The following is a 139,495-nucleotide window of genomic DNA, read 5'->3' as shown; positions in this document are numbered from 1 at the left end:
CAAAAACATTACACTTCCTCTTATAAATAACAAATAATTTATTTCTGAATACTATTACATTTCTAGCATAAGTATTAATTTTTTATATTTATAACTGATCTCACAGTTAAAAATTCATGATACAATTCCATAGGAGGTATTTTCCTATAATATAAAGTAAGAAATTTCCATTGGGTTTAACGATCATTGGGAGGTATTTTCCTATCTTGACTTTGAAATATCTAAGTCATCCCTGCCGTCCGGCTTCACTGCATATAAGCTAAACGGGTTTTTAAAGCTCATTAATTTAAATATATTAATTGAATGTAGATTGTGGATTTTTAGTTAATTGCTCGTAAGACAAGCTGCTAGAAAATCCAGATAGATAGTTTACTCAATTTCAAGTATGGCATCATCATCTTCTTCTTCATCGTATGCTCGCATGAGGTATGATGTTTTCTTAAGTTTTAGGGGTGAGACGCGAGGATCCTTTTCTGATCATCTCTATGCAAATTTGAGGCGAGCTGGAGTTAACATCTTTCGGGATGATGAATTGCTCCGTAGAGGTGAGGAAATTTCTGTTGAGCTATCTAGGGCCATAGAGGAGTCGAGGATATCCATCATCGTATTCTCCAAAAACTATGCCGGATCCAGATGGTGTCTGGATGAGCTTGTGAAGATCATGGAGTGTAAACAAAAGTTGAATCAGATTGTTTATCCCATATTTTACCATATTGATCCTTCAGAGGTTCGTAAACATACAAGCACGTTTGGTGAAGCATTGACTCTACACAAACAACGATTTGGAGATCAGAAAGTTAATGAGTGGAAAGATGCACTCACTGCAGCTGCTAACTTGTCCGGATGGGATTTGAGAGCTATATCAAATGGGTAATCCGTAATCCTAACTCTTTTGATTTCCTTTTATTTTTGGATATTTGCATGACAGATTTACTCATATAGTAAATTTATATTTATGGTAATTTTTTAAAAGAATTTAAAAAATAATTAGAAGGAAAAGAATCTGCATCTTCTGATCTAACTGCGCTTTTCAATTAATTTTTATACGGAGTATTAATTTTTGATTGATTATACACAAATTAATTTTTGATTGATATTACACAAATATCAATTTTTTTAACTTATAGTTATTGAGAAATTATATTTGTTGGGACGGTATTGACTCTTTGTGTTTCAATAGTTTGGAAAAGTATATATGAACAGATACTACACTGTTTACTAGGTTCTTAAAATAGATCTATATTTGAAAATCGAATTTTATGTTGAATCGGAACAATAGGGCCGTTATGTTCATTACTAAATTTGTTGAAGAGATGAAATATAACCAAGGTCTATCTTTTTTATCAGAGGTTGAATCAATCATCAGAAGAAGAATTACGCCAAAAATTAGGATACATTCTGGGAAAATCAATATTTTGTACACATGGATCTAATCTGTATTGATAGTTCAATATTTTAAAGATTGGAAAATTCTTTCACACTTTGAGCCTATAAGTATGCATGCATCATACTCACATCAGATATGAAAATTGTCAAACAATAGTAAGTTTGTAATCATTGTCGAACATATAACATACAAAAATATAGACATATAGTACAATTATTAGCTCAGCCTTTTTGTTAAAAGTGAAAACATTTTTCAATTTGATATTAGAATCAACTGCATGTAAAAGGTCATAGTTCAAATTTTCACATTATTCGATAAACTCCTTTAAGAATTAACACATACATCCTTTAATTATCATTTTGATATATTATTAATTGGTCGTAGACTCGAAGCCTACGTACTATTTAATTGGTAGAATAGTGTTTTAATGTCGGTGTTTTCAATTTGGTTTCTTAATTTTGTATTTTACGCCTTTTTTTGTTTTGTTTTATAAATCTATATAGACAAAGATTATTTTATGCACTAAATTTAAAATCTGATCAGGTATGAATCAAAGTTCATTGAGGAGATTACTAAAGAAGTGCTAAGGGTGGTGAATTTTATACCCATGAATGTTGCAAAGCATCCCGTTGGAATTGATTATCATGTTAGAGCTGTACTTAATTTATTACAAATGCAAAAAAATGATGGTGTTCGGGTGATAGGAATTTTTGGCATGGGTGGTGTCGGAAAATCAACCATTGCTAAAGCCCTATACAATCATTTGATCATGAGTTTTCAAGAGTTTGAAGGTAGTTGCTTTGTTGCAAATATTAGACAAGAAGTTTCTAATAAGGGAGACAATGGTCTAGTTAGTTTACAAGAGAAACTTCTTCACAAAACACTCAAGAGAAAGAATTTTGAAATCGATAATGTTGATGAAGGAATAAGTTTGATTAAAGCAAGGCTTCGATGCAAAAGGGTTCTTATTGTTCTTGATGGCATAGACCACATAAGTCAATTAGACTCATTAACAGGTCAGCGAAATTGGTTTGGTTCAGGTAGTACAATTATAATAACAACTAGAGATGTTCACTTGTTGAGTGAACTTGGAACACAAGAGAAGTACAAGGTTAAAACATTAAGCATTGATGATTCTTTGCAACTCTTAAGTTGGCATGTGTTTGGTGTTCCTATAGCATTAGAGGAGTACACTGAAGTATCCAAAACAGTAGCAAGTTATACTAAAGGACTTCCATTAACACTTACCATTATAGGCTCCTATTTGCATGGAAGATCGGTGCAAGAGTGGATTGAATATGTTGAGAAATTAAGAAGCAATCCTCATGAAGAAATTCAAACAATTCTTGAAATAAGCTATGATGCACTTGATGGTGATACTAAAAACATCTTTCTTGATATTGCTTGTTGTTTTGTTGGGCATTACAAAAAAGACATTGTTATGGTATTGGAAGCTTGTGGTTTTCATGCTAAAAGTGGAATCAGAAGTTTGATAGAAAGATGTTTGTTAACAATAGATGGAGATGATTTTGAAAAGCTTGAGATGCATGATTTAGTACGGGATATGGGAAGAGAAATTGTTCGAAAGGAATCTCTAAGAAATCCTGGCAAACGAAGTAGATTGGTGGACCCAAATGATGTTTTTGATGTTCTACAAGACAACAAGGTAAAACATTTCCTTTGTACTGGAGTTATTAATCTAGTCCATTTACTTGTAAAACTTAGTTATATTAAAAATATGAAAGATTTTAGACTATCTAACATATTGTTACATCGTCGAACACTTTTTTAGGGCACAGAAGCAATTGAAGTGATGATTGTGAATTCTAACATGTTAAAGAATGTGGTTTTGAGTACGGAAGTATTCACAGGGTTGGTAAATTTGCGAATACTCATATTAGATGGTGTGGTTCTTAGAGGATCTTTTAAATATTTTTCCAATGAGCTTAGGCTTTTAAGGTTGCCTAATTGTGATTTGAGTCACATTCAATCGGATTTTCGTTGTGCGAGACTTGTTGAGTTAGACTTGAGCCAGAGCAATATCGAAGAATTTCAACCCAATATGCAGGTTAGGATGTGTAATGATAACTTCTTTTAACATTGCATATTTGGTAATTAAGTGCTTTTACTATTAAAAAAAAAAATTGCATTAAAACCTCTCTATTTTATGTTAACAGCATTTTGTACGTTTGAGGATGTTAAAGCTCGATGGTTGTAAACAACTTAAGAGTACATCAAACTTTACTGGGGCACAAAGTCTACAGAAAATATCCTTCATAGCTTGTTCAAATTTGGCGAATGTGCACCCATCAATTGAAAGTTTAGAGAAGCTTGTTATGTTAAATTTGAGGAGATGCAAGAAATTGAAGGTGCTTCCAAGTAGCATTTGCAAGTTAAAATCTCTTGAGAAGTTATTTTTAGATGGTTGCAAGAATCTGAGGGAGCTTCCAATTGACATTGGAAAATTAGAGCAACTAAGACAATTAGAAGCTGAAGAGACTGGTATCTCACATTTACCCTTTTCTTTGGGATGTTTGAGAAACCTTAAGTCCCTGGAGCTGGGAAATCTTGTGGGTTTAGTAGCTGTTGATTTTTTACCATCTTCAGCTGCGAATTTATGCTCATTGGACAGAGTGAGAGTGAGTTTCAACAAATTGCAGCAAGTAGTTATAAATTTTCCAATTGCTCTTTGGAGTTTGACTTCATTGACAAATTTAACGTTAAAAGGAATTCGGCATCTTGAAAGCCCATGGTTGGACCTTTCTCTTCTCTCCAATTTGGAATACCTCAACCTCGTGGATTTGCAAAATCTTAGAGCACTTTTAAAACTTCCACCTAGTTTGAGGTATCTCTATGTAAGGGAATGTGAGTCATTAGAAAAAATACCAAATATATCAAACTTGAGAAGTCTTTATCATTTGAGTATTGTGGAGTGCAAAAGATTTGTTGAGTTTTCAAGCTTAGAGAGTCTTAAATACTTAACATCACTTGCGATAGGACAGCGCAATGCTATGCATGAATGCTTACAAATCTCTCTTGGAAGTTTGACCTCTTTGACTTTTTTAGATTTATCTGGGAAAAGTTGTTGTCATCTTCAAAGCTTACCCTTCAACCTTTCTCATCTTTCAAATTTGATTTTTCTCTATTTGAATGATTGGCAAAATCTAAGAGCATTGCTACAATTTCCTCTTAGTTTACGGATACTCTGTGTAAAAAATTGTGTGTCATTAAAAAAAATAGTAAACTTGAAAAATCTGGAAAGGTTGTATATTCCCAATTGCAAAAGTTTGGTTGAGCTTTCAGGATTGGCGAATCTTGAATTTGTTGAGATAAGAAATTGCGGTGCGTTGAGGATTCCTTTGATTGAAAATTGGTTCCAGGTTTGTTAAGTTATATATGTTCCTCTCTCTCCCTCATCTTTGTCTGTCTGATATATATATATATATATTGATGCTAATGGTTTTGATATTTTTATAATAATAATAATAATAATAATAATAATATTGTAGGCAGGCTGTGAAGGTAATACTGTTCAGATTTGGCTTGAAGTCACCAGATATTATGTGCGTTGCAGTATTCCAAAACTTTCGTGGAATAATACATCATCCAGCTTTAAAATCGAGAACAAATGGTTTGATTGTAATGTTGAGTTTGATGGAGTTGGTGTTAGTGTGAGAAGCAAAACCAATGGTGCTTGGATCGTAAAGGAACCTCCGAAATATGATAAATGGTTTGAAGAAATTGAATTTGAGGTGGAAACAAGGATTGGAGAAGTATTGGAGGTGTATGCTCATTTCTATCTTCTGCAGATGGAGAAGATGCAGCTTTGTTTATTTGAAATACATAGAAACGAAGATGGAGAAGTGCGTTTCTTTCCATCCACAAGCGACTACGTAGAAATTGATGATGGAACAACAGAAGATGGATGTTTGGGTAGTCGACGTGAAAATGAAAATAGATTAATGATATATAGAAGAAGAGCAGAATGGTTGGAGCAGGAGAAGATGTAACAGCAGCAGCAGCATTCTTTGGGAGTTTATCCGTAAGTGTTTTTGTTGGGATGAAGAAGGAAGATGAACATTAGTACATACAGCTACTTTGAGGATTCCTTCAATTCGATCAATTATATTGAAAAGTAAGTTATGTATATATGTTCTATGTTCTACTCATTTAATTTTGTCTGCATGTTTATATTATGGTAGAGGCAAATTATTGTCCACACAGTACTGTATGGATCATAAAAAAAATTACATTTTTAATATACTAAAAGTACATTATTCGTGTACTGTGTATAATGTACATTCAGTACACGAATAATGTACTTTCTTTGAATACTATGTAAATTTTTAATATATTAAAAGTACATTATTTGTGTTCTGAATGTATATTCTTTGATAGTATGGTCCACACAATAATGATTGTATAGTAGGTAGGTAGTAATAAACACTTGTGTGAGACCGTCTCACAGATCCTTATTTGTGAGACGGGTCGGGTCGGGTCAAAGCACCATGCAAATGTCATACTTATATGCTCAAATATAACACTAATCAAGAATACAATTTTTGTTACTTATAAGAGAAAAAGTAATACATTTTTCATAATAAGTAATGTTGACAAGTGCCCCTTACTTATAAGGGCAAATATAATACTTTTGAGGAAAAATGTAATACTTTTAAATCGAAATGTAAAAGTATTATATTTTCCCTTAAAAGTATTACATTTACCCTTATAAGTAAAAAATTTTTTATTTATGATTAGTCATGGTTGAAAAAATCGCTAGGCGCTCCTCGGGCGCTCGGGGAGCGCCTAGCGCTTAGGACGCCTAGGCGGGGATTAATCAGCGCCTAGGCGCTAGTGTAATTTTTTATTTTATTTTTCTATTTTTTAAAATTTGTTTAAGTATTTTTAATTTTTTAAAGACTAATAATTATAAATTATATAATACTTTAATAGTTAATACTAAAGTATTAAATATTATCCTAAAAAATAGCTAGAGTTTGTACAATTTAGGTTTATTTCGCTCAGAACGATGTTATTTTGAGTGAAATAACTCATTAAAAAAAACAATAGTTAATTGGCTGACTATACGGCCTAGTCGGTGCCTATGAGGTCTAGTTGGCGCCTAGGCGGTCAGCGCCTAAGCGGCTTAGGCGGTGGTTAGGCGGCCTAGGCGGTTGCCTAGTCGGCTAGCCGCCTAGACCACCATTTAATGTGATACGCTAGGCGGTCGACCAGTGCCTAGCGCCTAGGCGGGGATTAATCAGCACCTAGTCGGGATTTTTGCAACATTGTGATTAGTATTACATTTGAACATATAAGTATGACATTTGTGCATCTTTGAATCTTGATCCGACCCGACCCGACCCGTCTCATGGTGAGACGGTCTCACACAAGTTTTTGCCTAGGAGTTAATACCACACATGATCCTCTAACTATTGGACCGATACTCATTTTAGTTTTTGACTTTCAATTTGATCAAAACAAGTATTTTGATTTTCAATTTTCATCACATATAGCCTCTATTAAGATTTATTATGTTAAATGGATGTTAAATATAAGGGCATATATATTAACTGTTATATTGTACACATTAATTCCATAATGTAGGCACGCAGGTTCTGAAGATGATAGTTTCCAGATTTTGCTTCAGCTGGGCTAGGGTTCCGGCCGTATACTACAATTTTCCAATGCCTTTGGGGTATGCATGTAATGGAACCTCACCTCCTTATATTAGCACATCCATCATATAATTGTGTTGTATTATTTTGTTGGTTTACGGTTCCATTCTTTAATTTGCAGATAATGATATTGTTGTTTGTTTAAAATACATAAGAACAAACAAGGCTTTCCATCCACGAGGGGATGGATTCCTCCATCCATCTTCATGAACCCCATAAACACGATTAGAAAATGCTTAAATTCCGACCACTCACAAAAATAGCCGGAAAAAGTAACATTTTTCTAATTTTTTGTCAAAAAGTTTAGTTAATCGAAAATCGTCTAATTTTTTTATCACCTTCAATTTTGTGGTCGATATTTCTGACCACTAATTAAAAGTGGTTAGAATTTTTTACCATTGGAATTTTTTAAATTGATATTCTTTTTTCCGACCACCTTTATAACTACTACTCCTCTGTCCCATTTTACCTGTCCTATTTACTATTCATTGGTCAAACCAACTCTTTCTTCATTGTTTATTTTCTTTAGTAATTTTTTATTATTTTTAAATTTAATTTTTGGTGTTTAATAGTACTTTTAATGTAGTTTCTAAATATATAAATTTTATATATTAATTTTAAATTTAATATTATGAAAAATTGGATTAAAAATAACTCCAGTCAAGTCTCGTTAAACGAACCAGACAACCAAAATGGGACGGAGGGAGTAATATTCTTTCTTTAGTGGTCAGAAATACCTTTACATATATATAAGCTAGCTAAAAAAACCGTATTCTCTGCTCTCTTTTCTTATTTTAAACCCTAATCCCTAAATTCCTAATTCCATTTATCCCTAAATCATAATTTCATTAAGCCCTAAATTCTTAAGAAAAAGGTTAGTGAATAGTGAATAACACCTTCCTATATGTTTTTCATGTAAATTCTTTTAACCTTCCAACCCCATATGTTAATGAATTTCTTGCTGGTGCTGGTACGGATGCCCATGATGTTGATGAGGAAAATGTTGTTTCTAGACCTTCGATGAGTTATAATGATATATATGTGGGCTAAGACTCTCCTGGAGACTTCAGAAATGGAGGTTGGTATTCTGTAACATATTCTACCATCTATGCTCATTACAAACATTTTATAGGACTGTAGTAGTAAGGTCTGCCTAATATCAACGAAACATATTGTTTTCTTTTCTTCTTCTTCTTCTGTTTTTTTTTTTGGTTGAATTTCTGTGGTGGATTTTGAATTTTTATAGCTAAAGCCAGCCATTTTGATGCTAATCTAGAGTTTCTTTTTTATTTACACCGAAACCTGTCTTTCCATTGTTTCTTACCATACTAATTGTTTTCACAGATTGAAAGGCCTCTGCAAAGACATGATGGTATGCTTGAACACAATGAGACACACTCTAGATGGCCTACTGGTATACTCTATAGATGTAACTTCTGATGAAGTAATATATGTAGCATTGTTTTATGCTATTCTATTGTTTTTGTACTATGCCAGTAATATTGTTGACCATTCTGATTCTTTAGAACTTGTCCTGAAGTTAAAGATGAAAATGGCCCAAAATCGAAGCTGATTTTGATTTTGCAGTGTTTGAGGTTAGTTCCCATCTGGGTTTTGCTTAATTTTGGATATAATGTTTTGATTCTTTGCTTTTCCTTTAATTTATTTAGTTCTTGTTTTGTATTAAGTAAATATTTGCTGTCTTTAGCTATTTGTCTGAATCAGTTTGATGTTAAAATTTCTATTCTTTGGATTAATTGTGTGTTTACCTTGTACTGTTAATCATGATAAATAAAAAAAGGGAACATGTCAATATTTAAATAATGAGATATAATGACAACTGACAAGTTTAATATGGAAAGAAAATGTTGCTGTGCTGGTATTTATTGTATTTTTACTTGTCTGTTTACCTTAGTGTGCTGAAAGACAAGGAAGAAAGTAAGGTGGAGCTGTACAGGTATTGTTTGGCCAGAGCTTTGACATAATGTTTAGTTCAAGAAAAGAAGGCACTGTAATGTCGATGTAATGTAATGTCGGAGTAAGGATTGGGAACCACGTACCCTTGGTTTCTTGAAATGTAATGTCGATGCTGCTATCCATTCCACTAGTGCGACCTTTGGTGCGGTTCTTCGTGACCATGAGGGTCTCTCTGTGGCGGCGCTAAGTGGGCAACTGCATTGTTCTCAGGATCCCTATCTAGCATAAGCTTTGGCTGTGAAGGAGGCGCTTTCATCGATCAAGTCGCGTCCGGAGAATAGAACTTTTATGGAATCAAACTGTCTAAATTTTTGTTCAAATTTTAATTCTGTTAGACAAGATTTTTCTATTGTTGGTTTAGTTACTAAGTAGTGTTGTTTGATTGCTTGTGACATTCGGAACGGTTTGGTTCGTCATGTCAATAGGTCAACGAATCATGTGGCTCATGTGTTAGCACGGACAACTGATTCTTCCTCTGTCCTTAGGGTGTGCGAGTCTACCCCACCTAGTTGTATTTCGCAATTGGTTTTGATATAAGGTATTCCTTTGATTTAAAAAAAAAAAAAAGCTGTTTATCCAAGATAACATACATTTAAAATAAGAAAAAAAGAATGTAGTAACATTTTTGTAAATACTTCAAAATTTGAAAGTGTATCTTGCATAATTATAAAATACATCCGATGATATACAGAAATACACTCAAGATAAATGCACTTTACATGCATATCAGGGCAGGTGTCGTGATTAGTTCAATCTGCCAACTGGGGAGCTCCAAAAGTGGCAAGAACTTGTGCCACCTTATTTTGCTCCAAGTAAACCTCACTAACATAGCGATATTCTCCATTCCCTACACATCCACCAAGCCGCATCCTCAATTTAAGCTCGGATGAGTCCTCTCAGATCAGCTCTGATATCTCCTGGATCTACTTATCACATTCCTAACATCAGATTAGATTTCTATATTTCGAACATCTTTCTTCCAAGTCCACTCCAAATACTAGTATCCCTTCCAATCTTAATAGTAAATCTAAAGCCATTCTGAACGGGCCTTTCTATCGTGATGCTCCTCCACGCATTCGAGTTGCCTTGCTTGAGAGTGAGGATTTTCACTCCTTTCTTAGGTTGCGTGTATTTAGCCTTCATGACTTCAATCCAGAGGCGATTGTTTTCATTAAGGAGTCTCCATCCAAGCATGGACGAAGAAACTAGTGGCATCTCTATAGCCAACAATTCTTTTAAAAAATATTTTCTTTTCAATTTTAATTTTATATTTTTGAATGACATGTCACGTTGAATGTCATGCAAGCAAAATTGACAGATTACCTTTTTGTAAACCCTTAAATACGTTATTTGCACAATTTTAATAAGTTTAAGAATTTAATTAAATATTTTTTTAATTCAATCGTCTAATTGCATTTTAATATCTAATTTGAGGGCTTAGGGGAGTGTATTCAATCATGACTTTTATATAATTTTAAAGACTTTTATGAACTTTAAAAGTTTGGAGGTATTCAATTCAAACTTTTAAAGAGTATTTAAAAGTCATGTGGTATTCGATCAAGATTTTTAAAGAGTTTTTAAAAGTCATGTGGTATTCAATTCTTTAAAAGTCATGTGGTATTCAAAAAATTATGAATTTGTAAGGACTTTTTAATTTTAGAACATCTGTAGACTTTTATATACTTTTTCTTCTCAAATATAAATAGTTGAAATCTAACCCCCAACCCCAAGATTTCAAAATTTTCTTTCTACCAATACTGAAGGTTCTCTCTCTCTCTCTCTCTCTCTCTATTTAAACTCTATTTTTGTTCTCCTTATTTAAAATTTTAAACTTTATAAACCTTATACCTAAATTCAATAAATTATTTTTTCTTTCATTATCTTATATTTTCTACATATACCTAAACTCTACCAATTTTTTCTCTCTCCTAAACTTTACAATCTTCCTCTAAAAATTCAAAATAATATTATTTTTATTTCATTGTTGCTTGTATATTTTGATTTTTTTTTCTATGAACTTTTTATCCCTAACTTCTAAACTTTTTCTCCTAAATACATGAAGAGAGTAATTTTTTTTATCTGTCACCGTCAACTTTTACTATATGTTTCATAATATTCATGTGTATTCGTAATATATTTTTTCTTTTTTCTTTTTAACAACATGTTATTACGAATAGTGAACTATTGTTCGCAATAGCAATTTGAGGCTACAAAGAGAAGTACCTTGTTGTTGTTAGCAGTCCCATATTGTTATTGCAAATAATTGGTCTTTGCTTGATACCTAGCAGTATATCAAATATAATTTATATATATATTATTAATTTTTTTCTTTTATGCAACTAGTAATTATATATTTTTTAAATATTAATTTCTCAAGAAAAAGTAATTATATTTGTAAATATTTTATTTGAACAATTCTATAACTATAAATTTTAGTGTTTAATATTGTTATGAATTGCTTATGAAAGTTTGTAAGGATGTATTCAATTTAGAAATTTAATGACTTTTGTGGACTTTTTAAAATAAAAAAGTTGATACAAGTTTATGCAAGTTTTTTATACAGACTTTTATAGAGTCTTACAAAGTTTTAAAAAGTTTTGAACGATTCTATGAAAGTCAATAAAAATTTATTAAAATCTATCATTTTAAAAGTTTTTAAAAATCTACAAAAGTCATGATTGAAAACACCCCTTAGTTTATTATAATCCTTATTGGAAACAAAAAAAAAAAAAAGGAAAATAGTGTTTTGACGGTTTTGACCGTTTTCTAAACCGACTGAAGAAGTGTCAAGTGATGTTGTAATGACTAATGACTTTCTCTAAACCCCTTCTAAAACCCTAAACCCAGCTTGAACTCAGACACCGGCGATTCCCTCACCGTTCCCCGCCAGAATAACACAAATTCTGCTAATTTGATTGTTGTACTTCTGTTTCAGCAGCCTGCAGGTCAGTTCGAATTCACATTATCTCCGTGCCTCTGATCCGTTTTATTCAAATACTATGCTCATTGCCATACAAAATTTCAAACACAAAATCTTATTCGCCAAATGCTTCGATCAACCATCAGATTCTTCCCCAAATCGCAATTCCCGTTCTCTATCTTCTTCTGTAGTCCTTCCGCCTCAGCCGCCGCCCTTGCCGTCACTCACGACGAGCCCTCCAACCCCACCGCCTCTTCTTCCCAGTTTTTCCCAACTAAAAATGAAGCTGTCTCAAAATTAATCCTCTTCCTTTTCAGTACCGTCTCACTGTCTAACCGGCAGCCACTCTGAAATGAATGGTCAATGGCAACGGCCAAAAAATAACAATAATTATTATTAAAAAATTTTAATTACGAAGAAGATCAGAAGGTGGTGAGAGTGGATGCACATTTCCATCCACTACTCTTAGTATGGGTATTTCAATTTCCAAATACATTTTTATTTTAGTGCTGCTGATACTCGAACCCACCCCTTCCTGCATCCCATATAGGAATACAACCGGGCGCCACTAGACCACAAGGACCAGAGATATAGTTGATGGTAGACAGCTAGACATGAAGGAAGGGTACGGTCTAGGAAAATACAAATATATTCTTTCCAAAAATAATCTCTTCTATCAGTATATAAATTTACTGTAAAATATTAAAAATAACAAAACTAATATTAAAATTATGTAAATTATTTTAGAAATTTGAAATAAAATAATTCATATTAAATAACAATTTGAATTATGTAAATTTTAAGATTATGAAAAATAAAATAACAATTGACAAAATAATAATATTAATAATAATAATAATAATAATAATATTATTATTATTATTATTATTATTATTATTATTATTACTATTATTATTATTATATTTTTAAAAGCTACTTTGAAAAAGAAAAGGCCCACCACCCCTGCTTTGCAAGATATTGTAAGATTTGCAATCTATTTTACTTTCATAATAATTATTTTTAATTTATAATATAAAACGATTAACATAATTATAATACTAATAATAATACGCAGTAACTTTTTAAAAGCTACGGAGTACTTTGAAAAAGAAAAGGCCCACCACCCCTGCTTTGCAAGATATTTTAAGATTTGCAATCTTTAAAAAAAAAAAAAAAAAGGTGCTTTCAAAAAAAAAAAAGGAAAAAGGTAGAGATGGAATTTAAAAGAAAAAAAAAATTCTGCGTGATAGTATTTAGAAAGACCAAGTCAATGAACTTGATATAATAATAAGGCATTCCTCAATAATTGAAATTTTGGTATGCTTTTTGAGGAGTTTTTTGTAGGTGTGATTAGAAAAGAAAAAATTGGAGTGGAGGAAAAAAAAGAAAAGAAAAATAAAACAAAATATAAAATAGAAAAAAAATAAAAACTATGCATTTAATTATGCGCCCAGGCGGGCGCGAGAATTGCGTCTCACTCGCGTGAGGCGCAGCTTCTTCCTCACAGCGGCAGCCCCACCATTTCCACCAAAAATCCATTTTTACAGGAGAAAAATATCACTAAAAACTCGATCCCCACATTTGTTAAAAACTCAACACTAAATTTTTACTATTCTAAAAACTCACCTAAAAACTCTATTGGGGATGGCCTAATAATAATAATAATAACAACAAGAACAACACTTATAAATTAAAGCAACTTTTTTTAATATAAATTATTTAGCAATGAGTAATGTTTGATACATCTCTTATTTTTTCCTCCGATCAATCCATCATATATGATATGTCATTAGTTAATTGATTTCTAAATTCTTTTTTTTTTTAATTAGTGATTTAGTGGTGAATTAGCCAATTTATGAATACTCAATGATTGAAAATCACATCACGAAGAAAAATATAGAAGAAAAATTCAGAGGATAAAAAGCATTTTAGTTTTAGCAATTTTAGATTGGAATGTCTAAGAAAAGTCCATTGAGTTTAGCAATCTTCTACATGCGTCTATTCACAAGTTAACATGTCTATTTTCATATTACTTCTTTCAAAAAATTAATCTAAATATAGGGACTTGGGTTTGATTGTAAAATTAGAGATTTCGTTCTCCAATTTAGCTCTGCCTCTGGACATTATACATAGGCGCCAACAGACTAAAAGGATGATATTACCGTTCTATCAAATGGTGATTTAACGTGGAAATTAACAGAGGTTCGTAACATTTTCGTAGCTAAGGGACAAAATAGAGAAAAAAATATTAGGTGACTTTTACCAAGAAATCGCAATAGTTGAGGGATCTAAGTCAAAGTAGATTCTATTGGAAAAATAACATAAAATGACAAGCTATTTTGTGGTATAAATATATGTGAGGTCCACTTCTGATTTGGACCAAGTCAAAGTAGATTCGAGTTTTTCATAGTGAGACGAAGAGAAAAATATATTGTACGCTCAAAACTCGGTTCAACTTGAACTTATTTTAGATTAAAAATTTTGAAATATGCATTGAGGACTTGTTTAGATTTTCAAATTTAAATTATTAATAAAAATAAATAAATAATTATGTGCGCAAGAAAACTAGCTATAGAATGTTTGAGTTTCCGAACTAAAATTTGAAATCGAATGGTTTTATTATATTTTTTCAAAATCGAAACCAAACTGAACTGAAAATCAAAACGCTTACTCCTAGTACTTTTGCTTATAAGTAACAAACAATTTATTTCTAAATAGTACTCCGTATTATATTTTTCAATATAAATATTACATTTTTATATTAACCTAACCTATCTTACAATTAACAATCATAAGACAACTTCACAAGAGACTCACATTAGATCTAAAGCCTGTAATATAAAGTACGAAATTTCCTTCGGGTTTAACAATCATTGGGAGGTATTTTCTTATCTTGACTTTGAAATGTCTAGGTCATCCACTGGCTTCACTGCATATCTGCTAAACGCGTTTTCAAAGCTCTATAATTTAAATCTATTAATTGAACGTAGATTAATGTATGATCATTTGTCGCTTGAGCTACCCCATTGAATTCTCCCTATATTATATTGATGCACCAGATAATGTACGAAAAGGACGCAACATTATCATAACATATCATGTGAATCCTTGAATTTTTGGCTAGTACTCCTACTGGGAAACTAATATCAGAAAATAATATTTATACTTTTTTTAACTTTTTTTTCAAAAAGTTAGTTATGATTTTAAAATTTTGTTTAAATTACTTAGACATTCCTCTGAAGTTCATAATTCATATCTTATGCTCTTTTTTCTGCTACACGCGTCGTTAAAGCTCTTTAAATTAAATTTTTAGATACTAGCCAATTAATCTATTTGCCTTCTTCTTCATTGTCTGCTTGTCTCTCAGTTAAAATCTTAGTTAATAGCTGGAAAGACAAGCTGCTAGAAATTCCAGATAGATAGAATACTCAATTATACTCAATTTCAAGTATGGCATTATCATCATCTTCTTCATCCTATGCTCGCATCACACATGATGTTTTTTTGAGTTTTAGGGGTGAGACGCGAGGATCCTTTTTTGATCATCTTTATGCTGATTTGAAGCGAGCTGGGGTTAATGTCTTTCGGGATGATGAATTGCTCCCAAGAGGCGAGGATATTTCTATTGAGCTATCTAGGGCTATAGAGGAGTCGAGGATATCCATCATCGTATTCTCCAAAGACTATGTCGGATCCAGATGGTGTCTGGATGAGCTTGTGAAGATCATGGAGTGTAAACAAAAGTTGAATCAGATTGTTTATCCCATATTTTACCATGTTGATCCTTCAGAGGTTCGTAAACATACAAGTAAGTTTGGTGAAGCATTGACTCTACACAAACAACGATTTGAAGATCAGAAAGTTAATGAGTGGAAAGATGCACTCACTGCAGCTGCTAACTTGTCCGGATGGGATTTGCAAACCATGCCAAATAGGTAATCCTAACTCTTTTGATTTCCTTTTATTTTTGGATATTTGCCTGACAGATTTACTCATATAGTAAATTAGTAAATCCATATTTGTGTGAATTTTTTAAAGAAAAATTTTAAAATAATTGAACGAGAAGAATCTGCCTGCATCTTCTAATTAACCTTTTTAATTAATTTTTATACGTAGTATTAATTTATGATTGATTATACTTGTTGGTAACGACATTTAATTAATAGAAAATATTTTTTTTTTTTAAATCTCTTAGTAAATTTTGTCTGCAAAATATAATTTACTAGGTTCTTAACATAGATCTGTATTTACAAATCAAATTTTATGTTGAATTTTATTTTGTATTCATGGATCTAGCTAATCTGTATTCATGGATCTAGCATGCATCATACTCACATCTTGAATCACATATAACATACAAGCATAAGCGTGTAGTCTTATTTTTAATCCAGCGTTTAGTTGAAAATTGAAACTGAAAAAAAAAAAAAAATTGGTATTAAAATTAACCTCATGTAGAACGTCATGGTTCAAAGTTTCAAATTATCCAATAAAACATATTAGACAAAAACTTGTGAAGATTCGTGAGATCGGTCTGGTCTAGATGAAATATAATACTTATACTAGCAAATGTAATATTAAATCATAAATAAAATATTTATTATTTATATATGGAAATGTAATACTTTTGAAGGAAAATATATCACTTTTATATTTAAATGTAAAAGTATCATATTTTCTTTGAAAAGTATTACATTTTCATTTATAAGTAACAAACGTTTGCAAACACCCTGAAAAATATAATACTTTTGATGAAAAAGTAATACTTTTACATCAAAATATAATAGTATTACATTTTTCCTCAAAATTATTACGTTTTTTCTTATAAGTTTCACAATTTCAGTCATAAATATAATTGAATCATGTGCTTCAACCAACTAAAAGCCTAAGCGGACTGCACATTTAGGCCCCCTCACGTGTGCGGGCCGATTGACTTTGAATCATAGACTTTTTTTTTTTTTTACGGGTGTGCGATTGACTTTGAACCATAGACTTTTTTTTTTATGGGTGGCGCAGAGTTTCAAACCCATAACCTTTTGCATGGCTCTGATACCAAATTGAATCATGTGCTCCATCCAACTAAAAGCCTAAATTGATAGTTGGTCTGCACATTTATGTTTATGTTTATATTATATTTATGCTCATAAATATTTCAATATTTATTATTAGTAACAATCAATGGTTGTAGCCTACTAGTACTATTTAATTGGTAGAATAATGTTTTAATGTCTGCTGTCGTGTTTTCAATTTCGTTTCTTAATTTTTAGTTTTTTGCATTCTTTTTTTTTTATATAAAAAAAAATCAATAATCAGACAAAGATCATTTTATGCAATAAATTTAAAATCTGGTTAGGTATGAGTCAAAGTTCATTGAGGTGATTACTGAAGAAGTGCTACGGGTGTTGAATTTTATGCCAATGAATGTTGCAACGCATCCAGTTGGAATTGATTCTCATGTTAAAGATGTACTTGATTTATTACAAATGCAAACAAATGATGATGTTCGGATGATTGGAATAGTTGGTATGGGTGGAGTAGGGAAATCAACCCTTGCTAAAGCCATATATAATCACTTGATCATGAGTTTTCAAGGGTTTGAAGGTAGTTGCTTCGTTGCAAATATTAGACAAGAAGTTTCTAATAAGGGACACAATGGTCTAGTTGGTTTACAAGAGAAACTTCTTCGCAAAACACTCAAGACAAAGAATTTTGAAATTGATAATGTTATGAAGGAATAAGTTTGATCAAAACAAGGCTGCAATTCAAAAAGGTTCATATTGTTCTTGATGACATAGACCACATACGCCAATTAGAGTCATTAGCAGGACAACGAAATTGGTTTGGTCGGGGCAGTGTTGTTATAATAACAACTAGAGATGTTCATTTGCTGAGAGGCCTTGTAACAAAAGAGAAATACATGGTTAAAACATTAAGCATTGATGATTCTTTGCAACTCTTAAGTTGGCATGCTTTTGGTGTTCCTAAAGCATTAGAGGAATATACTGAACTATCCAAAAAGATAGCAAGTTATACTGGGGGACTTCCATTAGCACTTACCATTATAGGTTCTCATTTGCGTGGAAGATCAGTGCAAGAGTGGATCGAAGATATTGAGAAATTAAGAAGGAATCCTCATGATGATATTCAAACAATTCTTGAAATAAGCTATGATGCACTTGATGATGATACTAAAAACATCTTTCTTGATATTGCTTGTTTTTTCGCTAGGCAGGACAAAAAAGAAACTATTGTGATATTGGAAGCTTGTGGTTTTCATGTTGAAAGTGGAATCCGAAGTTTGATAGAAAGATGTTTGTTAACAATAGTTGGATTTCAAAAGCTTGAGATGCATGATTTAGTACAAGATATGGGAAGAGAAATTGTTCGAAAGGAATCTCCAAGAAATCCTGGCAAACGAAGTAGATTGGTGGACCCAAATGTTGTTTTTGATGTTCTACAAGGCAACAATTTAAAACATTTCATTTGTACTTGAGTTAATCTAGTTCATTTGCTTGTAATACTTAGTTTTATTAAAAATATGAAAGATTTTTGAGTATCTAACATATTGCTACATCAAACACTTTTTTAGGGAACAGAGGCAATTGAAGGGATGATTGTAAATTCTAATATGTTAAAGAATGTGGTTTTGAGTACGGAAGTATTCACAAGGATGGTAAATTTACGAATACTCATATTAGATGGTGTGGTTCTTAGAGGATCTTTTAAATATTTCTCCAATGAGCTTAGACTTTTTAGGTTGCGTAACTGTCAATTGATGAGTCATATTCAATCGGATTTTCCTTGTGCGAGACTTGTTGAGTTAGACTTGAGCAAGAGTAATATCGAAGAATTTCAACCCAATATGCAGGTTAGGATGTGTAATGATAACTTCTTTTTTAACATTGCATATTTGCAAATTAAGAGCTTTTACTAAAAAAAAAATAGAAATGCATTAAAACCTCTCTATTTTATTTTATTTTAACAGCATTTTGTACGTTTGAGGATGTTAAAGCTCGATGGTTGTAAACAACTTAAGAGTACACCAGACTTTACTGGGGCACAAAGTCTTCAGGAAATATCCTTCTTTGGTTGTTTAAATTTGGCGAATGTGCACTCATCAATTGGAAGTTTGGAAAAGCTTGTTAGGTTAAATTTGAGGAAATGCAAGAAATTGAAGGTGCTTCCAACTAGCATTTGCAAGTTAAAATCTCTTGAGGAGTTACTTTTATGTGGTTGCAAGAATCTGAGGGAGCTTCCAATTGACATTGGAAAATTAGAGCAACTAAGACAATTACGAGCTCAAGAGACTGGTATCTCACATTTACCCTTTTCTTTGGGATGTTTGAGAAACCTAGAGTACCTGCGGCTGGGAAATCTTGTGGGTTCAGTAGCTGTTGATTTTTTACCATCTTCAGCTGCGAATTTATGCTCATTGGACAGTCTGACAGTGAATTTCAACAAATTGCAGCAAGTAGTTATAAATTTTCCAATTGCTCTTTGGAGTTTGACCTCATTGAGAAATTTAAGTTTAGAAGGAATTCGGCATCTTGAAAGCCCATTGTTGGACCTTTCTCATCTCTCCAATTTGAAAGGGCTCTATCTCAAGGATTTACAAAATCTTAGAGCACTTTTAAAACTTCCACCTAGTTTGATAATTTGTCATGTAGTAAATTGTGAGTCATTAGAAAAAATATCAGATATATCAAACTTGAGAAGTCTTTACGAGTTGAATATTGTGGAGTGCAAAAGTTTGATTGAGTTTTCAGGCTTAGAGAGTCTTAAATACTTAACATCACTTGCGATAGGACAGCTCAATGCTATGCATGAATGCTTACAAATCTCTCTTGAGCTTTCAATATTGAAGAGCCTTACATATGTTGAGATAAGAAAGTGCAGTGCTTTGAGGATTCCTTCCATTGAAAATTGGTTCCAGGTTTGTTAAGTTATATATGTTCCCCTCCCTCCCTCATCTTTGTCTGTCTGATTTGGTTATATATATAAATTGATGGTAATGATTTTGATATTTTTTATAATAATAATAATGTAGGCACATTGTAAAGGTAATACTGTCCCGATTTCGCTTGATGTCATCGGACAAGATTATGTATGTTGCAGTATTCCAAGACTTTATTTGAGGCATACGTCATCCTTGGAAATCGTGAACAATGTTTTTGGTTGTAATGTTGAGTTTGATGGAGTTGGAGTTAGTGTGAGAAGCAAAACCACTGGTGCTTGGATCGTAAAGGAACCTCCGAAACATATTAATATTAATGAGTTTGAAAAAATTGAATTTGAGGTGGGAACAAGGATTGGAGAAGTATTGGAGGTGTATGCTCATTTGTATCTTCTGCAGATGGAGAAGATGCTGCTTTGTTTATTTGAAATACATAGAAACGAAGATGGAGAAGTGCGTTTCTTTCCATCCACAAGAGACTTGGAAGAAATTGATGATGGAACAACAGACAATGTCGATGGATGTTTGGGTAGTTCACGTCAAAATGAAAATAGATTAATGATAGAAGAAGGGCAGAATGGTTGGAGCAGGAGCAGCATTGTTTGGGAGTTTATCCTAAAGTGTTTTTGTTGGGATGAACAAGGAAGATGAACATTATTAGTACGTACACCTACTTTGAGGATTCCTTCAATTCGATCAATTATATTGAAAAGTAAGTTATGTATATATGTTCTACTGATTTAATTTGGTGTGCATGTTTATATTATGGTAGGGGCAAATTATTGCCACACAGTACTATATGGATCATAATAATATTTACATTTTTAATATATTAAAAAAAGTACATTATTCGTGTACTAAATGTACATTATATAAAATAATGTACTTTCAGTACTCAATAATGTATATTAAGTACATGAATAATGTACTTTCCTTAAATACAATGTAAATTTTTAATATACTAAAAGTATATTATTTGTGTACTAACTATACATTATTTGATAATATGGTACACACAATAGTGATTGTATAGTAGGTAGGTATAGTAATAATAGGAGTTAATATCACACATGATCATCTGACTATTGAACTGGTACTCATTTTAGTTCTCAACTTTCAGTTTGACCAAAACAAGTACCTTTGACTTTCATTTTTTATCATAGATAGTCTCTGTTAAGATTTCTGTTAAATGGGTGTTAAATATAAGGTATTAAGTCTAATAATAATTAGAATATATATTAACTGTTATATTGTACACATTAATTAATTCCATAATGTAGGCACGCAGGTTCTGAAGAATGAAGATGATAGTTTACAGATTTGCTTCAGCTGGGCTTGGGGTCCGGCCCTTTATACTACAATTTTCCAATACCTTTGGGGTATGCATGGCATGTAATGGAACCTCACCTCCTTATATTAGCATATCATTGTGTTATATTGTTTTGTTGGTTTAGGCTTCCATTCTTTAATTTGCAGATAATGATATTGTTGTGTGTTTGAAATACATAGGAACAAACAAGGCTTTCCATCCACAAGGGGATGGATTCCTCCATCCATGTTCATGAACCCCATAAACACGGTTAGAAAATGCTTAAATTCTGACTACTTTTTCGACCGCTCACAAAAATAGTCGAAAAAAGTAACATTTTTCTAATTTTTTTTGTCAAAAAGGTTAGTTAGTGGTCCGAAATACCTTTACATGTATATTTTTTTTTGAAAACACCTTTACATGTATATAGACTAGCTAAAAAAAAAACTTATTTTCCGCTCTCTTCGTATTTTCCACTGAGTCTCTCACAACAAATCTGTTGTATTCACAGATCTTCATCCCCTTAGCCGCGCACACCTAGTTCTTTGCCGTCAAAGTCGCTCGTCGCTACGCCAGGCTCTGGTGTCTATACTTCTATTACTCAAATCTTAAACCCTAATCCCTAAATTCCTAATTTCATTTATCCCTAAATCATAATTTCATTAAGCCCTAAATTCTTAAGATAAAGGTTAGTGAATAGTGAATAACACCTTCCTATATGTTTTTCATATAAATTCTTTTAACCTTCCAACCCCATAGGTTAATGAATTTCTTGCTGGTGCTGGTACTGATGCCCATGATGTTGATGAGGAAAATGGTTTTTCTAGACCTTCGATGAGTTATGATGATATATATGTGGCCTAAGACTCTCCTGGAGACTTCAGAAATGGAGGTTGGTATTCTGTAACATATTCTACCATCTATGCTCATTACAAACATTTTATAGGACTGTAGTAGTAAGGTCTGCCTAATATCAACGAAACATATTGTTTTCTTTTCTTCTTCTTCTTTTTTTTTTTTTTTTGGTTGAATTTCTGTGGTGGATTTTGAATTTTTATAGCTAAAGCCAGCCATTTTGATGCTAATCTAGAGTTTCTTTTTTATTTACACCGAAACCTGTCTTTCCATTGTTTCTTACTACTATACACTAATTGTTTTCACAGATTGAAAGGCCTCTGCAAAGACATGATGGTATGCTTGAACACAATGAGACACACTCTAGATGGCCTGGTATACTCTATAGATGTAACTTCTGATGAAGTAATATATGTAGCATTGTTTTATGCTATTCTATTGTTTTTATACTATGCCAGTAATATTGTTGATCATTCTGATTCTTTAGAACTTGCCCTGAAGTTAAAGATGAAAATGGCCCAAAATCGAAGCTGATTTTGATTTTGTAGTGTTTGAGGTTAGTTCTCATCTGGGTTTTGCTTAATTTTGGATATAATGTTTTGATTCTTTGCTTTTCCTTTAATTTATTTAGTTCTTGTTTTGTATTAAGTAAATATTTGCTGTCTTTAGCTATTTGTCTGAATCAGTTTGATGTTAAAATTTCCATTCTTTGGATTAATTGTGTGTTTACCTTGTACTGTTAATCATGATAAATCAAAAAAGGGAACATGTCAATATTTAAATAATGAGGTATAATGACAATTGACAAATTTAAAATGGAAAGAAAATGCTGCTGTGCTGGTATTTATTGTATTTTTACTTGTCTGTTTACCTTAGTGTGCTGAAAGACAAGGAAGAAACTAAGGTGGAGCTGTACAGGTATTGTTTGGCCTGTTTAGTTCAAGAAAAGAAGGCATTGTAATGTCGACGTAATGTAATGTCGGAGTAAGGATTGGGAACCACGTACCCTTGGTTTCTTGAAATGTAATGTCGATGCTGCTATCCATTCCACTAGTGCGACCTTTGGTGCGGTTCTTCGTGACCATGAGGGTCTCTCTGTGGCGGCGCTAACTGGGCAACTGCATTGTTCTCAGGATCCCTATCTAGCATAAGCTTTGGCTGTGAAGGAGGCGCTTTCATCGATCAAGTCGCGTCCGGAGAATAGAACTTTTATGGAATCAAACTGTCTAAATTTTTGTTCAAATTTTAATTCTGTTAGACAAGATTTTTCTATTGTTGGTTTAGTTACTAAGTAGTGTTGTTTGATTGCTTGTGACATTCGGAACGGTTTGGTTCGTCATGTCAATAGGTCAACGAATCATGTGGCTCATGTGTTAGCACGGACAACTGATTCTTCCTTTGTCATTAGGGTGTGGGAGTCTATCCCACCTAGTTGTATTTCGCAATTGGTTTTGATATAAGGTATTCCTTTGATTTTTATTTTTATTTTTTTTTTAAAAAAAAAAAAAAAGCATGTTTATCGAAGATAACATACATTTAAAATAAGAAAAAAAATGTAGTAACATTTTTATAAATACTTCAAAATTTGAAAGTGTATCTTGCATAATTATAAAATGCATCTGATGATATATAGAAATACACTCAAGATAAATGCACTTTACATGCATATCAGGGCAGGTGTCGTGATCAGTTCAATCTGCCAACTGGGGAGCCTAAAAGTGGCAAGAACATTTTAGTCTATTTAGTTCGAACTGTTAATTTCTTTTTTATCCTAGATTTATATGTGTCGTTCCACTGCTACGGAGATTCTACTGCGGTGGTGCAGATTACAATTGGAGAAGACATGGTACTCTAGCCTTGAATTAGGGATTTAAAAAAATATAAAAATAAAAAGCATGAGTACTTAACATGATTGATGGTAAATAGGTGGGGTCTAAGNTTTTTTTTTTTTTTTTTTGGTTGAATTTCTGTGGTGGATTTTGAATTTTTATAGCTAAAGCCAGCCATTTTGATGCTAATCTAGAGTTTCTTTTTTATTTACACCGAAACCTGTCTTTCCATTGTTTCTTACTACTATACACTAATTGTTTTCACAGATTGAAAGGCCTCTGCAAAGACATGATGGTATGCTTGAACACAATGAGACACACTCTAGATGGCCTGGTATACTCTATAGATGTAACTTCTGATGAAGTAATATATGTAGCATTGTTTTATGCTATTCTATTGTTTTTATACTATGCCAGTAATATTGTTGATCATTCTGATTCTTTAGAACTTGCCCTGAAGTTAAAGATGAAAATGGCCCAAAATCGAAGCTGATTTTGATTTTGTAGTGTTTGAGGTTAGTTCTCATCTGGGTTTTGCTTAATTTTGGATATAATGTTTTGATTCTTTGCTTTTCCTTTAATTTATTTAGTTCTTGTTTTGTATTAAGTAAATATTTGCTGTCTTTAGCTATTTGTCTGAATCAGTTTGATGTTAAAATTTCCATTCTTTGGATTAATTGTGTGTTTACCTTGTACTGTTAATCATGATAAATCAAAAAAGGGAACATGTCAATATTTAAATAATGAGGTATAATGACAATTGACAAATTTAAAATGGAAAGAAAATGCTGCTGTGCTGGTATTTATTGTATTTTTACTTGTCTGTTTACCTTAGTGTGCTGAAAGACAAGGAAGAAACTAAGGTGGAGCTGTACAGGTATTGTTTGGCCTGTTTAGTTCAAGAAAAGAAGGCATTGTAATGTCGACGTAATGTAATGTCGGAGTAAGGATTGGGAACCACGTACCCTTGGTTTCTTGAAATGTAATGTCGATGCTGCTATCCATTCCACTAGTGCGACCTTTGGTGCGGTTCTTCGTGACCATGAGGGTCTCTCTGTGGCGGCGCTAACTGGGCAACTGCATTGTTCTCAGGATCCCTATCTAGCATAAGCTTTGGCTGTGAAGGAGGCGCTTTCATCGATCAAGTCGCGTCCGGAGAATAGAACTTTTATGGAATCAAACTGTCTAAATTTTTGTTCAAATTTTAATTCTGTTAGACAAGATTTTTCTATTGTTGGTTTAGTTACTAAGTAGTGTTGTTTGATTGCTTGTGACATTCGGAACGGTTTGGTTCGTCATGTCAATAGGTCAACGAATCATGTGGCTCATGTGTTAGCACGGACAACTGATTCTTCCTTTGTCATTAGGGTGTGGGAGTCTATCCCACCTAGTTGTATTTCGCAATTGGTTTTGATATAAGGTATTCCTTTGATTTTTATTTTTATTTTTTTTTTAAAAAAAAAAAAAAAGCATGTTTATCGAAGATAACATACATTTAAAATAAGAAAAAAAATGTAGTAACATTTTTATAAATACTTCAAAATTTGAAAGTGTATCTTGCATAATTATAAAATGCATCTGATGATATATAGAAATACACTCAAGATAAATGCACTTTACATGCATATCAGGGCAGGTGTCGTGATCAGTTCAATCTGCCAACTGGGGAGCCTAAAAGTGGCAAGAACATTTTAGTCTATTTAGTTCGAACTGTTAATTTCTTTTTTATCCTAGATTTATATGTGTCGTTCCACTGCTACGGAGATTCTACTGCGGTGGTGCAGATTACAATTGGAGAAGACATGGTACTCTAGCCTTGAATTAGGGATTTAAAAAAATATAAAAATAAAAAGCATGAGTACTTAACATGATTGATGGTAAATAGGTGGGGTCTAAGAAAAGGATGCAATATCATAACATATTATGTAGAATTATTGGCTTGGTACGGTGTATGTAGTGGCAAATTTTTAAGAAGACCAAGTCAATGAACAAAGATCAAATTACAATATTATGTGGGTTTCATTGAGTTTTGCAGTATATTGGAGATGGATTCGGATCAAATCGACTCAATGGAGCAGAACAAGGTGAACTTTACCCTGGGGCCGAACTCAGTGCTCGGCCTAGGCAGCCAAAGGCCGAGCCTAGGTGCTCAGCCTCCATATATATGACTATGGTCTAGGCTTCACTGTGACTTGTGAGGCGGGATAGGGCGTGCAAACTTGGTCAAGGGGGTCCTAACTACTGTCCCCTCTTGGTCAAGGGGGTCCTAACTACTGTCCCCTCTTTTCTGGGGACTATTACGAGGCTAAGAAGAGTATAAATTCACTATTTGTCTTAACATACACAATTAATATTGTAATCATCCTACACAAGTCTTTAATCAAGAATTGTCCTTTCTACTCAACACTATTGTCTTTATTTATTTATTCTAAATTATCAGTTTAATTAATTTCGACCACCCATGTTAATTTATTCCATGAATAAAACTAATAAAAAATTTTGAAGTTTGTATAATGAGCCACTTTACAACTTGAAAATACGAGTGAATAGTATTATTAGTTTAATTAATTTGGATCACCCAGGTTAATTGGTTTTTTTTTTTTGGATCACCCAGGTTAATTGGTTTTTATATCTGACCTTTTGTCGATTGAATTGGACTATTATGCTGAAAGTCTAGTCACTTCCTCTGTTATTTCATTTGATTAAATGATTTTTTTGGTTGAAGATTTTTTAGTTCTAACCCCACTCCGTAGTGAGTTTTGTTAGAAGTGACAATGTCAATTATAATGTTTTTTTTTTTTTTAATACACTTAGCTCGATCAAAACGCAGTCGTTATATCGTGGACCGTGGTCCAAAAACGACGTTGTTTCAGTAAGTGGGAGACGGAGCCCGTAATTGATACTACAGCTCATCTCAAAAGATACTGCCTTACATTTGTTTTGATATTATCGAATGAAACTGTAGTTATATCGAAATGTAACTGTAGTTGTGTTGAAATGTAACTACAGTGTATATGAACTGATACTGAATAACAGCTTCACATTTGTGTTTTATATTATCGAATGAAACTGTAGTTATATCGAAATATAACTCTAGTTGTGTTGAAATGTAACTGCAGTGTATATGAACTGATACTGAATAACAGTTTCACATTTGTGTTTTTATATTATCGAATGAAACTGTAGTTATATCAAAATGTAACTGTAGTTGTGTTGAAATGTAACTGCAGTTGTGTTGAAATGTAACTGACGTTGTGTTGAAATGTAACTGCAGTGTATATGAACTGAAAGTGAGTGGCGCGAATTCACCCGTCTGTTTTCATTAATCAAAACGACGTCGTTTTGATGCGCGGTCCACAATGCATTGTGGACCACGGTCCAGGGTATAATTTGCCATCAAAACGGGTGTTACAATATTTTATATTTGTCATAAACTCTCCCTAAATAACTTACGGTGTAAAATTCAATAATTCTTTGTCATTTCCTACTATTAAATTATATTAGTAAACTATGGCACTGTATGGTAGAATGTAAATATTTTAAAGTATATAACTTATTGTAAACTAAAAATAAGATATAAATTCTGTTTAGTAAAATATGATGAACTTAAAATAATAGTTTATTTTAAAACATTACTTTATGTAGTTTTTCAAAATAAATTAGTAGGTACTAATTTTTAAGTTTTCAGTTTTAACTTTTAAGCTAGCTTATAAATTAAGTATTATGTCAAATAAATCGAGTTTATAATGTTTAATGCTGGTCTGTTGAATTTGATTTCTTAGTTTTGTGTTTTTATTTTCTTTTGATTTATACTTCAAATGTGACACTAATAAAAGGAAAAAAAGCGTGAGCACTTAACATGATTGATGGCAAATAGGTGGGGTCTAGGAAAAAGGATGCAATATCATAACATATCATGTGGATGGTCCCCTTATGTAGAATTATTGCCTTGGTGCGGTGTAGTTGGAAATTATTAAGAAGACGAACTCAATGAACAAAGATCAAATTGCAATATTTTGTTCCATTGAGTTTGGCCGTGCTCGGAATTTTTTCATTAAAGTAATGCTAGACACATATTCTCTGAAATTTCACTCCTTTCGTTTGACGCGACATGTGACTCTCTTTGGTAAAGTTTTTTTTAGTACTATCGTTACAATGTAATATCTGTTAATGTTATCGTTTTTACTGAGATTCGAATTCACCCCCTTCCATATGAGGTGCAATCGGGTGCCACTAGACCACAAGGTCTTGGCCTTATTGAAAAAAAAAATTTAGGCTATTCTTATTTCAGCAAGTGAATCTCATTCAAGATGATATAGAAGGTAATGTGGATTTTTTTTTTTTTGTTTTATTTTGTTAGCTTATGTGGCTTGCAAGCTTGCTATAATAGCAAGTTTGGAATTGATTTTTTTTATTTGTTATTTTATTATTATATTTATAATTTATAATATAAAAGGCAAGTAAAACTAATTTTGAAAGTTGAGAGAGCATTACAGGGATGTTGAGAAAATAGTAAAAAATTTATAAATTTGATGATGTGGGGGTGAGATATACTTTTAAAAGTGAAAGAGTATTGCAGTGATAAGGATAGCCTTAGAGCTTATAGCTTATTTTAAGTTATAAATAAATTAGCTCTATTTGGTAAGACTTGAGAGCATAAAATAATAGTTTATTTTAAATTTTTCTTCCAAATAGTGTTTCAAAATAAGCTTTAGGTTTTTAACATTTTCTTCCTTTTTTAGTCTTATTAATTTACAAAAATGACACTATTTACCCTTTTCTATCCTTATTAATTTACAAAAATAACACTATTTACCCTTCTTTAACCAAAACCTAATACCTAATTTTTTTTCCTAAAAACTCTTATCTCTCAGTTCTTTACCATGTATTTTTCCTAAACATTCTTTAATTTCTCTTCCCGGTTCTTTGACGTACATTTTCATCAACGTGAGAGGCAACAATACTTATCACCCTTGCGTTGTAATCATCCAAGGTAATCAATCTCCCTTTTTTATTATTTAATTAGAGTAATATGTATGTATATATATATATATATATATATATATAGTCAACCCGCGCGAGCCAGGCCTGGTAGGTCAGCTCTTTCGCGGGCCATCTTTTTTGTAACCCTAATATGTCCAACTATGAAGCAGGTGCAGACTGACCCACGGACTACGGCCCACTTTGACAGCCCTATGCGTTATCATCATATGTCCTTGGTGGTGGCCTTCTTGGTTTCTTGTGTGATAATTTGTTAGTACTAGCCCCACTATGTTGGAAGATGTGGTGATTGGAGAAGTATCGAAGAAGGAGAGCTAATTGACTTTGTTCATTATTGCAAAACTTACAGAAGCATGGGCGGGAAGATGAATATATACAAGCGGGAAAGCAGTTACAACAGAATTGAAAGGAGAAAAGACTAGAAAGCCCTTTTGGCTAATCTTGATTCGTTACTGCTGTGCGTGTCCTCCAACACACTACTGATAGTGTCACGATGACAATTATATTGCTTATTATAATGATTTTTTTTTTACAAATAATTTAGGGTGTTTGGTTGATGGGTTTAGGCATAGGGAATGAGTATGAAAGTGATTGCTTGTGTTTGGTTGATAGGTTTTGTGAATGCTACTATGGGTTTGGAATACCCATTAATGAGAAAACTCATATCCTTATTAAATAAGGGTTTCATCTCCCTTCCTCCTTTCCTCAACTATTAATAATCATTCTCATCCCACCCAACTACCAAACATGCTAAATACTTTTACCAAAACCCATTATCATTACCAAGTATTTGATACCCATTCCGATTTCGATTCCCATGTGCGAACCAAACGCACAATTAGTTTTACTAGTAATAACGATACTTTATGTTATATCGTAAAAAAAAATTAATTTAATTTATTACAGCTAGTGACATTGAAATTGTGAACTTGTATCTCTTAAGATAACGCCTGGGAAATGGGAATATGTCTAATTAAATTAAATTATTATATACTTTGAATTTGATAATAATTAAATCTAAAGCCTGTAATATAAGCTAGGAAATATCCTTTGGGTTTAACAATCACTGGTAGGTATTTTCCTATCTTGACTTTGAAATGTCTAAGTCATCGCTGCTTATCTGCTACACGCGTTTTCAAAGCTCTTTAACATAAATCTTTATTTAGTTCATAGCTCCAAATTAAAGGTAAGCTGCTTAAAAATCCAGACAGTATACTCAGATTTCGATCGAGTATGGCATCATCATCATCATCTTCCTCGTATGCTCGCATGACATACGATGTTTTCTTGAGTTTTAGGGGTGAAACACGAGGATCATTTTCCGATCATCTCTATGCGAATTTGAGGCGGGTTGGAGTTAACACTTTTCGGGATGACGAATCGATTCGGAGAGGCGAGAATATTTCTGTTGAGTTGTCTAGGGCCATAGAGGAGTCGAGGATATCCATCATTGTGTTCTCCAAAGACTATGCTGGATCCCGATGGTGTCTAGATGAGCTTGTGAAGATCATGGAATGTAAACAGAAGTTGAATCAAATTATTTTTCCCATATTCTACAATGTTGATCCTTCCGAGGTACGCAAACAAACAAGAACTTTTGGTGATGCATTGACTCTACACATACAACAATTTGGAGACCAAAAAGTTAATGAGTGGAAAGATGTACTCACTGCAGCTGCTAACTTGTCCGGATGGGATTTGCAAACCATGTCAAATGGGTAATCCTAACTCTTTTGATTTCCTTTTATTTGTTGATACTAGTATTTTTATGCGCGATGCACAAAAAATAGGTGCCCAATATTAGTACTTTATATTAAAATTTTAAATTTATTTAAATATTAGATGTTTAAATTATAGTAAATAATAATACTCATAATGTAAAACATTTTTATAAATTTGATATATAATTTCAATATATAATGTGTATATATTATTATTATTGAAGAAGATAAGAAAATATATGATGCATGCATGTGCATAGTAACAATAATGGAAAAGACCTATTCTGTGAACCAAACAGCCCATTATTATGTTTTTTGATTTGCCTGACACATGCACTTACTCATATAGTAAATTCATATTTATGGTAATTTTTTTAAAGAAAATTTTAAAATTAATTGAAAGAGAAAAATCTGCATCTTCTAACTGTGCTTTTTAATTAATTTTTAAAAGTAGTAATTGTTGACTCATTCTGTTGTGTTAAAGTATTGGAAAAATATAAATTTCAATCCCGATCAAACTGGAAGAATAAAAAACCAAGATAGAGTGAGAATACAAGTATCAATCAAGAGTTAATTCCAGCAATGGTCATTCTCATATGTTGATTTTCTAAAATTAGACCCCGACTTTTAATTTGGACAATTTAGGTCCCTTGACTCTCAAATTCTTTTCAATGTTAGTCCTTTCGTCAAATTTTGGTTAAGTTTAGGTCAAATGAAGGGATAAAATTTTCCGTTCACTTGTATACTCATATTTTTCCTGTCTTATACGCTATATATATGAATATAATATCAGTCGAAGAGACATCGATTGAGATTATATGGCTTCGATTGAGACTTCGACTGAGATTATATTCATATATACAGCTTATATGACAGGAGAAATACGAGTAAAAATACACTAGACAAGTGAACGGACAATTTTACCCCTTCATTTGACCTCAATTTAACCAAAATTTGACGAAAGGGCCAACATTGGAAAGAATTTGAAAGTCAAGGGACCTAAATTGTCCAAATTAAAAGTCGGGGACTAATTTTGGAAAATCAACATAGTCGGAGGACCATTGCTGGAATTAACTCTATCAATCAATTTAAGAAATAACATTCTCATGCGGATTAAAGATAAAGGATCTCTTAAAAGGCTGTACAAAGATTTCGAGCCAACAAAGCCGGAAAGAAATACATTCAATTTCATATCTTATGTACTGAGAGTTGAGAAGTATTGAGAAGAGAAAATTTCACTTAGAAGAAATACTAGAGTTAGGTTTCAATAGAGAGAGTGAGATCTAAATTTTATAGTGTAAGAGTGTTCCCAAACTCTATACTTTGAGATTGTGCTTATAGTTGATTCATGATTTTCCTCAATATGAGAAGTGCCTAGCAGATTAGGTAGTGCTCTAAACCATTACATGATCCTCACAAAATTTCAGTGTTAATTAATTTTTGATTGATTATAAAAAAAATATTAAATTTTTTGAACTTATAGTAATTGACGAATTGTATTTGCTGGTAACAACATTTAATTAATAGAAAATATAGCTTACTAGGTTCTTTAACATAATTTGTATTTGAAAATCTAATTTTACGTTGAATTTTATTTTGTACCCATGGATCTAATCTATATTGATATATAGTTCAATATTTTAAAGATGGAAAATTCTTTCACACTTTTAGCATGCATCATATAACATATAAACATAATCATATAACATATAAACATAAACATGTAGTTCAATTATTAGCTCAACCTTTTTAGTTGAAACTGAAAAAATCCATCAATTTGGTATTAGAACCAATTTAATCCATGTAAACGATCATAGTTCAAATCACCATATTATCCAACAATAAAAATAAATTATGATCCACTTGTTGATAATTCAACTATCAGCTTAAACTTTTAGTCAAGAAAGAGCACATTTTTAATTATTATTGCCATGGATTATTAATTGGTCGTAGTCTACAATTTAATTGGTAGAATAGTGTTTTAATTAATTGGTCGTAGTCTACAATTTAATTGGTAGAATAGTGTTTTAATTATGTCTGCTGTCGTGTTTTTCAATTTGGTTTCTTAATTGTGTTTTTTGCCTTCCTTTTTTTTTTTTTTTTTTAAATCATATATAGACAGATTAATGCAATAAATTTAAATCTGATTAGGTATGAGTCAAAGTTCATTGAGGTGATTACTGAAGAAGTGCTGCGGGTGTTGAATTTTATGCCCATGAATGTTGCAAAGCATCCCGTTGGAATTGATTCTCTTGTTGGAGATGTACTTCATTTATTACAAATGCAAACAAATGATAGTGTTCGGATGATGGGAATTGTTGGCATGGGTGGTATTGGAAAATCAACCCTTGCTAAAGCCATATATAATCACTTGATCATGAGTTTTCAAGGGTTTGAAGGTAGTTGCTTTGTTGCAAATATTAGACAAGAAGTTTCTAATAAGGGACACAATGGTCTAGTTGGTTTACAAGAGAAACTTCTTCACAAAACACTCAAGACAAAGAATTTTGAAATTGATAATGTTGATGAAGGAATAAGTTTGATCAAAGCAAGGCTTCAATCCAAAAGGGTTCTTATTGTTCTTGATGACATAGACCACTTAAGTCAATTAGAATCATTAGCAGGTCAACGAAATTGGTTTGGTTCAGGTAGTACAATTATAATAACAACTAGAGATTTTCACTTGTTGAGTGAGCTTGGAACACAAGAGAAGTACAAGGTTAAAACATTAAGCATTGATGATTCTTTGCAACTATTAAGTTGGCATGCTTTTGGTGTTCCTATAGCATTAGAGGAGTATACCGAACTATCTAAAATGATAGCAAGTTATACTGGGGGACTTCCATTAGCACTTACCATCATAGGTTCTCATTTGCGTGGAAGATCAGTGCAAGAGTGGATCGAAGATGTTGAGAAATTAAGAAAGAATCCTCATGACGATATTCAAACAATTCTTGAAATAAGCTATGATGCACTTGATGGTGATACTAAAAACATCTTTCTTGATATTGCTTGTTTTTTTGTTGGACATAACAAAAAAAACACTGCTATGATATTGGAAGCTTGTGGTTTTCATGTTGAAAGTGGAATAAGAAATTTGATAGAAAGATGTTTGTTAACAATAGATGGCCGGGGACATGAAGAATTTAAAAGGCTTGAGATGCATGATTTAGTGCAGGGTATGGGAAGAGAAATTGTTCGAAAGGAATCTCCAAGAAATCCTGGCAAACGAAGCAGATTGGTGGACCCAATTGATATTTTTGATGTTCTACAAGATAACAAGGTAAAACATTTCCTTTGTATTTGAGTTATTATTCTAGTTCATTTGCATGTAATACTTAGTTTTATTAAAAATATGAAAGATTTTTTAGTATCTAACATATTGCTACATCAAACACTTTTTTTAGGGCACAGAAACAATTGAAGGGATGATTGTAAATTCTAATATGTTAAAGAATGTGGTTTTGAGTACGGAAGTATTCACAAGGATGGTAAATTTACGAATACTCATATTAGATGGTGTGGTTCTTAGAGGATCTTTTAAATATTTCTCCAATGAGCTTAGACTTTTTAGGTTGCGTAACTGTCAATTGATGAGTCATATTCAATCGGATTTTCCTTGTGCGAGACTTGTTGAGTTAGACTTGAGCAAGAGTAATATCGAAGAATTTCAACCCAATATGCAGGTTAGGATGTGTAATGATAACTTCTTTTTTAACATTGCATATTTGCAAATTAAGAGCTCTTACTAAAAAAAAAATAGAAATGCATTCAAACCTCTCTATTTTATTTTAACAGCATTTTGTACGTTTGAGGATGTTAAAGCTCGGTTGTTGTAAACAACTTAAGAGTACACCAGACTTTACTGGGGCACAAAGTCTTCAGGAAATATCCTTCTTTGGTTGTTTAAATTTGGCGAATGTGCACTCATCAATTGGAAGTTTGGAAAAGCTTGTTAGGTTAAATTTGAGTAAATGCAAGAAATTGAAGGTGCTTCCAACTAGCATTTGCAAGTTAAAATCTCTTGAGGAGTTATTTTTAATTGGTTGCAAGAATCTGAGGGAGCTTCCAATTGACATTGGAAAATTAGAGCAACTAAGACAATTACATGCTAGAGAGACTGGTATCTCACATTTACCCTTTTCTTTGGGATGTTTGAGAAACCTAATTTTCCTGCAGCTGGGAAATCGTGTGGGTTCAGTAGCTGTTGATTTTTTCCCATCTTCAGCTGTGAATTTATGCTCATTGCACATTCTGAGTGTGAATTTCAACAAATTGCAGCAAGTAGTTATAAATTTTCCAATTGCTCTTTGGAGTTTGACTTCATTGACACATCTAATGTTAGAAGGAATTCGGTATCTTGAAAGCCCATTGTTGGACCTTTCTCATCTCTCCAATTTGAAACTGCTCTACCTCAAGGATTTGCAAAATCTTAGAGCACTTTTAAAACTTCCACCTTGTTTGATAAGGTTTCAGGTAGTAAATTGTGAGTCATTAGAAAAAATACCAGATATATCAAACTTGAGAAGTCTTGAAGTGTTGAATATTGTGGAGTGCAAAAGTTTGATTGAGTTTTCAGACTTAGAGAGTCTTAAATACTTAACATCACCTGCGATAGGACAGCGCAATGCTATGCATGAATGCTTACAAATCTCTCTTGGAAGTTTGACCTCTTTGGAATTTTTAGATTTATCTGGGAGAAGTTGTTGTCATCTTCAAAGCTTACCCTTCAACCTTTCTCATCTTTCTAATTTGATTAGTCTCTCTTTGGATGATTGGCAAAATCTAAGAGCATTGCTACAACTTCCTCTTAGTTTGTCGATACTCTCTGTAAAAAATTGTGTGTCATTGGAAAAAATAGCAAACTTGGAAAGTCTGCAAAGTTTGTATATTCCCAATTGTAAAAGTTTGGTTGAGCTTCCAGGATTGGAGAGTCTCACATATGTTGACATAAGAAATTGCAATGCTTTGAGGATTCCTTCCATTGAAAATTGGTTCCAGGTTTGTTAAGTTATATATGTTCCCCTCCCTCCCTCATCTTTGTTTGTCTGATTTGGTTTTATATATATATATATATATATATATATATATATATATATATATATATATTCATGCTAATGGTTTTGATATTTTTATAATAATAATAATAATAATGTAGGCACGTTGTGAAGGTAATACTGTCCAAATTTCGCTTGAAGTCGACAGATATGATGTACATTGCAGTATTCCAACACTTTCGTGGGATAAATCATCCCTTCAAATCAGGAAGAATAGGGTTTTTGATGGTAATGTTGAGTTTGATGGTAATGTTGAGTTTGATGGAGTTGGTGTTAGTGTGAGAAGCAAAACCACTGGTGCTTGGATCGTAGTAAAGGAACCTCCGGAATATATTAACTTTAAACGGTTTGAAAAAAATAAATTTGAGGTGGGAACAAGGATTGGAGAAGTATTGGAGGTGTATGCTGATTTGTATCTTCTGCAGATGGAGAAGATGCAGCTTTGTTTATTTGAAATACATAGAAACGAAGATGGAGAAGTGCGTTTCTTTCCATCCACAAGAGACTTGGAAGAAATTGATGATGGAACAACAGGCGATGGATGTTTGGGTAGTACACGTCAAAATGAAAATAGATTAATGATAGAAGAAGAGCAGAATGGTTGGAGCAGGAGAAGATGTTACAGCAGCAGCAGCATTCTTTGGGAGTTTATCCGTAAGTGTTTTTGTTGGGATGAACAAGGAAGATGAACATTAGTACGTACACCTACTTTGAGGATTCCTTCAATTCGATCAATTATATTGAAAAGTAAGTTATGTTTTATATGTTCTATGTTCTACTGATTTAATTTGGTATGCATGTTTATATTGTGGTAGGGACGAATTATTGTCCATACAGTACTGTATGGAGGATCATAACAAAAAGTATATTTTAATATATTAAAAATACATTATTGGTGTAAAATAATGTACATTCAATACACAAATAATGTATTTTCCTGGAATACAACGTAAATTTTTAATATATTAAAAGTATATTATTTGTGTTATTTGATAGTATGGTCCACACAATAATGATTGTATAGTAGGGGTAGTAATAATAGAAGTTAATATTCATCTTTTGACTGTTGGGCTAGTACTCATTTTAGTTCTCGATTTTCAATTTAATAAAAATAAGTACCTTGACTTGCATTTTTTACCAAAATAATAGTCTCTGTTAAGATTTTTGTTAAATGAGTGTTAAATCAAAGGGTATTAACTCTAATAATAATTAGAATATATATTAATTATTTCCATAATGTAGGCACGCAGGTTCTGAAGATGATAGTTTCCAGATTTTGCTTCAGCTTGGGCTATACTACAATTTTCCAATAGCTTTGGGGTATGCATGGCATGTAATGGAACCTCATCACCTCCTTATATTAGCACATATATCCATCATATCATATCATTGTGTTATATTATTTTGTTGGTTTAATTTAGGCTTCCATTCTTTAATTTGCAGATGATGTGTGTTTGAAATACATAGGAACAAACAAAGCTTTCCATCCATCTTCATGAACCCCATAAAAAAGAGGCCAGTGTTATTAAATGATATGATTAAAAACATTTGTATTTGATCCTATATATATATATTTTACCTTATTTTTATGCTTAAAATTAATGTAGTGATCATGTTCAAATAAAACAGCTTTTATACCATTTGGATGGAGCTGAGGATGGAAACAAAAGGGAGAACATACATACAAGAATTGGACCAAAAAGCCTCAAGTTAGATCTGTACGGCCGCCCATAAGATCGAAATAAGAGTCATTCAGTGTGCTGAAAGACAAGGAAGAAAGTAAGGTGGAGCTATACAGGGTATCGTCCGGCCAGACCTTTGATATAATGTTTAGTTGAAGAAAGGAAGGCATTAGTGTTGCCATCAGAAGAAAACCCTCTGATCTGGTGCTCTTGAATTGTAAGGCCAGCGGGAAGCTGAATATATTTTGAGGTCTCAGCCAATGGTTGGAGAAGTATTGGAAGTGTATACACAACAGAAGATGTTCCCATTTGGGAGTTTCTCCTAAAGTGCTTTGGTTTGGTTGGGATATGGTGTGTAGTTATTATAGCTAGTTTATCCAAGAAAATAGACATTCAAATTAAGAGCATTTTTGTAAATATTTTAAAATTTGAAAGTGTATCTTAATTGCATAATTATAAAATGCATCCGATGATATGCAGAAATACACTTAAGAGAAATGAACTTCATATGCATATCAGTACACTTTACCACAGTTGAGATCAATCTATAATTTTTAAGTGGACGGTAATTCACATATGATAAGAGCAAAATTCTTTCATATTATTTATGAATAAACTAAATATATTTTAAAATTATTTCTAAAATAAGATTTGTTTTATTTTTTAGATGTCAATAATCATGCTTTTAAAATGTAGCAAAAATAATAATTGAATCTCATAACGTATATCTTATTAACAAAACTTGCTCATTCATATTTAAATACTCCGTATAAGATATTTAACGAGTTAATTTCAACAAAGGTATCTCATCTTTGATAGCATTTTCAAGCTTAGACCCAAACTATCACTTTTATCATTTAACACCTTTGAATTTGCTAAATATGTTGAAGGAGTTGAATGCAATCCACGACTAAAGAGATGAAAATCAGAAATTTTTTTAAATAGTTAAAAAGATGAAAATACCCTCGCATAAAATATCGTTTCACCAAAAAAGTCATCGAAAAGGCCAAAAGTATCCAAAATATGATAGTCTGGGATGTTAAATGATACAAACGATAGTTTGAGACTAAAATTAAAATTGTCACCAAAGACAATAACCTTTTGTTGGAATTAACTCATATTTAACTAGGGGTGTTAGCAAACAGAGCTTTCGACAAACTACTCGTGTTCTTGTTTGGTAAGTGTTCGTTTATGTTTGTTTATTAAGGTAAACGGACATTAACAAACAAAATTTAGAGCTCAGTTAATAAACAAAAAAAGTCTGAACAGTGGTAAGCTCGTTTGCTAAGAGATCGTGAACAAGCTCATTTGTGTTCGTTTAGTAATATTCACGAACAAGCTCGTTTATGTTTGTTTAATAATGTTCGCGAACAAGCTCATTAACAGGGCATTTGATTGGGAAGAAGGAATTGAAATTACAGTGTTTGGTATGCAGAAATAGGGATTCAGGGAATTGAAAGGTAAGAATCGACAAAATGACTAAAATGCCCTTGTGTTGTGGGAGATGTTATAGTAATAGTAGTAGTAGTAGTAGTAATAGTAATAGTAATAGTAGTAGTAGTAGTAGTAATCTATACTATATATAAAAGCATTATCCTCCTTCCAAACTTTCCCGCCCAAAGTTAATGGCACTTTGGTAAAATCAGTTATTTTATTTATTTATTAATTTATTAATTAATTTATTAATTATCCACCCGTGCGTGCCTATTATGGTTAAATGTTGGTGATTGAACAATTGGATTTATTAATTATCTATATATATATATATATATTCACCTATAATACTATTATGGTTAGATGTTAAATTAAAATGTTAAATAGGTAATATAATATGGTAATATTAATTGGTGATTGAATAATTGATGATATAATTGGTGTGATATAATAGGTGTGATATATTTGGTGATATATTTGTAATATATGCAATAGTATAAATAGAGCATTCTGAATAGCCATGTATGTATTCCTGTACTCTCTTATTTACACCGAATAACAATAGCTTCACTTCACTCTGAGATTGTTGGTCATGAACTCCATCCAAGGCTCATATGGAATATCATCAAGTTTAGAGTGCTCCGTGTCGTCCGTCTTCCAGAGATAAGAGGTTATGCGAAAATAAACTCCATAGAGTGTGTGGTCCATGATTTAGATGTATTTTTTTTTTACTATAATATTAATATTTATGCATATATGTAGTTTTTTTCACAACATTTTTTTTTGACTCTACAAATTTAGGGAACCTTTATACACATGCATATTACGGAAAAGTTGGTTCAAAAGTGGTTCAACAAATTTAAAGAAGGTGGAGTATATCGAATTTGTAGATTTCAAGTGGTTTACAATACATATAGAAACAAAACAACAACACACGGGTATATGCTCCAGTTTTCTGACAAAACCACTGTCGGAGTATTGAAGGATCTAGATTTTCCTAGACATATTTATGATAGGGAAGATTACAATTTTTTTGAAGAGGAATGTGATTCAGATAATGGGGAATCTGTTTAAACCTCTGAAGTTTGAGATAGTTATCCAAAGATTGAAATAGTTATTATACTATAAAATAAAATGCTATTACAATGAGTTATTTCTTATATTATTCATTGTTCTTCTGTAATACGCATTTGACAATTATTAATAATAAAAGTCTATTAATAATACGCATTGTTCTTCTATAATACGCATTCTTGGAATTGGAATTGGAATTGGATATTATTAGTGCTGATTAAATTACACGACCTCTTCTATAAAAATCAATCAAATATTACCAAATAAAGAGTTAAAAATTAAGAGTCAAAATTAAAAAAAAAAAAAAAAGAAAGAAAAATAAAAAAGGAAGAACTTATTTTCACTCTTAAAATGATCAGACACATATATAACTTTACGGACATTATAGAAGGTCCAATATATATTTTAAAAAATCAATATATATTTTCCCTTCTTTCAATACGGAGTACGGACGTACTATTATTTCTATATATAAAATGAGTAATTTATGGAACGGGTAAGTGTTATTTGTAGCATTGAATTTTTGTGATATTGTATTAATACTATAGTTTAAACTCATACTATAATTTAGACTCATACTCATACTATATTGGTCGAATGTTTTTATTTCAGAATACTGAATTTATGTTGTATGTTAGACAATCATACTTCAATATATATACATCACAAAATTTAATCACATAATGAATTTGTACCCACAAAATATAATCACAAAATGAATTTGTTACTCATAGAATATAAAATTTATATTATTTATTTATTAATATTAGATTAATACTATAGTTTAGACTTATACTATAATTTAAACTCATACTCATAATATATTGGTTAAATGGTTTATTTTAGAATACTGAATTTTTGCTTTATGTTGTATGTTTTATATAGACAATCAAACTTCAATATACATCACAGAATATAATCACATAATGAGTTATTACTATATTTTAGTATATTCGTGATAGAAAAGGATAAAAAATTTATAATATTTATTCATTTATTAATTAATATTAATATTACTATTTATGGGTGATTCCCATAGGAAATTTGTATCCATTTACAAATTTTCAAAGAATGTGTCCAACAATTCAACAAACTCTTAAAAGAAGGGAAAATCTATAATATTCACAATTTTGTTGTGCAAACCTCTCGCATGAGGTTTAAGTCGTGCGAGCAAAAGTACATTATGAAAACGAATAATGACACTTTTAGCATTACGGATTAAGATGATTATGATTTTCCCAGAGACATGTTTAAACTCAAGGATTTTTGAGTGTTGAAGGCTCCCGGAGGTGTGGATAGCAACCAGGTAATTTTTAATTACAATTTCGTTCTACCTCATGCAATAAAATTTTTTAGCCTTGATTTTTTAATAGTTATTTTCGACCAGGGCATAACACCACTGGAAGCTACATATTCGATCAATCCAGAAGTCATCTCCGTTGATGAAACCGCTCCTGAGCAACAGTCTTTGAAGAGAATAAAAATGGATTGTTCATCATATTCAAAAAGTTTGAAAAAGTCTAAGATTGAACCCAAGGCATGATAGCCTTGGTTATTTTTTTTTTTTTTTGATTTACCACAAACAATATTTATTTGAGTTTCAATTCTTCTTAGTTTGACTGGAATAATTAAATGCTTAACATATGGATTAATTAACTCATGTTTTCTTAAGGGAAACTGTAAAGGAAGGAAAAACTAAAAAATGCACTAATTAACTCATGTTTTCTTTTTCTTTTTTTACAATATGACAAAATTGATATATATCTAGACAAAAAACATATGTTTAAGATAACAATGAATTTTTATAACTGAGTTGCTAAAGAACAAGTACATTAGCCCAATTTATAAAAATCTTAAATAATGATATATAAAATCTCCAAAGTTACAACACCGCATGCGTAGATCTACACATTAGCTATTAATTTGAGCAATTGTTTGCTCAAACTCAAGCAATGATAACATCAAAAAACATAAATGATCCAAAACATATCTTCAATTGCACTATATAATATTTTATGTTCTAATTTAAATAATTATATATCTATCCAAATATTTTTAATATATTATTATAACAAATCATTCCGTGCATCGCACGGGCGAAAATACTAGTAATAATAATAATAGTAATAATAATAATTCTTTCAATAATAATAATAATAAATATAATAATAATAATTCATTCTAATAATAATTATTATTATTTCAAAATAATAATAATAATAATAATTCTTTCAAAATAATAATAATAATAATAATAAATAATAACAATTCTTTCAAAAAAAAAAATTTTTTTTAAAAAAAAGACAAAGGGTATACGATGAGGGGCAAAATTGTCTTTACACCAACAAATTGCCCCTCCTCTCCACCGAATTGCAATTCATGGGGAATTCAATGAATTGCAATTCCCCCCAAACTACATCCAACCAAACAGGCCATAAGTATTCGTTTAATAATGTTCGCGAACATGTTCACAAACATATATAGTTGTGTTGTTTGTTTGGTTATTGTTCGTGAACGTAGATTATGTTTTGTTTCACGAACGAATTGTGTTTATGAACATGTGCAGGTGTTTGGTAATTAAGTGTTCATTACTAGTACAAAAATACAAATCTGCTACACCTTCAAAAGAGCAACCGCTACACCTCTACAGGTGTAGCGAATCTCGGTGACTCTGAAAGTGGGGATTTTCCGCGTCACCGTAAATGGTGACGCGGAAACTATTTTTTAATTTTTTTAATTAAATGTTTCCGCGGCACCCTCAGCACTATGGGTGCCGCGGAAACCATTTATATATTTTTTTTTTTATGTTATTTCCGTGTCACCCGCCTCACTGCGGGTGACGCGGAAACTTGTTTTATTTTTTTTATTTTACTTTTTTTTATTCAAATGTTTCCGCAATTCAGCGGCTCCCTTGAAATATTAATTTTTTAATAATTATTTTAAATTTTTTTTTAAAAAAACTAATTTTATTTATAAAAACTTGTGCAGAATTTTCTAAAATCACCAAATCAGCACAAAAATATACAAACCAATAACAACAAATTAAATTATCAATTCACAATAAATCACCACAATGTACTTATACTAACACAATATAAAATAATCAAAACATTTAAAGTTGAAAATGAAGAGGATACAATTCTTTACACAAAACATGAACATAAATTAATAATAATAAAGATTAATGTTTAAATCAAATAAAGTTGCACGCACTCTTCTATAAAATATTGGGCCCACAATTCTCGAACTTCATCTATTTCGTTCATGGGGTAGGTTATTGCTTCATCAAATACCTAAAAAAAATATTAATTAATCAAATTAGTAAAGCATGTTAATTGATAATTTATAATTTACTATACACATAGTTGTATTTAACTTACATCATACTCAACCATTGAATTAACAGATGACTAAGTTGACAGATGACTAAAAGAACTAGTCTAAGAGATTAATGAACTAGTCTAAAGAAATAACATAGGAATAACATAAAAAAGATGAATCAGAAGAAAAAAACAAGTAAAGCATCATATGCAATTTCCATTTTGATTTGAACATATCAAAAATTATCATAACAATTTAAATTCACTTTTTAGAATGTAATACAGATATAAGAAAAATAGATGAAGCAAATAGCTTTTTTTTGTTGTCACGAACCTCTTCATGAACATACACGAACATGTTCGTGAACGTGTACGCTAACGTTAACAAACACGTTTGTGAATGTGTTCGCTAACGTTAACAAACACGTCCGTGAACGTGTTTGAGAGCGTTAACAAACATTAATGAACGCTTAACAAACGAATACGAACACTCCAAAATCCTTAACAAACGAATAAGAACAACCTCCGTTCATTTATGTTTGGTTTGTTAACAGTCATATATTTAACCATTACAATACATCTAGTCTAAAGGGGTATCTCAAGTGACAAATGAGCTTCTTTGTGGGACAACTCCCAAAATTCTTAAACTTGTTAAAAATGTATAATTAGCTATTTAACCTATAATAGTTTGTTACCCACAAATCACATGTCACGTAGATTAATATTTTTTTTAAAAATTAAAATAATTACTTCGTATATTTTAAAATATAACAACAACAGTCGTCGTTCGTCCATAGCATCTTGTCATAGCTTCTTCATCCATGTCGAACTAGATGAAGAAGACATCTTCCCCGTCCAGTTCGACATGGACGAAGAACTTTGGTGGGCTTCTCCATCCAATCTGGACAAAGAAACGGTGGTATCTCTATAACCAACAATTTTATTTTTTTTTGCAAAAAAAATTATTTTCTTTTCCTTTTCAATTTTAAATTTTTGAATGACAAGCCACGCATGTTGCCATGCAAGCAAAATTTACCGGTTATCTTTTGATAAATCATTAAATATGTTATTTGTACAATTTTAACTAGTTTAAGGATTTAATTAAATTTGTTTTAATCCAATCATCTAATTGCATTTTAGTATATAGTTTGAGGGCTTAATTGATTATTATAAAGGGAAAATTGTAATTTATGTCCCTCCATAATATGCCAATTATCAATGTCATCCCTGAATTATTAGTGGTGTAAATGTTGCCCTCAATTTTCAAAACAATACTGTTAGGAATATAGCGGAATAATGCGGAAACAAATAATCGAAAAATTGAGAATTATAGAAGTTAAATAGGGACAAATATTGAAACAACAAATGAATTAATTAAGTGGGAAAATATAATAATATATATATATTAGTTAATCCCTTAAAAGAGATTACAAAGGAATAATATATATATATCTATGCTACGTGAGAACAAATTAAGAAGGAAGAAAAGAATTCAATTTAATTGATGCGCATTGTACAAAGCAAAGCTTAGCCTATTTATCCTAAAGAAATGAGAGACAAAAACGGCAAATGCAAGAAAGACCAAAAATATCGGCGATCATGCAAGGACGAGCAGCATGCGACGTGGGTCTATGCCTGACATGGTCTTCAGGAATTTTGATCCACAAATATTAATTTATTTTTCTAACAATCTCCACCTTGGATCAAATTCACTGTGAAAATTGACAACAGAACAGCCGACTGAACTCAAACATTGTTTGAACTTAGCCGTTGGAAGAGGCTCGGTTAGCAACCAACCACTTGGACGAGTTGACACAGGAAATAGCCTCAGAATAATGAGATGGATCACCATCAAACTCCTGTGCAACTGAAAGTGTGTAAGCAACCAAGTGGGTTTCATCATCACTAGCATACCTAGCAGGTTTTTTAATTGTCCTCCTAGGCCGGTCTTGGGCAATAGAGTGCTCCCGTTGTGGCTGAACGAGAGGCGCAGTGCTAGTAGATGCATCATCTTTAGTATTACAATCAATGGTAGTAATACTATCAGTAGGCTTGAACTCAAATTCCACCTTCTCTCCAGTACTCTGCGTATCACCTGTACTGGGAATAACACGATCCTTTCCAGAAGAAAGTAGTGCATTTTCATCAAAAGTGATATCTCGACTTAGAATGATCTTGTGGGAATCAGGAGACCATAGACGATATCCTTTTGACTCAGAGGCATAACCAAGGAAAATGCATTTAATAGCTCTCGAGTTTAATTTATCCGTATTGGAATGAGCATATGCAGGACATCCAAAAACTCTTAACATAGAGTAGTCAACAGGATTACCTGACCAAACTTCTTCTGGGATTTTGAAATCGAGGGATGAATGTGGAGACCTATTTACCAAATAGGATGCAGTAGAAACGGCCTCGGCCCAAAGATCACGCCGCTTCCATAACCCAGCATTAGAGAGCATACAATGAGCTCTCTCTAACAGAGTCCTGTTCATACGTTCGGCAACACCATTCTGCTGGGGTTTTCCAGGCAAGGTCTTGTGCCTGGCAATTCCTTGTGCTGCACAGAACTCAGTGAAATCTCTCTCACAGAACTCCAAGCCATTGTCTGTCCTGAGCTTCTTGACCTTTTTTCCTGTCTGAGTCTCAACGAGAATTTTCCACTTTTTGAAAATAGAAAATGCCTGATTTTTATGTTTCAGGAAATAGACCCAGACTTTACGAGAAAAGTCATCAATAATAGACATAAAATATCTACAGCCTCCCATAGACTGGACTTTAGTCGATCCCCATAAATCAGAATGTATATATTCCAATACATCTTTGGTACGGTGTGTAGCAGTAGAGAAACTAACCCTCTTTTGTTTCCCAAAAACACAATGCTCACAAAATTGTAATTTACCCGTACCTGAACCGAGGAAGCCTTTCTTGCTCAGGATATGCATGCCTTTCTCACTCATATGCCCCAGACGCATATGCCATAGTTGAGTGAGATCAACATCAGACACCGATGAGGATACCGCAACTGAACCTGTCACTGTACTGCCATGCAACACGTACAAGCTTCCGGAACGAGAAGCTTTCATAAGAACAAGAGAGCCTTTAATAACTTTCAGAACTCCACCTTCAGCTGTGTACTTGCACCCCAGAGATTCCAAGGTGCCCAATGAAATCAAATTGCGTTTCAAATCAGGAATATACCGAACATTGGTATGAGTCCTGATAACGTTATCATGAGTTTTGATATGAACACTTCCAATTCCACTAACCTTGCATTGGGTATCATTACCCAGCAAGACAACTCCACCATCAACAGGTTCCAAAGAGATGAACCAGTCTTTGTGTGGACACATGTGGAATGTACAACCAGAGTCCAGAATCCACTCAGTTTCGCTCCGTTTGTCACTGGAGCTAACAGATAACATAACATCGCCTTCTGAATCACTCTCAACAACACTAGCTTCAGCGGACTTCTTTTCTCTCTCTTGCTTGTTCTTCAACTTGAAGCATTCAATCACATCATGACCATGCTTCTTGCAGTACTTACAGGATTTGTTGGACTTACGTCCTTTGGACTTGGATCTAGATTTTTTATTGCTACTCTCCGTTTCAACTGAACGACCCCTAACAGTCAAGCCTTCACCTTTGTCCCCAGACTTAGTTTCTAAGTCAATTTTTTCTTTGGACAATAAGTTTGATTTAACACTGTCGAAAGTTAGGGTATCAAGAGTATTACCATACAGCATAATTTCTTTGAAATGCTTGTATGATGCAGGGAGAGAAACAAGCAACAAAATAGCACGATCCTCATCGTCAATTACGACATCAATATTTTCCAAGTCCAGTAAAATAGAATTGAATTCATCCAAATGAAATTGAATTGAAGTACCTTCCGTCATACGGATTGTGTACAGCCGCTCCTTCAGGCGCAGCTTGTTTGCCAGAGATTTGTCCATGTAGAGCGAATCAAGCTCGTCCCATAAATCTGACGCAGTCTTCTCACCTATCACCTCACGTAGAACTGATTTAGACAGGCACAATTGAATGGTTGAGCGTGCCTTGTCATCTAAATCTTCCCAAGCTTCATCTGTCATTGTAGCTGGTTTCTTCTTCTTCCCAGCTAGCGCTTTCTTCAAACCGTTCTGGGTTAGAACGGCTTCCATCTGAACCTTCCAGATAGAAAAGCTAATTTTCCCGTCGAACTTCTCGATATCGAACTTGGTAACAGTCGACATCTTTGAAAATAATTCTCAATTAAACCGCTTTGATACCACTTGTTAGGAATATAGCGGAATAATGCGGAAGCGAATAATCGAAAAATTGAGAATTATAGAAGTTAAATAGGGACAAATATTGAAACAACAAATGAATTAATTAAGTGGGAAAATATAATAATATATATATATATTAGTTAATCCCTTAAAAGAGATTACAAAGGAATAATATATATATATCTATGCTACGTGAGAACAAATTAAGAAGGAAGAAAAGAATTCAATTTAATTGATGCGCATTGTACAAAGCAAAGCTTAGCCTATTTATCCTAAAGAAATGAGAGACAAAAACGGCAAATGCAAGAAAGACCAAAAATATCGGCGATCATGCAAGGACGAGCAGCATGGCATGCCTGACATGGTCTTCAGGAATTTTGATCCACAAATATTAATTTATTTTTCTAACAAATACATATATTGCCCCGAACATTATGGAATGGCATAAATTACAATTTTCCATATTATAAATTTTTTTCCAAAAACATGAAAAAAAAAAAAAGAAAAAAAAAAGAAGGGAAAATAGTGTTTTGACGGTTTTGACCGTTTTCTAAACCGCATGAAGAAGTAACAAGTGATGTTGTAATGACCAGTGACTTTCTCTAAACCCTTCTAAAACCCTAAACCCAGCTTGTGTCTTCGTCGGCGGCGAGGAGAACTCAGACACCGGCGATTCCGTCACCGCCCGCCCGCCAGAATAACACAAATTCTGCTATTTGATTGTTGTATTTCTGTTTCAGCAGCCTGGTCAGTTCGAATTCACATTATCTCCGTGCCTCTGATCTGTTTTGTTCAAAAACTATGCTCATTGCCATACAAAATTTCAAACACAAAATCTTATTCGCCAAATGCTTCGATCAACCATCAGATTCTTCCCCAAATCGCAATTCCCGTTCTCTATCTTCTTCTGTAGTCCTTCAACATCCGCCGCCGCCCTTGCCGTTGCACACGACGAGCCCTCTAACCCCACCGCCTCTTCTTCCCAGTTTTTCCCAACTAAAAATGAAGCTGTCTCAAAATTACTCCTCTTCCTTTTCAGTACCGTCTCCATCAAGGCTCCCTCGATCACGAAATTACGCGGCGACCCACCACTTGAAGCCTGGGTGTCGGGGGTGAATGCCTCCGAAATGGAGGGCATTGTTGAGTTGCTGAGGCGCAAGAAGCCGCAGCTGGCTCTCGACTTCTTCTTCTTGTCTAAGAACAAGTATGGATTTAAGCATTCCATGTCCTGCCACCTCATCATAGCCCATGTTTTGGCGGGAAGGCAGCGATTAAGGGGGCTGAAGTTCCATTTGCAGGAAATGGTTAAAGAAGAAGGTAAGTAGTTTTGTATTTGGAATTGTATTTTTCAAATTGACTTTTGTAGAATTGTGTAATTCTCATTGTTTATCCTAGATAGAAATTAAACATCTGAAATCTAGTTAGAGGGAGAAAGTTGTAAGTTAAAACGGAAAATTGACATTATATTGCCTGTTTTCTGTTTATAGATTTCTTATAATTTCCATCAGGCTCTGGTTCTGCACCCGCACTTTGTGAGTTGCTTCAGAATAACTTCGATTATTGGGTTGCTCATAATGTGGTATGGAATATGCTGGCCTTTGCTTATTCCACATCTGAGATGGTTGCTGATGCGCTTTTTGTTCTATCCAAGATGAAAGATTTGAATCTTCAAGTTTCAATAAGGACATATAATAGTGTGTTGCAATGCTTAACTGATGTTTACAATGAAATAAAAGCTTCCCAAAGTGAATACACAAATTCTATCCTTATCAATGGTCTATGCAGACCGATCTTGGTGCGAGAATCTGGAATTTCTGTTGTTTGCTTCAATTCCATCATGTCAGCTTTCTGTAAAATGGGTCTTGTGGATGTTGCAACATCATTTTTTTGTATGATGTTCAAGTGTGGGATACATCCTGATGTATGTAGTTATAATATTCTTATTCATGGTTTATTTATAGATGGTTCTATGGAAGAAGGACTTAAGCTTGCAAGTGACATGGAAGTGCATGGGTTGGAGCCTGATCTAGTGACTTATAACATCATTGCCAAAGGGTTTCATTTGCTTGGTATGATGAGTGAGGGCTCAAATATAATTACCCATATGTTGCAGAGAGATATACTTCCCAATATTGTCACTTACACAACATTAATTTCTGGGCATTGTCAAATAGGCAATGTCAGCGAAGCATTTAGGTTGATGGACGAGATGCGTTCACGAGGGATTCAGATTCCTGAAATCACATACAGCATGTTACTTCACAGCTTGTGTAAGAGTGGATTTCTGGATGATGCTTTAAATCTGTTTCATGAGATTGAAGCCGATGGTTTAGAACCTGATATTGTCATGTATTCTATTCTCATCCACGCTCTATGCAAGCAAGGACGGGTTCATAAAGCTGTGCAATTGTATAAAGAAATGTGCTTGAAGAAAATCAATCCAAATTCTTTTGCACACAGATCCATTCTGTTTGGCCTTTGTGAGAATGGATTAATAAAAGAGGCAAGAAAGTATTTTGATGTGTTGACAAATGATGACTTGATGGATGACATTGTTTTGTATAATATTATGATCGACAGATATGTAAAACATGGTGATGTTAGAGAAGCTGGTCGGCTATATGAATATATATTGAAAAGAGGAATTACACCAAGCACAATCACATTCAATTCTATGATATATGGGCTTTGCAAGGCTAGAAAGGTAAGAAACCTATTAGAGGCAAGAGAGTTGATTAAAAATATTTACTCGAATGGTCTTGTGCCAAGTGCAGTAACTTACACAACTTTTATGGATGCATTTTATGAAGAAGGAAACATAAAAGCTGTTTTTGAAATGCTCAGCGAAATGGAGGCAAAGCACATAGAACCAACTTGTGTTACTTACACAGTGATTATAAAGTCGTACTGTAAAATAGGGAGGTTGCAGAAATCTGTTCAAATACTAAAGGATATGTTTGCCAAGGGACTTTCACCTGATGGACAGTCTTTCAACACTGTCATACAGGGGTTTTCTCAAGCTGGGGATATGAAGAATGCATTTTGTTTACACAATGAGATGCTAAGGCATAATCTTCAGCCCAGTCATGTCACACACAACATTCTCATTAATGGTCTATGTATGTTTTGGGATCTAAGGGTTGCTGATACATTTTTCTCTTTTCTTCAAGATCAGAATATGGGTTTGTCAAAACAAGCCTATACCACTCTTATAAAAGCACATTGTGCAAAGGGTGATGCAAAGAAAGCAATGTTGCTATTCCAGCAAATGGTAGAGAATGGATTTGAAGTTTCAATTAGAGATTACATTGCTGTGATTAATAGGTTGTGTAAGCACCGTTTGATACATGGAGAAATATGTTTTAAAAGAATTTTGCACCATAGAAATGACCATGATTCCATATATCAGTTATTGTCTTTGGTGATCAAATGTGGTTTAGATCAGTGCTAAGTCTCTGTCAAATGTATATGCAAGTGATGGAAAATTATTGTTCTCATTGTTTGGAAACTTGTTGATGGATGAAATCTGAGTCAGATTGCTGCATTGCGTCTGACTAAGTGCTCTAGTGGGAAGAGCATATGTTCCACACTTGCTGCATTGCGTCTGATTGTGTTGTGTACTTGTGTGTCTTCAGGCTTATGGGAAGAGCATATATTCCACACTTGGATTAAAAAGAAATATGAGGTAAAAACTTTCCAGGAGCAAGGTGCTCTCAAACATGACTTATTATGAAGCTATACTAATACTCTCTTGTGATATTATGAGCTTGCATTTTCCTTAATCTATTATAATGGGTATAAAAAAAAAACCATCTTTGTGCCCTGCAGTTTCTTGTTGGACTGGACTTCTGCTTTTATTTGTGCTGTGGATTAATTCTGTGAAATGGTCTGCGTGTCCTGCATTTGTCTTTTAACAATTCTCAGTCGTGTTGAGCATGAGCTACAGGTGCACATGAAGAGTTCTCTCCTTTACAAACTTTTGGATATATCACTTTGAACATCTTTCTTTTAGTAATTCTCTTCCAAATGTTTCTGCCCAACTATTCTTTTCTTCAGGTCATGAGGAAGGGATTTCAGATAAAACATCAACTGCACCTGCTACTCTGCTAGTGAAGTTCAATGCAGAAACATTGTGAAGACTGATGAAAATTCTTGTGGACATCCCCCAGGACTTGAGCTGCAAGACATGCATAATAGTTAGGACAAAGACAACATCCTGCATTCTGGTAATATATCTCTTCAATCAGATAGCAGCACAAATAGTGTAAGATCCTTTGCTTTCCCAGTGTAAGTTTTTCCCATTTTCTCTGCAGGCTGCAGCTCGTCCTATGTCAGGTTTAATGGCCAACCTGCACTTTTGCCATTTTAAAAAACTTTTTCTGGTTCCAGATTACAATCCGAGTGGAATAGCAGTCCTATAAGAATGGCAAAAGCAGACAGGAGATTCTGAAAGAACAGCGGTTGGAGGCAGGGTCTTCTTTGTCATCAGGTATGATCTTGTTATACTTATTTTTCTTTCTTGATTTGTGAATATATCCTCTGCATCTATAACAACTGTCCATATGATTGCATCTTGAACCCAAATTGTGTTGGCAGTATGAGAGTTGTTGAGAATTTTGTATTTGAAATAGTAGTGACATTTTGGTTAGTATATTTAATTGAAAGTACTCATTGATGGTCCTTAAAAACAATAGTCAGATGCAAGTTCTTCCTATGGCTCAGAGACAGTCAGAGAGCCATCGGAAGTAAGATCATGGAGTAATTAAGGGCCTTGTGTGCCTGTTTTAGCAATCTTTCTAGCATCATACATAACATTGCAGTTATAAAGAAATTTTCAGTGTAACGGCAGAAAAAAATAGAAACATGTTTACTGTTTTCCATTAGGAAAAGACTGGTTTCTACTTTTAAGAGTTGTATTGTAGCATGAATTGAAGCAGTCTTATTTTCCCACTTCCTATATATATATGTATAATTCCACTGCAAATTTTACAACTTAACCCAGAAAATGAAGGATTTGGATTGCTTCCAAAGTCCAAACATCGTCTTCTTATCTTGCTCATCTGTTGTATCACTCTAAATTTCGAGCATACTTGATTTCTTATGATGATAACCAGGAAAGTCACTCCTTTGGGGATGCATTTTTCTGGAACACAGCACAGGCATCGCTGTATATGGCCACTGCATTTGAAGACACTGCCAAAAATATCATGAAGATTGACAAGATCTTATCCGTCTTTGTGGCTATGCCAGGAGCATCCCTGAAGCAGAGACATTTAAATTTGGTAAGTTTCCTTAGTCTGAATCAGGAACAAACATATGGAATTAGCAATGCAGTACTGAGTTTAATGAAGTTCGCTTACTTCAATGCAATGGCAGCAGGGAGAATGAACCCAAGGGAAACAGCTGCAGTTGCCCCACTGAACTGGAATGCATCCCAAATGCTGGGAATAAAATTTGCAAGTAAAAAGACAACAAAGATGAGCGTGAAGTTAATGAATGCGAAGCGCCATTTCTCTGAATCCAAGGGCCTTGCAGAGGGAAAGAAGAGGCCATCTACATTAACGCGAAGAGGGTAGAACAAGATGGGGAAAACAAGCATCAGGTGAAGCGCATAGGAGACACGAACAGCATCATTCAGCACATTGCTGTAAGGAACGCCAAGGTTAGAGTCAAAGTTGGCCAGCACATCGTCCAGAGTTGAATCGCCAAACAGAAGGTATCCAAACAAGCTTGTCATAATGTAAATGATTGAGCAGAGAGACAAAGATGTCCTCACAACTGATCTCATCTGAGAAGGGTCTCTCAGTTCATTCTCAATACTATGCACTGCAGAAAAAAAAGAACAAAACCTCTGCACAGTTTGTCCATTGCTAAAAACTTCAAAGTATCAATGCATGAAAGTTTCCATGACTAACCATTGAAATGGCAGATATATGCAGTGACAATAACTGGCACTACAGTGAAGAGTCTCCAGACTGAACTAATATCAGTAACATCAGGAAGAAATCTGGGCATTTCAATACTGCCTGTGAATAACTTGAAAATGGTGATTGATGCAGTAATGACAAGGAAAACAACTGCAAGTGCAACTGCCAATGCAGATGTGTGTCTCAATGAATCTGCATTGCATATGAATGAAACATTGTTAGCAAATTCTATCTACAGCCAAATTGCAGACAAAAAATTCAATAAAATCCAATTCTTTTTATTTGTTGAGTGACGAGGGAAACCCGCAGCCTCTTCTTGAGGGTGCCATTGGGTTTTCTAGTAGTTACTATCCAAAGATATGTATTGTGTAAATCTCATGGTATGGTCATAACTGACAAAGGACTATAAGGAAATGAACCAGTTTAAGTTGTTTATAGTTGACCTGTGTAAATCAAGAAGACCAATAGATCACCTTAAACTTGAAACTTTGTTGTTGCCAAGTTATTAGCTTGACCATCTTGACTTATATGGAAGCAATTAATGACTTTTTAATCAAACACTCAAATTGCATTGCTAGATTAGGAAATCTGAAGCATTTAATTAGAATACTCCCTCCGTCCCATTTTGTTTGTCTGGTTCGTTTAACGAGGCTTGACTGAAGTTATTTTTAATCCAATTTTTCATAATATTAAGTTTAGTATTAATATATAAAATTTATATATTTAGAAACTACATCAAAAGTACTATTAAACACAAAAAATTAAATTTAAAAATAATAAAAAATTACTAAAGAAAATAAAGAGTTGGTTTGACCAATGAATAGTAAATAGTAAATAGGACAGGTAAAATGGGACGTAGGGAGTATCATATATTGATACCTACCAATACGCTTGAAGAACCCCAATGGAGCAAACACTATAAGAGTAATAGCAAGAAGAACAAAGTGACGTCCAGTCCACCATTGTTTTCCAAACCATCCCTCCAAGACTCCAGGATGATGAACCCCATCTGATGTTGTTCCAGAGAGCACATCACCTTCATTCCCAATCCAATCAATAAAAGTTCCACATTAAATTACTCAAGTTCCATCATCTATACCCATAGAAACATCAAATTTAACAAATATATAAACAAAGAAAGTCATTGCCCACAAAAATCCCCCGCTCCAAGGGTCTCACATCCCAACCTGACATGATGGTGGAGTCACCCTCACAAGAAGGTAAAACTCTCACAATGCGGCTGTCATGGCTCGCTCATGAAGCCTTGCCCACAATCTGTCATTCAGAAACTAATTGATCTGAGCTATCCGTGGGCAAACGAGAAAAATACTAAGATCAGCATCGGTGTCATTTACATTGCGCGAGATTGTATATGGTGCAAAAGGTATCGGTGTTGAAATTATAGATATAGACAAACCATTTTGACAAATTCTTGGAACAAGTGAAACATACCAATGATGATCATGTAGACAACAAGAATACCAATGTTATTGATCAACACACAAACTTGAAGCAATCTTCTTCCACAAGTCCCAAAAGCATCACCCATAACACCTCCATAGGAGTTGGACCCTCCACCCCTACTAAACCTCAAAAGAATGTCTATAGAGAAATTCGCCAAAACTGCCATGAAAATGATGATGGAAATCCCAAGTCCCAGCCCAAGAACCTTCATGGTCGCCGGCAGCGCCATGATTCCGGCGCCGACGATGGTGGTTGACAAGTTGAACACTGAACCCAGAAACGAACCTCCATTAATCTCACTCTTGAAGCCCTTCTTCCCCTCCTCCTCAAGTAGGGGAACCAAAACATCATCTTTCTTGCACTCTACCTGCTGATTCTCTTCTCCGATTGCCATGCCTGGGAATCTTTAACTTTTTATCTGTAGCTGTTCATAGGTTGTTATATGCAACTAACATAGAAAGGCAAATTATTAGTTCAATGATGAATTCTACACGTTGGAGAATCGTCACCGTTCTTATCCCTAGCTCATGTGACCGAAGCCAGAAGCAAGAATCTCAAATTAATAAGTATTTTTCTACTTAATATCTATTAGCTTTCTTGATTTTGAATGAATTAATTATGAATAATTTTTAAACTAATTTTTTTTGCCAATTGGAATTACAAAATATACTTTTTCCAAAATCATCTTAAAGTAGTGGTTACCGAATTTCAATAAATCAAAGTTTGTCATTTTCTTGGAAACTCGTTGCTAAAGCTAGGATACTAGGAGTCTAGGATAGTGCTCCCCAGTGGGCCCAGTCCCAGCATTGTCGGATGCGGCTACTCGTAGCAGATAGTTGTTTGTCGTCAATCCTTATATCCACCAGGATTTAAAGTGCAAGTTATGAAATTTCATAAAATAAATTAGTAATTGTGTCTTATGCTATGAATTTTTGTTTCTTGTGTTGTGAAATTCTGTGCTTATGAACACAAATTATGTACTTAAATCACATTTGAAAAATAAGTAAATATATAACATGTATGTGTCTTGTGTTGTAATTTTTTTGTGTATTGTATTATAAAATTTTGTACTTTATAGTATGAATCATGTGTCTCGTACCCTCGTCGTTTCGATCTATAGGGTCCATTATATTATGTGGACCTTGGTTCATGATATAAATTGTCGTCTGTACCCTATTGAAGTGACAAATTATTCTGTAGATCCGGGTCCAAAATACACAATTTACATACTGAATTATCACAATTTGAATTGTGAACATTCAGTATGCAAATGTAAATATTCGTTATGTAAATTGTGACGAATCCACCTTGTTAGGTAGACCCGGGTCCACGGTATAACTATTACTCCTTCTGTCCCATTTTATCTGTCCTATTCTTCATTGCATATTTTCTTTAGTAATTTTTTATTATTTTTAAATTTAATTTTTTTTTGTGTTTGATAGTACTTTTGATGTAGTTTCTAAATATATAAATTTTATATATTAATGCTAAATTTATTATTATGAAAAATTGGATTAAAAATAACTTTATTCAAGTTTCGTTAAATGAACCAGACAATCAAAATGGGACGGAGGTAGTATATTGAAGTGATTTGGGCTGATGGGCTATTTGGAGGGGCTTCGATTGGGCCAGGTAGTGGGTATGGTTGCCTATAAAATCTGCTAGAGCCCATAAGCAACTTGAAAGTTCAGAGTTGGCTTACTGTGTCTATTAAACTTACTTAAAATTTAATTTAGATAATATTATTTGAGCTAATACTTCAAATATTTTTGACATGAAGTAACTTTTCAAATGGGAGGTTATAGGTTGCAGGTAATATTGACTTGTTGGGTTTCAGTAGGTTGAGAAAGTATATATGAACAGATATTACATGTAACATAGTCAATAGTACTAAAAAAAATAAATATTTGAACCAATAATCTATTGAGTTCAATCAAAATCTAAAATTTAGTGTAGAGTTCTTAATTGTGATAATGTAAATAATGTATAACTTTAAAAAAATAAGGTGTTTAAAAAAACAAAAACAAAAACTATTGTAATTTTAAAGATACTCTGTCTATATTTTACTACTCCGTACTTTCTAAAAGTTGACCCTATCTTGAGATAGACCAAAAAGGAAAATAAAAGATTGAAAGTACTCCGTAGTAAATAACTAAATATAGATGAAAGGAGTAAACATTAAAACGTGCATTACCATCTTATTGTTATTAATAGGGTACACATATCTACATCATACATATTAGGACTCTACATAATAGAGTCATACTATAAGTCTCAGTCCTAGTTTACTTATGATTCTCAGTCCTAGTTTACTTATGATTCTCTTGTATATATACTCTTGTATTCCTACAGTTATATTTTGTGAACTCTAATACAAACATAATTGTTCTCATCTGGTATCAGTCGCTAGGGTTTCGTTCTTGTTCCCATGGCTACGAATGACGGCTCTGCCTCTGAGCGGACCGTTTCAGATGTTGCTGTGAGTTCTGCGGCGCCAGCTCCCGTGTCGTCGCTCTCTTCTGCTCATCACTACATTAGCATCAAACTCAACCACCGCAATTTTTTGTTTTGGCGTACTCAGGTTCTCCCGTTTCTACGTGGCCATGATCTCATTGATCTTGTTGATGGATCGTGTCCTTGCCCGGAGGAGTTCCTCCCTGCCGTGTCTGCTGCTGCCCGCGTTCGGAATCCGGCGTTTGTTGCGTGGTCTCGCCGTGATCAAGGGTTGCTGTCTCTCCTGGTTTCTTCGCTGTCCGAGGAGGTGCTCTCCATCGCCGTCGGCTGTAGGACATCGAAGGAGTTGTGGGATGCCATTGAGCAGTCCCTCGCTTCCGCCTCTCAATCCCGCCAACTTCACTTGCTTAGCCAACTCCATGGTCTCCGGCAAGGAGATTCGTCGACGGCAGAGTATCTCAGGCGAGCTCGGCTTATTGTTGAAGATTTAGCTCTCGCCGGCCGGAAGGTAACGCTGGAAGAACAGAACCTGTACGTGTTCCGCGGCCTTCGACCGGAGTTCAAGGGTGTCACCTCTTCGCTGGCGGTTCGAGGACATCCGGTGACGCTCCTTGAGCTTGCTGACTTGCTGGGCGCGCAAGACTTCATCGCCGGTGATGATTACGCATTGCCTGGAGGTGCTGCACCGGCGGCTTTCGCTGCTCAGGGAGGTCGGCAGTCACGTGGCGGTGGGAGAGGCCGTGGCAGAGGCTCTTGCATCCAGTGTCAAATTTGCGGTTCATTTGGTCACTCGGCTTTATCTTGTTACAAGTTGCCTTATGTGGTTTCTCCGCAAGCGAATTTTATTCATCAGGGTGATTCGGCGAATAACGTGACTGCTCATACCTGGTTGCCTGACACTGGTGCAACACATCATGCCACACCTGATATAGCTGCCCTCTCTACTTCTGAAGAATATGGTGGTAACGACACTTTACGTGTTGGTGACGGTACGCCTTTACTTATTAGTAACGTGGGTCATGCTTCTATTTCTACGCCTTCTAGGTCTCTTAAGTTGTCTCATATTTTACATGTTCCCCGTCTTTCTGCCTCTTTATTATCCGTTCAGCGCTTTGCGTCGGATAATCAGGTGTTTTTTGAGTTTCACCCTTCCTTCTTTGTTGTGAAGGATATTCGGACCAAGGAAATTCTTTTGCGGGGCAATAGTTCCGGTGGGCTCTATGCCTTGTCGGTTCCTTCTGGTTCACCTTCCGCGTTTATTTCTGCTCGTGCTTCGGCGTCTACGTGGCATGATCGTTTGGGTCATCCGCATCAGCGTGTTTTACATCGAGTCTTGGAGTCTTGTTCTGTTAGTGAGTCGAATAAAACTTCTCATACTGTGTGTTCTGCGTGTCAAATGGGTAAATCTGCACGTTTCCCATTGCCACGTGTTGTCTCTGTTAGTTCGAATGTGCTAGATTTAGTTTATACGGACATTTGGGGCCCTGCTCCTGTACTCTCTTCTGAGGGTTATCGTTATTTTGTTTTATTTGTGGATGACTTTTCTCGTTATACTTGGTATTTTCCTATGAAATTAAAGTCAGATATATATTCTGTTTTTGAGCGTTTTCGATGTTTAGTTGAACGTGCCTTCAATCGTAAAATCAAAGCTGTTCAATCTGATTTAGGGGCTGAGTATAAAAAGTTACATTCTGTTTTTGTTCAGCTTGGTATTAGTCACAGGCAATCTTGTGCGTACACACACGAACAGAATGGTCGTGTGGAACGGAAGCACAGGCATGTGGTTGAAACCGGGCTAGCACTTATGGCTCGTGCCTCTGTGCCGTCTCGGTTCTGGCATTTTGCTTTTGAGGCTGCTGTTTTCCTTATTAACAAAATGCCCTCGCATACTCAATAATACACACAAATAATTATAGTCATTTTTCTCGGAACACAACTCAATTGGTCAATTAATTCAAAATAAATGAGTAGTTTTGTTTTACTACCTGTCAATTGAATAAATAAATACCTTTGAGTAATGTGAAAAAAATTATGTAACGAGAGAAACTTCATTATTCTTAATACTATTGACTCTGTTACAATAAAATATATATTCATAACTACTAAGAAACTCTCATTAATTCATTCACTATTTAAGAATTGGCTGGAATTAAGAAGTAGACTTTAGAAATTAGGTTTGGAAAGAGGCAAAGATTAGTAAAAGAAACTATTTGCAGTGGCACTTTTGTCAATGACAAAACATGGGAAGAGAAATACATGTGGAAGATGATAGCATTTAATGGATAACATATGAGTTTGATAGAAGAGAAGAAGAAGTTTATCTATATTACATTAAATGCCCTAACAAGTAGATTAGAAAAAGTCATACCAAAGCCTTGTATACTATAAGGTCCGTGAAAATCAAAGTTTATATATAATTTGACATTATGACATTATATTTAAGGAAAACTTGGAAGTAACTTGTAAAAAATGTTATTTGCATATTTAACGGGCCTTTTGCACACTTTTTTTGTTCAATGATTTAATTGCACAATGCGTAAAAGTTCAGTGTTCTATCTGACACTTTTTCCTCATATCTTTTTAAATATTACACAAGTTGTCAATTATAGTATAGAAATTGTTGACCAAGTCTTCTTAGAGTTCACATTGCTAATGCTATATATATCCATCTATGCTTACTTATTTGGTTTGAATTTTTATAGCCTGAAAGGTATATCAGATGTGATTGATTCCCTAGTTTATGAATCTTGAAAAGACATCATAAATATTGCTAACTTTAATACTCCGTAATAGAATATTGAATAATAAACTCTCTTCTTTTTCTTTGTAGTAATATTGACTCTATTAAAAGGGAAATCGGCAGTAACATAACTATCCGTAGATATCCACTTAATCACATAAGAGAGGTAAATCGCACTAAGAAGACCTATGCGACTGACTGAACCAATAGAATGTTGACAAGAACTGAACGCTTGACCTTGAAATACAAGAATCATGCTCCACCCACCTGGCCACCCCTTTCCGGAAGCATTTATTAGTTTTACATCCACAAGTAAACACACTGTTAGAATTGAAAAGGGTTGAAAGAAACATTAAACTAAACAAAGTGAAAAATTTTAAATGTCATCCCCCACCACAGCAGACCTATTCCATCTGTTGAAAATTGCAACATCAGATCACCAACCAGCTGAGAACACAAACCAATCTGACATCACAAGTTTTAGCTATTGGAGTTTTGCTATAATCTTGACTTTGTAACACATGAAAACAAGTTACACCAAATCTAGAAGCAATGATCATGGAGACTCATTCAATGATTGATCCTTAAACTGTGTTTTTTTCTCCCCCCCCAAACAGATCCCATGATTCAGTATCAGCAACCTCAACCTTATTCCAGGCGGCAGCGCTAACAGATGTCGGTATGGACTCTCTCTAGCTAACAGATTATTGTCGTTTTGAGTTTCTGAATTCCATTCATTTACCAGTGACTTGAACCAATCTTTTCTGAATTTCCCAGCTTAATGGAGATCAAGATTCATCTGGGAATGTTCAGTCCTGGCTAGCAGACATATCAGACTTCACAAAAGCAGCAGAATTTGCAGAGATGGAAAGGGAGAGTTTCGTGGAGATCGGGAGCTATCTATACCGGGCCTCGTCTGTTCTAATGGAGCTGCAGATAAACAAGAAAACCCCAACACATGTTGCAGAGATTCTACAGTCTCTAAGGAGAAGCTTTGGGCTTGCAGAAGATATAATAAAGAAAGCAGGGAGGGGCTCCCGGGAAACAACCTCAGCAGCAGTTGAAGAGCTTCAAGGTTTAGTGAAAGAAATAGGGAAAGGACTAACTCTGATGCCATCATCAGCCTATGGGGATCAAGGATATGCAGCCATTGCTGCAAAATCGCTGTCCATCGAAATCAAAACAGCACGGTTTTTACCTGGGAAAACGCGGAACGAGCCTGCAGTTCACCAGGAGGTATCGAGAGCTGAAACCGAGAGAACAGAAACAGATCTTTACTCTATTGATGTTGATGTTTCAATGGAGAATCTGCAGGTAGTAGACTCAACTAGTATCCACTTCTCGGATAGTTCTCTGAGCTTGAACGGGCGAGATCAATGGATGGAGAGGGAGAGAAGCAGAAAACATAAACTATCAATGGATTTGCATTTCCCTCAAATGGCTCAATCCATGGAGCCTATGTATGAGACTTTCTTTTGCCCTCTCACAAAGAAGATCATGGATGATCCTGTAACCACAGACACTGGAATAACCTATGAGAGAAGAGCCATCGTCGAATGGATCAGTAAATTCGGGAGCAGAGAGGAAATCGTTTGCCCCAAGTCGGGGCAGAAGCTGAAAACCAGAATCCTACGCCCGAATATGGCCTTAAAAGCAACAATAGACGAATGGAAGGACAGAAACGAAGCAGTGAGGATCAAGATGGCGCGTGAGGCTTTATCTTCAGCCAAAACACAGGATATTGTACTGGATGCCATCGAAGATCTTCGAACCATTTGTCGGGGAAAGCCATACAATCAGGTTCAAGTCTGCAGCACAGGAATGGTCCCGGTACTTGCCAAGTTCCTCGACTACAAGAACAGAACCATAAGACGAGTAACACTAGAATTGTTGCACGAGCTAGCTGAAGATAACAACGATGGAAAGGTAATTCCTTTACTCTTTTACCCCATCATTCACCACTTCTGAGATCAGTAAATCCTTCTAAGAATCCATAAACATCGAAATAAGTAATTGTATCAATGCAGGAGACGATCACGAGAGAAATCGACGTTGCCACAATCATAAGGATGCTGTCAAGTAATCACTCACCAGTCAAGCATGCATCAGCCTCACTTCTTCTTGGGCTTTCTAAATGCCAATCTTTCTGTGATACCATCAAGGAAGTCCCGGGCGCTATCCTGATGCTTATCACAACCAAGTACAAAGAGAATGACGATTTCACTTCAGAAACAGCTGATAAAGTGTTAAAGAGCCTGGAAAGATCTTCACACAACATCAAGCACATGGCAGAAAACGGATATTGGGAACCCCTAATAAACTATCTAAATGAAGGTCAGCATATGCAAATAATAGTTTGATTATGCATTTAGGGTTATAATTTTCTGGTTGATCGTAAGAGTTACTAGTCTTCTTCTTCTTCTTCTTCTTATGTTCTTGTTGGTAAAACTCGACAGGAAATGAAGAGACGAAAATGGAGATGGCAAGCTACATTGGAGAAATTGTTCTTGTACCTGACAGAAGCACTTATGTGGCAGAAAGAGCCTCTCCAGCTCTGATCAAAATGTTGCACACTGGGAATTCTCTGAGCAGAAATGCAGCCTTTAAAGCTCTAAATCAGATATCTCTGCACCACACGAATGGCAACATTCTTGTGGAAGCCGGGATCATACAAGTCATGGTGGAGGAGATCTTCAACAGGAAAATCTACGACGAGCCAATGGACTCGAAGAAGGAGGCAGCCGGGATTCTTGCAAATATACTAGAGTTTGGGCTGCAGCTGGAGAGCCTGGAAGTAAACGTGCACGGGCACAGATTTGATTCAGAGTACACAGTGCACAACATCGTTCACATGATACGAAATTCAAGCCCGGATGAACTGAACATCAACCTCATCAGAATCCTCCAGTGCCTGATGAAGTTTCAGAAAACATCAGCTGCCATTGTTTCTGCAGTGAAGGAGACAGATGCTGGGTATATCCTGATCGAGTTTATCAATTACCCCAACGAAGAACTTGGAGTTGCTTCGATCAAGTTTCTCATCGCGCTCTCTCCACTTATGGGGCATACCTTATCAGACAGACTGTGCAAAACTAGAGGCCAACCTGTAAGCCTGGTCCAGCCTTCAACGGTGGGTGATTGTATCACAGAGAAGCAAGCGGTTTCTGCCATTTTCTTGGCAAAGCTTCCCCATCAAAACCTGACCCTAAATCTCGCGTTGGTCGAGGGGAAAACAGTCCCCACAATCATAAACCAGATAAACAAGCTCCAGAATGGTGGAGCAGGAACCAGAAGGCATGTGAATGCATATTTTGAAGGACTTGTGGGAATTCTTGCCAGATTCACCTCTACATTGTATGATCATCAAATACTACAATTGGTGAAGGCCTACAACTTCACTTTAATCTTCTCCGAATTACTGATGAAACCATCAAGCGATGAAATCCAGAAATTATCAGCAACTGCACTGGGGAACTTGTCAAAACAATCAGTCAGTCTATCAAAAGCACCAACCAAGAAAGCCAAGTACCTGAAGGCTTCTCTGTTGCGGAGATGTTTCTCGCTTAATCCAACCAAACACATCAATGTGCCACTATGCCCTGTTCACAGAGGCACGTGTTCTTCAGAGGAAACGTTTTGCTTGGTCGATGCAAAGGCACTTGAGAGGCTGTTAGCCTGTCTGGAACACAAGAATGCAGAGGTAGTTGAAGCATCACTGTCTGCTATATCCACATTGTTGGATGATAAAGTCGATATAGACAAGAGCGTGAGCTTGTTGATGGAAAAGCAAGCAATCCAGCACGTGCTGAATGTGGTGAAGGAGCACAGAGAAGAAGCCCTGTGGCATAAATCATTTTGGATGATCGAAAAAATTCTTTCCAAAGGCGGCGACCAGTCTACCTCAGATATATCACAAGACAGGCTGTTTCCTGCTACATTAATCACAGCATTTCACCATGGCGATGTACTCACGAGGCAAATGGCCGAGAAAATCTTGATGCATTTGAAAAAGATGCCCCAGCTCACCGCCACCTCGTTCACCATGTAAATCTCTTTCTGCACTCATTAGTTTCAAAAACATGTGAAGACACTCAAGACTCAACATATGTAAACATGTGGATTAGCCTATCATTGTTTATATTTCTTTTCTTCCACAACTTTTCAAGTCCTTTTGCCAAGATCAGCAAATCTTCTGATATAGTTTTAGACATTTTAAAGAAAACGACGCTGTTCTAGCATATATACAGTTCCTATCAGGCTATCAATCACTTTGTTTAGCTGTTCTCACAAATGAAGAGAAGCTAAACCCAAAGAGAACAGCACACAAAAAGCCGGTTTAGCAGGCATAGAATTCTTAGACATTTTTGTCAACTATACCACCAACCGCGATGGAGAATTTACCAACTTAACAAGTAAACAACTTCCTAAAGTCTGAATATTACTAAAAACAAAGCAGGCTAACCATAAAGTAATCTTTGCCGGCAGCACCTAACATTAGACATGTTATTTAAAACTAAAAATGTTTAGCCGGCAGTAACAGTCTTCTGGTCTCTGTTACATATTTTTCCACATTCAGTTATAAAGATTACAATATTCTTGTTTAAAGCATTTCAATTGTAAATTCTTCAAGATACACAAGAAACAGAAAAGAGAGGGAGAACAAGAAGCTGTAAATTGTAAAAGTATTCTGACTGAAAACATCAGTATCATAACATGTATGCAATGACAATCAGAAACGTAATCTTGAATCCTTCCAACAAAGTTTCATATCATATTGAAAATTCATAAAATCATATTAAAATCATATGGGATAAACTTGTTCTAAGGTTAACATTGTAGACCCAATCACATAGCTTGCAGACTACAAGCACCAAAAGCCACGTGCTTCTCTTTTATATATCAAGCTTCGTGGGCATCTTCAATAAATTTTGCTTGCTGGTTTTTCTCTCTGCTTCACAAGGAGATGGCTTCTTTTGCGGTTGAGGAGTTTATTGGAGACGGCTGTCTAAAGACCCTTCTTCCTATGCTGCTGGAGGAAGGCTGGGATGATGTACCGACGTTGAAGATTATGACTTCAGAAGACATGGCTGAGATAAACATGACACAACAACAGAAGGTTCAATTAACAATTAGAATCGACTTTGCTATATTTTCTTTTCCTGATACAAGAGATTTGTGTTCAAACTCTCCTATGCAATTACTCAGGAGTTCAATTTTCTCTAGCAGTCCTCAAGATCATTTTTGGAATTTTTATCATTTAAATATCTCTATTATTGTATAGATATGGCAGATCATAGTTCACCTTAAAGTTGTCTTGCTTCACAATCTGCAAAATTACAAAAAAAAAAAGTTCAGTTAATCATTTCTCTGATTTTTTTTTATGCTCAAGGATGCGCTAGAAATCAGGTCATACCTGCACAGTCGTGCTCTAATGCAATATGCTGACAGTTTAGAGACCTCCGGGAAAACCTTTACTCAGCTTCTTAGCTTGAGCAGTTCAGATCTTTCATCACAGTTTGGAATGAAAAGGGGACATATTGCCCGTTTCATAGACAGAACTAATGCCTATGGAGCAAATCCTTTACCAGAATCCTATATGCTCCCAGCAAGAAGGAGAACCACCACCCGAAATGATAGTATTTACACGCGTGAACTATCATCTATCAACTCCAGAAAAATGCAGAACAGGACGAGAAGCACTCTAGCTTCCGAGGTATCTGTGGAGCAGTCAATGGCTGATTACAAGCTCAAAGAAGGACATGTCTTCAAGGGAATTGTGGCAGCAATGCCTGCAGAGCCGAGAGCATGTGGTTGTGTGCAGGCTCCCCCGGTAGTTGAGAATGTTGCTCCTTATACTGATATTGAGAATATCTCAGTTCAAAAAATAATGCCAGAATATAAGATGGGAATAGAGCGTCTGGTAAAAACAAAGACTCCTCCCATGAAGGCCTCAGAACTGTGGCGTGATTTACCAGCACTTCTCCTTTGTATCCGGCGCCCAGGGTAAATCTTCCAAGTATATCCTGCGTTTATAATTTTTGTTAGTTACTTTTTATTCAGCATAATCACGCATGTAATTAATCAACTGGGTGAAAAAATTAACAATCAAATGTATCCCAAAACTTTCTATTGCCCTAATTCCTAAGAAAAAAACACCTTGAGATCAAGAAAATAGCTTTTACATAGTTACATTGACTTAGAAGTATTCAATGTGCTACATGAAGGTTAATGCCTTGGTTAATCTTGGCCTCAGACAAGCAACAACACATATTAATGTCAAAACATATTATAACTAAGGCTTTAACATCACAGAGCTCACACATAAATACACATACATGTATAGAGTCCATCTTAAAACATTAAAATGTGAAACTACATTTTTAGAGTGGTTATGTTTTTCATCTGTGAATAAATGTGGAAACAGGTGCATCATGTGCAGAGCTGAAGCCCACCAACTGTATTCCAAAAAGCCTATATTTGACTCACTTGGCATTAAATTGATTGCTGTTATTCATGAGTACATAGAATCAGAGGTAAGTATGTTGATTTCAGTTGACATGTTTCTTTAAAATAGCTCTCAAGTTTGACTTTAACGGAATAGGTAAAAGATTTCTGGCCAAGATATTGGGGTGGGGCTGTACTTCACGACAGGGGCATGGAATTTTTCAAGGCTCTGGGTGGAGGGCAGCTGCTAAAGGATAAGTTCATCTCAGGATTTCTACTCAACCCTCGAGCTATTGCAAATTACAAGCGAGCAAAGGCTATGGGACTGGATCAGAACTTCAGAGGAGAAGGAGAGATAAAAGGTGGTCTCTTTATAGTTGGCAAAGGCAAAACTGGCATCGCTTATCAGTTCATTGAAAGAAACTTTGGAGACTGGGCGCCAATTGCTGAAATCATTGAAATTTGCAGACAGATGCAGGTAACCCTCTTTGGCTTTGCTACATTACCCAAGTCTTGTTTCCAGCACAAGATAAACACTAATAGATCTTTCTCAATTAATGCAGAATCAAAAGAATAGTCGATCAGAGTCTATGAAATCAGTACAAGACTATGATTAACTCCAGATTATCATCCTGCAATACTGGATTGCTGGCCTCACTTTTCAGATTTAAAAAATCTGAGCAGTTTACTTCTGAATATACTTAATATGCATTAGTAGTATCCTTTTTTGTAATTCTTCCTCTACCTTGGCAGAACTCTTATACTGTAATAGCATGTGTTTTATCTCTAGGTTGTATCTCCTTGGAGAGTTTTGAGACATCCATCCCTTGGTTATTGCACCCAAGATATTTTCAATTTAGAAATTCAATAGAATAATATTTGTGAAATATGCATCGGCACAGGTTCACTTTTAGATCTAAAATACAATTCAACAGAAAGAAAATAATGATAAAAATGAAGTGTATTTTTCTTTCTGAAATAGTAAATAATCTACAAATGCATAGAGCTTGTATACTAAATAGAAGAAAACAGGTGAGGACATCCATGTTTGTTACCAAAAAAAGGTATCAACAAGCTCTACAATTAGAGTCTTTGAATGTTAGTTCATTGACTAATCAATTAAGCCTCTTGGCAAGAATTTTCCAAGACACTGACTAGGATCTAGTACACCAATTGAGTCTCTTATATATCACATTAAAACTACAGTGAAATCTTACCTTGTCAAGAAGGATTCACTGCTCGATTGATTGGATTCTCCTTAGGAAACTTCAACTCAATTGTTAGGAAAAGAAACACCCTATCCTGTAAAGATTTCTTACAGGCAATTATACCACCTTGGCACCTTCTAGTCTTCCAATAGCATCAACTAGAAGAAATTTTCTGATAGCACCATAGTCATCATAAGAAGTTCAATGCCATTAGCAAATCATAGCATTCACTTGTTATCTCAACTACTGGGTTCATTCTAAACATGAAAGAAGCTGATGGAATGTCATTCTCTGATAGTCAATAGACAAGCGGCATATCACCAGAAATCGCCACAAGAACATTCTCCATCTTTAAATAAATGGAATCTAACAGCATCTCTTACTAAAATTTCTCTTCCAGTGATCCTGGAAATTATTTTAGTTGCATTGTGACAATCAACACATACCCTAAGATTTTTAACCACTTTTATGGGGAGCTCAGGAGGAACAAAGATCAAACCAAAGGCAATTGCAAGCTTCTCACTATGGTGGTTAAGAAGTTTCACTTTCTCAGACTCCTCAATATTATGCTGGACAGAGCTTACATCAGGAATATAGCCCTCCTCTATCATTCTACAGTACAATGTATCAAGCTCTGCATATATCTTGTCTGAATATGGACTTGACTTATCATCAGCTGAGAAAACATGCAGCTTGTTTTTATATTTGATCCAACTAAATCCTGGTTCCTTTTTCACACCATTATCTCTCATTGCCTTCCTTAACTGGGCCACTTCATTCCAGTCTCCTTTAGCGGCATACATACTTGAAAGCAAGACATAACTTGCTGGATTTTGTGGCTCTATTTGCAAAAGAGACTCAGCTGCCCATTTCCCAATTTCCATATTACCGCGAGTTCTACAAGAGCTCAGCAGTGTAGCCCAACCAATTGCATCAGGATGGCAGGGCATCTTTTGTATGAAGTGTTTCGCTTCTTCTAACTGTCCAGATCGGCTTAATAGATCAATCATGCAAGTATAGTGATCGAGAGTAGGCACAATTCTATGTTCTCTTACCATTGAATCAAAATAATATTTCCCTTTATCTACAAGTCCTGCCCGGCTGCAAGCAGCTAGAACCCCAACAAAAGTCACTCCATCTGGTTGCAGTCCTTGTGCAAGCATTTTCTCAAAAAGGCCAATAGTTTCAGCGGCTTTTCCAAACTGTGCATACCCGGAAACCAATGCAGTCCAAGTGACCTCATCCTTAACCTCCATCTCATTGAACAGTTTATGAGACTCTTCTATACTTCCACACTTACCATACAGGGTCACAAGAGCATTGGAAACTGTAATGAAGGAAATCAAGCCTGAAACTAATGCTTGACCATGAAACTGGGCTCCTTCTTCTATGCTTGCTAGGTTTGCACACGAGCTAACGACACTTCCTAAAGTAAATTCATCTGCCTTGACTCTATTCCGTTGCATCTCACAAAACGTCCAAACAGCTTCTTCACTGTATCCATTTTGGCCATAACCCACTACCATTGCTGTCCAAGACACAACATTTTTGCTTTTCATCCTCCTAAAGACATTCTCTGCATAGTTAATGCTTCTACACTTGGAATACATATCAACAAGTGCACTGCCAACAAAAATGTTATCCATATGATAACTTCTGATTGCATAAGCATGAATCTGTTTACCTTCTTCCAATGCCAGTAAACTTCCACAAGCAGTCAAAATGCTCCCAAAGGTAAACTGGTCAATTGCCAGTCCTTCCAGTCTCATTTCTCTGAAAATTTCCAAAGCTTTTATATCTAGACCATTCTGTGTTAGCCCAGTAATCATTGTAGTCCATGATATAGAATCCCTCTCTGGCAAACACATAAACAATCTCTCCGCCTCTTTCACCATCCCACACCTCAGAAAACCCATAATCATTGTGTTAGACAAAACCAAATTTCTCTCTGGCAACTCATCAAACACCTGTTTTGCCTCACTAATAAACCCAAGTTTCGCATACATATCAGTCAAGGGACTGCCCACAAAAACATAGGATTCAAACCCACACTTCACTATCTGTCCGTGAATTTGCCTCCCCAATTGGATCCAACCATTGCTCAAGGACAATATAAGCATGGTAGAAAACGTGATTCTGTTCAAATTCACCCTCCCATCCCTCAACATCAACTTAAAAGCCCTCAAACCCTCATCAACCGACCCGTGAGAGGCATAACCCGAAATAACCAAATTCCAAGAAACCCCATCTTTCTTCGGGACCATGCGGAATACTTCCTGCATTTCCAGAAAGTTCCCGGCTTTGGAGTAAGCGGAGAGAAGGGTGTTCCATGAGAACTGGTTTGGCCTGGGAATTTGATCGAACACGCGGCGTGCGTACACGAATTCGTCGAGCTTGCTGTATGCGTTGATGAGGTTGTTCAGCAAGAATGTCTCGGCGTTCGATACGGATTTGATTATCCGGCAGTGGAGCTTCTTCAATTGTGCGCGGTTTTGGGTGTCGCAGCAGAGCTTCAGAAGAGAACAGTAGTGGTTAGAAATGTGAGACATACCGCTTCAATGTAAATCTATTTTGGCGGGAAAGAAGTGGGTCGATTTGTAGTGTCCGGACTTCGCACTTCGGCGCATCACGTGTTGTTTTGTGATATCCTTTTAGGTCAGTTTGGAAAGTAATAAAATAAAAACAAAAAGGACTTTTGAAAAATGAGTCATTTTCTATCAAATAGTTTTATTTTCAGTGTTTGGATGTATTCTGAAAAATTGTTTTGATTCATTTTTTAAAAAATTGGTGGAATTGTATAATTAAATATTGTAATTAATTTTATTTAAAAAATTGTAAATTTAAATAATTATTTGACGTCGATTTTGTAAAAATTCGATGTTATTTAGGCGGCGTTGAAGATGTTTTCTATAGTAGTACATCCACTAATCATTTTATCATTTTGCTGCATCATTTTAATTCAATGATTAGTATATATTTATTTATTTATGCTTAATTGTGTTTTCTCCTACCTGTTTTCTAGATAGGGATGCATTCATACCATGAAATTCTTGAGGCATGCTACCCATGCATTACTCCATTCAGTTGCCCTGCCATATTTTTTGTTTTGTTTTTATTATAGTTATAATTTTGTATATCAGATCTAGTATTGAGTGCCTAGACGTTATATATATAGGGATGCACTGCCCCGTTGTTGTCATCTAAATGTTCAACTCCTATATTTATGCTAGTTGAAATTACTATTTGTATTTGATTTTCTTCCAACTAGGTGCACGGTAATGGACTTGCCATATGTTTTGAAAGCAATAATAAAGTGTTATATTACAAAAGTCTATGTTCATTCTTTATTTCCTTTGACTTTGTCTTCCTCTTACTTTCTTTTATATTCTATCATGTTATATATTATGGTAAGGATTTATCAATCAAATTATTTGAAGTAAATATTTATTTAATTTATTACACATTTCATTCCTATAGAGTGCATGTTATGGCTCTATTATCACTAAGGCAAAAGGATGAGATTACAAGTTATTGTCCTTATTTTGCACATAAAGATCATGAAAAGCATGCTTAATATGCTTATGTTTCTTTCTATGACATTAGTATTTAGAAGGAAGTTTAGAAAAATTATGGCATGTGCTAATGAAATAGCATCTAGACATAATATTATATTTTTGAATTTACATAAAATGATATTTGAAAGTGATATGCACTGTGTTTGATAATTATAAAATGGATAGGAGAGTTTTAGCTAAATTATGTGATTTGCTAAGGACTCATATATAACTTGAAAGATAGCAGGAACGCAACAATCAATGAGATGGTGATTTCTTTTCTTCATATAATTGCACATAATATAAAGAATGCAGTACTTAAACGGCAAACAACTAGATCTGGTGAAACTATTAGTAAACAATTTCATGCCGATTTGAACTCTATTTAGACTACACAATATACTCCTTAGAAAACCATAACCTATAACAGATAATTCAACAAATGAGATGTGGAAATGGTTTAAGATACTCATATACTCTTTTCAAAAGAAAAAAAAAATAATAAGTTTCTTATCTAATTATACTAAATCATTTATTAACAAATATTTATATTTAATTGGGATTTAGGGTTGTTTGGGTGCATTGGATGGAACATTTATAAAAGTCAATGTTGAAATAGTTGATAGATCTATGTATTGAACCAGAAAATAGGAAATTGCCACAAGCGTCTTAAGTGCTTTTGTAAGGAAATGATTCTCGAAATTCACAAGAAATGATTCTCGAAATTCACTAGAAAATGGAAAAATACAAATAAATAAATATCCACGAAGGATAAATAACCAGGAAAATAAAACCTACAAAAGGTTGAATAAACCTAGAAATGCCAAAGGACGAAAATCAGACGATCTCGGGTGGTTGGAAGCACGAGTCGTGTTGCCACTATCCTTAAAACCTTATTTACCGTCTCTCGGGGTGCTGGAGCGTTGTGGTCTAGGTTTCCCAGGATAAAACGTACTACGATACCTGCGTTTGAGCACACAAACTTGGTATCCGGCGAACTAGGGCGTGGGATGAACGCAGGTGGCTAGAAGGAATGATGAGCAGTGTTTTGAGGAAAAAATATGTGTATTTTCATGTAGCTTGGTGTGTGTACAAAACCTGCTGCTCACCTACAAATATATAGTAGAGGAAATGGTTCACAGCATTAATCATGGCATTAATATTATCCATGTAACCTCCACCCACTAGCATGACTCACAAAATAATTTTGCGAACCATCGAGACAACGTGCTGCGAGACGTCACTTCTGATCTCATGTATGGAAAACTCGTTCGAAAGTATGGCATAACTTAGCCAGCAAGGCCAACCAATTTTCCAGTGCCAGCGTACACGAGTCAAGTCTTTTTAGGCTCAATTTGGGATTTGATTTGCACCCCCTGCGCGCGAGAGAGAGAGCATCTATGCCATACAAGTCAATTAGCATTAAAAAGCCTCTTGTATTTATAGTGGGGCAAATCCTCATTCCCAACCAATGTATGACAAAGCTGCATAAGTTTTTCCTCACCCAAATTCCATCTCAAATGGATCTACTTTGAGAACCAATTTCTCATTCACTTATTATCCATTTTGAGCGTACAATATATGGATCTCTTCGTCTAACTACAAAGAACCCGAATCCACATTTACCCGACCCAAATCGGATGTAGACCCCACTTTAAATTGTATCACAAAATGGCCACTTAAAATTTTATTTTAGTGCTAATTTTCCAACAGCTTTCACATCAGACAATGATCGATTGGCTTGTTGAAATAGCAAATAACCCCACTTTAAAGGGGAGAATGGATTCAAGACGGGATACTTGTTGAGTCTGGAAAAGATGCTACATTTAAAGTTTCCATGAACAAATATCAATGCTATGTCCCACATTAAATCTAGGTATAAATTGTCGAAGAAACGTTCCCATGGCATTTAAGAGATGCTTAATAAAGGTAGTGGATTTGGGTGAATGATGTTAAGAAACGTGTCACTGTTAGCAAAGATGTGTAAAAAGTAAAACTAAAAGAGTTTGCACATATAAGTAAACAAAAAAAAAAGATTATATTTTTTATTTCACTTAACTTTAACCAGCAAGTCATCAAAGACATCTTTGCTAACAGTGACGCGTTTCTTAACATCATTCCACCGAAATTCACTACCTTTATTAAACATCTCTTGAATGGCATGAAAATGTCTGTTCGACAATTTATACCTAGATTAAATGTGGGAAGTAGAATTGATATTTGTTCCTAGAAAGTTTAGTTGTACCACCTTTAATTTTATGAGCGCAACAAGTATCTCGTCTTGAATCCATTATCCCCCCCCCCCACCCCACCCCACCCACCTTAAAGTGGGGTCATTTGCTATTTCAACAAGCCAATCAATTATTATCTTGTGTGCAAGCAGCCAAGACATTTGTGGCAATTTCACATTTTCTGGTTCGATACTTAGATTTGTCAATTGTTTCAACATTGCCTTTATAAATGTTCTATCCAATGCACCCCAACAACCCTAAATCCCAATGAAATATAAATATTTGTTAATAAATGATTTAGTATAATTAGATAAGAAACTTATTTTATTTAAAGAGTATATGGGTATCTTAAACCATTTCCACATTCATTTGTTGAATTATCTGTTATAGGTTCTAGTTTTCTAGGGAGTATTTTGTGTAATCTCAAAATAGAGTTCAAAACAACATGAACTTGTTTACTAACAGTCTCATCATATCTAACTATTTGACAATTAAGTACACTATTATTTATATTATGTGCAACTATATGAAGAAAAGAAATAGCCATCGGTACGTTGTTGCATTCATGGTCTGATTTCTTCAAGTTATAATCAGCCCTTAGCAAATCACATAATTTAGCTAAAGCTCTTCTATCCATTCTACAATTATCAACACAGTGCATATCACTTTCAAATACAATTTTATGTAAATTCAAAGACCTAATACTATGTCTAGATGTTTTTTTTTTTTTTTAAATTTAAATGACAGCAAGGGGCAGTGTGTCCCCGTATATAAACTAGGCACTCATTACTAATAGAGATGCAGAATTGACTCTAATAAACACAAAAGATATAGCAAGACAACTAAATGGAGTAATGCGTGGCTCAAAAATTTCATAGTATGAATCCATCCCTATATAGAAACCAACACAACAAGTAGGGGAAAACTCAATTAAGCATAAACAAATCAATTAATCATTATATTCCATTAAAATGATGCAACAGAATGATCAAATGATGATTAGTGAATGAACTAGGAAACAAAATACTTCATATTTATAGTCTTTATTGACAGCTATCACTACAAGAATGAAGACATTTAGTGACAAATCTTTTGTGACACTTTGCAATTTAGTCACAAATAATACACTTTTTGTGATCAAAAAAATAATTCGACACTGTTGTGTGGGATAATTGTGATAACCTTTCTTTGGTCACTGATAGTATGATAATTGTGACAAGTAAGTATTTGTTACGAGTAAGTTGTCACTATTACTAGAATAATAGTGACGGAGGATATAGTGACCACATGTGACGACTTCAAAAATTGATCACTAATTTCAATAGTGACCAAAATCGGTAGTTGTAGTGACAATTTCTGTTGTCACTAAATGTGAAATTTCTTGTGGTGTATATATCAAATGAAGAAACTGATAAATACTATGGTTCCTCTAACGAGTAAAAATAGATGAGAACAGGGGGAGGTGGATATAACAAAAACAAAGTTAGACATTGTGCAGAGATTAATTACTGAGCATTCCATGGATAAATAATAGACGCCTACAAAAATCAAATGAAGAAACCATCGCCTTCCCCCTTAGGAAAAATTAGTTTCCAAATAGCAGCGATGTTTTTGAGTTCTATCATAATCCTCAAATTTATGAAGAAATAGTTAACAAAAGATGAAGGAGATGTGAGTATTACCTATGAGATCGAGAAGATAGGAACCCTAGCTTGAGACTTGAGAGAAGATGAAGATTGTTGTCGTGACTTGAGATAATATGAAAACTGTTGTCATGTAGAGAAGATAAAAAGCAAAGGGCAAAATAAGTAAAAGGGCTAAATTAAAGGGAATCTCACAATACCTAAGGACTAATTGCCAAGGGTAATGCAAAAACCCCCTCTTATATCTATGCCAAAATGAATATATGCATGCTCACATTGAAATTTGAACATTCATCCCCTTGCATAAACAAGATACTCAGTACCACTTTACTACACATTTATTTTGTTATTTCATTGTACAAAATGATTAAATACCATTATAAAATTGGACATGTAAAATATTTTATTTGTATTTAATGTTTCATAAAATTTAGAACAAATTGATAAAATTTAGAACAAATTGATATGTAAAACTTTTTGTAATGAGAAAATTTGTAATTTTAATTTATTATGGTCTATAATATTTTAATGATTGGCATTTTTATATTTTCTATTAAAATGCGTATTACTTATTAGTTTATCAAAAAACATTAACATTAATAAAAATTTATTTATGTATTCTAAATTTTATTTTATTTTATTTGAATAAATTATTGTTAAAAAAAATAAAAATATGAATAAATTAAAATATTAAAATCTAATCTTCATTTTTATTTTTTAAATCTATATAGATCAAATTATTTTTTATATCAATATATTCTTTTTCTTATGAAACTTCTTAATACAAATAAAAAATTTTACAAATCTGTTTTATAATGGTATTGAATCATACTTTGCAAGAAAATAACAAGATAAGTGTGTAGTAAAGTGGTCATGGATAGTGTTTGTTTTGCAAACATATATTTTAATTATTTTAGACATATTAATGTAATATATTGGTAGTAAAAATAATTAATTTTAAGTATTTATAAAATAATATTTAAGTTCTTTTAATGAGGTTTTCTCCTCGCCTGTGACCCTAGTCGGCAAAGGACCACACGGAGGTAAACCAGTCTAGGTTACCCATAGCTGATCGGTTCAAACCCAGGGGTTTGAGGATCGAACCTCCAACCTCTCGGCAGTCAATATTTAAGTTGACATGTAAGTATCATGACGTGACAGAGATGATGGTAGCATCATGTCAGCTATTGTCCTTAATTGTACCACTTTCAAAAGTATATGAACTGAATTGAACAAAATTAAAGTACAAAGACGAAAATTAAACAAGTATATAGGTATCTCATAAGTACTTTGACCTAATTTATCAACCCTTTGAGGTTAATATCAGCGACACTATCAATCAGTAATAGAATGTTAGCTCGAGTCAGGATCAATTGTGATTAAAAAAGAAAAAAACCTTACAATATTGAAGTCACATAACGAGGTGTTTGATTGGAAGGAATTACAATTTCATTCTAAGACAAGCAAATTTCTTCATTTGGTTGGATATGATGAAATTGGAGTTGATTCCATTTTTGGTCCTAAATTTATAGGTGACAGTACACTTTTAGTCCTTTTTATTAAAACATCTACTTTTGGTCCTAGTATTATTGTGGCATGACCATTTTTGGTCCTTTATCAACAAAATAGTTTATCGTTATATACAAGAACATGTTGGTCTTCAATTATTGATGTTTTCAAAAAAATAAACATAAAAAATATAGCGGTTCAACATGCTTTGTATAAAAAAGATTGAAATTTCTTTGTATTTAACGATATTTTAACGATTTTGTTAGTGGAGGACTAAAAATGGTCATGCCACAATAATACTAGGATCAATTGAAGATGTTCTAATAAAAAATGACTAAAAGTGAATTGTCACCTATAAATCTAGGACAAAAAATGGAATTAACTCGTGAAATTGCAATTCTCTCATCTTCATGGAATTAGAATCTCATTTCCTTACTCGAGTCTTCAAATTCATGATTTTTAGGAAGAAAAAAGAATAATCTTGAGAAAATTACCCCTCTCTTTTTTCTTTTAAAACATAAAATTGATGTTTGACATCACTCTCGATCATAGTGTGTCTTCTTCTACTCTCTACACATAATGTCAATCAATAACTTCAGTCAAGTATATTTTCTCAAAACTCTCTTATCTATTTTAATTTATTGTTTTATATCCAATTCTAGTGTTTATTTATAGCATGTTACATAAATTTTCAAAAACAAAATTTAAATTTGATCAGTGTGTTCCCAACAACAAAATTTGTATTCTATATAGGTATATCATATTTGCTTAAATTTTCAACAACAAAATTTTCATTCTTTCTATGCAACTGACAATAACAATAACAATAAGGGGTCGTTTGGTTCAGGTCATCTGAGATTACCTAGGTAATCTCAGTCTGGTAATGTTATATTACCTTGTTTGGTTCAAGTTGTGAGATTACCTAGTAATGTTATATTACCTCAAAACTGATGTGGCGGTAATGTTTCAAGGTAATGTTTCAAGGTAATGTGATTACCCCCGTTTTTTTAGGTAATCTTAGATTACCTTGAATTATTCCAACTTTGCCCTTGTTAACTAATCCTTTTATAATACTAATAATAATAATAATAATAACAATAACAATAACGCAATAACATATATAAAATAAATACATGTTTATATAATCAAATATACATGTGTGTATATTTATATATTTATTTTTTTAATATTAAGCATCGATACATTCATACATATAAATAAATAAATACACACAATAAAGACACACACACACATATATAAAGGACATTATAGTAAATTGATCCATATAACCTGAAATATAACCCTTAACTAAACAAAGTAATATTATATTTCACAATCCAAACCAAACACATCAGTAATCTTACATTCCCAAAATCTCACATTACCTTCCTGGTGGTAATCCTATTACCTGGGGCAATCCAAGATTCCGTGAACCAAACGCTCCCTAACAATAAGAGAGTTCACTTGCCACTTAAGCTACCCATTGGGTTAGAGCTATTGAAGCACAGTTGTTTATGATAATGAAAACATTCAATGTACAAGGTGACAAGATCAAAACACCATACAGCTTCAATAACAAAAGGAATAACACTATTGTATATTGACAATAAAAGGAGATGTAATCTCATTCATCTTCATTATATTCCTCCAAGTAAAATCAGAAGAAGGAGAAGCTAAGAAGCCTTTTTTGTTTTTTTCTGACAAATTCACAACTGAAATTTACATGAGTATGTATCTCTTGTATGTTCCACGCATCGATCCGGGTACATGTCCGGGGGCATAACGTTCTTTTCGTGATGAAAACCTCGTGATTTTTCACTTTCGTGTGCCCAATATATAGGATAATCGAGTAGAAACGTTTCTTTGCATCATAACTCGAAAATAATCTTCTCAGGATGTAAAACTGATCAAGCAAATTTCAACCAACCTCCTATAGTGACTCTCGGTATACACAGAAGAAATGATCTGCTGTTTATTCAATCCCTGAAGATAACTTAGGTGCAAAGGGATTCAATGAAGTGTAGCTAATAGATATTGCAGGAAAAATAGTTCAGGGCTCAGATTTCATATGGCCAGGTGGTAGAGAACCTACAAATGCAGAAACTAGATTTATAGTTCGTTGCTCGGGGTAAAAGGATAAAGACGGGGGAGCATTTGATGTGAAATAGTACCTATATCTTGGCTGTCGAGGGGAGCGCTTGGATTGAAGCCCATTTGGACAACGTTATGGAGCTCATCGTCCCACATACTAGGTACCTGTATTAGCGTGTATGTATGCATAGTTTGATTAGAAAGCAAAGCTATAGTTTGTAGACTTCGGTTGGAACTTGGAAGCATAGTGTTCAATCTGACCATTGCAGTATGCACAGATTTGGAAGAATATGCTGTGTGGGATACATTAAAATTTTCAAAAATATATTTGTTGGACGGAGGCTGGTGAAGGCCAAGTCCAGCACCAGGTGGCTAGGGGATTGTTGAGTGGAGGCTAAGCCTGAAGGGTCAAGTCCAGCACCAGGTGGCTAGGGATTGTTGAGCGGAGGCTAGGCCTGAAGGGCCAAGTCCAACACTCTCTCAAAAATGTGGCAGTATAAGGAAATAAAGTTGCGACTTCGCTACAAGATATATCTTTTGGTGTAGTAGTAAGCGTTTGATCCTAACAATATCATACCTGAGGCGTAGGCTCCTTGAAGCTCCCACTCGCGGTTGCCAAGTGTGAGTTGATGGTTCTTCGTATTGCATCTGCAGAACTTCCCAGGCTAGGAAGGCCTGCTTGAATCAGCATTGATGGTGGATGGTGTACTGGTGGATAAGGCATAGTCATATCATGTGGAAAAGACAACAGAGAAGACGAAGGACCAGCCCTGGACTGGAGGATCTGCAGTCGAGGTAAACGAGTATTATTCAAGCATTAGAATGGCAAACATTCTCGTGTGACATACAATTCTTGGACATGGCGTTTTCTTACATCTTTTGCAAGGAGACCATCAATGTTGAACTCGAGCCGCGGGTTTACTGTTGCAAGCTTCATTGACAAGAACTGAAAGCAACAGAGTTCACTAACTTCTTATCACTTCGTTTCAAAGATAACATCTTGAGAGGTTTATTTACAGGAATAGTAAATGTTGAAAAGATTGGGGAAGAAACGAAAATTTAAACCAATAGCTAGTTTTGCATACCTCAACCTGTCGTTGGAGCGACTGTACATAATTAATGATTTCATCAAGCATTACTGCTTTGCCAGTGACCTGCAAGATTGCCATTTTTACTAAGAATCGTGGAACCGTGTATAAAATTCTACTGCCAGTAGGATTGAAATTGAGACAAAAAACGAACCTTGTTACAACCGGGCACGAGATCCTGAAGAAATTTCATTCTTTCACTGATTTTCTCCCTCCTAACCTATCATTATTAGACGAATTTGTGCAATTAAGGAACAGAGAACATATGACAGATCTCACGACCACTCAAAACGTATAAGCAGCCTTACTCTTTCTGCAAGACTGTGGCTATTCGTGGCCTGGCCTCTCCTAGCCCGAATGTGGATGTAATCTTCTTTAGGATTATCTGAAGCTTGGGACCCCTGCTTACCGCCTTTACCGCCTGGCTTGCTGGGAGTTGCGGTCACGTTTTGATCTCCTTTCTGCTGGTTATCAGTCTGATCTGTTGCTGCTTCAGCTGGTGGTGGAGTTCCCTTGTTTTGATCGGTTTCAGCGTCCTGCACAGCAAAGACATTACCATTTGAACTGGGCGTTTTGGAAGACTGTCATACAATCAGCTAATATTATCAACTAGTCATACCTTCTAACCTAATCAGCTAACAGTCATTTACCATACAGGGCCTATATATCGATAACGGGATTTGTTATAGGGCAAAGATGAAACAAAGCAATAGTGTCATACCTGCCCACTTCTTTTCCTTTTCTTTGAGGCAGAAGACTCTCCCCCTGCACCCTCTGATACATCAAGGCCACCACGGCTACTACATTCGGGCTCGTTAGGTTCATTTCCAAAGGCTCCCCCGCCTTCTTTTGCACTATTTCTAGATCCAACAGCATATTCAATCACGCTATCGTTATTTAGCGGGCTACCATCAGCAGCCCCGTTTGAAATTTCACCCGCTGGTGCAGGTTTTAGTCCATTACCTACAAACACCTGTTGAGGCCTTTGAGTTGGTGTTAAGCCTCTACAATAAGGACTCAGAGACTCAAAGGGGTTCATCATATCGCCCAAGTTTCCTCCACTGAAGCACGAGAACCGTGCTGCCCTTTGGAGAAAATCGGAATCAGCTGGGAACTGAGGCAAATTTGGAGGAACCACTGCAGGAGCAGTAGGCAGAAGCATCCCCGTTTTCAACACCGTGTTAGCTGGATGCCACGCCATACCAACGCCTCTATCGACACTGCCTCTTAAGGCGGTGAGCCCACTTGTTCCAGCTCCAAATGGGCTAGAAGTGCTAACATTGCTATGAACATTATTAGCATCACAAAAGCCTAAGCTTGCTGAACTTGCAGATTGATCCCAAACATTCAGGCAAAACGCATCCACCATCATTGGATTGCTACTGGGAATCATTCCAATAGGCGTATTCGCGAGATTGGAACCATTCATTTGCCACTCAGATGACACATTTGCTGACTGAAAGCTCATAGCATCATCACCTCTCTTTGCTCCCATGGCCTCATCCTTGCCACCCTTATCCATTCTTGAAAACAGTAGCAAATTTCAGAAACAAAATCCTCTCCCTTCCAGGAAATCACAGCTATAAAAACAAGAAAAACAAAACAAAACCCTCAAGGCATCAAACTAAAGATTCCAGGACAAACAACAAAGTCCCCAATTTTCAGCATTTCCCCCAAGAAAAAAAAAATACTTTTAACAACCAGCCAACAAGTTGGGGAAATTGAACAGCACAAAATTTTAACCTTTACACACTATTTCCAACCAGATTATCTACTTCTCCATTTTAAATGTCATCTAGATTTCTTGAAGCAATCCAACAATACACAACTCAGAGGAAACAGCCAATATGGCCTAGAATAGCCTCTCCCATTCCATTTCACAGCTAAAAATGCAAGAAAATTTTGAGTAAACCAACCATGCACCAAAGTTTTAGTTTTTAAGGTTGTACAAGTGTCAGCATTTGTTTCCCATCCTTAATCACAGGAACCCATTGATTCAAGTCCAAGAAAAATGGAAACCCGCTCGGGTAGCTCAGTTGGTTCCTGATTGACAGAACGAGGGCAAGCAAGAAAAATGGAAACCCAGTTCAAAAAAGAGCAGAAGAAAGTGTAGGGAAACTGGCAATCAAATGAAGCAGTGACATTAATTTCATCACAAAACAAAACCTCAGTCACAGCAAAAACTGACCAACCCTCCAACCCAACTTCTGAAACACAAATAAAGAAGAAAGATACCTTATTTCAGATTGTTTGCTACTTTTGGTTCTCTGCAAGACATTCTTTGAAGGTTTTACTCAAGAAAAGGGGAAAAATGGAGAGAAAATACAACAAAATCTCTTGAATTTAGGCTCTGGGGAGTGGGGACTTTGTTCACAGTTCATACTCTGCTAGGTCCTGTCACTCTATCAAGAAAATAAACACCCAAGAAATTAATAAAGATTGACAGAGAGGAAAAGAGAGAGAGAGAAATATTAGAAATCACAGTGAAGAGAGAGAGAGAGAGAAATGGGAAATTGAAGGAGGTGAAGAAGAAAGCTTCAGAACAAAGGTCCAGACTGCATTTATATCCCCACGCCGGCAATAACAAAAGAGAGCTCTCTTGAATCTTGATTAACCACCGCCTATTACAACTGTAGAACATTTCATACAATAATTTAAATACTGCAGAATTATTTTATTTGTCTCTTTAATTAATTATATGTTTATTGCTGTACCAAAGTATAAAAGTATAAAACTTGGAGAGTATTTCACCATTTAGTACTTTCACACTGCATCTGTACAAACTACAAACCGTACCCAAATCTTTCTTTTCAAGATTAAACATCATCAATCATCATGGGAATGGGCACAACTCATTAAATTGAAGTCAGAAATTTTTTTAAAAAAATGTCTAAATGAGATGTACTAAAATAATAAGCTCAAACTAGAAAATTTAATTTATCTAATGAATATGAGCCCATCCCCTCATATGTCATGAATTACTTATTTTGTTATATTGTTTTATTTTTTTAAGACGAGAAAAAGATGTAGTTATTATCTGAAAATGTACTAAGTAAAAATTTCATTCTTATAAGTTTTATGTAATAGCACACAAATTATACAGGAAAATAAGTAAATTGCACTAGATTCAATGATATATTGTAAAAATTTCAATGGTAAACAAAGTTTTTGTTTTTGTTTTTTTTAATACAATATTTAATATCGATACTACTATGAGACTAATTTACATTTTTCTCCATTTGCACTAGCACAATTTTACAATTATTGAAAAGATGTTTTGATTCATAATTCTTTGTTAATATGGCACATCATTATTAACACACAAACACACACACACACACATATATAGATTGATGTTATTACATACTAAGGAATATAACTTTTTCTTCTTTAAATTTATAAAAAAAAATAACAATTCCAATCCATTATTTGTTGTCATAAACTGATAAACATTATTTATCCTTTAATTTTTCATAAGGTGAATGTTTTTGTTACTCACTAAGAGAGGCCATTAAAATCGATCACATTTGCATTGCATGTGTGGATCGTGTTAGTTAATAATCCACAAAATTACAGTTTTTAATCATTAACATCTTTGTTAACAAGTTGACGAACATAAATCACCAAAACTACAATCTCATGAAAAGAAGGACAAAAATAGTATGCATCCATTGTGAGTAATATAATGTTATTGTTATAAATTAAAGCTCCCATAGTAGTGGTCCAACGGTTGAGAAGCATTTAAAACTCATGGACATTAGGTGTGAGTTCTTTTAGATTGAGCTTTTTTTAGATTGAGCTTAAGCTAAGCCTCTTGTGCATAAAAGTGTACAGTTTGATTTCGATCTCGAAGCTAAACATGTTCAACTTACCTTCTTATGAACTATAGACACAGCTAATGAGTTTTTAAAATTAGTCCAACGAAACTGGAATATTTATGTGGCAACATCGTTTTTTTTTAAAGAAAATAATATAGTGATAGGGGCAAATAAAAAATGTAGCAACTGGCAATGCCAACTATATGCAGACATTAATGTTTTATCCTCATGATATGGTCCTTTATTGCACCTAGGGAGAAGAGGTTATAGTAATATTAATGTTGGTAATAAGTATATATGGTCAAGACACCTAGTTTATAGCTTGTTTTCACACCTTTAGGCCTTTATGACCACTTGATGATTTGGGTTGCTTCTAGTGGAGGTCTTATGTGTGCCTACATTATATTAGGTCTGTATGCTACCATTCACTTTGCCAAAAATCTTGGCAACAAGAGAATTACAAATATTAGTGTAGAAGAAAATGTTGGTGTGCAAGCAAATGTTTTTTTTTCCCTTTACTTCCTCTTGTTTCTCTGGCCTTCCCACTTTTATATTTTTGCATTAACTGCACAATAAATTCGTCCCTTTTATAATTTTAATTGTTAACTTTATATATTTAATAGATTAACTAAAGCCATTAAAGATGTGTCTAAGTGTGTAAAGCATGATTTTTGTACCAAAATGTCACCTTTTTTTCAATCGAACTAAGTCCATCACATAAGGTTTATCAGTGCACATTTATTAATTTTTTTCATTGTTGTAAAAATCGGCCTAGGCGACCGCCTAGGCACTGACTAGGCGCCCTAGGCACCGATTTGGGCGCCTAACTTGGCCGAGTGGTTTTTTTGCTTCATCAAGTACTCCTCTTCTATATTTCTCCAGTCATGTACTCAACTAACCATTTTAACATATGCATTTGACAAGTTTGTAGATTATAATAGTCTAACAACTCCTAGCCTTGGGTGTGAAAAGTGGAGACAATATACTCAAATTACTCGGCTGCTTAGGTGGCGCCTAGGAACTCTAGGCGCTAGGCGCCCCCAAGCGCCCAACTAGCGCCTTGTGCTTTCTGCAACATTGCTCTTTTTTTTAAAGATGTCAACTTTCATACTTTTGTACGCGCAAGTACTTTGTTGCTACAAACCAAACTCCATGTCATTGCTTTGAATTTCGTAAAAATTTATTTAGTTCAGCTACTCTTAAGATCGGCTGTAACAAATAAACCTAACAATTTAGAATAGTTGGTAAGTAAACTGTTAATACAATTGTAAAGTTGAATTAAACATTTTCTTGGCTGCGAGTTGATATATGTGCTATAAGGTTAAAATGTTTTCTTTTAAGAAAATGAAAGTATGTAGAGGTTGTTGCATGATAAGTCTTTATGGTTTGCCAGGTTTGGGATGGCATTCAGTATTTTTGCAGCATGGAGAGACATGGAGTCAATGTCTTTTATGACAGCAATTCTGGTGTAGATTTTTTTCACTAACTTTTATGATATCATTATTATTCATGCTTTGAGATTCTCTGTAGGTTGGTACTAACGTTATGATTGTTTTTTTTTTTTTTTTTTTTTTTAATGTTGCCTACAATATATTATCTATCAAAATCATATTATTATTATTATTGTTATTGTTGTTGTTGCTGCTGCTGTTGCTGTTGTTGTTGCTGTTGCTGTTGTTGTTGTTGTTGCTGCTGTTGTTGCTGTTGTTGTTGTTACACCTTATCAATTGTAAAAATACATAGCTCAATGCCTATACATGATGGTAACTTGTTAAAAGTGTTAATTATACTTTTTTTTTTTTTACAAGTTTAGTGCTTTAATTACACTTTGCTTACAAGCTAAGTGCACAAGTCTAATTGAAACTTTTTTAAATTCAGTGACCTAATTGTATTATTATTACTAGTTCAAGAGCCGGTTTATTTGATTATTTTTTTCTTTTATAATTTCAGAAGTTTAGGCTCCGTTTATATTAATTTTTCAGTTTTGTATTTATATCTAATTTGAAATTGGATAACTATACATGTAAACATATTTTCTACTTTTTCCCCCCTTCAATTTTCAATTTCTCTAACAGAAACTGAAAGTGAAACTTTTGATACCATAGCTGGCATTCTGGATATACCCAACAGAGTCAAACTGCAAGAAACTTGAACGTTCTTCTTTAATTATCACTTATCAACTTATCATCATCATCTCTCTCTAGCTCCCTCTTTTTTTACTTGCCTTTTATTAAACATTTAATTTATAATAGAGATTACGAGTTTTAACTTGTTAAATTGTCAAGATTGTATTAATAATAATTAACATCATCTGTAAAGCAAGATTATCGTATCATAATATTACAAGTTTAGTTCTTGCAAACATTCTTTTATCGTATAAGTTTTCCCCTTAGAATTTATATATCTCTCTTGTGTGGTTTGTAGATTATTATACTGAAATTGGATTTTGCTCCACAGTTAGTAAAAACTGTTTACATAATATGGAGTAGTTAGGTAATAGTTTAATAAAATAATTATATAACTTAACAAATCAACAAATCACAAAATGCCAAGTCAAATGTGATATTTTTTTGTGGGGAATAATTTAATTATTTTATAGTTTTAACAAAAATGCTAGACTGTTAATGGCCTGTCCACCCTTGACCCTTCTTGCTTTCTTTCTCTTATGCCATTATTAGTTGGCCTTGGGAATTGTAATCACAGTCCACAGAGATCTAAGCTTCATAGTAATGGAATCTCATGCTTTACAGATTCTTAATATACTATGCGTTAAAGATTGTGTGTAATCTAGGCAATGTAAGAGGTGAAAAATGATTTGTATTGATTGGGTTGGTTTTACTATGTGCTTTCAACAATTCTTTTTTTTTTTTTTAAATAATAATAATTATTATTATTATTTGTTTAATAAATCCCTAACATAATACGTACGTGGTACGACCTCCCAGATACAAGAATCCATAAACAAAAATTCATACGAGAATAGTCCAAAGAGATTATATTCCTTGATGCTTTTTCTTCCAATCACAAAACCTCGACCCCAAGCAGCAGTACAAATTGGGTGTTGCCACGTCGAAGGATGTGTCATTTTTTGCCAATCTGTATCCATGCTATAAGTCTGGGCAAATATATATTTAATTTAATGATGGTAAATAATGTTAAAGAAAATTCTAGATATAATCTCGTCGGTTAAAAATTTATTTTTTGGTTATGAAGGAATTTGCGGTCTTTATCTAAAATTGTATGGAGTTTTAACGATAATCAAACTCGTAAATTTTAAGTATAAGAATCATGATCTATCAATTTGCCTCTTTTGCGCACATATTTTTATAACTCAGTTTCTTGACTTCATTAAACGATATTTTGGACCCTATGAATCTGTTCCCGACAATTATTGTGTGGACCATAACAAAAAATACATTTTTAATATACTAACAGCACATTACAAAATAATATANTTTTTTTTTTTTTTTTTTGTTTTTTTTTTGTTTTTTTTTTTTTTTTTTTTTTTTTTTTTTTTTTTTTTTTTTTTTTAATGTTGCCTACAATATATTATCTATCAAAATCATATTATTATTATTATTGTTATTGTTGTTGTTGCTGCTGCTGTTGCTGTTGTTGTTGCTGTTGCTGTTGTTGTTGTTGTTGCTGCTGTTGTTGCTGTTGTTGTTGTTACACCTTATCAATTGTAAAAATACATAGCTCAATGCCTATACATGATGGTAACTTGTTAAAAGTGTTAATTATACTTTTTTTTTTTTTACAAGTTTAGTGCTTTAATTACACTTTGCTTACAAGCTAAGTGCACAAGTCTAATTGAAACTTTTTTAAATTCAGTGACCTAATTGTATTATTATTACTAGTTCAAGAGCCGGTTTATTTGATTATTTTTTTCTTTTATAATTTCAGAAGTTTAGGCTCCGTTTATATTAATTTTTCAGTTTTGTATTTATATCTAATTTGAAATTGGATAACTATACATGTAAACATATTTTCTACTTTTTCCCCCCTTCAATTTTCAATTTCTCTAACAGAAACTGAAAGTGAAACTTTTGATACCATAGCTGGCATTCTGGATATACCCAACAGAGTCAAACTGCAAGAAACTTGAACGTTCTTCTTTAATTATCACTTATCAACTTATCATCATCATCTCTCTCTAGCTCCCTCTTTTTTTACTTGCCTTTTATTAAACATTTAATTTATAATAGAGATTACGAGTTTTAACTTGTTAAATTGTCAAGATTGTATTAATAATAATTAACATCATCTGTAAAGCAAGATTATCGTATCATAATATTACAAGTTTAGTTCTTGCAAACATTCTTTTATCGTATAAGTTTTCCCCTTAGAATTTATATATCTCTCTTGTGTGGTTTGTAGATTATTATACTGAAATTGGATTTTGCTCCACAGTTAGTAAAAACTGTTTACATAATATGGAGTAGTTAGGTAATAGTTTAATAAAATAATTATATAACTTAACAAATCAACAAATCACAAAATGCCAAGTCAAATGTGATATTTTTTTGTGGGGAATAATTTAATTATTTTATAGTTTTAACAAAAATGCTAGACTGTTAATGGCCTGTCCACCCTTGACCCTTCTTGCTTTCTTTCTCTTATGCCATTATTAGTTGGCCTTGGGAATTGTAATCACAGTCCACAGAGATCTAAGCTTCATAGTAATGGAATCTCATGCTTTACAGATTCTTAATATACTATGCGTTAAAGATTGTGTGTAATCTAGGCAATGTAAGAGGTGAAAAATGATTTGTATTGATTGGGTTGGTTTTACTATGTGCTTTCAACAATTCTTTTTTTTTTTTTTAAATAATAATAATTATTATTATTATTTGTTTAATAAATCCCTAACATAATACGTACGTGGTACGACCTCCCAGATACAAGAATCCATAAACAAAAATTCATACGAGAATAGTCCAAAGAGATTATATTCCTTGATGCTTTTTCTTCCAATCACAAAACCTCGACCCCAAGCAGCAGTACAAATTGGGTGTTGCCACGTCGAAGGATGTGTCATTTTTTGCCAATCTGTATCCATGCTATAAGTCTGGGCAAATATATATTTAATTTAATGATGGTAAATAATGTTAAAGAAAATTCTAGATATAATCTCGTCGGTTAAAAATTTATTTTTTGGTTATGAAGGAATTTGCGGTCTTTATCTAAAATTGTATGGAGTTTTAACGATAATCAAACTCGTAAATTTTAAGTATAAGAATCATGATCTATCAATTTGCCTCTTTTGCGCACATATTTTTATAACTCAGTTTCTTGACTTCATTAAACGATATTTTGGACCCTATGAATCTGTTCCCGACAATTATTGTGTGGACCATAACAAAAAATACATTTTTAATATACTAACAGCACATTACAAAATAATATACTTTTCCTGAATCGACCGTTTTGATAGTAATTGATCCACACAATAATGATTGAGGCTAATAAGGAGGTAACTCGAATCAATCTAGTTTCAAAAACTCAATTCCGAATTGTATTCTTTTTGTGCACAAGGAGCCCAACCCAAACCCAAATGCTTGATATTCATGGTAGAAATCGAACAAACACTCTACCATTAGGAGCATGTCTTAATTAAGTGAGACTTCACATCCACTAAACCAATGCTCTGGGGGCGAGACTTAATTTATTGTCGATATACATGTAATGTTATATTACTCATACAGTTTTCAAAAATGTCATTCCATTCTAGGCCCCTATCATACGAACCAAACATGCTGATTATATTAAATCTTTGATTTTACGAAACAAGTATTAGCTTCATTGATAGTCCTAACCTAACTTTTCGAATTGAAGTGTAATTCTTCAAATAATTGGATACATATTCTATTACTCGTCGATCATGTATGCTTTTTATCGTTCCTTTGCTACCCTGGGATTTACAGAATCAACCAAATTAGATAGACATCTCTTCAGCAAAGATTATGAAAACGATCCTACATACCCACCAAATTAAAGTACGACAAAAGTCTCGATCTTTTCCAAAAAAAAAAAGGATTCCTATATGTAACGAGTGCATAATCACATAGATAAGTTCACACTGATCTGTCAATTTAAAATTCATTATTTCCCTTCTTCTCTCAAATTACACTCTGTGACCAGTTGAGCTGCCTATTATTATTATTATTATTATTATTATGTAAAGTCCAAGCATGTAATTTTGAGTACAAGATAAAATTTTATATATGCGGTTCTTAGTACACAAAATTTTGTTGGTTCAGGAGGTCAAAATTCTCTTCACTGATTAGGAAGTACTAAGGATATGTTTTAAATTATTGTAATTCCCTCTTCTACCAAGCCAGCCAACTTTCATAGCGAAAATTTCGCTAATGAGGAAAAACATGGCACTCACATATAGGTGATTCAGATAAGTTATGCCATACATATGTAGGTGTTGAGGAATTTCAGATGGACCGAATATATCAACTAAGAAGGCGCTACACATATTGCTTGTTTATTTAAATAGGGTTCAATTCCCCTTTGATCACATCCAAAAAATGTTAAGGTCGAAAGTGGTCGAAAATTATTGTAGTGTACCCATAAAAAAAATACCAATTCACACAAAAGAAAAAAGTCCTCTATTAGTTCATACCTATGACTTAGCTATGAGATAGAGGAAGGAAAGTAATTTAGGATTTCATGCACATATTATTTTTTTATTTTTTTTAAAAACTTATATTAATTAAGAACATACTCTAAATTAACTAATCATATTTATAGACTAATATTCTAGTGCGATAACATCTTTCTGTGAAACACAACATGAATGCACACAGTTTATTACATAAATGCACATGCACTAGTTTGTGTGTACTCATGTTAGATTGCACACATTCTAGTTTGTGTGCATTCCTGTAGTAGATTATGTGCATTCATATTATGTCTCACAGTCCCACGGGAAGATGTTGTCTTATTTGATTATATATACTCCGTATGTATATATATATTCAACTTAAGTTTTGTAAATATATACAACTTTATATACACATGACATTATGTTATTCATATAGCTGATCCCTTCCAGAGCAACATGATTACTCTCTTCTTCCAAATAATTTCTTTATACCAAAAGTAAAAAAGATATAAATATAAATTATTGCATGCCTTGGCAATGTTAAATAATGTTAGTAATAAAAAGTGGGGTTAGAAGAAATGAGCTTTAATCAATTAAAGGAACCAAGTCTGGGGCTTTGAATTGTATGTCAAATCAAGTGCTGTGATTCACAAAATGCATAGAAAATTGTGCCCTGTTGTACCAAATGAATCTTTTACTATATTTTAGTGAAGTATGAACATAGGATTATTTATATATGCTCTACTTTTAATGGTCAAACCGACTACTAAAGCAACTAGCTTGTAACAACCATTATATTGGTCAATGTTTTTCCTTACAATTTGATCTCTGTATAAAGTATAATATAATTAATAATTCTGCACAGTAGTATTTAAAAAATAAAAACACTAAAATATATAGAAAGATTAATGTATATCAACTTGCATAACTTCCCCACTTTATGGATTTGGTAAGTAGACCTTGCATATTAGATAAGTAGCTAGCTCTTCATAGGAGATAGGATACATTTTGAGATTGATTCTTTTTTTTTTTTCTCTTAATTAGGGTTTAGAATTGAATCTTGAATTTATAATTTAATTTTTTTTTAATACTATTGACTTTGTTACACCGATTGAGCGTTGATGATGAGATGGCGTAGTTGGGCCTCTTACTGCTTAAGTAGAGGTTTTGGTCAAACATATATGATTAGTTTTAGTGTGTAGCTCTAATTGATTGAAGAAAATCTTTGGTCCGATAAAAAAAAAGATATTTGAATATATACTCAATATAATTAAATCTTAATTGGTTGAGAAAACCTTTGGTTAGACAAAAAATATTTAAATACATATTCCATTTAAATCTTAATGTTTAGTTTGGTTAAATTACAAATTAAAAAAAAAAAGAAAACTCAAAATTTGAAATTTTAGTCATATTTATGGAGAGGTTATAATAGTTATACCATGGACTCGGGTCCACCTTGCAAGGTGGTCCCGTCACAATTTATATACTGAATGTTTACAATTTATATACTGAATATTCACAATTCAAGTTGTGAACATTCAGTATATAAATTGTGTACTTTGGACCCGGGTCCACCTTACCAGCTGGACCCAGGTCCACAAGTTGTGAATATACCTAGTTAGTTTGCATTGTAATTTTCTAAATTCTTTTAGCCAGATCCAACACCTTCTTGGACGATCTTGCTGACACTATTGGAGTGTCTTGATATATCGCAATTCATGTAACCTTTTTAGTAAGCCTCCCCCTCCCCCCAATTCTATTAAAAAACAATAATACATATCCTTTATATGTGTTACAACAACTATCCTATTCTATTAAAAAAAAACATATCCCTTATATGTATTACACCAACTATACTCTCTCAAATAAACTTTAGTAGTAATAGAAATATTGACACAAGTCTATTTGATTGATGCATATGACTCCTAATAAAGAATATAATATAAATGATTAATTGTCACTAGTACAGTAATCACACTATTTAAGATATGGTTAGATACAAATGGCAAGTAAAAAAAATGACATTTTTTAGCAATCAATGACGATTTAATGTGATTATTATAAGATGTTTATATATAAAAGATATTGCGATGTTAATATAAACATTTTTTTTACTAGCTAGTTATATTACCAACAATTTTAACATGGTATTCACACTTCACTCCATGAATCATTGTCCTTTCAATAATATCATATGCCATTACAAGTGTGTTCATATACTACTGGCTGAGATATATTGATGAGATAAAAGTACATGAATGATGATAGTATATATGTCACAACTAGTTAGGTTTGATGAATTCCATGCGAAACATGATGGCACAAACATGATGAGATGTACATAAATGATTGTTTCCTAACTGTTCAATTCTCTTAATTGGCACTTTTGGCCAGTAACCCTAATTTTAAAAACATAAAGATGCTCTGAAAGGAGCGGCTGAGTGAATGTAGGGAACATGATTTTTTTATCAGAAAATTTACGTTTTTTTTTATTGAACCCGTCGCACATAGACTTTAATTTAATGCAATCTACCTCTTAGGTGTGGTCATCAGATAATAGTTGTAAATTTTCATCATCACAAAAAAAAAAATTGTTTAATATCATTCATTTTCATCAATTAAACTGATATATAATAATTAAGTCTCTTATTGTGAAGTAGCTCCAAATTAAATTTAATTAAAATTTATATAACAAATTAAACCTGCATATTGTATTATTATTGGTTAATCTATTGGTGCTTGGCAAATTATTGGTCCACACATGGTCGAAAACGAATGATGTTAAAAAACAAAAATTATTTACTCCGACGTGTTAGAATAATGAACATTTTGGGATAAAATAATGTATTTTATGAGTTAGAATAATGTACTTTATATGCGCTAGAATAATAAAATTTATGGTGTAAGATAATGTATTAGAATAATGTACTTTATGTGTTAGAATAATGTATTTTATGAGTTAGAATAATTTATATTGTACTTAGAATAATGAAATTTCTAAGGTAAGATAATTTTTTTAAAGTTAGAATAATGTACTTTATGTGTTATAAATAATGTATTTTATGAATTAAAATATTATACTTTATGTGCTTTTGAACTATGATTTGAGACGTAGATGATGCTCCCATAAATATATAAAATTTATGTACTAATACTTAATATAACTTGTATTATAAAAAATTGAATCATAATAATTTTAGCTTAAACTTATTAAATCGAACGCATAAAATGAAATTGAGAGAATCTTACTCATGAATTTGTCACAGTCAACTATCCAATCAAGAAAAAAATAATTGACCTAATTATATTATTGAGAAGACAAACATACCGTGGATGTCTAATCACATAGTTTTCAAGAACCATTCTCACTTTTGATGAAAAGGATTAGTGTCTAATCACACTAGTTTTTTCAGAACAATAATTCTCACTTTTGTTTAAAAGGATTATGTTCATCTTTCCAGGATAATACTAACCCTAAGATGCTCTGGTCTTGGAAATTCCTATGACTAATCTCCTATATCATAAGCATTTGCCTTTCTTATCCTAGTAACCTTATCCTACCACTTTTTATCATGTTTTTTTTTTCTTGGATTTATCCAAACCCTATTATATTTTTTTGTTCCAAACAATAAAATTTATTTAATATTGTAAAATAAAAAAAGAATACACACATTATGTCGAGGAAAACATGATCAAGAGATCAATATAGAAACAAAAATAAAGATTTTTTTTTTAATTACATAGTTTGGTTGAGAGCTTACGTCCATAGAGGGAATTAGATCTTTTATTAATTGTGATAATGAAATATCTAAGTTACAAGTATCATATATTTATAGACAACCCTAATAGTACATTTAATTTACATAATTACTCATGTATATATCATATGACGGGGCAGTGGTCCACTCCATTATATTATGCTCCAAGTCTCCAACACATGTCATCTTCTAGTAACATATGAGACATACACAACACATCATAAGTTGAATACAAATTTAAGTTTAAGTAAATGATAACCAAATCCAAACTGCAATAACAACCTACAAACTACATTATCACAAATTAAAATCAATCATATCATCAAATGCACTAAAACCCTACTAATGCAACTCCAATTGCTCATTTAATTTAGTTATTTAGCCACTACCATCCTTTGTCACCATCACTCTACTAGATTCCCCTATCCCCACTCTCCCAGCTTCAATTCAACCACCATCGCCGCCAACTCAAATCTCTAAAATCAGCTTCAACTAATCAAGTGATTAGTTTCGTTTTTGTCTGATCACAAGTTTCGATACACTAAGACCCCACACATCGAGACTATTAGTTCCTTGTGAGTTAGACCTCAAAGGGTGAAAAAATACTCTCATAGATTTTACCATAATTGCATCCTTAGGGTTCAAACTCAAAGCATCTAGCAGTTAAGTTGAAAGGTACCTACTTTGATATTAAATTAAAATATGAATTCCATCATAACGTAACTAAAATTGAAATTGTTAGCAAGATTACACATTTAATATTTTATTTTTGAAAATGAGGTGATCCCAGCTTTATCGGACTAATCCTAAATCCACAGGACCTCACCCCTAGAGCCGTTGCAGAGGAAAATCGCGAGTCGTGCAATCAGCCCACCGGTCACAAGGGATTCAATTTAGACCTTTTAGCATTCTTTGGGCTTTTTTTTTCTCATACATGCATGCTTCAGGTGTGATTTGAACTGCCCCCACACTACCACTTACTGTCATGATCTTTATGATATGCGATGAACCAACTAAGTTAAGTCCCGGGGACATGTAACATGGTTGTTGATATAAGAGGTTGGAGACACAATACTTGCGCGCGCAGTCATTAATTGGGTGCAAATTTTCCAACTACTTGTCTTGTACGACGTATAATAGCGTACAATGTTATTTGTACATTTATTAATTTGTTTATATCCTATATTGTTGAGATTTATATATGTCATAGTCTCCCTAGCTAGCTAATTTTGTGGGGAGCATATTCTTGATAGTGATGTAAACCTAAGAATAGGATTTTAGGACCACATGGTCGGGTAACCAGACGAAAAGACAGCACTTCCCTTTGAGCTACCTAAGATTTTTTTTTTTTTTTTTTGGGTTGATAAAATTAATAAAGGTGATCGAGTCTGGCAATGAATGAGGTTATCAACACTTGAAAAATGCCAGCTCTAAAATAGTATTTTACGCATAAAATATAATGTTAAATTGCATGTATACTGCCTCGAAAGGATAACATATATAATTCTCGTACTAAAAAGTTATAAATTTATCAATAATTTTTTCAATCAAGCCCTTCAATTCATACAAAGTTTTCATAGTGTGATTTACTTTTCATATGTGGGTTTGAAAGCTATTACATAAGAGCGAGATTTACTTAATGCATATTATCAGATAGTGGTTACGTTGTGTGTCATTTAAAAAAAATGTATGTATGATAATTGGAAAAGTTGGAATATTTTTTAATGAATTAAATTCAAATGGATGGAGAAAAAAAGTTAAGCAATCTTTTTAAAAAGAAAAATACTGTTTTTTTTTATACTTATTTTCACTTTAAAAAGTTTTTTTTTATTTGTTCTATATTATGTATAAGAAAAATTAAATTTACATATCACAAAATTTGTAGGTATTTAGCTTCTTTTTTTTTTGACTGATAAAACTAATAATGGTGATTGAATTTCGCAATGAATGAGGTTATCAACACTACTAGAAAAATGACAGCTCGAATTTCTTATATATGTTTTGAAAATTATCAACAACTTGTGATCTAAGTGGAAAGATTTTTTTGTTCTTCTTCATAAAATAATGTTTAGTTTTGAACTTTGCAAATAGAGTAATAGATCGAACTTGAAAGAATTTCTATGACTTGTACTGTGTCTTGAATATTAGATGAATTATGTATATAAAAATTACTTTTTACCTACTTCTGTACCATTTTATTATTTGTTATATCAATAACTTCCAAATAACTATAATTTCCACTCAATAACTTCCAAATTACATTATTAATAAGAGTAATGCTATTTACCCCTGTAATTTTCTCTCTCTTAATTTCCCTCATGACATGACACTATTTAATTAGATACTTTAATTTTCCATTAAAATTTAGTAAAATTAATCAATTCATGAACATTTAGGGTGCGTTTGGTTTGCACATGGGAATCGGAATCGGAATGGGTATCAAATACTTGGTAAGGGTAATGGGTTTTGGTGAAAGTATTTAGCATGTTTGGTAGTTGGGTGGAATGGGAATGATTATTAATAGTTGGGGAAGAAATGATGAAGGGAGATGAAACCCTTATTTAATAAGGGTATGGGTTTTGCCATTAATGGGGTATTTCAAACCCATAGTAGCATTCACAAAACCTATCAACCAAACACTAACAATCACTTTGATACTCATACCTTATGCCTAAACCCCCAACCAAACACACCCTTAATAATTATAAGCCATGTCATGAGGAAATTTATAAAAAATAAAAATTATGAAGTATAAAAAATATTTTCCTATTAATAACGTGTGAAAGCGATGATCCTTATATTTTCCTACCTGCATGACACATGTACTAAGAAATTGTCAACAAAAAAAGAAATACAATTAATTCTAGAGTACACCATCAATAAATTTGGACCCCGGGGGTCAAATGGACCACAGACACATCCATATGATATAAGGCCAGCAAATTATTAATGGGAGAATTCCCAAAAAAAAAAAAAAAGAAAAAAAAAGAAGCCATCAATGCATCATGCATGCAACAAGACTAATGCCTAATAGCAGCCCCATAGGCAGCACTTTTTGGACCACTAAAAGCTTCCATCTTTAGGCCAATGAAAATAGTGACTTTACATGAAATGGCCCCCCTCCATACCCCTATTGATCAAGAAGATTATACAACACCAAACTTGTTTTTGGTGCATTTCTTGCCTACCTGCCCTAGTATGTAGTTCTTATGCTCTTGTAGGACACTCCTACACCCTTGCTATTGTAACCTAGCTCTTCCCACATTTGTGAAGGTGAACTACTAGCTATTAGTACATATTTTGGTACTTTCATATATAAGAGCGATTTGTTGCGATTCAAACTTTGTTATGTTATTTTTAAAATAGTACTCACTTTGTCCAATTTTATCTGTCATACTTACTATTTATTGGTTAAACCAACTCTTTCTTCTTTGTTTATTTTCTTTAGTATTTTTTTATTTATCTTTAAATTTGATTTTATTTTGTGTTTAATATATTGTACTTTTAGTGTAGTTTCTAAATATATAAATTTTGTATACTAATATTAAATTTAAATTATGAAAAATTAAATAAAAAATAATTTCAGTCAAACTTCGTTAACCGAACCTGACATATAAAATGTGACGGATGGAGTATATTTTAATTTATTAACTTATTACATATCTTGAATATTTATGTAGCGCTTAAACAAAAAAAGAAGGGTATCTTAATAAAATACAAAAGATCAAACGATTCTTTGAATTGAATATGACTTTATGTCCGATACACTGTACTTTGTCATTCATTCCTTATTTGATTTGGATTTATGACTAATCAATAACTTTTTTACTTTTTTTTTTTTTGGCAAAATAGTGGTTTTAGTCAATTAGTTATACCTAAATTGTAAACTCAGTTCATAAATTATTATCTTATATATAAAATAAGAAACGGTACCGTTTTGAGTCATGATCCACAATACTTTGTAGACCATAGTCCACACTCCACAGTATAATTTGCGTAGTTGTTATACCGTGGACCATGGTCCACAATGCATTATGGACCATGGTCATGGATGATACTATAGTTGTGTTGAACTGATACTGCAGTTGTGTTGAAAGGGAACTGCAATTGCGCGGAACAGCGGTCGTTTCATCCGTCTGGAACAATAGTTGTGTTAAACTGATACTGTAGTTGTGTTGAACTGATACTGCAGTTGTGTTGAAAGGAAACTACAATTGCGCGGAACGGATACCGTTCCATCTGTCTATTTTCATTAATCAAAACAACGTCGTTTTGACGGTGCTCCACAATCGATTCCAATCCACAGTATAATTTGCGTAATTTGCGAATCTAGGCTCCTCCTATGTTTATGGGCCTAAAAAGTAGTTTCTCCAGAAAATATCTTAAGATTTGGACTGGGCTTTTGGCATTTTTAAATGGCAATGGAAGAGGTGCGGCCCAGTGAAATGGGTCTATGAAATGAACAAGCCCTAATCCGTAATCACCACTACATCATAAAACCTGAGCAGAACCCTAAACCCTAACCCTAACCCTATAAATGCCTTGCGACATTTCCATCTTACTTCGCGAAGTCTGGTTGGTTCACAACGGTCCTTTCTGCGATCTGGTAATGCATGTTTTCTGTGTGTTCACTTCGGTGTTGTTTTAGTGCACCAAATAGCCCTTTGCAACTTTGAGTTCGTGGTTGTAAAGAAAGTTCGAGTAAAGGTAAAGGTGCAAAATTTACTGTACTTGGCAGATCGTTGGGCTGGCTTGTAGATTCTTGTTCAGTTTTGATTTGTCAAAGTAAACAGCTTTTGTGAAGTAGCTATCAACTTTTGAATACTTTTTAATGAATATTTGTGAAGTTACCTTTGAATTTCTGGGTTAAGCAAAGTGATGAGATCTTAAATGAGCTGAATTTCTCAGTGTGGAAATAACTCATATTAATGCCTTCAAAGTTCTCTGATTGCTCTGCCTAGCCTTCAAGTGTGTCTATCATATATTTGTCGGTTTTGATATTTGGAGGGTTGAAATATTGTTTGACTTAGAATGTAAAATTTCATAAGTGGTGTTTGCATTACTGAGGGAATTTTTTTAAGAGTTAGGTTCTAATCTTGATAAGTTATTGGTATGGATCTTTTATTTTGAGATTATAGGAGGGTTATTTGTTAAAATGGTGCTAAAGAAACTGAAAGTATTATCTGTGTTGATAAGTATTGGTATGATTTAGGTTCTAATCTTGTTAATTTATTGGTGTGATTTAGGTTTTAATCTAGATAAGTTATAAGTTATTACTGTGTGCTTAATATACCCATTCAGAATAGTTATTGGTGTTGTTTAGGTTCTAATCTTTATTCGTGTTTGATTATAAAATAGTGCTATCTTCAAGTAAATTTGTCTCTTACATTTTTTTTTAATTAAATGGCTAGGAGTATCTCTCTTGTTCTGGCTTTTTTTATTTTTTTTTATTTTTTGCAATTTTGCCAGAGCCCATGTTGCTTCCATGACATTACTAGGATTAGCTGCATTGAAGCTTTCATGATTTACATTTGCATGGAAAATAGGTAATGAATTTGTCCTTGGTTAAGTTTATTTTTCTCAGATGTGAAATACCCTTGAGAAGTTATGTTTAATGCATTAGCATCACCTATTTAAAGTGGAATTATGGCACCAAAATACATGGCCTGTATTTTTATGTTTATCAGGCTATACGAGCATGGTGCCAAATTAAGTTTCTGTATACTATTTGCCATTTGACCTTTATATGTCATTTGGCTGATGTATCATGCAATGAAGAAGTACAACTTGCAGTCAATACTTGAATGGGTTGTTTCTATTTGAATACAAGATCAACATATTCCACTCTTTTGACCAATGGGTTTTTTTGTTGAATATCAGATCCTTGAAATAATGCATTTGGTATTGGTTTTTGGTGCATATCTTATCATAAGTCTTTTGTATTTTATTCTATTATGTTTACTAAAAGAATTTCTTTGCTACTTGGCCTATTCCATTTCAATGAAATAATGCAATTTTCTGTACTCAATTTTTTAATTCCTGAAAGTATTTCAGTGATTATGGAACCCATGCTAAATATTTGATTTCTCTGGACTGTTCATTACAACTTGTGTGTGTTTTAAGTTTTGTAATGTGGACTTTTTTGTATTGCCGTGTGATTAAGTGTTGTATCAGTTTGAAAAATGTTGGGGAGAAATACATGAGCTCCTATATATCACATATGTGATTGAGTTCAAGACTTCAAGCTATGAAATATTTGGAGGATTTGGACTTTTTAGGAGCCTTTGCATTAGTAATATTTTCAAAGTAACTTTGACTTTTGTCAAATAAACAATTACATGAAAATGATAATCTCTTTCATGTAGTCTCAATGTCTTTTGGCAAGAGTCATAGTTACTATGGTGATATCATTATTGTTTGTCTACATTCGAATTTTCAACCTTTAAACTGAAAGGAAAATGTCTAATGAATGTGTCTCATAGTGTCCTTGCCCAGGAATGGAGGAGATAAGTTGAAGCTTTGTGAGTGGTTGATGGAGCCTGGGCTCCAATACAATTGGACTAGGGAGGCAGGTAGGCCCACAAGTGGGGGAAGACTATTGGGCTTGGAAGGAAGGAGGGGTAGGGGTCTTCCTTTCAAGTCCAATAGTTGACCATACCTCCCTTGTGGGCCTTCCTTCCTTCTTTAATGCCTTCATGTCCAATTTGTCGTTTGACCAGTATGGATTTCCAGTGTTGGTGGGAAATGAGAATCTGGCCTCTACATCATGAGATTTTATTGTTTCATAGCTCTTTGGGAGAGGATGGCACCAAGTATCTCCGTAATAATAAAAAATTGGGTTATGCCTTAGGCTATTCACACCTTTTGTTTCAGTTTGCTCTGTATGTGGTACTGCAAATTATAAATGTTTTTTATTTTTCATTTATAATTATACTTATTGCAAATTTGCAACATTTGCAAAATTTTTGAAATTTGTTTGCAAGATTTGCAATGGGAGAATTATAGAATAAAAAATAAAAAATGTCATTACTGAATTAAATTGCAACCTATCCTTTTTCTTGTTTGGATTTACCATTTCTTTATTTGGGCAGGATTAAACTCCATAAGATATTGAACTGTGGATTTGCAATGTTTGTTGGAAATGAGAGTTTGGCCTCTACATCATTAAGATAAGACTTTTGAGTTTCTAGTTCCAAGATGGGGCTAAGAGTCCCAATTCTTTTAATATAAGATTAGGTTAAGCTTTGGTTATCCATACCTCTAGAATTCAGTTGTGGTTGTGGTACTGCAAATTATATATGTTTTTTATTCTTTGTTTATAATTACACTTATTGCAAGCTTGCTAAATTAGCAAAAATTTTGAAATTTGTTTGCTAATTTTGCCAGCTTTGCAATGGGTGAATTATAAAATAAAAAATAAAAAAAATATTGTTATAGAAGTAAACTGCAACCTATCTTCTCTTTACTAGGGTTTAACAATGCTATTTTTAGAAGTTGAGTTAATATTGGGTTTGGTTATTATTGGGCTCAAGAAAAATTATTGGGTTAGACCCAATAGTTCTTCTTGAGCCCAATAGTATAGCCCAATATTAGACCAACTTCTAAAACCTAGTTATATATACATATATAAAATTCCCCATGATAGTTAACTTTGGATTTCCGGTGTTGGGTTGGAAATGAGAATTTGGCCTCTACATCATTAAGATGAGATTTTAGAGTTTCTAGTTTCTAGATGGGGCTAAGTGTCTCGGTGAGCAGAGTGGGGGTGGGAGTTACACAGCCTGTTTGGTGAGTTTAAAATATATGCTTACATCTCATCTTACCTTGCTGGTTTAATAATTGAGTGCCTGACCTCCTACCTTGAGTATAGTATTTTAACTTAATAACAATAGTACATAATTCTCCTTTAGGTCATGTTGGCATGTAATGCCTTGTATATATTTTACTTGTAATTCTTTTTAAGGTTTTGCAAGAGCTTGTACTGTTACTAACTATAGCTTGATGTTGAGATTATGGTGGATTTGTGGGGTTACCTTGTATCTTTGGATTAATGCCCTGAATTGGCAAAAGGTGCTTTTGGTTTGTTTGATGGGGTTGTATTTTACTCTTTTTATAGATCTGGAGAAACAAAAATGGCTATAGAAAATTGTTTATTGTTCTAAATTTAACCCAAGAGGCAAACTAACCTGTTGGCACCTTTATTCTTGATAAGATAAGATTGAATCTTTTAATGTGAAGGAACCGAGTTTGCATCATTATTTTCCCTCAATATATGGATGAAAGTATGCTTTTATTATGCGTTTTGTTCCTATATATAACAGTGAATCTTTGTGAGTTCCAGCATCATTTCATTTACATAACAAATTTGAAATGGTGAAAGCTGTTCTTCTGCTGTTTTCCATTTTTGCGGTTCTGACTAATGCCCTTGGTAAGTGAACATGTTATTTCACTTTTTGTGAGATTATGGAGTTATTCTTTTGTCGGTTGAACAATTGTTGCAGGAGTTTTGCCTCCACCGCTCCCCTTCTCGCTCCCCTTCTGCAACGAGAATAGCGACTGCTGGCCTCTCTGCAAGCAGTGCGCGATCTGTGCTTGCTGCGATGGCGTTTGTTTTCGTGGCTGCACTCGAAAGGCGCTGGAGATTGATCTGTCGAGCAAAGCAAAGGTGATGAAGAACTGTTTGCCTGTCTGAATAACTCAATTGACATAATATTATGTTGTAGTGTAAGCGGAGATGCAACTTTGTTTCTAGTGTTGTTGTGCCTAAATAAAATGGGAGTTGAGTACCCAAGAACAAGTTTGTGCTTTCATATCTTGGTTCTTCCTTCTCCCCATCTTATTCTTCTTTTTCTTTATTTTTTGGGTGACGAGGGAACACAAAGAGAATCTAAAAAGAAAAACGACTGAGTAAAGATAAAAAAGCAATTAGATAGGAGAAGCCCGAGATACTTTTGAAATTACCCAAATGTTAAGGGGTTGCATTTTAATAGTCTAATCAAGTCTTAGAAAAAATCTTATATTACCTTTATTGATAATCGGTAAAAATCTTGGACGAATGCTATTATTGCAAATTCCTGAATGGTCTGAAGATTTCGAGGAATGGAATTACTATCTGTGTCCTCACTCTTGTGCAATAGGGACTTGACTGAATTGATGTCAACTTTGTCAATAAGCATATTGACAATAATGAAACACGTAATATTCTAATAGTAAGTTTTTTTAATGACGATGATTAAATTTGTAACGTTGTAATATATAAATATATATATTATGTGAACTTTGTTCAAAATAGACAATAACTAAACTTGTATCATTCTAATATAATAATTATTTTTACTCTTCAATTGTCTCTTTTGGATTCCTAACTTTTTTTTTTCCTTATATACTTGTTTATTTGCCTCTTAATACAAAAAATGATTCCTTTATATAAGGCCACCTACTTCTTGTTACAACTTTCTCTAACATCAAGGTCACATAATAACCTCCCTATTCTTTTTGTCTTGAGTCTCGACTCCTTTGACTAAATATACAATATATTATTAGAGGGGCATACCCTTAGTATCATTTAAAATATAATTTTCTAAAATAGAAGATATGCTTAAAAATTGTATAACATATGATTAGAGGGCAAGTTAAAAATGTGGAAATGGTTGGTCATGGTGAATCCCTATCCTCATAGTGAAACACCAATTCCTTACCTCTCTTGTATAATTTGGCCCTAATCAATCAAAAGTTAAATAATTCCCTAAGCATTCATACAAGACAATGCAATTTAAAAACCCTAAAGTATTTAACAACGCATAATGAAATTATAAACTAAAACAATTGGAATAATAAACAATGAATTTAAATGCAAAAGAAATTTGAGAATTGAAAGAAAAAGAAATTGAAACTCTTACTTGAATGAATGTATAATGTTTGAATATGAAATTGTAGTGAAATTAAAAATTACAAAGGATAATTCTTCTCTAAATCTTTTTCAAAAGTAATGGAATTGCAATAGATAGATGATCTATAATGTTTGTGGAAAGAAAAATTAAAAGTAGACTTAGAAAAATTGAAAGATAAACTGAAAATAAAGCTTATGGCTATTTATATTTGATGAAATCGCGCTCATCGCCACTAAATTGCATGGTCACGATGCTGGTCACGGTGTGACCAACATCGTGACCAAGCAACAACTTCACAGATTTCAGAAGTCACTCTGCTGGTCACGGTGTGACCAGTAGCTTGACAACGGGTAATCAGAAAGTTGCCAACAATGTCACTCTACTAGTCACACATTGACATCCTCCCGGTGGCACAAATTGGCTTAACTCCTTGCTCCGTTTAACTTTGTTATGGTTTTTACCCTTCCTTCTTGAACGATTTTGCCTTGAAATCATCTTGATTCACCTCCATTTTACGCTTCAACATGCCTAGGTCCGGTTTCCAATCCTTGAGCCATAAACACTTGAAATAAGTTCGTTCTTGCACACACACCTAACATTTATTTAGAAGTTAGTACAATTAAAGCATATTTATAGGTCAATTCACGGCTCATCACGTGGAGCTTACCATGTAATATAGGCGCAGCGTAGGGCTTGCTTTGAAGTTCGCAATATAATTGGTAGCACAGAGCTTACCACACCATATTATGTAAGCGGCAGCATGGAATTTGCCGTATTACATGTAGATAGATGGCAATGTAGAACTTGTTACATTTTTTTTTGAACAAGTTGCAAGTTTGACACATTAACTAATTAAAAAAAACATATAAATATAAAGAATAATATAACTAACAATGATACATTGATACTTTCTTTCATGGCATGGGGATGCCTCTCTGCACTATGCTTGTAAAAATGTCTTGAAATTCTATGCCTCACCAAGATACTCCATGCATGCATAATGTTTTGGATTCACATGGAAAATTTTTGCCACATGCCCACATAATCTTTCATCACTATGGATATCATATCATTTTACTGATGAATCTGGAAAAATGATCGCCACATTGCTGAATATGAGGTTGATGGTTCCAGTAATGGTGCAATCATGATAAGATTGTAAGCATGATTTTGGAATAAATAATGACAAAACAGTTGTCCCTAATTTAGATGAAAGTTTCTACACGAGATAGAGATGTGATATGGAGTTGGCCAAGAAGGATTGAAGAATTGATTTCCTGATAATAAATTGAAATTGTAAGAATAATTTATTTTGCTGTTGTGAGATTTGAGATGGCCTGGAGAGCAAATTAAACTTGAGTGTTTAATCAACTCTCAACAAAAATAAAGCATCATTGATGGATAAAATTAATTTATCCATAGCAAAATATGAATGATGTGAAGTGCAAAGACCTTGTGGTCCAGCGGCACCCGGTGTATACTCTCATGTGGAAGGGAGTGAGTTCGAGTCTCAGCTATGAACAGATACTACATTGTAACACAAACAAGGTTCTGACGTTGGTTTGAAATGAGAATTTAAACTATATGCTCACACCTCATCTTACCTTTAGGATTTGAACTTAATAACAACAGTACATAATTCCCCTTTAGGTCATGTAATGGCTTGGATATATTTTACTTGTAATTCTTTTTAAGGTTTTGCAAGAGCTCGTACTGGTTCTAACTATAGTTGATGGTGAGATTATGGTGGATTGGTGGGGTTACCTTGTATCTTTGGATTAATGCCCTGAATTGACAAAAGGTTCTTTTGGTTTGTTTGATGGGGTTGTATTTTACTCCTTTTACAAAAATAGCTATAGAAAATAGTTTATTGTTCTAAATTTAACCCAAGAGGCAAAATAAATCTGTTGGCACCTTTATTTATTGTTGATTAGATTGAATCTTTTAATGTGAAGGAACAAAGTTTCCATAATTATTTTCCCTCAATATATGGATGAAAGTATGCTTTTATTCTGCGTTTTTTTTTTTTTCCTATATAACAACGAACCCTTGTGAGTTCCAGCATCATTTCATTTACACAACAAATTTGAAATGGTGAAAGCTGTTCTTGTGCTGTTTTTCGTAGTCTCCGTTCAGACTGTTGCTCATGGTAAGTGAACATATTATTTCACTTATTTTGTGAGATTATGGAGATATTCTTTTATAGATGTTAAAAGTCTCACATTGATAAAAGGTTAGACTAGCTAATAGGTTGAATTCAATCTTTTAGTGTGATTTAGCACATGTGCATTATAGCTCAATTGAGTGACCCTAGCCCGATATAAAATTATAACAATTGTTGCAGGAGATTATTATCATCCTCCACCGCTACCCTTCTGCTACGAGAATAAGAACTGCTGGCCTCTCTGCAAGGAGTGCGCGATCTGTGCTTGCTGCAATGGCGAGTGTGTTGTTGGCTGCACTCAAAAGGCGCTGGAGTTTGATCTGTCGAGCGTGATGAAGAACTGTAGTTTGCCTGTCTGAACAACTCATTTGACATAATAATATTATGTTGTCGTGTAAGCAGAGATGCAACTTTGTTTCTAGTGTTGTTGTGCCTAAATAAAATGGGAGTTTGAGTACCCAAGAACAAGTGCATGTGTGCTTTCATATTTTGGTTCCTCTTTCTCTTCCTATCTTTTTCTTTATTTTTTGAGTGACGAGGAAAAGTCACTATCCGTGCAAATTAGCGTAGACCTCACTCTTGTGCAATAGAGACTTGAATGATAATAATTAAACTCGTAAAGTTCTAATATAAAAATTGTGCAAATTTTTTTAATGACAATAATTAAACTCGTAATGTTCTAATATATAATTATGTAGACTTTGTATAGTGATATTGAGAATAGTTGAACTTGTATTTAATATTCTAATATAATAATTATGCTATGGTCTTCGATCGCCCCTTTTGGGTTTTTAACTTCTTTTTTTTTCTTATATCCTGCTCTTAGAGATAGAGATGAAAGTTTCTACAGAGAGATAGAGATGTGATATGAAGTTGGCGAAAAAGGATTGAAGAATTGCTTTCTTGATAATAAATTGAAATGAGATTTGTAAGAATAATTTATTTCGTTGTTGTGAGATATGGGGGAGCAAATTAAATTTTTGAGTGTTTAATCAGCTCTCGACAAAAGCATCATTGATGGAGAAAATTAATTTCTCCATAGCTAAATATGAATTACAACACAAAGATTTAAAGTGGAAACTATAACTATAAAAATTATAGGTATTTTAAGTTAAGTCATGTCGAAATTTGCTATATATATTGTGTAATATATATAATATATACAGAAGCAAACATGACCATGGAGTAAAAATGAAGAAGAAATATTGTATATAAGAAAAGTTACCCTCAGCCCTCCTTTGTTTGATTCCCAAGCTTCTTTATTAAAATGAACTGTTGCATAGATTCTATCTTTTTATTAAATAAATTTAGTATATATAGCATAAAATCATTAAAAAAAGTGATTAATGACATTGACTACATAAATGTTAAGGAGCAATCCGTGTATTAAATAAGCAATTATATTAGATCAACTAATTACGTATAAATTTTATTTCAAAAAAAAAAACTAATTATAAATTTTGGTAATTAAAATTTCCGTTGACTTGAGGGCCAAGAAACTTGGAAAACTTATAGCTAGTTTGAATCAAATAAGGATTTAGGAATCAACTAACTAACGTTATCTTTCGCGCGTTGTAGGGTTTGGAGTTAGTACTCAATTACTCATCATCCGCAACTATAAATCTTACGAAGTTTTCGCAACGGCCATCTTCAATTCAGACAAAGAGAAATTAAGTTCACAAGCCCTATCCTCTCATCGATCAAGAAAGTTTCCATTAATGGAGGAGAGTAGTATTGACGACTATTCAGACTATCTCACAACCTATTCTGTACGGCCGTATCCCACAGTCGGAGAAGATAATGCTCCGTTCGCTTGCGCCGCCTCTTCTACTCACGTTCATGTCCGCTTCTCTTACCACACAGTTGACGACAGTGACGATGGAGAATACGAGGTAGAATCACGAATCATATGCTTAAGGGACGAGGTGCTGGCGGAGGAATCAGGAGACGATTGCCGTAGTTTCATCTTATCCGAAGGGCTGTGTTACTGGCCCATTGACGCCGGCACCGTCCTTGACATCGCCGACGAGGTGGTTCAGAAAGCGTTGCAGTTTAAGCGTAATCTTCGGGTTGAGATACGGTCGGTTCAGATACGAGGAGGTTCCGATGTTCAAGAAACGTACGAGGATTATGATGATCGAGATTTCGGAGGCGCCGATGGCGGTTGCGTGGACATCAAGTCGTTAAAGAGGAAGAGAATAGCGTATGACGAGAGGGATTGTTGTTGCGTTATTTGCTTGGAGGTGTTAACGGCGGGGACAGATGTGGGTGTTATGCCGTGCAGCCATTATTCCTTTCACCACGATTGCCTCTCATCTTGGCTCGAGAGAAGCCCTTCCTGCCCTCTCTGCCGCCGCAAGATGTCTGCTGTCACCGCCGCCACGGCGGCGGATTCTCGTTCTTAATTATCTTGCAGACATGTATTATGAAACAGGATTCTATTATTCATTAGAGTTTAATTTGTAAAATATTACTACATGCAAAAACGATTTTGTTTTTTTAATGAAAAAGAGAAAATTTATGGACAACTTTCATAATTTTGCTCTGGCTACTAGAATTCAATTCTGTGACTATCATCGAGGTTATTCTCTAGGAGTTTGTGAAGGATCACTTGTTATTGTGTTGATGGATTCAACCTAACACTTGTTGTATGGAGTTTGTCAAAATGCTGGTGTTTAGTATTTTTTTTTTTCTATCACTAAAGTTTAAGATAAAGAGAGTTTAAGATAAAGAGAAATTGATGGATTCACCCTTGGCTCAAATATTAATACATTATAAATACTATTGAATGTTACAGTTGATTTGTGATTACAATAGGCATTTTAATAAAAAGATTTTTGAAGAAATATAATTAAATTATAATGATAAAAATATAATAATGTAATTATAAATTATGTAGGGACAATTAATAACCGTCACTAAAATTTTTAAAAATAAACAAAGAAAAATATATATTTAGCGACACTTAATAACCACCACTAAAATTTTTATAAATAAATGAAGAAAAATATTTAGCGATACTTAATAACCGTCACTAAAATTTAAAGGAATAAAGAACTGTCGCTAAAAACAAAAGTAAACTGCCTTATATTTAGATGCGGTTTCAAAATCATCGCTAAATGTAATGTTGGTCAACAATTCCTACGGTTGTCTAAAACCGCTACTAAATCCTTCGCGACACACTATTTAAACACAGTTGGAGAATTGCCTCTAAACAATTTAGTTTTGGTGTAGTGTAGTGGCTTTATGTAATTGTAAATTTATTTTTTTAAAATATCAATATTTTTTTTGAGTAGTTTTAAAATATCAATATATATAACTGTAATTTTAAAATTTTTAAGTTCAACTTTTTAATGATATACTGCATATTTTTATACATTAATTTTATTTTTATAAAAATACAAATAAAAAAGAAAAATATTAAGTTGAAAAATATAGAGAGAAAAATTAGGGACCACTTGTGTTCATGTTACTACACGTCATGACATAACCTATTATGTTGACTGCAATCTCTTTTGAAGGGTATCTTTCTAAATCAGTGTCTATAGTGAGACATAAAATTTATTCTAACTTGAACAAATAGTCAATTTAATGTGTAACAAAAAGTTTAGCCAATACACCTAACTTGAATGTAAAACTCCAACATTACATACATCATTGATGAATGATGACATAAATTGTGTTTTGCACATTCATTAATATAATTACCCTCCTTTCATTTAGGATTAGACATAATTGATGATATGATGAGTTTGCACATTAACGTACTTATAGTATCTACCAATTTAATGTTTGATGTTTAGCCCCTCCCCAATTTAATGTTTGATGTTTAGCCCCTCCCCTGGGCGCGTAAATACTTTACTTTTTTTTTTTTTTCAGTTTTATTCTTTGTTTTATTTTTTACTTTTCTTTTTTCCCTCCACCTCATTTTCTCTTTCCTAATCACACTCCTCAAAATCTACACCAAAGTTTAACTATTGTGGTTGGCCTTATGGTACTTGTTGGGAGGAGCACTTTTGACAGGTCAATAAAGAGTGATTTCTTGATTGTAGTAAAAAATTTAAAAAATTATGAACCGCAATAATTTTTTTTTTTTGAAAACCGCAATAGATGGTATACACTGTCACATTCTTATGGTCATTCAACACGATAACTACAAAGTGAAAACACATAGACTATGTTTGGCAAACTTAACTGAAAAAGTAGCTAAAAGTTGAAAAGTTATAAGCTAAGAGCTGAAATCTAAAGAGCTATTAAGTTAGTTGTTATGTTTAAAAGTGTTTGGTAAAATTAGCTTTTTGATAAGCTGGTAAATATAAAAAGACTAAAAAGGATATCTTCATAAAATTTAAATATTTTAAATTTAAATAGGTTCATTTACATATTAAAATATAAAATAATAAAATCAATATATTTTAATAAAATATAAAGTAAGAACATATATTTAAAAATATATAAAATAAAACAAAATGTTTATAGTTTATAAAAATACTTCATACAAAAATTAATGTTCAAAGGCACAAATGTCAAATTGAAATTACAACCAAACATATTTAAGAAAAGAAGCTAAAAGAGTTGTAACTGGGAGGGGTAAATGATGTCATTTATTTAAAATAATAAGGATAAAGATGGAAAAAAAGTTAAGAAGCTACTAGCTTATTTTTGACGTTTCAAAATAAGCTCTTATTTTAAGCCACTAACTTATTTTGGGAACATTACCAAACAGAGCTTATAGCTTATTAATAGCTTAAGCTAAGCTATAAGTTCCTAAATAAGTTTTGCCAAACACAGCCATAAGCTATTAACGGTAGGTATAAAATATGTTAACCAAGCCAACATCTTATGTGTACACAGTTAACATATTTTGTATTTATAATTAACAATTTATATGTTTGTAATTATGATGTTATGCACCATTCAATTTGTTTAGAAATTGTTAACGGTTGGAGTTTACCTAAGTGATAAAAAAGACTTTACTAGCTGAATATTTGATTTCCTTATGATCCTTTATTAGCTAGATTAGAAGGTAAAATTTATTTGGAAAAAGTGTCAAATAGGCCACTGAACTTATCGCTTTTGTGCAATTGGGCCATTGAACTTAAAAAGTGTGCAATTCAACCATCAAACAAGCAAAATTTGTGCAATTGGACCATTTTTACAAAATTTTTTAATTCAATTTAAGTTAAAAACATTTCAATATTGACTCCCAACTAGTATGGTAGAAGAAAATGCCACTCTTAATACACATATGTTAGTAATATAATTGAATTTTACAAGAAAATTTTTGTAAAAATGGTCCAATTGCACAAATTTTGCTTGTTTGATGGTTGAATTGCACACTTTTTAAGTTCAATGGCCAAATTGCACAAAAGCGATAAGTTCAATGGCCTATTTGAGGCTTTTTCCAATTTATTTATTGCACACCTGCAAATAATGGTAAGAGTCTGAGATTAAAAAAAAAAAAGAAAAAAAAAAAGAAGCCAAGATTCCACAAGTCAAACTTCACAACAAGAAGGCAGTTTCTCTCCACCTTCATCTGCAAGATTTTGAGAGCAGAAATTCTGGGAAATTTCCTCGATTTGTTTCCTATAAAATTACCAGAAGACACACATGGAGAGCTCGCACCCAAGAACGCCGGCGAGATGCCCAGGGCATGCTCCGAAGACGTAATATTTAGGATAGCATTTGCGGCTGCGTTTCTACTGCTGCCGTTGCCGTACGAGAAGATAGGCGGAAATCCGGTTCCCACCGTCATCTTCAAGGGAAGGCCGGCTTTGTTTCACGTATTTCTAATGTCCCTCGCTTTTGCGTTTTCCGGCGCCTTCGTGATGATGTCTTTCCGGGAAACACACCCAAGGTTCGCCGGATTTTGCCGCTTGATTGCTCTGTGTTCTACTGCGACGGCCGCCGGAGTTTTGGCGATGTCTTTGCTGTTGCCTTCATCGCCGATTTCGGGATAGATGCCCGGGTTAAATTCTTACTTTTAAAACTTGACTTTGTAATGAGTTAAACTTGGCTCTGATATAATAGTTAGTAAATTATATAGAATTATAAAGTTCATGTGTCAAACTAGGCTGAATTATATCTTGAATTTTATGAATCCATTTTTAGGTTATGTCCATACAAACCTAAACTCTAAAGTGTTTATAGTAGAATGAATCCTATTATTATACTAGCTACTAGAAGTAAGTCTTATGTGAAAAATTAAATGATAATAACCTTTTGGTACGTCAAGTTGCATGTAGTGACGTACTCTCCCAAATAGAAGATAATGAGATTGAGTCTCAGACAGTTAATTATTTGTGTTTCAACAGGTTGAGATAGAAAACAAGCCTACACACTTTTATTTTTTTAAAAGTACTTTCAATTCAGTTCCCATTCAAAAATTGGGAAAAAAAAATGAAAAACAAAATCTGGGAATACTTTAAAAAACAAAAAACAAAAACAAAAAAAAGGGCATACTTAATTTTTATTTTTTTATTTTCTTTTTAAAAGGGGCATACTTTGTACTGCTATGACAATTTCAAATTACATACGAATATTCTTGATTCTTTAATTTTATGATTTTTTTTTAAAATAATACGAGAGTATATTACTGCATACAAATAGTAACAAAGTCAGGAGGGACAATGAGTCTCATTACAACGAGTTGGTCTGAGTATAGGCTTTAGAAGCTAATGCATGAGCAAGAGTATTAGTGTTTTTAAGAACTAATAATTAAGATAGATAAAGCTAAAAACTGACACAATAAATTTCTACATTCGTTGTTGGCAATCCCATCATAAGAGTGAATATCAACGGTGTTTGACGTTAAATTGTAATGTAAAAAAGAACAGTTAGTGTGAATTTAAATAGTACTTACACGGCAATCCTTTAATCAAGATAAAAGCCTCCTTGCAAACTAAAGTTTTTTTCATAAGAGGGCAGTTACAAGTGGGCAAGACTCATTTAATTCTATGAATAAACAACCAAGACTCAACGAATAAGCCACTATTTGGTGTTGCCACGTGCATATAGAATGCTACCACAGAACTGCAATCCTACTTAATCAGTCAGCATTTTGTAGATAAGTTTGTATGACCATATTCATGAGGCTGTATGTCGACATGTCAATTAAGTTGTCTAAACTACATTCTCAGTCATTAGAATTAAACCTCAGCTTAGTGGTTGATGCAAGATTTTTGAATTCAACCCACTTCTAGAGTAGCACATGCATTTTTTAGTGGCCTTATAACTTGTTGTAAATGATATTACAATGTGACAAATCTCGAAGGAAATACATACAAATATTTTTCAAAAGATTGAAAGTGAAACATATTTACAATTTATGAAAAATTAGAACATCGTTATCCCTAAAAGGATCAAGATGGCAAATCTGGCGTGGCTTTCTTTTTTATTTTTTATTTTTTATTTTAAATTTCAAACAATGTCATTTCTTTGACTTTTTAAACCTTGTGCACTTTTTTTTTTTTTTTTCATTTTTATTCCTCTCAAATTAGAACATTCAAATGTTGTTACATGTACTCTCAAATTTTATTCCTTCACTTTACTCCATGATGTGACAACTAAGAATATGATATTTTCATCATATGGTCCCAAAGTATCTACATAAAAGATTTGTGAAATGGAGTAAAAGTTAGAAATAAGAAGGGGAAGTGAAAGTTGATGTAGTATTTTCCGTTGAAACTGAAACTTTAGCATACTATTGAGAAATTGAAGTACGGAGTAATTTTTATTTTATTTTATTACAAAGCGGAATATATACATGGTGTATACACGAACGAAATTAAAATATACAATAGTTTTTTCCTAAATGTACAGAGTGAATTATTTTATTTTATTACAAAGCAGAATATATACATGGTGTATACACGAACGAAATTAAAATATACAATAATTTTTTCCTAAATGTACAGAGTGAATTATCTTGAAGATGTGTAGGAGATAAACCCTATTGTACAATCAATATCTAATCCCTTATAATAGATCTATACAATCAAATAATTTAATCCTATAATTGTGAATATTCTTGATCTGTTTCCTTATCAGAAACACATTCACCCTGTCACCCTGGCAGTTACACAGGGCAGACATCATCTTGATTTACGCCATCTTGATCTGCGCCGCCACCGGCGGGAATTGCAGCGGCGACAAAAGGCAGCACGGAGAAACCCCAGCAGATCGCCGGGAAGAAGCGGAGCTCCGGCGAGAGATAATTCGCGATCAACATGTGCAAACCTAGGAACACCGAACCCATGCCGGCCTGTTCCACCACACTCGCGACCCTCGGCCACGTCTTTCGGAGCAATATTCCGTTCCAGATGGCCGTGGCCCCGACGGCGTTGGCTACTAAAGTCAAACGCGCCACCGCCGGCGACAGCGTGTCGGGCTGTAAGAACATAAGCCCCGTGGTCATCGGAACGGCGAGCATGAGCACCGCTTTGCCCAGCTCCTGATTCTCCGTCATGGCGATAATTGGGTTCTCCGGCGGTTTCTCGTCGCCGGCGCCTGAGATTTCCTCTCTTGATGGAGCTCCCGGCCGGGTTTCGCCGGTGTTGAGACTACAAATAGCGATGCAATTCAAGACGGCGTTCTTACCTTTTTTCAACACTTTTGAGAAAAAACCGCCACCATAGTGGGCGGTGGGTCCGGTGTTATCACCACCGTTCACCACCGGTAGAGTGGTTTCAGCGCCGCCGGCCATGGTGTCTGGGATGGGATCAGGAAGAAGGCGGAGTCTGAATATTCCACATATATGTAGGAGCACTGAAATTTTCACTCGTTGACCCTAATGCCAGTATGTACTATGTAGTATATAACGTCCCTAATGCCAGTATGTACTATGTAGTATATAACGTAACTGTTAAGTAAACTTAATGTTTTTTTTTTAAGTCCACGAAACTGTCCTGGTCCACTCGACTAATCCCTGCCACTTGTGAGAATTGAACTCGAGTTTTCCGAAATGGCATAAGAAAAATAATGTGTAACAAATTTAGCTTGGTCGAGATAGTAATATTAACAAAAATTAAATTTGTAATTTTTATACAGAAAAACATGCTCAACTTACTTAGTCAATCACCCTTCTGGGGCATAACGCTAGGCGGATATACAAGAGCGCAACCCTATGAGTCGATCTTTGGAAGAAAAATAAAGCTCTGGAAGGGGTGGCAGAGTGGAGAAGCATGATTTCCATACTAAAAAGTCACGAGTTTGATCCTTGTCAAACATCCATTTGGGAACTAACTTAAGCCTTTGTTTTGGCAACCTTAATCGAGTTGTTTTGACATTTAACTTGATAATTACAAGGTTTTAAATCTAATAACTTCTTATAAGAATTAAAAATGAATAATATATGTTGGCTTTCCTATTTATAATATTTTACAAGTTAGAGTTATAAAACAAATTTTACTATGTATTTTTAGATGTCAATTGTAGATTTTTTCATTTCAAAAAAAAAAAAAAAAGAAGCAAAATGGAATCTTAATTGAATTGTTTTATCGCCACTTGTAGCAAGACCAACTTAACGACCAATATGATTTCCCTAGAAATTGGCGGTGCATAAACGTTGCGTGTCTCCATTAGTCCATTGTATCTCACACAAGAGTTCCTGTTCAATTTCGATTACATTTTTTTTTTAATTTTACATTGAAAACAATTTTTATTTTTTTTTAATTTCATTTCATTTGTAAAACAAAATGGGTTTTATTAATAGCGGACATAGTGTCGTCATCTCTTCCCATCACCATCACCATTCTATTTCATCTCGCTGCCATGACAATTTATATCGTGGATCAGAATCTATAGTGCACTGTAGATTCTGATCAAATATACAGAATTTAATTTTATATAATACAAAATTTATGTTTATAATGCACAGAATTCATGTTCATAATATACATACACATGCATAAACACAGTATAATGAACATGAATTAAACACTTAACATAATATATAGAATTCATATTCATAATGCACAGAATTCATGCTCATAATTGTGCAGTTGGATATTTTGTATTTATACTCCATTAGATTTCTAGAATGGTTAAATTTAGGAATGATTCATTCATTATTGACATATACCAATTTTTATTCTCGACTTTCATTGGACCATAAATGGTCCATTGACTATTGATCTTTACTAATTCTGATTTTTTACTTTCAATTTGACCATACGTGGTCTATATATTGACTATTAAATTTATTTCAAATTTGATTATCTAGTTAAATATTCATTTAATAAACATTAAATTTGTTTAATCTCTCTCTCTCTCTCTCTCTCACACACACACACAAAACAAGTGCATGATTGTAAATGTATAAACGAAAAACTTCACCACTCAAAATTATAAAGTGCATTCAATTCAATGATATGATACATGTAAAATTAAAGTGCAATTAAAAGTGTAATATACTTTTCTAGTGTAGTTCGTGAACTATTAAACATGAGTAATACTGAATGCTCACACTCGGATAGTAGACACGAATTTCCTTCATTATCAAAATAAATAAATAAATAATGGACAACTCAAGATCGAAACGCACAAACTAAAGAGGTGCACCATACAAAAGTATAGTGTATATATATGTTATTCAGTTTCACTTGTACATATCACTGAGGAGTGTGCGTGTTTTCAACTACAATTCTACATATTTTTGAACATTCCTAAATACAATTTTATATATAATTTTATGCAATATATGGTAGGAAACACAAAATTCTGAGAGGCTTTTTTATCCTTTATGTGACTATTGTTTTAAGGATATTATAAAATAAATAAATAAATTATTATTATTAATAATAGTACTCAAAAAAATATTAATAATATATCCTCAAACTTATAGCCACATAAAGATCAGAAGAAAAGGTCTCTCATCAGCCTTTTGCATTTCCTACGAACATGTTATTAGCTATATAATATCACGCGGTAAAAATGACGTCTTCTCTTACGTATTTGCGTATACAAGAGTACGTCCAAATTAAACACATTACAATAATGATATCATATGATATGATGCTGCTTATTTTGTATTCATTCAAGTAGAACACGTAATTACGAGCACGCATTGACCAACATGTACATCATTGATGTATATAACTAATTGTGTACCTTTTGTGACCTAGCTCGATCGGATTTCATAAATTATCATTATTTAGTTTCATACTAATTTAATGTATGATCTTGTACATATATACGTCATTGATGAATGATGGCATATTATAATTAAATAAGTTTAAACATTCATTAATTACCATCCTTTCATTTATGATCTTGTACTTACCTTATAAATATATATGATTTAATTGATTGAGTTTACCTATTAACTTGTTTACAAAAGGCGAATTAAAGTTCTTGTCTTAAGACTATCCTTAACTCATAAATTTCTCTCACTTTTTAAAATGGTTCTCACTTTCACATCATCAAATTTACAAATTCTTTACTATTTGTTCTATATCCCTGCAATATTCTATCACTTTCAAAAGTGGTCCCACTTTCATATTATATAATAAATATAATAACCAAATAAATAATAAATAACTAATAAGAAATAAAAATAAATAAATAAAAAAGTACACAAAGGTTGCCAGCATCATTTGTAAGATTTTAGCATGACTTTTCTACTTTTTTTCATTATCTCTCCTCTTGCTAATTTAGCAATTTCCCTCTCCACTTGCAACACACGTGACATTAAAAAATATTAATAAAAAAGTCTCTCTCTTGCTACCTAGATTAGAAAGGGAGGGAATTGACAGGGTTGAGGACAGCCTAAGACTCTTACACTGACCTTTACTTGACAAGATTGTGAATGAATAAATTACGGTAACTCAACGATACCTTAATTGTAACTTGTAAGACTAGTGCTTGGTGCTCCTTTCAATTTAATCAATGGTTATCAAAGAAGCCAAGAGGTTTTATAACAAGTTTAGCAACTTTCTCTCTAATAAAGTATGGATCTATCTACTTAATTAGTGGTGAACCTTTTGTAATAATATAGTTAGATTGGGATCATATGTTAGTTATATCTCATACTTAGATTGGTATCATATGTTAGTTATATCTCATACTTAGGCAAAAACTTGTGTGAGACCGTCTCACCATGAGACGGGTCGGGTCGGGTCGAGTCAAGATGTAAATGTAACACTTATATGCACAAATGCCATACTTATATGCTCAAATGTAATACTAATCAAGAATAAAATTTTTGTTACTTAATAGGGTAGTAAATGTAATACTTTTAGGGTGTGTTTGGAAAGCAGGAAAATGGTTTCTGGAAAATGAGTCATTTTCCAGAAAATATTTTCCTTTCTTGTGTTTGGCTGCAGAACAGAAAACTGTGTTGGTGTGTTTGGCTCATTTTCCAGAAAATGGGTAGGAAAATGAACATAATTATATAATTGAATATTTTAATTAATTTGTTTAAATGTAACAACATTTATAACAAATATACAATCCAAAAAATAAAATAATCACAAAAAATCACAACAAAATAATATCTATCAAATAAAAAAATAAAAATAAAAAATAAGAGTGGCCGACTGGTTTCAGATGTCAAATAAAAAAAATAAAACTCATAATATCTATCTCATAATAAAAAAATAAATTATTACTTAAAAACAAAAAAAAAAGTTGAAGATGTCAAGAAGATGGGATGAAGATGAAGAAGTTAAAGCATTTAGGAAGCCTAAGGAGATGGAAGAAGCAAAGGAGGAGGAAAAAGCAAACTTTGGAAAATGACTTCCCCCAAAAAAAAGGGGAAGTCATTTTCCATAAAATTGGGCTTATTTTCCATTGACCAAGAAGTTCATTTCCATTGACTCTATTTTCCCCCTTCTTCCCAAACACCAAAAACCCGGAAAATGATTTCCAGAAATCATTTTCCGGGTTTCCAAACACACCCTTAAGGGAAAATACAATACTTTTACATTTCGATTTAAAAGTATTACATTTTTACTCAAAAGTATTATATTTGGCCTTATAAGTGAGAGACATTTGTCAACATTACTTATTATGAAAAATGTATTACTTTTTCTCTTATAAGTAACAAAAATTGTATTTTTGATTAGTGTTATATTTGAGCATATAAGTGTGAAATTTGCACATATAAGTATGACATTTGCATGGTGCTTTGACCCGACCCGATCCGTCTCACAAATAAGGATCGGTGAGACGGTCTCACACAAGTGTGATCCCATAACTTATACTACAACAACTAGGCATAAGGCATCTCATTTAATATGCATTGTTTTATAATGCTCGAGAAGGGAAACCCAAAATCATAGGCGAAATGGAAAGAAGAAAACGATATGGTGAAAGAAGAAAGTAGTATAGTCGATGAGGAAGAAAAAATCCGATAAAAGAAGAAAAGAATTTCCAATTTGTTGGGGAAAAAAAAGCAGTACAAAAAATGAATTTTCTTCACTTTGATTTTTAAGTTTGATTTTCTTGGTTCTTTGTCATGCTAAAAGTTTGATTTTCTTTGTCCTAAATGACTTCCATTACAATATTAAAAGTGAGACAAGTCTATGTGAGAGTGTAAAGATATTAAGACTTTTCAAAATAAATTTATCTTTTCTTCTCCCAACCCAACTTATATAATTCTAAAAAAAAATTATCAGTTGATAACATCACAAAGGAACTGGAGAATAAACACCTTCTTTAATTTTTTGACCAGTTAGTTAAGGGAAAAAGATAATTACTATTAAACACCTTCTTTAATTTTTTGACTAAATCAATAAACTAATTTTGATCAAACAAATTAAAATTAAAATTGACTGATAAAGTATGAAATTAAATTTCCCAGAAACTGCTTCCATGGAAGGCAACTGTTAAGGATTAGACCTATTCTTATGGAGTTTATATTTGTATTTATTTTGGTTGTTGGTTAAAACTACCTTCCACTATTCTCTGTATGTTTTAGTTATAAATACCTTGTATCTACCAGGAATAATAGACAATCATTCATTCCTTATATAACCTTAAGAACTGCTTCTCGTCAAAGTCGAAGGTATAGGTATGTGCTCCGTAGTTTCTCTTCTCCTTCCTCGGTCGTCAGTTGTCTGTATAAAAGTGGCGAAAAACCCACAAAAACATGTAAGAAACGCCGACGAGATGCCCAGAATATACTCCGAAGATGTAATATTTAGAGTAGCATTTGCGGCTGTGTTTCTGGTCCTGCATTTTCCATGCGAAAAGATAGGCGGAAATCCAGTTTCCACCTTCAAGGGAAGGCCGGTTTTGTTTCATGTATTTCTTATGTTACTCATGTTTGCGTGTTCCGCCGCCTCCTTGGCGATGTCTTTCCGGGAAATTAGACACCCAAAGTTCGCCGGATGTTTCCGCTGGCTTGCTCTGTGTTCTACTGCAATGGCCGCCGGAGTCTTGATGATGTCTCTTCTGTTGCCCTCGTCGCCGATTAATCTTGATATTCATATAGTAATGAGTATTTAAGGTACTATAATTTTTTTTTTGTTTTGTTTTTTTATGCAAGCAAGGTACTAGAATTTATTATTGGTAATTTAAATAATACTACCTCCGTCCCAAAATGGTTGTCTTCCTTGCCTCGTTTAACGAGGCTTGACTGAAGTAATTTTTAATATTATTAAGTTTAGCATTAATATATAAAATTTATATATTTAGAAACTACATAAAAGCACTATTAAACACAAAAAATTAAATTTAAAAATAATTAAAAATTACTAAAAAAAAAAGCAATGAATAGTAAATAGAACAGGTAAAATGGGACAGAGGGAGCATAAAATTTAAAGCAAATTCTAAGGTCTCAATTGTTACCATATTCTCATATATTTCATAATATATATAATTGTATATGCATGATGGGAGATCGTTATCAATAATATATAGCACAATCAACATTATTGTATATAATATATGTTGCGCAACCTCTCCGAGCTAAACCTGAATCTTGTCATCGAAATATTGTGTTAACTGGTACACACAAGTATAAAAAAACAATTATGCATTCACGGCTAGGTAAGACTTTTTGGCATAGTGATAAATGTTTGATACTGAAGATGTTGATTACTATTGTAAACATTATTTATTCCTTAATTAATTAATTCCATCGTAATTATACTTTTTTTTTTTAAAAAAAGTTCATGTGGTCATATGAAACTTAATTTAAACATTTGTTTGACATTAATTTGTAAATAAATACCGTAACGACACTTTAAAGGTGGCCCATGAAATATGACAAAAAGTGCTAGATTTCTTGTTTGATGTTTTTTTTTTCTTTTAAAATATTTTGGTTGAAATATTGAATGTGTGTATTATAAGAAAATTTGAATTGGTAATAATATAGTTTTAATCTTTTGTGCTAGCATTAATTTTCTCAAGTATAGTTCCTATTTCCCAAGTATTTCATACTTTTTACTTTTAATAAATTTAATTCACTGTAAGATTAAACGCATACCACTAATAAAAATTATAGTTATCACAGAAGAAACAATTTTATTTCACAATCTAACGAAATGATACTGAACTCGGCCCTCAAAAACTCAAACCTCCGACCCCGACCCCACCACCCAAAAAAACATGTGCATCCTGAATCTAGCAATAGTTACAAAGGGGGGTCAGGGCAGACATCTTCTTGCTTTGCTTCGTGATGATCTTTGCCGCCGCCGGGAATTGCGGAGACGACAAAAGGGAGCACGGAGAAACCCAAGCAGATCGCCGGAAAGAAGCGGAGCTCCGGCGAAAGGTAATTCGCGACCAGCATGTGAAAGCCTAGGAACACCGAACTCATGCCGGCCTGTTCCGCAAAATTCGCGATCCTCGGCCACCTCTTGCGGAGCAATATTCCGTTCCAGATGGCGGCGGTCCCCACCGCGTTCGCCACTAAAGTGAAACGGACGGCCGCCGGAGACACCGTATCGGCCTTTACGAACATAATCGCCGTGCTCATCGGAACAGCCAGCATAAACACCGCTTTACCCAGCTCTTGCTTTTCCATCGCGGCGATTATAGGTTTCCCCGGCAAACTTCCCTCCTCGTCGGAGCCGGAAATGTCCTTTATCGGTGGCGCCGCATGCCGGGACCCACCACGGTTGATGAAATTCAAGACGACGTTCTTGCCTTTCCTGAACGCTTTGCATAAAAAGCCGCCACCGCAGTGGGCGGCCGGTCCGGTGTCCTCGCCATCTTTCATCACTGGTAGAGTGATTTCACCGGCGGCCATGGTGTCTGGATTCGGATCAGTAAGGACATACTCCACATATATATAGGACAACTCAAATTTTTACATTAAGGCTCAACACGTTCCCTCACGTGTGTGAAGTTAATTATAATACCAAATTATAGCATATGTTCTGTATCTCAGTTAAAAGTATGATAGTTTGCTCTCTTATAATAATTAATTCATTCAATTTATAAAAAAAAAAATTAATAAAATCTTGTGGTTATAATGGTCAAACTAACAACCCCAGTTGAGTATTCAGTAGTGTGTGATTCTTATTTCTCATCTAATTCTATTTTCCTTTCTTTTTTTTCCAACACCTAGGCTAATCCTTTTGAAGTAATTACATTCTCAATAATTGAATCTTGAATCTCTATTAAGAGAGAAGATATATGTGTCATCTCATATGCAAATATATGGTTAAATTTAAATTAAACTTTAGCGTCATATTTATGTAAGCTAAATCACTTATATGTTATTATTATTAGAAATACTCATACTTTCGTGACCATTTCTAAATTAGTAAAGTTCTTCTTACTAATTCTAACTATTAATCAATTACTCAGAATTTTTGATCACTTTTTTGTGATTAAATTTTTTGTCGTATATAAGTGTCTTTTTGTTTAATTACCACGTATTATTTACTATATTTTTGTTGTGAGAAGCTAAACGAGGCTTACTAGTTAAGATTGGTGTGGTCAAAGACTCAAAGTCATGGATCAATGGAGGCTTCGATTGGGCGACCCTACATGAGTAAACCGCTGTCATGCTGGCAATGTGTTGACGACAGAAGGGCGCGCGTAAATACTTGGACGACAAGTTCAGGATAATCCTTTGATTCCATGCATGTGTTTCAATTCATGAATTAAAATTAAAGGATTTGTTTCAACTTCAATTTGCATTTTAGCCTATAAACATTCATTTGAGTTGATAAGATCAAATATATGTGACGATGACAGACGAGGACGGCTTAAAATCAACCCAACGACCAACCTTCTAGTAGTTTTAGAGTTTTTTTTTTGTGAGAATTAAAATTTTAACCTTAATAGTGAAAGGTAGGGTCAATATTTAATTTGTTACATCAATAACAATTATATATGTAGTTTTATAATAACTATATCTTCACCAAAACATAAAGTTTTAGTTAGAGAAATTTTTTCACTTCACAATAATTGTGCAATTAGTATATTTTAGCGAGAACACTAGTACAAACAACATCATTCGCATTTGTAATAGCAAACGATAGATAGGTGTTTGTACTATTACAAACGTGTAAGGCTTAGATGTAAAAGGTGCAAACTTTACATATACTACGTATATGTATATGACGTAGAAGTAAAAAGTGTAAACTTGATGCGTCTATAGTTAGTGCAGAGTCATAATTTTTTTTTTAAATTTAATTTAACAATAGGCGTAGGTACTAAAGTTAGTACTATATATACAAATGTCTATTGTATTTAAATTTTAAAATGACACATACAATAAGTGTTTTGTATCCCGTAGTAGACGGTGCTTGATATGTGCCATATCTCAATCATACGATCTCACATCAACTCCACTAGAAACTGTAGAGCTTGATAAAATCTAGAGTGTCAGGTGTTGTAAACATCAGCTCTTTAATGGATGGACAATAACACAAGTACAAGTAAAAGTGAAAGGAATAAGGAAATTAGTCATCGAATACTATTCAAAGAGGAGACAAACATGATGAAGACAGTGACCATGGTTGCCTTGGATTTTGTACAGTCATAGACCCTTTTTTATTACAATGTCGAATCGTTTAATTGTACTTTTTTTAGTTGAACTTAATTTCAAAGTGAACAAAACTTTGCTCAAGAATGAATCCCATTGATTTTGTTTTTATTGTTCCAATCTAGGGATATTCCTTATGGTGGATATCATACAATGTTGTGAACCGTACCGTAGCCCAACCAATAAAAGAAAAATATATTACAAACTGAAAAATCAGAAATAATAATAATACATGAACATTGGGTTACATAAGACCGAATCTACAAAGGGCAAATATCTTCCTCCTTTCCCCCTTGCAGATCCGTGCCGCCGCCGCCGGCGGCGGCGGGAACTGCAGCCAATACAAAAGGAAGAACGGAGAAACCCCAGCAAATGAACGGAACGAAGCGGAGCTCCGGCGGGAGGTAATTCCCAACCAACACGTTAAACCCAAGGAACACCGACCCCACGCCCGCCTGCTCCACAACGGTGGCGATCCTGGAGCACGTCTTGCGGAGCAACAAGCCGTTCCAGATGGCGGTGCACCCCGCCACGTTGGCCACGAGAGTGAAATGCACCGCCGTCGGCGACAGCGCGTCGCTCTTGAAGAACACAAGCCCCGTGCTCATCGGAACCGCCAACATGAACACCGCTTTTCCCAGCTCCTGTTTTTCCATCATCTCCACAATCGGGCTCTTCTCTTCCTCGCCGCCGGAGCCCGGGATTTCCTTCCGGTTCCGGCCGCTCTTGAGGCCTCTGATGAAAGTCATGACGTTCATAACTTTTCTGGACACTTTAGACCAAACACCGCCGCCGGAGAGGGTGGTTTTGGGCGCCGCGGTGTCCTCTCCACCGATCACCACCTCTAGACTCATCCCACCGGCCATGGACTTTGTCAAAGGTTAGAGGATGTTGGGTTTGAAGAATATTGTACTCTGAGAGAAAGCTGAAAGCATAGTATGAAATTGTGAATACTATATGCACACACTTATATATACAACTCTACAAACAAACAATGGATCAAATTTTGACTTTTAACACTCTAGTTCTGTAGCCAAAGATCTCGTGGACTAAAGACACTTGACTAATTAATAGTAAGTAGGACCTATAAAATGGGATAAGTAAAAATTTCTACATGTATTAGAATTCAATTTTTCGCTAGACTAATGAACAGTAAGTAGAACCCATAAAATAGGATTAGTAAAAATAATAAATAATAAAGAAAATAAACAAATAAGAAAGAGTTGGTTTGACTAATGAATAATAAGTAGGACAGATAAAATGGGACAACAGGAGTATATTATAAGGTCAAAATAAATAATAGCTTAATGAGAAATGAATAACCAAAGTATATCAATTTGATTTTTAAAAAAAATGAAGTTAGAAATACTTTTCAAGTAATATTTGTCTCACATTGAAAATATGAGTTAAATATAATACCACTTTTTAAAAAGTTTAATTTTGTGCACAAGAAAAATTGGGACACCCTAAACCCAAATAATCAACAAATTAAGCCGGGCCAATGGAAGCTTCGATTGTGCAAGCCTACAATTAGAACAAAATGCTGACGCAATAACAATAAAATGCTGATGCTCTGGATCTTGACGTAAGCGTTGGCATATATGGTTTCTGGAGCTACTTGGACGCCAAGTTTAGGATAATACTCTCCGCTTCTTCTAATTTAATTTGCATCTGATCTGATCTCTTGTTGCCGGCGAAGGCTAAGTTGTAATGATAAATGTTTTTTAATTATACATTAAAAATGTCTAAATCTTGTAAATTTGCTTATAACTTTTTGTAATTATTTACAGAAGATAAATGAGAATCGTTTTCACTTTTCAAAGCTTTCTGGATCTAATCTTATGCTTATGTCATAATTTATTTGTTTTTTTAAATAATGATAATTTATTTATTTGTTTGTTCACACTTGACTGAAGACCAGCCGGCCAAGTTGTTTTGTCGGTCCTACGTAGGAAAATGGTGGCTTTGTGATATCCACTTGATTAATGACTGATCCACGTGAAAGATTACGTCATATGCCCAAAAATTGACACAACACTAATAAATAGATACCGTATACTTCAGTGTAGTAGTCGGATGATATCATATCAGGAAATATGATACAAAGAATTCCTGTAAACCACAAAAGATAAGTAATCACATAGTCAGTTACCCAGTAACTACAACAAAAGAAATGAATTAGAGTTTTCTATGAGCGTCTCAAAAGAAAAATAAATGAAAAAAAATTGCCCAAAGTGACTCCCAATTAGAAATAAATTTGACCCGTCTAGCAGGCATTAGCGTTACTAGTGCACGTAATACACAACACTCTCTCTTTTTCTTTTTTTTTTTCTTTGCGTGACACAAAAAATATATAAGGCAGCATAAATTCAATTTCTCCTCTCTCATCTTTGTCATTGTTTTTGTCAAAGATTTTTTTGTTTAAATAAAATAAATTCTACTGCAAATGCCTTTATACTATACCTACATTAAATAATACCAAAAACTATAAAGTATAGACAACATTGTGCCAATTTGCCTCGCGTAAGTAGAACACGTAATCACGCGCATGTGTTGACCAACATATATTCCACTATAACTAATTAGGTAACTTTTGTGAACTAGCTCGGGTTTCATAAATTATCCTATTTTAATCTTATACTAATTTAATGTATAATCTTGTACATACAACATTGATGAATGAGGACATAATTAGAGTACGATTTAGCATTCATTAATTCCCTACCTTTTATTTATTATTTTGTACTTACATTAATAATTTTTTTGGGTAAATTCACAGGGTCTTTCTCTCCGTCCGTTTAACGGTCCGGGGTCCACCCACCTTCACCTTCACTCCGAGAGGCACATGAGCTGGCCCAGGGGGAATTGTCACTTGTAGGACTCCGAGAGGCACAGGAGCTGGCCCGTTGGGTTACTTACATTAATAATGAGAAAGTATAAAACAGATCATATACTATATTTTGTAAAGAATTAAGTGTTTCAAAAAAAAAACAATAATATAATTGATTGAGTTTACACTAGAGTGTATGGTTTCAATTTAATGTTTAATGTTTATGATCTTTGTTCGAGGGAGGGTTTTTGATAAGTTTAATTGAAGCAAAAAGAAATTCTTCAATCACGGTAAAAATAAAATAAAATTATGGATTACATAATGTAATGGAAGAAGTTAAGAAGAGTTCACCATTACAATTTCATGGGCATTTATAATCTCTTAAAATGAGATTATAAATGTAACATCAAACATATTCATCTTTAAGCTAATGCGTATGCTAGCAAAGCTAAGCTCCATGTTCATATGAACCATATCGTGGTTTCTATGTTTTTTGAAACCTTTCCTAATGCCTAGTGGAGTTAGAACCATGTTGTTGACTAATCTTGTTAGTGTGAACTAGATAAAATTATTGTAATTTTTTTGATATATTATTTTAAAAGAACTAAAAATTGAATTAAAGATTTTTGAAATTGTGTTTTTCATCTCAACTAATAATATCATTACATTTAATTAAAATTTTTTAACACGGAAAATATTTAAGGAGTGTTTGGAAAATGACTTATTTTTCAGTTGATTTGGTCAAAAAGCTAAAATTGGTGTTTTGTAAAATAACTTATTGATATAGTTGATTGATCTAATTAATGAGTTGATTTTCAAAAACTATTTTAATTAGTGTTTCTCATTAGCTTATTGCATTTTTATTTTTAACCCTTGAGCAAACTCTAAAGGTTCTTTTGAATATAATCAAACTTAAAAAGAACATTGAGCAGAACTTTAAAGATTTTGTTGAATCATATAGTCAAACTTAAATAAAACCTTGAATTCGATTTGTATGAGATAAATCAATATGGAAGCAAAATTTTCATACCCACACTTATAGCATTTAAAATTTATATTTAAAACTTAAAATAACGCAATACACTAGTACCCTTATGTGTCATTTTACAAGTAATCATTTAATAATAAATAATTAATTTACCAAATACATTTTTACAACCAGCTAATATTATCAGTTGGTCAAAACATCTAATACAATCCATTATATAGCTATATTAATTGCCAAAGACCGTCTTTAACATTTTCTTATCTTATTCCCGCCTCAAAGATAACCGTCGTTATACGTTGGACCATAATCACAAAACGACGTCGTTTCAGTAAGTAGGGGAAACGGATTCCGTTAGTCATAACGGAGCGCCATAACTAATACTACAGTTCATCTCAATAGATACTGCCTCACATTTGTTTTATATTATCGAATGAAATTGTAGTTATACCGAAATGTAACTGTAGTTGTGTTGAAATGTAACTGCAGTGTATATAAACTGATACTGAATAACAGTTTCACATTTTTTTTGTGTATATTGTCAAATGAAACTGTAGTTATATCGAAATGATATTGTAGTTGTGTTGAAAGAAACGGCAGTGTATTATAAAAGAAACTGTAGTTGTGTTGAAAGGAAACTGCAGTGTATTATAAAAGAAATTGTAGTTGTGTTGAAAGGAAACTAAATAACCGGTTCACATATTTGAGTGTGTAACATCGAATGAAATTGCAGTTATATTGGAAAAAATTGCAGTTGTGTTGAAAGGGAACTGTAGTTGCGCGGGACGAAGCCGTTTCAATCGTTTGTTTTCATTAATCAAAACAGCGTCGTTTTGATGCATGGTCCACAGTAAAATTTGCGCAAAGATAATATAAAAGCCTATAACTCCTAGAAAGCAAGAGGCCGGCCCATTTAAAATGGCTTACAATATCAAAACTTATTTAAGAAATATAAGTTGAACAAGGGGACTTATAAGGGATGATTATAAAACATCAGTCACTACACAAAGTTAAATTCACCCATCAAACGAAACATGAATTGGGCTAGAAGCATATGGACTATATTTCATGTAGAAACAAGACAAAGCACATATAGAGATTAGAGACACATGTCATCCAACTAATAATACACTACCCTTCTTTTAAAAAAGTAACTAAAACTCAGTCTCTTATGTTCTCTTCTGAAATCCTCCTTTAAAAAACGCAATTCATAATGAACACTTCTCTGTACACTCAAAATCTTAACATCTTTTTTTTTTGGTAAACTTACAAGGTCTTTCTCTCCCTCCGCTTAACGGTTCGGGGTCCACCCACGTTCACTCCGAGAGGCACAGGAGCTGGCAACCCGAGTTCTCCCGAAATTCATCCCCACAAAGAGAGCTCACTTGTCACTTGAGCTACTCCATTGGGTTCAAAATCTTAACATCTATCAACTCTTCCAACACTCAAGTCAACTCTTTTATAGACCACTTATACTTAAAATAGATAGGTAATTGTCAAAATATAACTTACATATCAATTACAGAATATCATTATTAAAACAATTTGAAACTCATACAAAATGTTTGATTTTTCAATAATTTCTCACAATTACAACTAGACTCGATCAGAACCAAATTTAATATAAACTTAAAAAAATAACAACAATAGATTTATATATTGTGGGTGGCGAGCAGATATTCTTTACGGGAGAATATAATTCAACAACATCAACCAAGTTAATTGGACAATTAATTTAGTAATAACAAAAATTTAAGTTTGACTCGTAATGAGAGCTGTTTATTAGCTTTTTCTTTTTTAGTTTGAGCTGCTTGTTATGATTTATGCACAACCTATGTTGATTTTCTTCTTGTAATAGTTTTTTCGTAAATGAAAGGAATTTATTCTCACTTGTGTTTGGTTCCGGCCATATGATGAATCTAGGGACCTAATTTGTGAAAATAAAAACCTTTGGGCAGTCAACTGAATTACCAAAATATGTAATGCACAATATGCAATTTCACATAAAACGAAATTTCCAGGAAACTGCAACAAGTCCAACATATTGAAAATGCAGCAATCCTAGAAACTGCATCTTTTCAAAGTCCAAGGTATGTTACTCGTAGTTTCTCTTCTCCTTCCTCGAAAAAATTCCGTTTGCAGAGATTCCTGGCAATTTCTTCCCATTCTGTATGCATAAAACTGGTGAAGAAACCCCCACAAAACCTCGTACCAGACATCACCGGCGACCGAGATGCCGAGGACGACGTACTCGGAAGATGTAATATTCAGAGTAGCATTTGCGGCTGCGTTTCTGCTCCTGCCGTTGCCGTACGAGAAGATAGGCGGAAATCCGGTCCCCACCGTCATCTTCAAGAGAAGGCCGGCGTTGTTTCACGTGTTCCTTATGTCCCTCACTGTCGCGTTTTCCGGCGCCTTCGTCACCATGTCGTTCCGGGAACGAAATCCGAAGTTCGCCGGACGGTGCCGCTGGCTTGCTCTGTGCTCGACTGCGACGGCTGCCGGAGTATTGGCGATGTCTCTGTTGTTGCCTTCGTCGCCGATGGTAATAGCTCAATCGTAGCGGCTTATACAGATTACAGAGTGATATATGATGTAATATACCGACTGTTGATAGTGTTGGTTGCGGTTGTATCATGTATGTAGCCTCTTCGCTCTGAAGTGTATTTTGATTTTTGTTTTTCCAAAATAAAAAATGCAAAACATAAGTAATAATTGGTTATTTTGATCATTTGGTCTCACCAAAATGTCTATATTAAAATTTTGTACGATGAAGTAGAAGTAGAAGTTGAGAGTACAAGTGACATTTTCCATCAAATTACGGAGTAATTCATTATGCTAAAATGAATGTTTATCTTGCTTCCACCATATATACAAAGTAAATATTTAAATCAAGTGTAAGGTTATAATCTATAAACTGAGGGGAAAATAGTCAAATAAATCCTTAAACATTATCCAAAAGTGCAATTAAGCTCTCCAACATTAAAATAACTTATTAAATTCTCAAACTTGCCATTTTAATGCATTTAAATCTTCAAACTTGGATTTTTTTTTTTTCAAAAAAAAAATCGAAATAACATGTTGTTCACTTGATACAACTAGTCATTAATTTTTCGGCGATCATCGAACTCTATGCTACCTGCGTATAGTATCTGCCCGTCTTTAAAGGAGAAGACAATTGTGCAGTGGTCTTTTTGGCTATGGAGAACTATCAACGGCGACAGTCGTCTTCAACGGAGAAGACATCTGTAAACTTCTGTTCGTATGAACAGTTTGCTCGTCTTCTTTAATAGAGACGAACAGAAGTTTGCTCGTCAACGGAGAAGACGATTGCACTGTTGTCTTTTCCACTAGAGAAGACAAACAAACTCTTCGTCTTCTCCAGTTAGAAAAGAAGAACAGAAGGTCGTCTTCTCCAGTGGAGAATACGGGCAGATGTTGAGCACCATGCTGTTCGACGGTCGTTGGCGGGGAGCAGCGGTGACTTTCCGGCAAAAGTGATAGTAAATCGAGCTTTTTAGGCGGTGAATGTAAATAAATCTTGATCTATTTTAACAAGTTCGAGGGTTTAATTGAGCTATTTTAATGTTGGGGGACTTATTGCACTTTTGAATAATGTTTGAGAACTTATTTGACCTTATTCCTACTAACTAACTAAATGTACTTAAAATATTAACTGAAAGTACATAATTTAAATCAGACGGTTGGCAAATTATACTTACTATGAATAAAATGTTCAATTTTATTATACTGATGGTACACTATTTGTATGCTGAAAGTTCGTTATTTGATAGTATACTAAATAATGAACTTTCAACATACAAATAATACTATTCAATAAATGAACGTACATATTAAAAATGTATCTTATGTTAGTGGTTCACATTATAAAGTGGTCCATGGTCTATGGCATAATGATAGATAATGATCAATTGTTATACCATGGACCAGGACACTGTGGACCCTAGTGCATTACACATAATTTGACTTCATAAAATACAAAATTCATATTCATAATGCACATAATTCATATTCATAATACACATACACATAAACATTATATAATGAACATGAGTTATGTGCATTATGAATATGAATTTTGTGTATTATGTTAAGTGTTTATGTGTCGTCAGTCATATAATTATGTGCATTATGAACATTAGTTCTGTGCACTATAAACATGAATTTTGTGTATTATGTTAAGTGTTTATGTGGTATCAACTATATAATTATATGCATTATGAACATGAATTCTGTATTTATGAAATTAAATTCTACATATTGGATCATGTGGACCCTGTCACCCTGATCCACGATATAAATTGCCGATAACGATTGGTCTGATGCTCTTATTCTTATTTTTGTCATAGGCCCACATCATAAGTTTGGGCTGGATCCAATAAAAATAGCCCGGATTTACTACCTAGTCCGAATTAGAAATACTACGTTCTCTCCTCTTTTATTCTGGTCTAATAATCCAAAACGGTTTGGGCCTTGATCTACATCGAAGCCGAAATGAGTTCTAAAACTGATCAAGGCCCATTGGAAATAAGCCCAATAGAAGATGCCCCAGTTATTATGTCATGGACCCGGGTCCACCTTGCAAGATGGATTTGGGTCCATGTTCACAACTTCATAACTCCATGTTCATAATTTCATAACTCTATGTTTACAATTTTATAATTCTATGTTCACAATGTCATAGCTCTATGTTCACAATTTTATAACTTTATGTTCAACCATATCAAAATTCTATATTCAACAGTATAACACAATTTTTGAATTTATATAACAAAATTGTGAATATTGAGTAATGTAATTTTGTATATTGAGATCTAAAATTGTCAACATAGAGTAAAATTATGAACATAATAGCATAATTTGCCTACATGCCCTATTGCAGTTGCTCATCATTTTTATCTATGCTTCAAGGTTTAAGAAATCGAATGTATCCCTTGTTATTGTTAAGCAAATTTAATGGATAACTATTTCGTGGTATATTTGAAAACTTGAAAAATAATTTTTATAAATTCATTTTTTGAATTTTTGGTGTTTGTAAGGATTAAAAAATTAAAGTCCAGAAAAATAACTTCTGGTCAAATAGAAAATTGGGTGTGTTTTCTTGATTAACTTTCCATTTTTTTTTGGGAAGTCATTTTCCAGATCGACACATGTTTTTTCTTCCTCGACTTCTTCTGTGATTCTTCCTCAACCTTCTTCCACGACTTAGTTCATCTTCTAGTCCAAGATTTCCAGCAATGAGTAGTTGGAAACCATCGGAGACTAGACTGGTTTTTGGCTTCGAAACCAATGCTTTGCCTTTTTTTTTTTTTTTTTTTTTTTTTTTTTTTTTTTTTTTTTTTTTTTTTTTTTTTTTTTTTTTTTTTTTTTTTTTTTGGTTATTTGGGAAAAAAGTGATGACCTTCTCATTTTCTAAAAATGAACCAAACACACCAAGACAGTTTTCTGAAATGCAACCAAACACTGAAAATGAAAATATTTTCTAAAAAATAAATCATTTTTCAAAAGTCATTTTTCTGATTTACAAAGGTTCCATTAACCATTTATTTTCAAATTATAAAGCCCACGATGGACCTATATGTTGGTCCCAAGGGGATGGGGTACAAGTCTAGAGGGGGGGGGGTGAATAGACTTGTATAAGATTTAGCAAATCTTTTTGACCTCTCGTGTGTATTGAACTTAGGATGTTTAGGTTTGATACCTCACGAGGTGAAGATAAAGTTTTATGCGCAGCGGAAATGTTATCCCCTTTTAGTTAGCACGAGTTTAAGTTAGTTCGAGAAGTGCGTTTATATGCAGTGCAATCGAGAGGTTAGCGAGAGATAAAAGCAGTAAGTAAATGCAAGAGAGATTTTTAAGTGGTTCGGCCAACCCGCCTACGTCCACTCTTCTTCCAGAAACTCCCTGGAAGGATTGCACTAAAAACTTCCCTTTTTAGTACAATATCGAGCGCTTGAGCTTTGATCACGAAGCCCGCCTCAAGCCTCAGGTTTTTCGCCCCGCTTCTTGTTACTCCACCTCTCGAGCACTTGACCTTTGATCACCAAGCCCGCGTCAAGCCTCAGGTTTCTTTCACTCGGACAGCTGCCAGGTTACTCCACCTCTCTTGCTTAATCCAAAGCAAGGTGTTTTTGGTTGTCACAGTTGAATGTAACAGGCTCCAATCTGACCACAAGCTATCGTTGAATCAACTTCGATGTAGAGCAGCTTCGGTCACCTTCTAGATGTATAACAGTTTAAGCTTTGTAACTCTCTTAAACACTTAAATGTGTTTTCTCGCTATTTTGAATATCAGGATGATATTCCAAATTTAAGTACTTGCACTTTTGAATATCAGGATGATATTCCAAATTTAAGTACTTGCACTTGAACGTTTCAGGATGATATTCCAAATTTAAGTACTTGCACTTGAACGTTTTAGACGGACACTTCTTAAGAATTTCGAACCCCTTCACCCTTCTTTTTTTTTTTTTGCTTCTGTGTCTTTACGTCCTTATATATGAGAGTAGAGGAATAATTCCGTTGGAGGGAAAATTATTCCGTTTGAAATTTGTCTCCCATGCTGATCATGGGTCTTGCATATTTTCAGCATATTTCATGGAGTGGTGATCTTGTAACTTGAACCTCTTTGTCTTGTAGTGAATATTCCATAGTTCACTTTTCTTGAGTCCATGCTCCACTTTCGTCTTTTGGTAAAAGTTACTCTTTTTATATTCCCATTATTCCTTGTTTGTAGGGAATCAGACCACTTCAGCATTGGTGCACCTTTTGACCGTTTGTGGTGGAAATCTGACGTGTCATCCATTTCCGCCCATTTTGAAATCTTCACGTCCGGCACCTCTTCATTATTCCATCTCCATGATATTCTTCTTCTCCAAACTTTAAGTATGACCGTCATTCAGCTTTGTTGGAGAATTGTTAGTGTATCGAGACCAAGGTTGATATCTTGATTGCTTGATGTCTCGAACTCAAAAATCGAGAGGTCTATCTCTCGAACTCTGTTTATGTCTCGAACTGGATAACTGTATCGAGAGGTCCTACCTCTCGAACTCTGCTTATGTCTCGAGACTTAGTTGATGTCTCGCCGACCCTTATTCCTCCAGTGTTGTCCCATGCTTTCTTCTGATCTGTCTATATGATTACAACACACGAGACTTCTAAGATGTTCAAACAAATTTCCCTCAAGCTTAAATATTTTCCGAGTTGAGCTCAAAGTTACCCGGTTGTATTTTCGCTCTTGGTTTACTTGTCGAACTTACAGCGTTTTGCCTATGTATCGAGACTTGGGGATTTCTACTTATCAGTTGGTATCATCAAAACCTATTACATGATGTTCCTAACACTATAGAGTATGAATGAGATAGATGTGTATCTAAATCATTAATTGGAGACATTCTAGAGTTTCTAATAAAGGATTAACATTGTAGTTTTTTAGACATGTGCAGAGACAGAGCCAGTGTACATACTGTGGGGGCAGTTGCACCCCTCATCCCACTCCACCCCACCCCTTTATATATATGTATGTGTACACACACACACACAGATATAGACAGAGTCAAAAAATCGACTGAGTGGAGGCAAATTTTAAATTACGTTAGAAATGTCAATGACAAAATATCAAACAATCATAATAAGGTTAAATGACAAAATATCAAACAGCCATACACATATATACAGGGATGGAGTCAAAAAGTCGATTGAGTGGGGGCGAAATTTAAATTACGTTAGAAATGTCAATAACAAAATATCAAACAGCTATAATAAGGTTAAATGACAAAATATCAAACACTCATAATAAGATTAAATTAAAATAAGTGTTGCTAATGGGATTTGAACTTATGACATAACGTTAAGTTTGGAGTTTAACCAACTAAACTACTAAAACTATTAACAATTTCAACATAAATATAATTTTTATATACAATTTAATGCTATGTATGTGTATATATACATACATATATATAGAGGGGTGGGGTGGGGTGGGGTGGGGTGGGGGAGGGGGGCAACTGCCCCACACTAGCTCCGTCTCTACATATATAGATAGCATTAAAGTGTATATAAATCCTATATTTATTTCAAATTGTTAATAGTTTGAGTAGCTTAGTTGGTTCATGAACTCTAAACTTCATGTTAGAAAGTTGATATCATAAGTTCAAATATCATATTTATTTTCTTAACATTTCGCCACGTAATTTAAATTTTTCCCTCACTCAATCAATTTTCTGGCTCCATCTCTGGACATATGCATAGAAAAGTTAATCAGTGTGTCAATTGATTTGCATCAATCATTATTGCATGGACCATGGTCCACACAACTGTGTGGACCGAAAATAAAAAGTACATTATTTTTGTACTGAAGGTACATTATTTTTATACTGTAGGTACATTATTTTAGGATACATTATTTTTGTACTGAAGGTACATTATTTGATATATACTGTCAAATAATGTACCTATAGTACAAAAATAATGTACATTCACTATAAAAATAATGTACTTTTTATTTTTGGTCCACAAAGTTGTATGGACCATGGTCCATGCAATAATTTGCCGATTTGCATACGGCCACAAATTTCCCCTCGGCTTTCATATATGCTAAATCGACCTGCAAAAGGTTTAACTGTTTAAGGCATTTGCTCTTTCTAAACATTGTTAACTCGATGTAGACTAAGTTTATGTAATCTGTTTCTCCCCTCCTCCTTTTTATGGAAACATAAATCAACTTATTTGTCCATTTCTTAATAAAAAAAATGTTTGCAAAATTGAATTTTCATATAGCTTTATTAAACTTAACTAGGCCCAAGAGTATATTTACTTTCACCTTTGTCTAGTATTCTTCAAACCACTCAGGTAGTCCTTTTAGTTTAAGTCAATTCTCTAATTTATGGCAAAGATTAATGGGGATGTACATAGTTTATATGCTTATTTTTTATTTTTATTTTTTCTATCATAGCGTTTTTCTTAACTTGCTAAACTAGGAACTCAACTACATAGGTGACTAGGCAAATAGACAGCACATAAAATGTCCCTTAGCTTCAACCATCCCATCAACTCGACTCATCTCAGCATTAATACGTGACGTGACCAATCCGAAGGTAAGCACCACATACCCCTTTTTTTTTGTGAAATCTCACTATGTATTTTTCGTCGAATACTATAAAAAGCTAATTTGCTCCTCAAAGGAAGAGACTTTTTAGACCTAAATTTTCTTAGTATTAGTAGACCTTACTAAAGCTTCGATCCCTACCATTAGCTCTTTTGGATATTTGTATGTACTAAAAATCATACATATATCAAGCATTACTTTTATTTTTTTTCAAGAATATATACATCTAATCTATATCAACATCCCGTATTGCCATAAGACAATAAACATTATCCAAGCCTCGTAGGGTTAACTCAAGTGATCGACCACCTGACCTAAAGTGATGAGAACTTCAATGAAAGAAACAAACTCTTGGAGCTAGGTCTCCCCAAGCTAGAGTTTGGGTCTTGGCATCCCGGGATGCGGGAAACTAATGTACCAAAAGAAAAAAAAAACATTATCCAAGATATATATGTGTGCATTAAAATTGCATGAAACAAGCATTACATATATTTCTGCAAAAACTCGATCATGATATGATGATTAGTGAGTTTCCCTGAAATAATGGAGGCCATTCATATTAATTTCCAAAAGCGAAAATGACCTTTTGGATGAACGAAAGAGTGTTAAAAGAAAATTAAAGAAGACAGACAGGTAGACCTACCAGCACTGCACTGCACAAACGTTGTCTCAACATCCAAACAAATTAAAAGCTGTTGTTTCAACACCACACTAATGGATAACTCCTGATGACCCAAAAGACACTTGTGGGATTTGGGGTAGTGGCTCATGCCTCTGCTCATTAAACAATATCAAAGAACAGCTCCACATAGTACACCCAGGTACACAAAAAGAATCTCTATATTTTATTACCCAACTTTAGTTTTCTCATTTATTTAATAGTATGAATAGGACAGCTTTCTAGGGCCTTCACAAGAGATCAAGAAATGGTAGTTAAGTTGAGTCAAATTGTTATTATTGAACTAATTTTTGTGATAGAGTTAGAGTTTTGCATTGGTGTGAGTTTTGTATCATTTGATGTTTTTGTTGAGAAATTGGTGGTGTGTGATGGAAAAGGAACTACTCAGTACTTGATTAGGTTCTAAAAAGAATTGAGAAGAGTGAAGTTGTCCACTCATCTTATATTGGCCTAGCTGAGAAGGTGATCTAAGAAAGGACTATCTAGTGCTTGATAAGGTTTGGAGTGAAGCCACTCAAAAAGAAAAAAAGGGCTACTCGGTGTTCAGAAAAATTTGAAGTGTGAATTAATGACCGGGTCAAATCTCTAATTTTTTTTAATTTACTTTTGTAATAAAGTTAGGATTTTGAATTGAATGTCATATTATAATGTTTTCAATTTGAACCTTTTAAATGAAGCAAAATGCATTAGAAGAGCCCCAACAAATAATAATACAACAACTAATAATAATAATAAGTCCGCATGGGCAGCTCAACTGATCATAGGGATAAAATTTGATTTGGGGGAAGAAATAGGGATCGAGTCTCACCAGCGGGATGTGAATTCCTTTTGGGAGAAGAATAATAATAATAACAACAACAAGAGTACAAAATCATTTTCCTTCTTAATTATTTGTAAGAAGTTGTAATTATTATTATTATTATTATTATTTTGTCTCGCGATTGTTAGATCATTTTCACATTTGGTCCATAACTATTAAATTTTTTATATTTGTTTTCATGACTTTTAATACATTGTCACATTTGGTCTTCCAACATAATTTACGATCACCGGTGACTAAATCTTTTATTTGAAAAAGTCATAAAATGACAATTTTGTCCTTTAGGATAAGCTACTCTTCACTATTGTGCACTCATATTCAGTAACATATGGATGCAAATTTGATCACTGGTGATTTGAAATTAGCTCAGAGGATCAAACATTGCGAGGTTTTAAAAGTTGTTAGTTAGACCAAATGTGAAAAATTAATAGTCAAGGATCAAATTTAGAAATGATCTAATAGTTGTGGCATGCATTAGAATTTCGATAAGACTAGCACATTGTCCTTCTTATGGTGACTTGGTGAGTCACATGCCATTCCATATGAAATATGGAGAGCGGACATGTGAATGATTGTTAAAGAACAATTCATTGAACAATGACTGACTATAACATATTGCATGGTGATTACCTATGTGTCATCTGTATGTTGTATGCTACAATTAAGCTAAGTATGCAATAGTCATTTTACTTGAGACGACATGGTTGTCTCGTACATATGGTGGACTAGTGTTTGTCCATATACGTCTTGAATTGTGTTCTCTTATGGGACAATAAGCGTACTTGGTGGCCTAGTACAGTATTGTACAGAAACATGTGTGCGTTAAATAGAGGACGAATCTACCGCATTGAGGTAACAAAGTTGTTCTAATCTATTCAATAATCTTACAACGAGAATCTATGGCTAGAGTACAATGAAGTTAAACTTCAAGTTAAAATATTAATTGACATTTTAAACCAGGTCTATGGGTTTGACTATGACCTTTACCTGGTTCGGAACAAGTGTTGTGTGGAAGGAATATTGCATGATATTTGTAATGGAAATG

General features: G+C 33.7%; 11 protein-coding genes, 2 long non-coding RNA genes, 1 other non-coding gene and 1 pseudogene across 23 annotated transcripts; 12 read left to right on the top strand and 3 right to left on the bottom strand.

The window, feature by feature from the left end:
* Nucleotides 1-343: 343 nt before the first annotated feature.
* On the top strand, nucleotides 344-7,136 carry LOC116024501 (TMV resistance protein N-like). Its single transcript, XM_031265404.1, has 6 exons — nucleotides 344-870; nucleotides 1,931-3,053; nucleotides 3,180-3,455; nucleotides 3,565-4,767; nucleotides 4,897-5,522; nucleotides 6,995-7,136. Exons 1-5 carry the CDS (start codon nucleotides 386-388, stop codon nucleotides 5,395-5,397), a joined length of 3,588 nt encoding a protein of 1,195 aa, XP_031121264.1. The 5' UTR covers nucleotides 344-385; the 3' UTR covers nucleotides 5,398-5,522; nucleotides 6,995-7,136.
* A 661-nt stretch (nucleotides 7,137-7,797) lies between these two features.
* LOC116024505 lies at nucleotides 7,798-9,488 on the top strand. Its single transcript, XR_004099492.1, has 4 exons — nucleotides 7,798-8,143; nucleotides 8,410-8,479; nucleotides 8,592-8,660; nucleotides 8,981-9,488. It is a non-coding gene; the product is annotated as an uncharacterized LOC116024505 (long non-coding RNA).
* Nucleotides 9,489-15,253: 5,765 nt separating this feature from the next.
* LOC116024503 lies at nucleotides 15,254-18,520 on the top strand (annotated as a pseudogene).
* A 50-nt stretch (nucleotides 18,521-18,570) lies between these two features.
* Nucleotides 18,571-23,559, top strand: LOC116024502 (TMV resistance protein N-like). Of its 8 annotated transcripts, none has more exons than XM_031265410.1 (10): nucleotides 18,571-18,827; nucleotides 18,945-19,892; nucleotides 20,007-20,625; nucleotides 21,194-21,305; nucleotides 21,423-21,492; nucleotides 21,734-21,804; nucleotides 21,982-22,114; nucleotides 22,386-22,452; nucleotides 22,565-22,633; nucleotides 22,954-23,556. In XM_031265410.1, the coding sequence occupies exons 1-3, from the start codon at nucleotides 18,588-18,590 to the stop codon at nucleotides 20,562-20,564; spliced, it is 1,746 nt and encodes a 581-aa protein (XP_031121270.1). In that variant the 5' UTR covers nucleotides 18,571-18,587; the 3' UTR covers nucleotides 20,565-20,625; nucleotides 21,194-21,305; nucleotides 21,423-21,492; nucleotides 21,734-21,804; nucleotides 21,982-22,114; nucleotides 22,386-22,452; nucleotides 22,565-22,633; nucleotides 22,954-23,556. The 8 variants fall into 8 exon arrangements, with proteins under 8 accessions (XP_031121270.1, XP_031121266.1, XP_031121273.1 ...); XM_031265406.1 differs by having other exon boundaries at nucleotides 21,734-21,910; XM_031265413.1 differs by having other exon boundaries at nucleotides 21,734-22,114; nucleotides 22,996-23,559.
* Nucleotides 23,560-24,123: 564 nt separating this feature from the next.
* On the top strand, nucleotides 24,124-25,347 carry LOC116024504. Its single transcript, XR_004099491.1, has 3 exons — nucleotides 24,124-24,240; nucleotides 24,353-24,421; nucleotides 24,742-25,347. It is a non-coding gene; the product is annotated as an uncharacterized LOC116024504 (long non-coding RNA).
* A 4,723-nt stretch (nucleotides 25,348-30,070) lies between these two features.
* Nucleotides 30,071-37,190, top strand: LOC116024500 (TMV resistance protein N-like). Its single transcript, XM_031265403.1, has 7 exons — nucleotides 30,071-30,625; nucleotides 32,780-33,911; nucleotides 34,036-34,314; nucleotides 34,427-35,629; nucleotides 35,787-36,432; nucleotides 36,928-37,005; nucleotides 37,129-37,190. The coding sequence occupies exons 1-5, from the start codon at nucleotides 30,141-30,143 to the stop codon at nucleotides 36,372-36,374; spliced, it is 3,687 nt and encodes a 1,228-aa protein (XP_031121263.1). The 5' UTR covers nucleotides 30,071-30,140; the 3' UTR covers nucleotides 36,375-36,432; nucleotides 36,928-37,005; nucleotides 37,129-37,190.
* A 10,907-nt stretch (nucleotides 37,191-48,097) lies between these two features.
* On the top strand, nucleotides 48,098-52,232 carry LOC116025444 (putative pentatricopeptide repeat-containing protein At1g13630). The gene is made up of 5 exons (XM_031266672.1): nucleotides 48,098-48,783; nucleotides 48,975-51,151; nucleotides 51,295-51,412; nucleotides 51,523-51,692; nucleotides 51,780-52,232. Exons 1-2 carry the CDS (start codon nucleotides 48,315-48,317, stop codon nucleotides 50,915-50,917), a joined length of 2,412 nt encoding a protein of 803 aa, XP_031122532.1. The 5' UTR covers nucleotides 48,098-48,314; the 3' UTR covers nucleotides 50,918-51,151; nucleotides 51,295-51,412; nucleotides 51,523-51,692; nucleotides 51,780-52,232.
* Nucleotides 52,233-52,322: 90 nt separating this feature from the next.
* Nucleotides 52,323-55,364, bottom strand: LOC116025445 (amino acid transporter AVT6A-like). Its single transcript, XM_031266673.1, has 5 exons — nucleotides 54,846-55,364; nucleotides 54,277-54,429; nucleotides 53,382-53,585; nucleotides 52,827-53,292; nucleotides 52,323-52,724 (listed from the first exon to the last, which is right to left on the bottom strand). Exons 1-5 carry the CDS (start codon nucleotides 55,249-55,251, stop codon nucleotides 52,586-52,588), a joined length of 1,368 nt encoding a protein of 455 aa, XP_031122533.1. The 5' UTR covers nucleotides 55,252-55,364; the 3' UTR covers nucleotides 52,323-52,585.
* A 5,094-nt stretch (nucleotides 55,365-60,458) lies between these two features.
* On the top strand, nucleotides 60,459-64,251 carry LOC116025338 (putative U-box domain-containing protein 42). Its single transcript, XM_031266542.1, has 4 exons — nucleotides 60,459-60,730; nucleotides 60,829-61,977; nucleotides 62,079-62,385; nucleotides 62,508-64,251. The coding sequence occupies exons 1-4, from the start codon at nucleotides 60,725-60,727 to the stop codon at nucleotides 64,097-64,099; spliced, it is 3,054 nt and encodes a 1,017-aa protein (XP_031122402.1). The 5' UTR covers nucleotides 60,459-60,724; the 3' UTR covers nucleotides 64,100-64,251.
* A 543-nt stretch (nucleotides 64,252-64,794) lies between these two features.
* On the bottom strand, nucleotides 64,795-70,252 carry LOC116024846 (putative pentatricopeptide repeat-containing protein At1g68930). Of its 2 annotated transcripts, XM_031265857.1 has the most exons (4): nucleotides 67,713-70,252; nucleotides 65,465-66,074; nucleotides 65,354-65,377; nucleotides 64,795-65,138 (listed from the first exon to the last, which is right to left on the bottom strand). In XM_031265857.1, exon 1 carries the CDS (start codon nucleotides 70,250-70,252, stop codon nucleotides 68,021-68,023), a length of 2,232 nt encoding a protein of 743 aa, XP_031121717.1. In that variant the 3' UTR covers nucleotides 64,795-65,138; nucleotides 65,354-65,377; nucleotides 65,465-66,074; nucleotides 67,713-68,020. The 2 variants fall into 2 exon arrangements, with proteins under 2 accessions (XP_031121717.1, XP_031121716.1); XM_031265856.1 differs by having other exon boundaries at nucleotides 64,795-65,377.
* LOC116024847 lies at nucleotides 64,985-67,239 on the top strand. Its single transcript, XM_031265858.1, has 5 exons — nucleotides 64,985-65,167; nucleotides 65,441-66,054; nucleotides 66,476-66,584; nucleotides 66,653-66,973; nucleotides 67,059-67,239. Exons 1-5 carry the CDS (start codon nucleotides 65,015-65,017, stop codon nucleotides 67,110-67,112), a joined length of 1,251 nt encoding a protein of 416 aa, XP_031121718.1. The 5' UTR covers nucleotides 64,985-65,014; the 3' UTR covers nucleotides 67,113-67,239.
* Nucleotides 70,253-78,176: 7,924 nt separating the features above from the next.
* LOC116026348 (transcription factor bHLH49-like) lies at nucleotides 78,177-82,409 on the bottom strand. 2 transcript variants are annotated; one of them, XM_031267838.1, is made up of 9 exons: nucleotides 82,055-82,409; nucleotides 80,541-81,399; nucleotides 80,128-80,355; nucleotides 79,974-80,039; nucleotides 79,817-79,885; nucleotides 79,606-79,677; nucleotides 79,309-79,515; nucleotides 78,812-78,896; nucleotides 78,177-78,728 (listed from the first exon to the last, which is right to left on the bottom strand). In XM_031267838.1, the coding sequence occupies exons 2-9, from the start codon at nucleotides 81,339-81,341 to the stop codon at nucleotides 78,691-78,693; spliced, it is 1,566 nt and encodes a 521-aa protein (XP_031123698.1). In that variant the 5' UTR covers nucleotides 81,342-81,399; nucleotides 82,055-82,409; the 3' UTR covers nucleotides 78,177-78,690. The 2 variants fall into 2 exon arrangements, with proteins under 2 accessions (XP_031123698.1, XP_031123699.1); XM_031267839.1 differs by having other exon boundaries at nucleotides 80,541-81,342.
* A 15,950-nt stretch (nucleotides 82,410-98,359) lies between these two features.
* On the top strand, nucleotides 98,360-102,821 carry LOC116024280. Its single transcript, XM_031265171.1, has 4 exons — nucleotides 98,360-98,451; nucleotides 98,520-98,718; nucleotides 99,481-99,557; nucleotides 102,513-102,821. The coding sequence occupies exons 1-4, from the start codon at nucleotides 98,360-98,362 to the stop codon at nucleotides 102,562-102,564; spliced, it is 420 nt and encodes a 139-aa protein (XP_031121031.1). The 3' UTR covers nucleotides 102,565-102,821.
* Nucleotides 98,881-98,964, top strand: LOC116026369. The gene has a single exon (XR_004099838.1). It is a non-coding gene; the product is annotated as a small nucleolar RNA R160 (small nucleolar RNA).
* Nucleotides 102,822-107,783: 4,962 nt separating the features above from the next.
* Nucleotides 107,784-108,470, top strand: LOC116024279 (E3 ubiquitin-protein ligase SGR9, amyloplastic-like). The gene has a single exon (XM_031265170.1). The coding sequence runs from the start codon at nucleotides 107,784-107,786 to the stop codon at nucleotides 108,468-108,470; it is 687 nt and encodes a 228-aa protein (XP_031121030.1).
* The last annotated feature ends 31,025 nt before the right edge of the window (nucleotides 108,471-139,495 follow it).

Source organism: Ipomoea triloba, chromosome 7, assembly GCF_003576645.1.
Source record: "Ipomoea triloba cultivar NCNSP0323 chromosome 7, ASM357664v1".
In the NCBI taxonomy this organism is placed as follows: domain Eukaryota; kingdom Viridiplantae; phylum Streptophyta; class Magnoliopsida; order Solanales; family Convolvulaceae; genus Ipomoea; species Ipomoea triloba.
This window is presented reverse-complemented; position numbering and strand designations above follow the sequence as displayed.

Excerpts from the sequence above, each read along its gene's own strand:
- LOC116024501 (XM_031265404.1), top strand. The coding sequence starts at position 386 with ATGGCATCATCATCTTCTTCTTCATCGTATGCTCGCATGAGGTATGAT. Across the intron at positions 871-1,930 it reads TTGAGAGCTATATCAAATGG|GTATGAATCAAAGTTCATTG; the intron begins GTAATCCGTAAT and ends AAATCTGATCAG. Across the intron at positions 4,768-4,896 it reads TGATTGAAAATTGGTTCCAG|GCAGGCTGTGAAGGTAATAC; the intron begins GTTTGTTAAGTT and ends ATAATATTGTAG.
- LOC116024502 (XM_031265413.1), top strand. The coding sequence starts at position 18,588 with ATGTTAAAGAATGTGGTTTTGAGTACGGAAGTATTCACAAGGATGGTA. Across the intron at positions 18,828-18,944 it reads AATTTCAACCCAATATGCAG|CATTTTGTACGTTTGAGGAT; the intron begins GTTAGGATGTGT and ends TTATTTTAACAG. Across the intron at positions 19,893-20,006 it reads CCATTGAAAATTGGTTCCAG|GCACATTGTAAAGGTAATAC; the intron begins GTTTGTTAAGTT and ends ATAATAATGTAG.
- LOC116024500 (XM_031265403.1), top strand. The coding sequence starts at position 30,141 with ATGGCATCATCATCATCATCTTCCTCGTATGCTCGCATGACATACGAT. Across the intron at positions 30,626-32,779 it reads TTGCAAACCATGTCAAATGG|GTATGAGTCAAAGTTCATTG; the intron begins GTAATCCTAACT and ends AAATCTGATTAG. Across the intron at positions 34,315-34,426 it reads AATTTCAACCCAATATGCAG|CATTTTGTACGTTTGAGGAT; the intron begins GTTAGGATGTGT and ends TTATTTTAACAG.
- LOC116025444 (XM_031266672.1), top strand. The coding sequence starts at position 48,315 with ATGCTTCGATCAACCATCAGATTCTTCCCCAAATCGCAATTCCCGTTC. Across the intron at positions 48,784-48,974 it reads GGAAATGGTTAAAGAAGAAG|GCTCTGGTTCTGCACCCGCA; the intron begins GTAAGTAGTTTT and ends AATTTCCATCAG.
- LOC116025445 (XM_031266673.1), bottom strand. The coding sequence starts at position 55,251 with ATGGCAATCGGAGAAGAGAATCAGCAGGTAGAGTGCAAGAAAGATGAT. Across the intron at positions 54,430-54,845 it reads TGTCTACATGATCATCATTG|GTGATGTGCTCTCTGGAACA; the intron begins GTATGTTTCACT and ends TTGGGAATGAAG. Across the intron at positions 52,725-52,826 it reads CCTGCTGCCATTGCATTGAA|GGATGCTCCTGGCATAGCCA; the intron begins GTAAGCGAACTT and ends TCTCTGCTTCAG.
- LOC116025338 (XM_031266542.1), top strand. Across the intron at positions 61,978-62,078 it reads AAGATAACAACGATGGAAAG|GAGACGATCACGAGAGAAAT; the intron begins GTAATTCCTTTA and ends GTATCAATGCAG. Across the intron at positions 62,386-62,507 it reads AATAAACTATCTAAATGAAG|GAAATGAAGAGACGAAAATG; the intron begins GTCAGCATATGC and ends AAAACTCGACAG.
- LOC116024847 (XM_031265858.1), top strand. The coding sequence starts at position 65,015 with ATGGCTTCTTTTGCGGTTGAGGAGTTTATTGGAGACGGCTGTCTAAAG. Across the intron at positions 65,168-65,440 it reads ACATGACACAACAACAGAAG|GATGCGCTAGAAATCAGGTC; the intron begins GTTCAATTAACA and ends TTTATGCTCAAG. Across the intron at positions 66,974-67,058 it reads AAATTTGCAGACAGATGCAG|AATCAAAAGAATAGTCGATC; the intron begins GTAACCCTCTTT and ends CAATTAATGCAG.
- LOC116024846 (XM_031265856.1), bottom strand. The coding sequence starts at position 70,252 with ATGTCTCACATTTCTAACCACTACTGTTCTCTTCTGAAGCTCTGCTGC.
- LOC116026348 (XM_031267838.1), bottom strand. The coding sequence starts at position 81,341 with ATGGATAAGGGTGGCAAGGATGAGGCCATGGGAGCAAAGAGAGGTGAT. Across the intron at positions 80,356-80,540 it reads AAAGGAAAAGAAGTGGGCAG|GACGCTGAAACCGATCAAAA; the intron begins GTATGACACTAT and ends TTTGCTGTGCAG. Across the intron at positions 78,897-79,308 it reads TCAAGGAGCCTACGCCTCAG|GTACCTAGTATGTGGGACGA; the intron begins GTATGATATTGT and ends ACGCTAATACAG.
- LOC116024280 (XM_031265171.1), top strand. The coding sequence starts at position 98,360 with ATGGGCCTAAAAAGTAGTTTCTCCAGAAAATATCTTAAGATTTGGACT. Across the intron at positions 98,719-99,480 it reads TAAAGAAAGTTCGAGTAAAG|AGCCCATGTTGCTTCCATGA; the intron begins GTAAAGGTGCAA and ends CAATTTTGCCAG. Across the intron at positions 99,558-102,512 it reads TACATTTGCATGGAAAATAG|GAGTTTTGCCTCCACCGCTC; the intron begins GTAATGAATTTG and ends CAATTGTTGCAG.
- LOC116024279 (XM_031265170.1), top strand. The coding sequence starts at position 107,784 with ATGGAGGAGAGTAGTATTGACGACTATTCAGACTATCTCACAACCTAT.